A 140843-nucleotide genomic window follows, 5' to 3' on the forward strand; every position below is an offset into this window, starting at 1 on the left:
ATGCTGAGCTTGTCGATCAGAAAGGTCAGCGGTTCGAATCCCTAGCGCCGCGGAACGAAGGGAGCTCCCGTTCCTTGTCCCAGCAGCTTCTGCCAACCTAGCAGTTCGAAAGCATGTTAAAAATGCAAGTAGAAAAATAGGGAAAATTGGTGAGAAGGTCACAGTGTTCCATTCGCCTTCGAAGGCGTTGAATCATGCCGGCCACATGACCACGGAGACGCCTTCGGACAGCGCTGGCTCTTCGGCTTTGTAACTACAGCCAGAAACGACTAGCATGTATGTGAGGGGAGGGGAGCCTTCATCTTTAATCCTCCATTTACAACCGCAACGGAAACTGGGATTAAGATGGTTCACTTGCCCTGGTCGCTAAGCAGGTCACCATCTGACCGTGTCCAGTTTTTGCAGCCTTGTCTTTAAGTGAACGCCACAGTTGTGTTGAAGTGAAATTATTATTATCCGCAGGGGGGGCAATTTTGGCTGGAAACGGAAAGTTACTGGGGGAAAAAAAAGACCTTTTCAATTGCGATCCTGTGAACGTGGCTGCAAATGCAGGCCAGTTGCTTAGCTCACAAAATGCGACCGTCGTTGTGATCCACACAATCAAAGGCTTTAGCATAAGTCAGTGAAGCAGAAGTAGATGTTTTTTTTTCTGGAACTCCCTAGCTTTCTCCCATGATCCAGCATATATGTTGGCAATGTTCTCTCTTAATTCCTCTGCCTCTTCGAAATCCTGCCTGCAACTCTGGTAGTTCTCGATCCACGTACCGCCGGAGCCCAGCTTGTAGGATTTTAAGCATAACTTTACTAGCAATGTGAAATGAGTGCAAAGGGGCGATGGTTTGCACATTCTTTGAGCGTTGCCTTTTCTTTGGAATTGGAATGTCAAATGGACCTTTTTCCAATCCTTTGGCCACTGTTGAGTTTTCCAAATTTGCCGGCAGTGACGGTGGAGAGGGGGAGGGCGGAACTCCAAATCCAGGTCACTAAGTAGCCCTGGGGAGGTTAGTGCAGACTTTGAATGGTCCCTAAAGCCAACGGGTCGTAAATGAGAACTAACTGCATTGAAATTTCAGGGGTCCTTGCAGACGTTTCATGACCCAACTAGGTAACATCATCAGTGCTAAAAGACAGTGGGAGGGGTTTGCTTCCGTTTATACAAGTCATCCTCAACCTGCAACCAGAAGGGAGCCCAGAGGGTATGTTGCTAAGTGAGAAATTTGTTACGTGATCTCTGCCCCGTTTTACAACGCTTCTTGACACCTTTGTTAAATGAATCCCCGCAGGAGCTCAGTTAGTAACATGGTTGTTAAGTGAATCTGGCTTTTCCCCCTGGACTTTGCTTGTCAGGAGGTCTCAAAAGGGGATGGCGTGACACCCCCCTTGGGACACTGCGGCCATCGTAAATACGAGTCAGTTGCCAAGCCTCCAAATGTAAACCACGGGATTGTGCCAATGCTGCAAAGGACCTGTGTGAAAAATGGACATAAATTGCTTTTTTTTTTTTTTCCAGTGTCGTAACTTTGAATGTTCACTAAGTGAATGGTTGTAAGTCGAGGACTCCCTGAATACAAATCATTTTTAAATGTGAATGTTGGTGGTTCCTCAATTAGACCGTTGTTCACTGTTAGCTTGTTTGTCTGCATTGATAATTCCTGGAGCGATCAAAGTTAATATGAGGCTAATCAAGTCAACAGTTCCCCAGTCAAGGAACTACCAATTCAGACAAACAAGCCAGCAGTAAACCATGGCCTTATTGAGGAAGCACCAAAAGATTGCTCCCACCAACATTTACGGAGCATAATTATTTGCATAGAAACAGGACAAAACCTCCCCTGTCTTCCAGTGCTGCTGATGTTACCTAGTTGGGTCATGAAACGTCTGCCAAAAAACCACCAACTTAACCTATTAACTGCAGTGATTCACTTAACAACGGTGGCAAGGAACGTTGTGCACTGGGGCGAAAATCCCTGAAGAAATATCTCACTTACCAATGGAATTGTTGGGCTCAATTGTGGTCATAACTCAAGGACTATGAACATTTAAACCTTCACCTGTTTTAATTCCTGGCTTTTTATTTTATTCTTTTTCACCACCACCTGTGCCTCTCTCGTGGCTCTTGGGGAAAAAAATCCTGAATTTTGCCTCTCCCATCTGGCCACGGGTTTTTCATTTTTTGTTTGTCACTCACAACTCATCCCTTTTTGGGGTCTCCGATTTTGCTCCATCGTTGGCCCAGTTGTGTGCCAGGATATGGAGCATCGGGCAGAAGGAGTTTGCACAATGAATCCCGGAGAGTCTTAAAAGCTGGGCCTGATTCCAGATGATGAGCCCGGTGCAGCATTCCTGAAGCGCATGGTTTACGCATACTTTAGAAGTGAGAGTCCGGAGATGGCTCATGCTGCCGTGTGCCAGAGTCGGGCCCCGAAATATCCGGGGATTAAAAGAGCAGCCTCACCCACCGAGGTTCCTTTTGTCGTGGGGCAGGAAATTATCTTGGCCTCAGTTGGCAGACAAGTCACGCTTCTGGAATGCCCTTTGCAAGGATTCTCCGTGGCTGATGTTTAAAGGTTTAATGTGGAAATAACTCCGTTGGCAATTCCTTTATTTTATTATTATTTTTTGCACAGGGAGAAGTGCAAAAAAAAAAAAAAAGGAGCCATGGCCAGAGCTCGTTTCAATGAACTTTCCATGGTTTAAATTCAATTTCATCTGGACAAACTCGGACACATTCTAACAGGCTGGCGCTGCGCGTGATAAATATTCCTGGGAGTGACTCATTCTAGTTTCCGGTCAAGAATTTAGCTTAAATCGGGCATGAAGATAGAAATAAATTTGTTATAGGGCAGCAGCGGGAGGAGATACAATTGTAGGCATTGTGCGCCCTCTCTGAGCTGATAGTTGGAAAGTTGGGTGTGTGTTTTCTCTCCGGCTCCCATTGCAGAATGCCTGATCTGATCGTGATGTCCTTAAGGTCTAGAAACCTGGGTTTTTTTAAAGACGGGGTGCATCGTCGTGCATGCTCACTCCTTAGTACAAATTCTGCAGTCGGAGCCACAGATCCATCGCAGAGCAGAGCAAATTCTTTGGCCGGGAAATTCTGGGAGTTGAAGTTCACTAGGCTTAAAGTTCCCAAGGTTGGAGACCCATGATTAGACGCATAATCCATGCTATGTTGTTTTACCCCATAGTAACCCAAGTACCGAGTCATGTGTGGGTTTAAGAGACAACTAAGGGAACTGAAATTAACACTCCACTGCCAGGCCTTAGTATGAAGTGGTGAAGAGTGTACGGCTGGGTGCTTTCAACGGAGAGCAAAGAGCACGGGCTGCTCATGGTTTGGCCTCGAAGACTTGGGGTGGGTGGGAGTTGACCCACTGCCAGAGGAGGGCAAATCTCACGCTCCACCGCACTCTTTGCCCACTGAAGGGAAATGGCTTCGCTTTGGTGATGGATACAGGACACGGTGCAGGGTTTGCATTCAAACGAGCTCCATTCTCTGCTGCTTTTTGCAAAAGGCAACATGAAGCAAGGGATGGGAGACACACAACGCACATGCACATATACACACACGCACAGCCTTGGAAGTCCAGAGAGCCGCCGATTTGAGCCAAACGGATTTGCAAACGGGAGAAGATGCGCAAAGCCGCTGGCGTCCAGCGAGGCCTACGTCACACTAGGTTTGCACCAAACAGCAAACCCGCGCTATCTGGTAAGATGAATAAATTTTACAAATAACATTTAAAAAATAAACTGCAAAAGGAACGCAGTGGCAATTTCAACCAATCACCAGGAGACCGTGAGTTCTAGTCCAACCTTAGCCATGAAAGTTGGGTGACTTTGCACCAATTGCTAGGAGACTGGGAGTTTTAGTCCCAGCTTAGCCATGAAAGCCAGTTGGGTGACTGGGCCAATCTCCAGGAGTTCTAGTCCCGCCTTAGACATAAAAGTCGACTGGGTGACTTTGGGCCAATCACCAGGAGACTGGGAGTTCTCGTCCTGCCTTAGCCATGAAAGCCAGTTGGGTGATTGGGCCAATCACCAGGAGACTGGGAGTTCTAGTCCCACCTTAGGTGTGAAAAACGATTTGATGGCTTTGAGCCAGTCCTTTTTCAGCCCAACCCGTCTCACAAGGTGGTTGTGGGGGGAAATGGGAGAGATAAAGGTAGAACACCAATAAATATGCAAATGTCAACCTTCCGGAGTTCTCCAGCTGAAGAAAGATGCAAGAAGTTGGGGAGATGAGGAGGGGGCTCTTTTGGGGTTGGTCACTCCCTCTTCCCAGTTTGCCCTCCCCTAAATCCACAGAGCGATCGTGGGCAGGGCACAAGCGCCTGCTCCCCTTTGAGCCCCTGCTTGGGTGCGGCCCTTGGCTGCTCCTGGGACCCATTCCGCAGAAGAAGAAAACATCTGGACGGAGATTTTGGCCGCTGTCCATCGCCCAGCCTGGGTTGGATGTGGCTTTTTCTCTCTCATTTTACGTACAGCTGGCAAGGCCTTTGAAGACTCCGAAGAAAGTAAAAGTTGGGGGTTGGGGGGGGGGGAGGAAAGGATTGGGGGGACGGATTTGCACATTCTCCATCTTTCTAAGTAGTCCCAGATAACTCATCCTGCTCCTCGGCTTCAGGTTCACATCCTTCAGAGGTCACCAGGGTGGAACAAGTAAGCGAGATGTTTTTGTTTTCTTGACCTTAAAATATTTGGTGACTCAACACATGATGTAGCTCGGCCTGTCAGTTGGCCAAGAGGAAGAAGGGATTGGAATCAGCAGCTACCAAAATCTGAAAAAAATCATCTCCGGAGAATTTTCTCTCCTCTGGAGCGCATCAGAGTGGATTCGGCCATTCACCTGCTGGACAGAGTGCAAATAACCTTCCATGTGGAAGGCAGGACTAGAATTCACCCTCTCCCGGTGATTGGTCCAAAGTCACCAGCCAGCTTTCATGTCTATGGCAGGACTAGAATTCACTGCCTCCTGGTGATTGGTCTAAAGTCACCCAGCCAACATTCATGTCTAAGGCGGGACTAGAACTCACTGTCTCCTGGTGATTGGCCCAATCTCATCCAGCCAACTTTCACGTGGGACTAGAACTCACCGTCTCCTGGTGATTGGCTCAAAGTCACCCAGCTGGCTTTCATGTCTAAGGTGGGACTAGAACTCACCGCCTCCTGGTGATTGGCCCAATCTCATCCAGCCAACTTTCACATGGGACTAGAACTCCCTGTCTCCTGGTGATTGGCCCAAAGTCACCCAGCTGGCTTTCATGTCTAAGGCGGGACTAGAACTCACCGCCTCCTGGTGATTGGCCCAAAGTCCCCCAGCTGGCTTTCATGTTTAAGGTGGGACTACAATTCACTGTCTCCTAATGGTTGGCCCAAAGTCATCCCCCTGGTTTCATGGCTAAGGTGGGACTAGAACTCCCAGTCTCCTGGTTTCTAGCCTGATGCCTTAACCACCAGGCCAGACTGTCTCACATATTAAATACGTTAGAGACCCTCCAACTGGGGCCAGACTTTCCATTGGTAAGCAAACTGGTTTTTAAGTTCGTCCACCAGTTGGCATCCATGCCTAAGGCGGGATTGAACTCTCTTCATTTCAAATATATTTGCTAAAAATGCCAACCACTCTTATCTGTTGGGAGCGAATCGTGAAGTTCAGAAATGGGGTGTTGAATGCAACTGCAGTACTGAGATACCCTCACCAGGGGGTGCTCCAGGGACCAAAAAAAAAACCCCACCACCACTGCAAATTCATGGAGAAAAGGTTTTTTTTTTAAAAAAAATATATATATAGGACTTGCCACTTCTCAGGAAGCGATTTTTCCTCTTCTGAAAAGACAGGGACATCTGCTAGCCTTGGACTGCCCCATCCACCCCCCTCTCCACCAAGGATGGCCTTCAAAGCCAAGTCCAACGGCATCCTTTGGTCATCCCACTTAAAAGAGGCGCCCAAAACAATCCTTGCACATTTTTTTTCTCCCCCCCCCCTTGTGTTTCTTGGTTCCTCCACCCGCAGAAGAGCTCAGGGCTTGTTATCTTGTCTGCCTCGAGGGGGAACTCCGGTGTCCCTGGGAAGCCCCTCCTCAAGGTCACGGTTATCAAGTCCTGGACAAAGACGCTGGAGTTGTCTGCAGGAGACGCAGCTGAGCCCAAGATCCGTTCTCCACTCCTGAGGTCAGCCAGAAAGCAAGTTGGTGCTTTCCGAGTTCAAAAAGAAAGGAAGATGCTGCAGGAGAGGGCAGAGTTTCCTGAGACGGGTTCAGTTGACAGAGGGAAATCCAGCAGGCAGTCCTCAGCGTACGACCATTCGGGACCGATGACAGTCCTCACACTTACAACCGCATTCCCCCCCTCCCACAGTCGTGGGATCAAAACTGGGCCCTTGGCAAGCGGCACGCAGGCCCAACCGTGGCAGGGCCTCAGGGCCGCACCTCATTTGCAGCCTCCTCAGCTGGCTTCCAACAAGCAAATTCAAGGGGGGAGCGGAATTCATTTGAATGACCGCGTGACTCATTTAAAGACCTGAGGGATTCACTTCGCCGTGGCCAAATAGGTCCTAAAATCGAAGCGCGACGAACTTAAAAACCAGTTTGCTTACCAATGGGAAGTCTGGCCCCCGTTGAGAGGGTCTCTAACATATTTAATATGTGAGACAGTCTGGTCTGGTGGTTAAGGCATCGGGCTAGAAACCAGGAGACTGGGAGTTCTAGTCCCACCTTAGCCATGAAACCAGGGGGATGACTTTGGGCCAATCATTAGGAGGCAGTGAATTGTAGTCCCACCTTAAACATGAAAGTCAGCTGGGGGACTTTGGGCCAATCACCAGGAGACAGGGAGTTCTAGTCCCGCCTTAGACATGAAAGACAGCTGGGTCACTTTGGGCCAATCACCAGGAGACAGGGAGTTCTAGTCCCACCTTAGACATGAAAGACAGCTGGGTGACTTTGGGCCAATCACCAGGAGACAGTGAGTTCTAGTCCCACCTTAGACATGAAAGACAGCTGGGTGACTTTGGGCCAATCACCAGGAGACGGTGAGTTCTAGTCCCGCCTTAGCCATGAAAGCCAGCTGGGTGACTTTGGGCCAATCACCAGGAGACAGGGAGTTCTAGTCCCACCTTAGATGCGAAGTTGGCTGGATGAGATTGGGCCAATCACCAGGAGACAGTGAGTTCTAGTCCCGCCTTAGACATGAATGTTAGCTGGGTGACTTTAGACCAATCACCAGGAGGCAGTGAATTCTAGTCCTGCCATAGACATGAAAGCTGGCTGGTGACTTTGGACCAATCACCAGGAGACGGTGAGTTCTAGTCCCGCCTTAGCCATGAAAGACAGCTGGGTGACTTTGGGCCAATCACCAGGAGACAGAGAGTTCTAGTCCCGCCTTAGACATGAAATGTAGAGTTGTAATTGCAGGAATGTTCCAATCTCGGATGGCAAACCTCAGATAAAGAATGTTTCCAAGCAAATACAACTCAGGCAAACAAAGTCACTTATCTAAAGGAGGATTAGAGAGAGGAAGTAAACATATGTTAGACTTTAACTAGAGATAATTAATTGTATTAATTACTGTGCTAAACAGTAACCAAAGTTAAGCAGTAACCAAAGTTAACCAATGATGGAGGATAATTAAAAATGTGTATAAATGCAAGACTAGAACTCCAATAAAGATAATCATGATTCAGTTGTTCATGATCAAACAACTCGTTATTACAACAGTGAAAGCCAGCTGGGTGACTTTGGGCCAATCATTAGGAGACAGTGAATTATAGTCCCACCTTAAACACGAAAGCCAGCTGGGTGACTTTGGATCAATCATCAGGAGGCGGTGAGTTCTAGTCCCACCTTAGACATGAAAGTTGGCTGGATGACTTTGGATCAATCACCAGGAGGCGGTGAGTTCTAGTCCCACCTTAGACATGAAAGTTGGCTGGATGACTTTGGGCCAGTCACTCTCCTTCAGTCCAACCCACCTAACCAGGTTTTTGATGTGAGGAAAATAGGAGGAGGAAGGTGTGTTGGATACGTTCACCGCCTTGAGTTATTTATTTAAAAACCATCATGGTAGGATAGAAATAAATTTCAAAACAATTCGACTTCCCTAACTGGGCCAGAGAAATTTGCTTATGGCCATTAAGCATCCTTATGCTGTCTTATGTCTGTTTGCTGTGTCTAGTTCCAGGCAGTGTCTCCATAGGAGCAACTCCTTTTAACCATGAACTTATCTTTAGGAGAGAACGCAATCACTCCGGCTCTTATCAGGTCATTTTATCTCCTGGCCAAGATTGATCTTTACCTTTCTGATGCCTACCTGCCCAGTTTTGGCTCCAAGATTCGCGCTCTGGTTGGCCCAAGGCACTTGTGTTTCAGTGGCTTTAGCGAGAGACACCCTCCTGGGGTTGCAATTTTGGGTGGTTGAGCTAGCTAAAAAGTCAGGAAATTGGGGCAGGTACCTCTCTTACTTTTGAAAAAAAAAAATATTATCCGATAAAGGAGGTGAAAGGTTTGACTTCTTTTCTGCTGGTGGCTTCATCAAGCCACCTTGGTGAAGGGGTACTCAGTGAATATTGGAGAGGCTGCCTCAAAGGAGAGGGGGTCAACCTGTTTTCCAAAGCACCAGAAAGCAAGACAAGAAACAACGGGTGGAAACTAACCAGGGAGAAAAGCAACCAAAGATGAAAGAGAACATTCATGATGGTTAGAACAATTAATCAGCGGAGCGACTTTCCTCCAAATTGTGGGTAATCCAACACTGGAGGTTTTTAACAAGAGATTGGACAGCCATTTGTCTGACATTATACAGGGCTTCCTGCTTGAGCAGGCGGTTGGACTACTAGAAGACCTCCAAAGTCCCTTCCGACTCTTGTGATTCTATTATTTTGTTACCTCTAGATTGGGGTTTTTAAGGTGATCCGTCAGAACATTTTTATCCAGCTCTCATGTAAAGCAAAATTAAACCTGCAGGCAGTGATGTTCTGGGAGTTGGCCGTTTTTTTGATCCGCTGCCGAGTTTCTCTTTGCGGTGAGTTAAATGGTTAACTAGGCAAACACATTGAGCTTGGACAAAAAGACAATGGGGCATTTTAAGGCCTCTTCACCTCATTTTTCACTTACTACATGGGGGGAAGGATGGGGGGCTTGGCTGCCCTCTCCCCAAAGAGAGGATTGAGGAAGAGAACTGGGGAACAAACAGGATGCAAATTGCAGAGAAACTAGCAGCAAAGTTGAAAGACTCTGCAAAATTCTTTCGCTGTTCCCTTACAATGGAATAAGACGTTCTCTCTCAAAGGCGTTATTTAAATTTCACTGGTGTCAGCTTTCTAATTTTATTCTGAAATGTTGCTCTGGGGCAAGGGAAGGGAAGAGCAAACAAGTGGGTTGGACTAGATGACCTCTCTCAGCACTGTTGCACCTGTCCCTTTCATTCTATCTTTAAATCAATTTCACAGCAAAGGCTGCCCAGGTGAATTGCCCAAGACTACAATTCCCAGCATCCTTAGGGATAAAGCCACAGTAATCCACTTTCAAGCTGGTTCTCTCCTCCAGTACATTAAAGGCCTAGAGGCTAAAACATATGAAGAATGGTTGCAGGATTTGGGTATGGCGAATCTAGAGAAAAGAAGGACTAGGGGTGATACAATAGTAGTTTACTAGTATTTGGGGGGCTGCCAACAAAGAGGAGGGAGTCAGTTTATTTTCCAAAGCACCAGAAGGCAGGACAAGAAAGAAAGAATGAATGGAAACTGATCAAGGAGAGAAGCAACCTGAGAAACTTCCTAACAGCAAGGACAATTTATCAGAGGAAACGACTTGCCTTCATAAGTTGGAGGTTTTTAAGAAAAGACTGGACAGCCCCTTGTCTGAAATGATGTTAGGGTCTCCTGCTTGAGCAGGGGGTTGGACTAGAGGACCTCCAAGGTCCCTTCCAGTTCTATCCTGAACTTAAAGCCCACCCATTTTAGAGTTGCCTGCCGAGGTGGAGATACCTTAACCTCAACGATGCCAAATGAACTAATTGACATGTATGTGCTAGCTAAGGGAGCCCTTCCTGGTCAGCTCAGATTCTTTCCAAATGTTGGCTTGTCTGAGTCACTCGAGGGAGAGGACAAGTACTGGCAGATTCAGAAGATCAGAAATGGTCTGAGCGGGGATTGTGTAAGATGAGCTAATTGTTTAGAAGAGAAGAAACCAGGGGCTGAGACATTCCTTTCGGGGCGTTAGGCTAAAGTATAGTTTACATAAAGTTTGTGCCGAAGGTTTGATTCCTTCCGCTGAATTACAGCAGAAATATTCCCAAATTCCTAATTGTTGACCAAGCATCATCCACCGGGTTTTATCTCTTCCACCTTGTAGATTCTGGGACATTTTTTTTTTCCTACTCCAAAAATCAGGCCAGAAATATTTTTCAACAGTCATTTCACCTTCCCGAAAAATGGAGAACGACTGATTTGACTCCAGTACCTAGACTGGTCTTTGACCCTCACAAAAGTTGATTGACAGGAACGCCCGGCTGTGTCTTAGTTGGGCGTAAGCAAAAACATTATATTCTGATTTATTTCCCCTCCCCCCCACACACACACACTTGTTTCCACTTGGTGGGCAAGGTTGCCTCTGTTTTGGTGGGCTTGGAAAGTTGGGAAAAGTTTATTTCCCACCTCCCTTTTCAAATTCTTATTGCAGCTTGTCTTTCTGGCTGGGAGTGTTCTTACCAAAGTCTTCTTTGAAGAATCTGAGTGAGTGTGTAACTTTAAGGAAAATTCTTTCTTGCTCTCTCTCCTTTTGTCCTCCTCCCCTTAACCCTTCTGCAGCCGGATGGAATTTGCACCCTTCTTTCTCTGTACTTTTCTGGTTTTTCCAAGGCAGCCACTCACCCCTTCCCCCTTGCTCCCAAAATCAGCCGGCTATGCTAATCTTTCAGGTCTTTGCTGCTGCTATCGCACAAGGTTGCGGCTGTGCGTAGGAGTGTCTGTGTCGGAGAGTGAGAAAGAGAGAGAGAGAGAGTAAAGAAAGGGAAGCAGTTTCTTCCCCAATCTCTTCTCTCTCTCTCTCTCTCATTCACTCACTCTCACTGTCTTTTAGGAGAAGATGACTCTTTCCAGTAATCGAGAAGTGAACTCTCTTGAGTAAGCAACTTTATTGTAAGGTCTGAGTAGGCTCCTCTGGGCTCAGAAGCCGGAGCAGGAGGAACTCAAGACTGAACTGGAGAGAAGACTAAAAACCGGCTCTTCTTCAGAATACCAGAAAAGCAGAGCTGGGAAGAAGAAAGAGGGACTTTGCAGAGCCAAAAGCAAATTGATGCAGGGGTTTTGAAAGCGGGGGAGCCCAATTCTCTCTGGGAGAATCCCTAAAATTCCCCCTCTGTTGTTGTTGTTCTTCTTCTTCTTTTTAAATGATACAGACAAACATTTTGAGCTGAGACTTTCGGCAAGAGTTTCAGGCACAAAGCGAGAACCACTCGATGATGATCCATCGCTCCCCTTGGCCTCTTGGGTGCTGACTTCACGGCGAACTTCGTCACTTGTTTTCTTGGACTGCAGTGATCATTTCTTCGGCCGCTTTTGAATGATTCGGTCAACGCAGGCTGCTACCTCTTGGGAAGAAACCTGATTTTTCCCAACCGATTTTTCTGGATTTTTTTTTTTGATTTTTTTATTTTCCTCCCCACTTTTTTTTTTTCTTTCCTTCCACTGATGTGCCACTAAACTGTTTTGGAAGCTGGGATTATTTTCGAGGAAGCTTTTCGGTTCAGGAAGATGGACCCAGTGGGCTGGTGCTTCCTCTACGGTCTCTTGGCTTGGTCGATGGGCATCAGCCACAACCAAGAAGGTGAGTGTCTGTATGTGTGTGTGTGTGTGTTTGGGAGACACCTGTTGGGTGGGACCTGAGTTCTGTTGTGTTGGGTGAAGCCGGGAGAAACCCAGAGATGCCCACAAAATCGGAGTGAAGCAGGTGGTTAAAAAATGTTGGCTGTGCAATTTCCAACTCAATTTGAAGAAGAGACTGGGAAACCGTTTGTCCAGAATGGTATAGGGTCTCCTGCTTGAGCAAGGGGCTGGACTAGTAGACCTCCAAGGTCCCTTCCAGCTCTATTCTGAATTGAAATGAATTGCACTCTACTCAGTGCCCACTGCTTAGAGAGGAAACAGGGGGCAACACGTCCATCAGCCTTGGCCTACTGGGCAGTGTTGTTGTTAAAGGTTTCTCCCTCCCCCTTGACTGGTCCTCGACTTAACGACCCCCATCGGGGCCAGGCTTCCCGTTTGCTAAACCATGCCGTTCTTAAGTGAGCCGGGCCCAAGGTTAGGACCCTTTTTTTCTTTTTGCCAAAGTTGTTAAGCGAACCTCCGCGGTCATTCAATGAATTGCTGCAGTCGTTAAACGAATCCAGGTCCACTTCTCCCTTAACTTTGCTTGTCGGGAAGGTTCCAAATGGAGACCCCGATAAAGACGAGCCATTTCACCCAACGCCCCGATTTTGATCAGGTGACCGTGGGGGATGCTGAGACGGTTGTAAGGGTGAGGATCGGCCCTAAGTCCCTTTTTCCAGGGACCTCTAACGTCGAATATTGAACAATAATGGTTGTAAGTTAAGGACTGCCCGAAGTACTTGGTGGATTAAAAAAATTTTGTGGTGGGGAGGGGGGCAGGTTACCAACTCTGAACTCCAAGGCTGCTGGGAAGCTGACACTTTGTGTACACATCTGTGTAAAGCCACTTACAACTTCCTTGAGATAAGATTCAATTGATGGTGTCAAATACAGAGCGTTGGCTTGCGGGAACGTTAAGGCAGCGTACCTACTATTCTCCGTAAACGGAGGGAGTAACTAGGGTTTGTTGTAGATTGCAAAGCTCCAATACTTAAGTTTAGTGTTTCAGGTAAGCCCAGCTATGGGGATTTGAATGGTTCATGTAAATGATGCTTGAGTGTGTCTTTTGTGATAGGTAACTCCGATCCATTCTGGCTTCTTCAAAGGACTAGGGGTGATAGGATGGCCGTCTTCCAATATTTGAGGGGCTGCTACAAAGGCACGGTGTAGGGTCTCCCGCTTGGGCGAGGGAGGGGGTTGGACTAGATGACCTACAAGGTCCCTTCCAACTCTGTTATTCTGTTATTAAAGAAGAGGGAGGGTCAATTTAATTCTCCAAAGCCCCTGAAGGCAGGACAAGAAGCAACGGATGGAAACTAACCCAGGAGAGAAGGAACTCAAAACCAAGGATAAACTTATAAATTATATAAATTTTAAAGATAAAGATAAATTATAATTAAATCAGTGGAAGGACTTGTCTGCAGGAGTTGTGGGTGCTCCATCACTGGAGGTCTTTAAGAAGAGATTTGTTTGAAGTGGTAAAGGGTTTTCCCTGCTTGAGCAGGGGGTTGGACTAGAAGACCTCCCGAGGTCCCTTCCAACCTTGTAATTCTCCAGCAAACTCTGGCTAAGCACAGCATGCAGCCCCAATGGGTGGAACTGCTGGGAGACTCTCCTGTATTTGAAAACTTAGAGGGGGAAAAAATAAATAAATGCTGTTTTCTCCTAGGTGGCCCAAGTCCCACGCTTGGGATCCTGCACACCAGGGCTATCCAACCTGAAATGAGATAGTGTTTGACCAGGGGGGCTGGACTAGATGACCTCCAAGCTCCCTTCCAGCTCTATTCTGATTGACTGACCTAATAACAGATAATCAGAGTTGGAAGGGACCTTATAGGTTATCTAGTCCAACCCCCTGCCCAAGCGGGAGACCCTACACCATTTCTGACAAATGGCAGTCCAATCTCTTCTTGAAGGTCTCAAGTGATGGTGCTCCCACAACTTCTGAAGGCAACTTCTGTTCTATGGGTTGATTGTTCTCACTGTCAGAAAGTTTCTCCTTATTTCCAGGTTGAATCTCTCCTTGTTCAGTTTCCATCCCTTATTCCTTGTCTGGCCTTCAGGTGCCTTGGAAAATAGTTTGACCCCTTCCTCCTCTCTGTGGCAGCCCCTCAGATATTGGAAGATGCTATCCTGTGTCCCCTGGTCCTTCTCTTCCCTAGACTAGCCAGGCCCAGTTTCTGCAACCACTCATTGTATGTTTTAGCCTCCAGTCCCCTAATCATCCTGGTTGCTTGTCTCTGCACTCTTTCTAGAATCTTAACATCTTTTTTATAATGTGGTGACCAAAACTGGATGCAGTACTCTAGGTGTGGTCTTACTAAGGCTTTATAGAGTGGTATTAGGACCTCACTTAATCTCGATTGTATCCCTCTGTTAATGCAATTTAGGATTGCATTGGGTTTTTTGGCTGCTGCTGCACACGGCTGGCTCCTATTTAGCTGGTTGTCCACTAAGACTCCAAGTTCCCCCTCCCAGTTACTGCTATTGAGAACGGTTTCACCCAGTCTATATGTGCACTTTTGGTTTTTCTTGCCTAAGTGTAGGACTTTACTTTTTTCTCTACCTTGGCCACTTTAAGACCTGTGGATTTCAACTCCCAGAATTCTGGGAATCGAAGTCAGCAGGTCTTAAAGTGGCCCATCTTTCCGAGCAAATAGACCCTTTGACAAGGTAAACAGGTAAAATAAAACAACCCCCTCCCCCCACACACTTCTCAATTCCAGCCTCTGATCAAAAGGAGACCCAGCTGGGCTCCATCACTCTGCTAGAGACACATAGATTCTTCCTGGTTGCCCCTGGTTTTAAACCTGGAGAGTGGAAATTGGATTGTTTTGATTTGCAAAGGAAAATCGGGGGGTGGCAAGAGGCCCCCAGAAAGAATTTGGGCAGCCCCCTCTCTCTCCCTTCCTCCCTCCCTCCTCTCTCTCCCCTCCCTGGAGGAATCTGTCCCCTCTGATCTGGTGAATGGGTGGTCCCAGAGAGCTCTAAACCATATTCTAGCCATATCCTAGCCACCTTGCAAAGCCCCCTTCGCTGTGCTTTTCAATAGGAATTGATAGTAGTTGGACAAGGGACTAGCAACCTCCTTTACATTTTTGGCTCTTTAACAGAATTACAGAGTTGGAAGGGACCTGAGAGGGCTTCTAGTCCAGCCCCCTGCTGAAGCAGGACATCCTCTTCTTCCGGTGGTCCTCGTCTTATGGCCTCTATTATGGGGTGGGTGGGTCAGCATTTCCATTGGTCAGCAAAGCCCTCAGCAAACAAGCCGTGGCTGATTTTACAACCTTTTTGCCGCAGTTCTTAAGCGAATCACTGCAGTGAAGTGGAGTCCCCACGGTCGTTAAACGAACCCAGCTCTCCCACGCCTCAGCTTTGCTTGTTGGAAATCCACCGGAGAAGGTCACAAAGAGTGATCACATGATCCCGGGACCTGCCAGTTGCTCCAATTTGGTTCCCTGTCAATCAAATTGGTTTGCCGCTGGTCAGAGTGAGTTCCATAAAAAAATGAATTTAGAATTTATGTTCGCAAAAGCGTTTTCCCCTGAATCGTGGCGTTTTCCAAAGGGTTTCCTTACAAGGGGGAAGGGGGGAAATTAGGAATAAAATCCCGGTTGGCTCTATCCATTTGAAGTCAACGGAGGTGAATGGGAAGGTGGATGAATTGGCATCAAACTGGCACGGCTGGATTTTCAAAATTGTCTTCCACACCACGCAAAGAATGGGGAAATTTCATGGCAACGTATTAATGGATGCTGTATTTTTTTTAAAAAAAACTGGGTGATCTACACACATAAATCACATATATCACCGTGGGACACATCCAAAAGGACAAGGGAAACAATAGAACAATAAAAGCTATGGCTATGGGTGCCTGGAGCATATTTTTTTTCAACACATGTACACAATTTTGTCCTTTGAACATCGTATCTGCCATCAAAAGCATATAGGTGGCTATCCTAGGGTTGGACTGGAGACATGGAAAGAAAGAAAAAAATCAAATTTTTCCTGCTGTTCTATAGTGTTGCTGCTTCTCTGCAGTTTTTCTCAACTTCGATAACTTTGAAGGTGGGTGGACTTCAACTCCCAGAATTCCCCAGCCAACGGTTGTCCAGGTTGAGGCAGGTGCTGTAGCTTATAAGAGACACATGCATTAAGAGGGCAATATCTGCGGAGATTTTCAGTCGCCCAGGTCACAGTTCTCCCAAAAGGTCCTTTTTCAAAAGGCAACTGGACTTCCTTTCTTTTTCTTTGAAGACGTTTCGCTTCTCATCCCAGAAGCTTCTTCAGTTCTGACTTCGGTCTTCCGTCAGAACTGAAGAAGCTTCTTGGATGAGAAGCGAAACGTCTTCAAGCAAAAAAGAAAGTCCAGTTGCCTTTTGAAAACAAAAACAAAAAAGAAGCATCTTTGGGACGATTAAGGGAAGGAAAGTTTGTTGATGGCATTTTTGTCTTGATGACTGTCTGGAAACCTTGCATGTCAGATGTTAAACATAGAGTACAAAATCCTCGGAGGTACTCTAATCCAACCCTTTGCTCAAGGCAGATAGAGTATGTCAGAAGAGTAAGTGTTGAGGGCAAGCCAAGAGGAGGACTACTTCTTGGTTACTCTGTCCATGAACTTCCCACAACAGTCTGTCTGGTGGAGTTGGTACACTGGGCATAGGGCATCTTCATGCCAGACTGAAGATAAGGAAAATTCCAGAGCTGTGGTTAATTGCAAGAACCATGTCAAAGAGAAGAGAACTAGAAAACAGGTGATTTTTGCAAAGTCCACAGCCTTGGTCCCAAATTCCAGAGGCATGCAATAAAATAATGCAAGAAAATAATTCCCGATGCGTGCAAGAAAATAATGTAATTCTTTGACAGTTTGATCAAATGGGTGCTTCTTGCTTCTTTGATCAATTGGATGCTTTCTTGAAATTGCTGGGCATATATATTTACAGTTTGGATTGCAGGCTTGCTGGTTCTGTTTTCTCCCCACCTGGCTGAGACAGCAATTCTCAATCTACTAAGGCAAAAACCAAGTTTCTCCGGCTTTCATCCTGGCTACATCCTGGAATTGCGGGCGCTCCATCACTGGAGGTTTTCAGAAATAAACTGGAACAATCATTTGACCGGGATGGTCTATATTCCTTTGCCTAGAGCAGGGGTTGAGCTAGAAGACCTCTGGGATCCCTTCCAGCCCATTCGTTCTATGTCCCAGATTCAAAGAAATTTGAAAGGAAGCCTTTTTTTTAAAGCCAACAATAATTCTCCCTTTGGTTGCTTGGATTGCAAGCTGGTTATTTTATAATGCTCGGGGTGCTCTGGCTTTGGATTTCCTATCACGTAGTTTATTTATCTATTTTACCCAAAGCCACCCAGAATCTTGTATGTGAAATGTGAAATATAAATCCTTAAAATAAAATAAAAAGAAACTGGGCTGTTCGTTGAGGCCGAGGGTGGGCGACCTTCGTTGCAACCCAAAATCCAGGGATGAGCAATCCAGAATGCCGCATTCCAAACATTTGATTCGGTTGGGTGAGTCACCTCGAGCTGGAAGAGCAGAGAAATTGGGTGGAGGGTGTGAGGGGAGAGAGGCTGCGGCCGGGGGCTGTGTGTGTGTGGGGGGAGATTTATTTTATTTATTTATTTTAGTTTGTCAAGCATGTGTGAGAAAACAAGTATAAGTATGAACACAACACATAAACGTATAAGTGTAAACGGGTCTAAGTATGTACATAATACATGAGTACGAATCAATGGGAACAGTAGGACAGGGATGGGAGGCACGCTGGTGCGCTTATGCACGCCTCTTACAGATCTCTTAGGAATGGGTATGCTCTCTCTTCCTTTCTCTCCTCCCTCCATTCTTTTCTCTCCTTCCTTCCTTCCTTTCCTCCCTTCTTTTCTCTCTCTTCCTCCCTCCCTCCCTCCCTCCCTCCTTCCTTCCTTCCTTCCCTTCCCTGTTCTCCTTCCTTCCCCTTCCTCCTTCCTTCCTTCCTTCCTTCCTTCCTTCTTTCCTTCCTTCCTTCCTTCCTTCCTTCTTTTATTTTTTCTTTTATTTATTTATTTGATTTGTCAATTGCTTACAAGATAGTAGGTACAAGTATAAACCTGAGTAAGAATATAGGAAATAGGTACGAATTAAATGGGAACAATAGGACAGGGACGGTAGGCACAATGGTGCACTTATGCACGCCTCTTACAGATCTCTTAGGAATGGGTATCTCTCTCTTCCTCTTCTCTCCTCCCTCCATTCTTTTCTCCTCCTTCCTTCCTTCCTTTTCCTTTCCCTTCTTTTCTCTCTCTCTCTCTCCTCTCTCTCCTTCCTTCCTCCTTCCTTCCTTCCTCCTTCCTTCCTTCCCCTTCTTCCTTCCTTCCTTCCTCCTTCCTTCCTTCCTTCATTCTTTCCTTCTTTCCTTCCTTCCTTCTTTTATTTTTTCTTTTATTTATTTATTTGATTTGTCAATTGCTTACAAGATAGTAGGTATAAGTATAAACCTGAGTAAGAATACAGGAAATAGGTACGAATTAAATGGGAACAATAGGACAGGGACGGTAGGCACGATGGTGCACTTATGCACGCCTCTTACAGATCTCTTAGGAATGGGTATGCTCTCTCTTCCTTTCTCTCCTCCCTCCATTCTTTTCTCTCCTTCCTTCCTTCCTTCCTTCCTTCCTTCCTTCCTTCCTTCCTTCTTTTTTCCTTCCTTCCCCTTCTTTCTTCCTTCCTTCCTTCTTCCCTCCCTCCCTCCTTCCTTCCTTCCTTCCTTCCCCTTCCCTGTTCTCCTTCCTTCCCCCCCTTCCTTCCTTCCTTCTTTTATTTTTTCTTTTATTTATTTATTTGATTTGTCAATCGCTTACAAGATAGTAGGTATAAGTATAAACCTGAGTAAGAATACAGGAAATAGGTACGAATAAATAGGGACAATAGGACAGGGACGGTAGGCACGATGGTGCACTTATGTATGCCCCCTCTTAGGAATGGAGTGAGGTCCACGGTGGACAGTTTAAGGTTAAAGTTTTGGGGGGGAGTTGAGGATGTAACAACAGAGTCAGGTAGTGAGTTCCAGGCATTGTCCGCTCTGTTGCTGAAGTCATACTTTCTGCAATCGAGTTTTGTGCGGTTTACATTGAGTTTGCATCTATTGTTTGCCCGTGTGTTATTGCGGTTCAAGCTGAAGTCGTCATTGACAGGTAGGACATTGTAGCAGACAATTTTGTGTACTAAGCTTAGGTTAATAGGCGGCATAGTTCGAGGTTGTCCAGGTCCAAAATTTCGAGCCTGGTAGCATAAGGTATTTTATTGTCTTCTCGTGAAATACCTCTGGACTCGCTCAATCGTATTAATGTCCGTTATACAGTGTGGATTCCAGGCAGATGAGCTGTATTCGAGTACTGGTCTGGCGAAGGTTTTTGTATGCCCTGGTTTGCAGTTCAGTGTTACCCGAGAGCTAACCTTTTTGGGTATCCAAATTAAAGCTAGTTGAGGAGGGAGGGGAAATCGTGTTCCAATTCTTTCCCGCTGGGAGAGGTGGAGGCGTTGACATCACTCGGCGTTGTCGTAGTTCCTAACACAACAACAGTCCGTCCAGCCCTGTGCAGGGGTAGCCAAAGCTGCCCGTTTCTCCCTGTTTACTTTGCAAAAATCCCGAGAATCTGGTCGGCACAACGGCTGAGCAAATGTCTCCAAAAAGATGATGCACTTAGTATTAAAAGAAAAAAGAAAAAAACAGGGGAGGGGTTGTTGACTTCAGGTTGCAGGAATTCAAATCTGGAAGGCGTCTGGGTCAAACTGACCGAAGAAGACCCAAAGGGCACGGTGGATTTCTGAGTTGGAGGTTCCCTGCCTTGGGTGCGGGGTCACGCTGGATGATCTTAAAAAGCTCGCTGGGAATGGAGCGGGTTTACAACCCGGATGGGAGACCACGAGGAAATACCAGGGGCTGTAGGCTAGCTAAAAGGAAGATACAGATGGGCCTCGACTTACAACTGTATTTGGCACCAGAACGTCGGTTGCTAAGTGGGTGTGCTTGTTGAAGGAGTCGTCCTGTAACTGTTGACAGTTTTTATAACCATTTTTTGCAACAGTCACTAAGTGAATCACATGGTCGTTAAGGAAATCCTTAATGCCTAGACTTGTTGGAAGCTGGCTGAGATGAGGACTATGGGACTGTGGGAGGCTCCAATCAACGCAAGTAGAGTGGCCAAGTGTCAGGATCACAATCCTACACCACGGTCACAAGCACGAGGACCTGTCACAAGTCCCTTTTTTAGCAATAGCCCTTAGACTTACATACCACTTCATAAGTAAGAGATTTACAGAGTCAGCCTCTTGCCCCCCCCGCCCCCCCAACAATCTGGGTCCTCAATTTACCCACCTCAGAAGGATGGAAGGCTGAGTCGATGCTGCACCACCATGGAAGGAAGGAAAGGGAGGGAGGGTGGGAGGGAGGAAGGAAGGAAAGGAAGGAAGGAAGGGAAAGGGAGGGAAGGAGGAAGGAGGGGGAGGGAGGGAGGGAGGAAGGGAGGGAAGGAGGAAGGAAGGAGGGAGGGAGGGAGGGAGGGAGGGAGGGAGGGAAAGGGAGGGAAAGGAAGGAAGGAAGGAAGGAAGGAAGGAAGGGAAGGGAGGAAGGGAGGGAGGAAGGAAAGGGAAGGAGGAAGGAAGGAGAAAGAAAGGAAGGGAGGAGGAAGAGAGGGAGGGAAGGAAGGGAGGGGGAGGGAGGGAGGGAGGAGGAAGGAAGGAAGGAAGGAAGGAAGGAAGGAAGGAAGGAAGGAAGGAAGGGAGGAGGAAGGAAAGGAAGAAGGAAGGAAAAGGAAGGAAGGAAGGAAGGAAGGAAGGAAGGAAGGAAGGAAGGAAGGAAGGAAGGAAAGCTGAGTCAACAGTGAGTCTGTGATAATTGAACTGCTGGCTATGGGCAGAGTTAGTCTGCAATCCCTGCATCCTAACTACTGCACCACCATGGAAGGAAGGAAGGAAGGAAGGAAGGAAGGAAGGAAGGAAGGAAGGAAGGAAGGAAGGAAGGAAAAGGGAGGAAGGAGGGAGGAAGGAAGGAAGGGAGGGAGGGAGGGAGGAAGGAAGGGAGGAAGGAAAGGGAGGAAGGAAGGAAAACAAAGGAAAGGAGGAAGGAAGGAGGGAGGGAAGGAAGGAAGGGAGGGAAGAAGGAAGGAAGGAAGGAAGGAAGGAAGGAAGGAAGGAAGGAAGGAAGAGCAACAGCACTTACAGTTATATACCGCTTCACAGTACCTTACCTTCCTCTCTAAGCGGTTTACAGAGCCAGCCTCTTGCCCCCAACAATCTGGGCCCTCATTTTATTGACCTTGAAAGGATGAAGAGCTGAGTCAACCCTGAGCCGGTGAGGATTGAACTCGTGGCAATGGGCAAAGTTAGCCTGCAATAGTGCGTTTTAACCACTGCACCACCACGGCTCCTCCTTCCAGCACGGCCCTAACTTCGAACGGTCGCTAAACGAAAGGCCATTAAGTCGAGGTCTCCACGTACGCCCAACCACGGCTTCCCTCCTTTTTTTCTTCTTCTTTAACTTTGTGTAAAGATGGTAGATAGTAGATATTTAGATAGTAGATATTTAGATAGTAGATATAGTTTTGAATAACAGGTCTGGCAAAAGGGGAAAAAAAGAAAAGAAAGAATGTGACATTTCTTGCCGAGGGACTGGGAACCAGTTCAAATGCTGGGCGTGGGCGCTCTCCCTCATCTCCCCCCCACCCACCCCCCCCAAAAAAATCTGGCTTGAGAAAGGAAGGAGAGGCCCTCTGGGGTGAACTCTGGGCTCCTTCCCAGTATGGCAGTTCGGTTCTCAGGCCCTGGAATTTGTCCTTCATGCCTCAAGGGTTAACTCCGCTCCCAGGCCTGGATTTTATTTTATTTATTTCATTCATTAAAGGGTCCCAGGCACCTCCTTCCCTCCCTCCTTCCTTCCATCTGAGTTCACTTTATGACCTGTGCACTTCAACTCCCAGAATTCTTGAGCTCTCTCGTTTTCTTACGCTCTTTTATTTCCTTCCTTCCCTCCCTTTCTTCTTCTTTCCTTCCCTTCTTCCTTCCTTCCTTCCTTCCTTCCTTCCTTCCTTCCTTCCTTTTGCTTCCTTCCTCCCTCCCTCCCTCTCTCCCTCCCTTCCTTTTCTCTTTTCCTTCCTTCCTTCCTTCCTTCCTTCCCTTCCTTCCTTCCTTCCTCCCTTCCTTCCTTCTTCCTTCCTTCCTTCCTTCCTTCCTTTTGCTTGGTCCTTCCTCCCTCTCCTTCCTTCCTTTCCTTTTTGTTCCTTCCTTCCTCCCTCCCTCTCTCCCTCCCTTCCTTTCTCTTCCTTCCTTCCTTCCTTCCTTTTTGCTTGGTCCCTTCCTCCCTCTCTCCTTCCTTCCTTCCTTTCCTTTTCGTTCCTTCCTTCCTCCCTCCCTCTCTCCCTCCCTTCCTTTCTCTTTTCTTCCTTCCTTCCTTCCTTCCTTCCTTCCTTCCTTCCTTTTGCTTGGTCCCTTCCTCCCTCTCTTCCTTCCTTTCCTTTTGCTTCCTTCCTTCCTCCCTCCCTCTCCTTCCTCCCTCCTCTCTCCCTCCCTCCCTTCCTTCCTTTTTGCTTGCTCCCTTCCTCACTCTCTCCTTCCTTCTTTCATCTTTCTCTCTCTATATCTCTTCTTCCTTCCCCTCTCCCTTCCTCTTCCCCTCTCCAATCTTGTTCTCCCTCCCTCCCTCCCCTCCTTTTCTCTTTTCCTTCCTTCCTTCCTCCCTCCCTCTCTCCCTTTTCCTTTATCCTTCCTTCCTTCCTCCCTCTCCTCCTTCCTCCGTCCCTCCCTTCCTTTTCTCTTCCTTCCTTCCTTCCTTCCTTCCTTTTTGCTTGCTCCCTTCCTCCCTCTCTCCTTCCTTCTTTCATCTTTCTCTCTATATATCTCTTCTTCCTTCCTCTCTCCCTTCCTCTTCCCCTCTCCAATCTTGTTCTCCCTCCCTCCCTCCTTCCTTTTCTCTTTTCCTTCCTTCCTTCCTCCCTCTCCTCCTCCCTCCGTCCCTCCCTTCCTTTTCTCTTTTCCTTCCTTCCTTCCTTCCTTCCTTCCTTCCTCCTGCCTCCCACCCCACTGGCAATAAGAGCATACCCTGACCTCCCATTGCTCCCACTGGACTCTGACCCCCATCTGACCCCCAGCCATTTAGTTGCTGATATCTCTGCATTTGAAGATGTTAACAAACTAGATAATTACATTATACCGTTGGGGAGATTACAAAAAAAGAGAAAGAGAGAGAGAGATTAAGGGAGGAAGACATGTAAACAGACAGCAGAGGTGCCCGCAAGCAAGTTTCAGACATTAAGATGGCACTGGGACTGCAGAAGTCAAATTCCACTTTCTTTTCATTGTGTTAACATGCACATCGAAAAAGACTTCACTCGCACAGTGGCTGGGGCATTCTGGGAGTTGAAGTCCACTCCCCTTTGTTGGAAGTTAAAACCCTCCCCTCTCCTAGGAAAATGAAATATTTCAGGATATACTAAAAAGGCAGAATATTTCCCCTAAAAGAGAAGTAGAAACTCAAGAGAGGCAGAAACTCACCCCCCCCACCCCCCAACACACACATACATTTGTTAATGGGCCATTAAGGCCTAGGCCAGACTCTTCTACATAACAAAGATCTACTCCAGGTAGAGCCATAATAGGAATTGCCCAAAACCCTCTCATTACATCATCATCCAGCAAGGCTCAACCAAGCCTGGGACTCAGGACAGCCTACAGAGTTGCCCCTGCATGGCCCCATGGGAGTCTGACAACCAATCAGAATACAAGCTCAAATTCAAATCCCAACCGAGGGTATAAAACCCAGGCACTCTCAGCATCTCAGCCCTTCCTTCTTTGGAGCTCCAAGCCAGGTCGTCCTATCCACCATTAAACCATCTTTCCAAACATCCTCCATGTTTCCGGTGTCTTTTTCCCCACTTGGAACTGAACCCAGATGGACATTTCTTCCAACACCTTAAAGTTTGCCAAGGTTGAGAAAAACTGACCTAGACAGGCAGATACAGTAACTGAGAAACAATTCCGTAAACCTACATTTTGCACCACGCTGCAAATATTCCAGATGACCATTAGGTGGCAGCAAAGAGTCAGGGACTCTCCATCTCTATGCCGCCCTCTGATGGTCATCCAAAGGTTTGCAGCCCTGGGATTTCTGGCCCAGGCAAAGAACCCATCCAGAATCTCTTTGATAGTTTGTGAGACTGACTAGGGGTTCTGTCCAGATCCATCCTGCATCTTTGCAGGGTGCCATGCCACACCGGTGCCTCAAATTGGGTACATTCCAAAATGAGAACCAGTTTGAGATAGTGGCGAAGGTGTCGATCTAAAAACCAGCACGGGCCATACGTTCTAGTCCCTGTTTAGGCACAAAGCCAACCGGGTGACCTTAGGCCAGGGCCTAATCCAGACAAGTGCCAGAAGATTATATGTAGTTCAGGGTTAAAATGTGGAGTCTCTCTTTATATAGTAGCTTGTCTTGTCAGTGGGAATGTGATTTTTTTCCCCCTGTTAGTTCCTTGATTAGGGTATTGTTTTCTGCTAGATTGTTTGTCTGGTAGTAATCCCTGCTTATCTCAGGGTTGGTTGCTGGAAAGGATGCCTTGTTTCCTTCTTAGCTTTTTTTTTATTGTCGCTTTGGAATGGTGTGTAAATATGGTTTATCTCTCTCTATCCATCGATGGCTGGTTAGTGCCGAGCTTCCAGGAATTTCCTAGCGGGTGGTTGGGTTTTTTATTTTATTTTATTTAGCTTGTTCCAGGATGGTCACAGGTGAAACCATGGCTGAGTCTATCTGGGTATTGTGAGTTTAAGGAGCTTTCATTCTATCTACTGACTGGTAGTTGAGGTTCACGGCATGGGTGGGCTTCAAAAAATTTTTAGCAAAGGGTTCTCTGCCCGGTTGCTGGGAAGGTGTGGCCTAGTTGGCCTCCTGCACCATGGCGAGGGGGAGCATTTTTGCCCTCCCCGGGCAGTGGAGGCTCTCTGGAAGCCAGAAACGGGCCCATTTGCGGCCTTTCCCAACGTCTGGAAGGCCTGTTTTTTGCCCTCCCTGAGCATCCATGCACACCTGAACTTACCTGCATCCAAAACTGGGGACTCATGAGAGGGGAGGGGCGGGGTGGGCAGGGCCAGCCAGGAGTGGGATTTGGGGGTTCTCTGAATTGCACAGAATCTTAGCTAGGGGGGTCTTCTGAACCCCTGCAAACCCCCAGCAGCCCAACCCCTGGTTCATGGATGAACTCTGGTCGTCTTCTACCTTTTTTGTCCTATACAATGACGGTTGCCTTCCTTACACTGCCTGTTGTAGATAACTCCTGGTTTTTCATCTGGGGGTTGCTGGGTTTTTTTTTGTACTTAAACTGTTTTGAAGGGCTTTAGTTGGTTTGTGATACCGTAGGGTTGTAATAATAGTAGTTTGTGAGATGCTTTTGATGTATGATTTATGTTGGTTGTCCTGTATTGAGTTGAGTGGTTAGGCTTTTCGATAAAGTTGCATGGATTTCCATTTTTTTTTATAGGTGATCCCTTTCCTTTCCTTTTCTTTTTATTTGGTTCTTTTTATTTGGTTCAACTAGGATCAGCAATTTGGTCATTAAGCGAAGCGGTCGCTAAGCAAAACCTTTGTCGTGCTTACAGTCTTGCTTCAGCTTTCCTTTTGCTTGACATACATGCAAGGACTGGTTGCGAGGTTACTTTTTGTTAGAGTTTGCAGCATAAATTCACGTCCAGAAAACACACAGACTGATTCGCCAGGATTCTTAACTTCTTTATAAACATATTAATATGAGTAAAGTTTACAATACCATTTGTAGATTCTTTCAACGTAACGTAAGCAAAAAACGCAAGCAGCAGCCGCAGCTCCAAGCAGATATCAGTCAGCAAGCAAGTAAGACTAGCTTCACTTTCAATTCTCAACAAAGCACACAGAGCCAAACCACACCCAGGCTGTCATTTCCCATTGGCTGTGGTTTGTTGCCATGCTTACTTTGTTAACCATGTCTCTGTCAGTTAATGAATATACCCTGACACTTTCCCCTCACAGTCATAACTGTGAACGGTCACTAAATGAGACAGCCGCTACGTGAGGACGACTCATACAGGCAAATCCTCCGAATCGAGTCGACCTGCAGATTTGAGAGCTAAATTCCTGGTTGCGGTTGTGGTATTGTGCTACCTCTTCTCCAAATTGGAGGATTTCAACTTCTTCTCTTTCCTTCCAGCTGGATACTTCCAAGAAAGTCCTTCAAATTTGACCTCGTCTTTGGGGAAGGACGTGAAACTCACCTGCTCGGTCCTGGCCCTGGGTGAGGCACCGGAGATAAGCTGGCTGCGAGATGGCGAGGCCTTCGAATTTGCCGATAGTAACCAGTTCCAGATGCCTTTGGAAGAAGGAGAATGGCTGACCACCAGCGAACTGAGGTGAGAGCCTCCATCAACCCTGCCAGTCAAGCTGTTTTACTTACAGGGGCTGCCCTAGAACAGTGGTGACCAACCTTTTTGGGTTCCTGTGCCAAAAATTGCCCAGAGGTCAATGCGCACAGGGCCCCCACGCCCCTGTGCATACGCGTGCGATCCCCCCTGCCGCACCCTTACCTGCACTGTGCCTCCCAGGTGTTGTTTGGCCCGTTTGAGGCCTTTTTCAGCCTCCCAGAGGCTTGAGGGAAGCCTCTGCAGCCTTTGCAGGCTGAAACATGGGCCCGTTTCATTACTTCCAGTATTTCCAGAACAGGAAGTGACGAAACAGGCACATTTTTCAGCCTCCAAAGGCTTGCAGAGGCTTCTCTCAAGCCTATGGGAGGCCGAAAAAGGCCTCAAACTGGTTGAAAATCAGCTGTGGCACGCCGGCTATAGGTTTGCCATCATGGCCCTAGAAGGTAAGTTGTAGTGCTTGAAATTGGTGTGTTTTGAACGCTGGGCGCGTGCGAAGAGCGCATCGTAGAATCGGTAGTAAAAATTTTTTGAATCCCATCACTGGATCCATTAATTCACTGGCATCTCCACGAAGCCCACACCTGTGCCTAATCCTGAAGGCGAGGTGGCCAGCAAGGAGATTGTGTGGGTTGGTCAGCTGCCAGCAAGAGCAACCTTTGTTATTATGATGGTTGGTGCTATAATAAGATGTTTAGTCTGGAGTTGGCATTTTTTATCCACCTGTGGAGTCCTTTCCAAGGACCCGAGATAAGGGGGTGTGGTTGTTTGGTAGTGTTAAAGGTTATTGTCTGAGGATGTCAGCTGCTTTCAGTAAAGCAACCTTTTGCCATTTTTTTTTCTCTCTCCGAAGTTTTATTTATTTATGCACTAGTACTATAAGGTGCAGAAATACAAAAGAAAATAGTAGGAAAGACAGGGGAAGCAAAAAGGAAGGGAAAAGAGAATAAAGGTGTTGAATTCCAACTTCCTTTGATGCAGGAGAATAACATAATAACCCCCCAACCTCAAAGGTTTGCTTTTACATAACAGTATAAACTCGCCATTTCTATAACAAGAAATCTATCTCATCGGTAAAACGCCAATAGCCTCCAAGTGCGACGCTGTACAAGGAAATACCTGGCAAGGAATCTCTGTGAGTCATGAACTTAGATACACGAATCTCCCCACTAATTAAACGAACTGATTGTCTCCTGCAAACCCCACTCCCCTTTCATTCCTCTTGATTCCCTGTGGGAGGGGCCATTCATCGTCCACCTGTGCCTTTACTCCCAAGTCGGCCCTTGTTCTTTAGCTGTTCCCTTCTCCGGGCAGCTCTGCCCATACGCACATCTGGAACAGGCTCCAGCTGTTCTTCTGCCCCACTGATCTCCAACTCCGAAGGCAGCTGATTACTGTTGGACGGCCCTGGCCCCCATCTCTGCCTCTGATGCAGAGTCCTAGTCAGAGCCTCCCCCAAAATCCAGGACTGGCCCAGATTCCTCCCCAACCTCCTCACTGTCCGGGTCTTCCACCAGCTCTGCTGGCTGCTGGTGGGCCATAACAGAAGCCCAAGACTGGAGATGGCCACTTTTGACCTGAATTAGAAGTGTCAGAGTCCTCTTAGCATGGGCAAAGTTCAGATGAACTTTCAGGTTCTTCGCTTCCTCGTGGAAATGGGGTGTGTGTGTGTGTGTGTGCCTGGCTGACTGGCTTGGGGGGGGGGGTGCCTTGAAGTCTGCTAGCTGTTTTAAGATGACTCATGGGAAACATTCGTTCCAGTTGCTCAACGGCAGAGAAACCAGGTGGAAGTCCAGCTGGCTGGTGCCTTCTGCCTCACGTGCCTTTATCCGGCTTTCTGGACCCACAAGCCAAGTCACGTGGGGAAGGGGACACTCACTAGAAGCCTGTAAGGGGCGTGTATTATGCGTGTGATTGTTCACCCACGGCAAGGGAAGTTTGACCCTTGTTTTCTCCCGCCTATCTCCTTGTGACGTGATCCCTCCTGGGCTGAGAGACAAGGATTGGGTTCCTTCAGCATCCTAAATCTTAATGGGGCTTGTTGGGTTTGCAAGGGAGCATCCCGGGTGAAGCTAACTTATTCTGGTTTGTTCAGAAGCCCCCATTTAGCGCAAGGTGTGAGTTGACCCATCATAGCAGTGTTTTCCCCAACGTTCCTTCATTACTCCAAACCTTTTATCAAAAGGGTCTTCAAGTCAGCACGTTTAGTTTAGTTTTTTTTTTAACTACCGAATCTTCTTTCTGACCCCATGAGGGATAGAAACTTGATTTTTAGACGAAAGCTAATAACTCACTCTGTAGGACATGCAAGCTGGGGGATTCTGGGAGTTGAAGGCCAGGCGTTTTCAACTTCAACATTGCCAAGGTTGTCTGTTCATTTTTATTAAGGAGGTGGACGGGACGCCTCCAGAAATCATGGGTGCTCCGTCACTGGAGGCTTTCCAGGAGAGATTAGACGGCCATTTTGTGGTAGAACGGTATAGGGTCTCTTGCTTGAGCAAGGGGGTTAGACTAGAAGACCTCCAAGGTCCCTTCCAACTCTGTTATTCTGTTAAAAAAAAAAAAACCTGAATGCCTTTAGATTCCAACGTTGCATTTTTAAAATTGCCTTTGCCTGTTAAGTTATGTGGGATCAGTGAATCTGGGGTATTTCTTTTTTTAAACTTAAGTTTCTTTTCCCTCATTTTCTTTTTCTTGTTTGGGGGTGGGTCGGACTCGGTTGTGATAAACAGCCTGGGGAAAAAAAAACCGATTTTGCTGAACCAAACAAAAATTGTTTTAAGGAACTTGCCTGCAAGAGACAAACCCTCCAAACCAGCAGAATCGATTCTGCAGTTTGTTTTTTTCTCTGCTGACCTTGCAAGAGCGAAGAGGAGGCAGGGAGTCAATCTGGGGAAGGAAACAAAAGAGGAAAGAATCCTGATTTTGAATGAGTAAAAAGTTCCTGACCTTTTCTTGATGATAAAACGCGTTAACCGCAAAAATAAAACCTTGAAAACTTTCCCCCTCTAAAGTAGCTGAAAACTGCGTTCTCTGAACCTTTCCTTTTGTTGCATCTGACTGCGATTCCTTTGTCTTTCATCGGCTTTGTCAAAGATTTTGCGCTGGCTGTAGAGAGGCAAGGGAGGTCAAAAAAGTCAAGATGGCGCCACCGTGAGGCAATCCAAATTTGTCCACTTTTTGCCAAAGGCATCACTGCCGCTTTGTTTAAAGACCGGCTTGGTCCCTGCCTGTGGAATGTTAGACCCCCAGAACATTCTCCCCCACCCTTTGCTAAAATTATTATTTTTACATCCCTCTGGGTCTGGTTCCGGGGTCTTGGAGACCCCTTTAAGTGTCTAGAAAAAGACAATCTCATTCCTTAGAAGCCTTGGGGTGGAGGCCCTTTGCTCCTGAGGCTTTGCAGATGCCAGAAGGATCCTTAATCAGCTAACAGATAGTCCTCAAACTACAACAATTCTTTATGGGAGTTGAAGTTCACGTACGCTATCTAGGGAATTCTGGGAGTTGAAGTTCATATATGCTGGCTAAGGAATTCTGGGAGGTGAAGTCCATATATGCTGGCTAGGGAATTCTGGGAGTTGAAGTTCATATATGCTGGCTAGGGAATTTTGGGACTTGAAGTACATATATGCTGGCTAGGGAATTTTGGGACTTGAAGTCCACGTAAGCTATCTAGGGAATTCTGGGCATTGAAGTACACATATGCGATCTCTAGGGAATTCTGGGAGTTGAAGTCCATGCCTCTGAAAGTTGCTAAGATTGAGAAACGCTGGTTTAAGTTTGATAAACCAGCCCAGGCATGGATTTCGCATGCACCAGTCTCGTGGACAATTCAAGCACATCTAAGTGCTCAAAGCTACTGTTTAGCTTGATAAACCACCAATATTCTCACTCTCTTGGACCACCTATGCTCTCCTCTTTTTCCACTCCATCCTCCCCTCCTCCAGCATCTCTTCCCTCCAGCTCTCGGACATGGGAAATTACCGATGTGTGGCCTCAGTCAACGGATCTGAATTTTTCTCCGAAGAGGCTTATCTGCAGTTAGAAGGTAAGTGTAACACGGGGAGGGCTAGTCCCCTGTAAAGACCTGAGGAGGCTCAACCATGCTCAGAAATTGGGAATTTTATTTACTGGTAGCCTCAAGGAGCAACCGGCATAAATGGCCCAGAGGTTTGATTCCAGAGGTCTCCAAACTTGGCAACTTTAAGACTTGTGGACTTCAACTCCCAGAATTCCTCAGCCAGCAGCTGGCTGAGGAATTCTGGGAGTTCAAGTCCACAAGTCTTAAAGTTGCCAAGTTTGGGGACCCCTGTTGGATTCCCTTTAAATAATTTATTTTTCACAAATATTATCCAATATCCCGAGACCTATGGCTTAGTCGCCAAAGTTGAGAAACACCGATTTGATTCCTATATAAAACTAAGCCAAGATGTGTTTGTTTGAACATTGTTGACCACGCCATCCTGGTTTGGTTGTTAAAAAATTTGAATCCCACCCCTGATGTGAACCAGCCCATCATGGCTTTGCACTGCCATCGGGGCTTGTTCCACAAACGGCGGTTTAGCGCCACTTGTGAATCTGACCAATCCTCGTTTGTTCAAGCCGTTTCTTCTTCTCTCTTGTGGCCAGGCCTCCCCTTTTTCTCCGAGGAACCCCAAGACCTGGAGGTCACGGCCGGTACCCTGTTCAACCTCAGCTGTGGAGCCCAGGGACCCCCCGAACCGGTCTTGGTGATTTGGCTGCAGGACAGCGTACCCCTCAACTCTTTGGCGGACCTCCTGGCAGAGACCCCCTCTGTGCTGGGGGTGAGAGGTGAGTCAGTTCACGCCACGCCGCATTCAACCACAGCTCGTCCTGGACTTGCAACCAGAGTTTTGGAGGGTGTGACAAATTACAACCGTAGCTTAAAGGTTGGTATTTGAATGGGGGACAAGGGCTTGTTAGCAATTCCTCCAAATTCCCTTCCTATCCCCTTCTTTCTTTCTTTCCTCCCTCCCTCCCTCCTCTCCTCCCCTGACTTCCTTCCCTTCCCTTCTTTCCTTTCCTTTCTCCCTATTCCCTTTCCTCCCTTCCCTTCTTCCCTTCTTCCCTTCTTTTCTCCCTCCCTCCTCTCTGCTCCTCCCCGACTTCCTTCCCTTCCCTTTCCTTCTTTTCTTCCTTCCTCCCCTCCCTCCTCTCCTCTTCTCCCCTGACTTCTTTCCCTTCCCTTTCATTCTTTCCTTCTTTTCTTCCTCCCTCCCTCCCTCCTCCCCCTGACTTCTTTCCCTTCTTTCCTTCCTCCCTCCCTCCTCTCCTCCTGACTTCCTTCCTTTCCCTTCTTTCCTTCCTTCCTTTCTCTCTAGTTCCTTTCTATTCCCTTTCCCTTCCCTTCCCTTCTTTCCTTTCCTTTCTCCCCATTCCCTTTCCTCCCCTTTCCTTCTTTCCTCCCTCCCTCCCTCCTCTCTGCTCCTCCCCAACTTCCTTCCCTTCCCTTTCCTTCTTTCCTTCTTTTCTTCCTTCCTCCCTCCCTCCTCTCCTCTTCTCCCCTGACTTCTTTCCCTTCCCTTTCCTTCTTTCCTTCCCCCCTCCTTCCTCTCCTCCCGACTTTCTTCCCTTCCCTTCTTTCTTTCCTCTCTCTAGTTCCTTTCTATTCCCTTTCCCTTCCCTTCTTCCCTTTCCTTTATTTCCTTTCCTTTCTCTCTATTTCCTTCCCTTCCCACACCTCTGCAGATTTTAACAGGAACCTTGGCAGGCCACAAAGACAAACCAAGAATATACAGTCTCTTTCTGGCTGGTCCCACTAACCCTGGTTTTAAGCAGTCACGACACAGGGCAACATCTGAATATCCCTCCGCTCCCTGGCTCGGAATCCATTCCTGACCTGGCAGGATTCCTGGGCACCCCGAGTCGTTGACGCCTCCCAGCCACCCCCAATGCGTCTGCATGCTTTGGGGGCTTTGTCTGTTGTCTGAACACCGTCAATGGCCGTCTATAGCGTCTCCCACCAACACCACGAATCCAGTGGTGGGTTGGCCCCCTTCGCTCAGTGAAAACCCCCCATTCTTTGTGCTTTTTATTTCCCTTTGCTCCAGACTCCGAGGGCTGAAAATAGCTGTGGGGCTTGGAAAGAGGAGGAATTATGGTTCCAAAGAGGGGCTTATTATTATTATTTTTTTGCATCCCCCTCACCCCCGGGGCTCATGTCTTTCATCGCTTGCCTTCTTTTCTTCTTCTTCTTCTTCTCCTCCTTTTTTTTTTCATATCTGGCCAGCGAAGCCATCAAACATAGCCTTTTCTTTTTGGGTGCTGGGTTGCATTGGCTGCAAAGGAGGGGACTCCGCTTTCCCACCGGGGAGACGACCGCGGAAGAAAAACGGGGGCTCGGCGGTGCATGCGAGACCCCCTTCCTCTCCCCGCCATTCAGCCTCATCCAGGGGTCCTTGTTCATTGTCTTCTCCCGTCCCCCCCCCAGTCCCCCACCCTTTCTGAATGTCTGGCTTGTCCCCAACTTGCGACGTCCTTTGTCCTCTTTTTCTATGGAGAGGGGGGAACGATTCCCAATGGCTCAGCCGGGGAGGGTTTTGCTCCGAAGCGTGGGAAACAGCCGGGCCAAGGTTACCAAAAAAAGACTGTTTGGGCAGTTGGCAGGCAGAGGAGCTGGGCTTTTTATCGGCCTGCCTCCGCAAAAAGAGACAGGAAGCCAAAGAACAACGGTGTGATAGGCACGGTTGTTTTGGATCTACGTGTTCCCCTCCCACCCCTGCCCTGTTCGACTTGCTAGGAAGCGCAGGAGGGGTTTATCGCAATGGGACGGGTGTTGAGAAAGACCAGGCTGGGTGGTGCCTTCAACCATGCACTGCCCAGATGGGACAAGGGGTGCCTGCCATCTTTTCTTTGTCAGGTAGCATCTGGTCTTACCCTTCCTCTGCCCAGGAGCTGGCAGCAGAGGTGGGATTCAGCCGGTTCTGACCGGTTCTGGAGAACTGGTAGTGGAAATTTTGAGTACTTCGGAAAACCGGCACATCCCACCTCTGACTGGCCCCGCCAACCCCATCTATTCTCTGCCTCCCATCGAGTCCTAGCTGATTGGCTGGGTTTTCTTTGGTTGCCCCGTGCAGGAGAACGGAGCTGGAAAGCAGGTTAGTGGGGTGGGAAGCAGAGGTGGGATTCAGCCGGTTCTGACCGGTTCTGGAGAACCGGTAGTGGAAATTTTGAGTACTTCGGAGAACCGGCCAATCCCACCTCTGACTGGCCCCGCCAATCCCATCTATTCTCTGCCTCCCATCGAGTCCTAGCTGATTGGCTGGGTTTTCTTTGGTTGCCCTGCAGGAGAACGGAGCTGGAAAGCAGGTTAGTGGGGTGGGAAGCAGAGGTGGGATTCAGCGGTTCTGACCGGTTCTGGAGAACTGGTAGTGGAAATTTTGAGTACTTCTGAAACCGGCACATCCCACCTCTGACTGGCCCCGCCAACCCCATCTATTCTCTGCCTCCCATCGAGTCCTAGCTGATTGGCTGGGTTTTCTTTGGTTGCCCGTGCAGGAGAACGGAGCTGGAAAGCAGGTTAGTGGGGTGGGAAGCAGAGGTGGGATTCAGCCGGTTCTGACCGGTTCTGGAGAACGGGTAGTGGAAATTTTGAGTAGTTCGGAGAACCGGCCAATCCCACCTCTGACTGGACCCGCCAACCCCATCTATTCTCTGCCTCCCATCGAGTCCTAGCTGATTGGCTGGGTCTCCTTTGGTTGTCCTGCACAGGAGAACAGAGCTGGAAAGCAGGTTAGTGGGGTGGGGAGGGAAGGGGGATTAAACAGTATATCCTTCCCCTGCCATGCCCACCAAGCCACGCCCACAGAGCCAGTAGTAAAAACATTTTGAAGCCTACCACTGACTTCTTTACCTGGTTCTGCTGGTCTCCAGATCTTAAATGACCATGACTCCCCCTTTTTTTTTCCTTCTCACCCATTTTCCAGCTGGTGCCTTTTTGCCTTGATAACAAGCCACTAATGTTGGCCACTGTGAATTCCTGGTTTGACCACAACCCTTGTAGGGCACTCCAAGCAGAAGCCCCGATGGACGGGCAAACAGCCCTGGAGGGCGGCTGCGGTTGGGGAACGTTCCCCGATGGCCCTGATTCCTTATGACCCGTCTTTGTAGTCCCTCAATGGTCTTCGTAGTCGTAAGAAGCCTTGTCGAACCGCAGCGTTGAGGCCTCATTGAGACAACTCACATCATTGAGACAAAGCCCCATTGAGCCGAAGGGGGATTGCGTGCCCAGGACGGAGCGATTGCTGCTCTCCGTAATCATCCCAGCCCGAAGATGGGAGGGTAGAGAGACTACAATACCGCTGGGTCCCTTCCTGGTTATGACAAAAATGCCAGATCTCTTTCTAGTGAAATTCCACCCGTTTGGGGCATGTCGTGGGCGATGGGCCATGCATCTTTTCTTGGAAGCCTGCAGAATGTGGTCTTCCAGTCTGATCCTTTGGGTCTGGTCTACAGCCCTGGGGTTGCCTGGGACGGCCCTTTGGGGTAGGCCAAGTCAAGACCTAGATCAGGGGTCTCCAAACTTGGCCACTTTAAGACTTGGTGGACTTCAACTCCCAGAATTCTCCAGCCAGCTATTCCAACACAGATGCACCTCTGGAAACAGAAGGAGGGAGGGAGGGAGGGAGGGAAAGAAAGAAAGAAAGAGGAAGGAAGGAAGGAAGGAAGGAAGGAAGGAAGGAAGGAAGGAAGGAAGGAAGGAAAGGAAGAAAGAAAGAAAGAAAGAAAGAAAGAAAGAAAGAAAGAAAGAAAGAAAGAAAGAAAGAAAGAAAGAAAGAAAGAAAGAAAGGGAGGGGAGGTAGGGAGACAGAGAGAGAGAAAGAAAGAAAGAGGAAGGGAGGGGAGAGAGAAAGGAAGGGAGGAAGGACAAAAATGAAAGAAAGGGAGGGAGAGAGAGAAACAGCAGGAAAGAGAGAAAGAGGAAGGAAAGGGAGAGAGAGAAAGAGAGAGAGAGAGAGAGAGAGAGAGAGAGAGAAAGAGAGAGAGAGAGAGAGAGAGAGAAGAGAGAAAGAAAGAAAAAGAGAGAGAGAAAGAAAGAAAGAGAGAAAGAAAGAAAGAGAAAAAGATAGATTGAGAGAGAGAGAGAGACAAAGAAAGAGAGATACAGAGAGAGAAAGAGAAAGAAAGAGAAAAAGATAGATAGATAGATAGATAAAAAAGAAAGAAAGAGAAAGAGAGAGAGAGAGAGAGAAAGAAGAGAGACAAAGAGAGAGAGAGAGAAAGAAAGAAAAAGAAAGAGAAAAGGATAGAGAGAAAGAGAAAAAGATAGATAGATAGATAGATAGATAGATAGATAGATAGATAGATAGATAGATAGATAGATAGATAGATAGATAGATAGATAGATAGTGTGTCCCTCCCTCTTTATAAAACCACCTGTCCCTCATGAAGTCAGACAGGTTTTAAAAGGGCTCTGGAAACTCGTCCCAAAGTAGAAATCTTCTTCCCAGCCTCGTCAAACTCGTTGGGCAACCAGAGGCAACCGGGGGACAAAGCCAGACAGGTTCTGTCTAGGCCGGGAGAAGGTTTGGCAGGAGGAAATCCAGCTTGCTTGCGGGAGGCCCTGCTGGCATTGTGCCCCCTTTTCCGCTCTCTTCTTCCCCTCATTTTCTCCCCCTTCAGCCTCTCCCCACAAGGCTGAGCTCAGCCAGGCTCTGGCAAGGGGTGGGGGGAACTTGAAGACAGACTAACAGAGTTCGGAGGGACCTTGGAGGTCTTCTAGTCCAACCCCTGCAGGTGACCCTACCATTTCAGACAAATGGCTGTCCAATCTCTTCATAAAAACTTAGAATATAGAATAGAATAATGGAGTTGGAAGGGACCCTGGAGGTCTTCTAGTCCAACCCCTGCCTAGGCAGGAAACCCTTCCACCACTTCAGACAAAACCTCCAGTGTTGAAGCACCCACAACTTCTGGTGGCAAGCTGTTCCACTGGTTAATTTCTCCCACTATCAGGAAATTCCTCCTTTACTTCTTAGATTGCTTCTCTCCATCGGTTGCTTTCTCGTCCTGCCTTCAGGGGCTTTGGGAGAATAGATGGAATCACCTCCCCGCCCCAAGCCATGTTTAATTAAGATCCCATGTTGCACTGCCTGCAGGCAAGGGCGGGTAGGTGGGTGGGAGGTAGCTGCCTGCCCCCTGCCCCACATGCCTGCTGTTCCCTTCAGCAACCCTGTCCAATCCACTAATCTTCCTTCCCGTTTGGTGCTGAGTCAAAGGCAGGGAATGCTGGTCTGGAGGTGAGGAGGCTGATGATTCAAACTTTGGGATCAAAGTCTGTAGGAATACCAGGAAGGAGGGGTGTGGCGGGGGAGGGGAGAAGAGGGGAGGGGGAGGACTGGCCTCTTCCAAACCAGCTAAGACAGCGGAAGGAGAGGGATGAAAAGGGGCCTGCTTCGGGGTCCTGTCTTTGATTTAAACCTGGTCAAGGTTTTCTCTCTCTCTCTCTCTCTCTCTTTCTTCCTTTCTCTCTCTCTCCTCTTTCCTCTTTCTCTCTCTCTCTCCTCTTTCTCTCTCTCTCCCCACTCTCCTCTCTCTAGCTCTCTCTCTCTCTTTCTCTCTCCCTCCCTCTTTCTCTCCCCTTCTCCCACTCTCTCTCTTCTCTCTCTCTCTCTTTCTCTCCCTCCCCTCCCTCACTTTCTCTCTCTCCTCTCTCTCCCCCTCTCCCTTCCCTTCCTTTTTTTCTCTCTCTCTCCCCTCTTCTTCTCTCTCTCTCCCTCCCTTTCTTTTCTCTCCCTCTTTCTCTCTCTCTCTTTCTCTCTCTTTCTCTCTCTTCTTTCTCTCCCTCCTCCCCTCTTCCCCTCCCTCCTCCCTCTTCTCCTCTATCTTTCTCTCCCTCCCTCTCTCTCTCTCTCCCTCTCTCTCCCCTCCCTCTCTTTCTCTCTCTCCTTTCTCCCTCTCTCTCTCTCTTTTTCTTCCTCCCTCCCTCCTCTCTCTTTTCTCTCTCCTTTCTCTCCCCTCTTCTCTCTCTCTCTCTCTCTCAACGCACTCTCTCTTTCCTGAGTGGAGATTTCTCAGGGTTGAAGGCTGGTCTTCAGGATGAGTGGAAGGATAGCAAACAAAAGGGACTAGCATCTTGGGCCATCCCGCCCAGGGTGAGCATCAGAGATAGTTCAAAGGTATCCTGACATTCACAAAATAAAAACCAGGAGTCCGAAATCAATGCCACCCAATCTTCCGGAGAGTGATAAGGCCCTGTCTGTCTCCTCCTCCTCTACCCCTTTTTCCTTTCTTCTTCAACTCCCTCCCTTCTTTCCTTCCCTTTCCCCCTTCTCTTTCTCCCCTCCCCTCCTTCTCCTTTGCTTTGAAGGTGTTTCACTTCTCATCTGGCCCCAGCAACCGTTCTTCATATGTTTTGGTCTTCAATCTCCTAATTGTCTTTGTTGCTCTTCTCTGCGTTCTTTCCGGAGTCTCAACACATGAAGCGGTGACCCAAACTGCAATATTCCAAGTGTGTGTAATCTTAACTAAGGCTTTGTAAAATGGTACTAGCCACTTCAAATGATCTTGATTCTATCACTCTCTGTTAAGGCAGCCTCAGATTGTGTTAGCTTTTTTTGGGTTGCCGCCGCACACGGCTGGCTCATGCTTTAGTGGTTGTCCACTAAAACGCCAAGATCCTTCTTGCAATACTGCTACCGAGCCGTCTTCCTCCCAATTTGTACATTTGGGTTTTTTTCCTTGCCTATTCCTTCCATAAGTAGTGGAACAAAGAACTGGAAATGCACAGGAGCACAAATTTAAAAATAAACTTTTTTGGCGGGGTTTGAATCTCCCTTATGCCAGGACATCTGTTTCTGCCGGCTGCTGGGAATGTTTGCCCGTTGCTGACTCAGCCTTTGCAGAAACGATGTGGTCAGAAAGTGGTATCACCCACGGTGGATGGACTAGACATGCTAATCCCACAGGCCCTTTCCTGTTTTCAGCACTTGTGGCATTCGGTTCTCTCCCAGGGCGCATGCCAATCAAATATTTGCCCCCCCTGCCTCGTCTCATCGCTGCCCGCTGTTTGTCCAGGTGGCTGCCAGTGTGCCCACTGGTTTGACCCAGCCCTTGCAGGAATGGTACGATCAGGACAAGAACATCCATTGTGGTGCTGCTTATTGTTAAATCTGGGCTAGATTCCAAGCCACACAACAGTGTATTTCAAAGGCTTGGCTGCTCTGGGAAAACCTAAAACCAGGGGTGTCTGACCTTGGCAAGATTAAAGCTTGTGGACTTCAAGTCCCAGAATTCCCCAGCCAGCTGTTAAGTGAATCGCTACAGTTGTGAAGTTAGTAACACGGCTGAGCCCAAGGGAGGGAGGCATCGAATGCGTCATTAGTCTTGAGTCCATTCGTGCCTTCAAGAGATCTAAGTCCACCCCACCTTGAATTCTTTTTGACTCTCATCTGTCGCCAGTTGACCATTACTAAGTCAGATTCTTGTAGAAAACTTAAGCTCACAATGAATCTTTATATTTGTTCGAACCACCTGGATTTTCAGATTTTTCCCTAGGGCCTGACGGTTGTTAAATGAATCTGGCTTGTCTCTTGACTCGGTTCATCAGAAGGTCGCAAAAGGGGATCACATGACCCTGTGACCCCAACTGTCATAAATACAAGCCAGTTGCCAAGCGCCTGAGTTTTGATCATGTGACCATAGGGCCTGCTGCAATGGTCGAAAGTGTGAAAATTGCTCATGTCAATTTTTTTTCAGTGCCGTTGTAGGCTCCAACCAGTGGTGGGATTCACATTTTTTTTGACTACCGGTTCTGTGGGCGTGGCTTGGTGGGCGTGGCAGGGGAAGGATACTGCAAAATCCCCCTTCCCACCCCACTAACCTGCTTTCCAGCTCCGTTCTCCTCTGCAGGGCAACAAAAGGAGACCCAGCCAATCAGGTGGGACTCAATGGGAGGCGGAGAATAGAAGGGGGCGGGGCCAGTCAGAGGCGGTATTTGCTGGTTCTCCAAACCACTCAAAATTTCCACTACCGGTTCTGTAGAACCGGTCCAAACCGGCTGAATACCATCTCTGGCTCCAACAGTCACTAAATGAACTGTCGTAAGTCAAAGACTCCTTGTATTTAGCTAAAGAGATCTTCCAGGACATGAATATTTTGATATTTTTTTTAACCTCTGTTACACTCCGACACACATGTGTCTCTTGTTTTATATTAAAGGAAGAGATGCCTCAAGGGAATTCTAGGGCTTATTCTGAAATAGTTTCTCAAATATCCAGCTTTGCTAGATTCTCTGCAGATGGAGGCCTGTTTCTGCACCTTCACCAAGAGTTCCCATATGCGGGGGAAATATAAACAGCCTTTGGGTGAATGCCTGCCAATCTCCCTCTCGACTTCATGAGGTTTCATTCAAATTAATGTCTCTGCTTTGCAGAGTTCACTCGGTTTAACCATCCATTTCCTGTCTGGGGAAAGAGCTTTTAAATGTTATTTATTTAGCATGAGGCAAGAGCTTTTTTTTTGAGTTTACTTCTATCGCCCTGGCTTTTCTCCCAAGACCACCAGTGCGAAAAGAGGCAGGATTCGAACCGGGAATCCCTTCTTCCAATTCTTTGCGGACAAAAAAAATATATCTGATTATTCTTTATACTTTTGCCCCTCGACAACGCTTCCAAAGCAGCTGAGGAAAAGAAAAAGAAATTATTGAGATTCTTTCAACAATGACACCACAGAGTGTATCACTCAGGAAACAAAACAAAACTTAAGCTTTTCTCCAAATATCCTGGGCCCCGAAGGGCCAAAGAAGTAAGGTCAAAATGCCCCAGAATCAAAGTTTGAGGCAATCCCAAATTCTAATTTTGATGGTTGTCTAAGATGGTTGCTCTGGGCATCAGGTGCCATTCCAAAGATGCCATTTTGGGCATCCACTACGCCAGGGGTTCTCAACCTTGAAAGCTTTAGGATGTGTGGACTTCAACTCCCAGAATTCCCCAGCCGGCCATGCATGGACTTCAAGCTGGGTGACTTTGGGCCAATCACCAGGAGACTATGAGTTCTAGTCCTGCCTTAGGGAAGAAAGCTGGTTGGGTGATGTTGGGTCAATCACCCAGGTGACGGTGAGTTCTAGTCCTGCCTTAGGAAAGCTGGCTGGCTGGTGTTGGGCCAATCACCAGGTGACAGTGAGTTCTAGTCCCGCCTTAGGAAAGCTGGCTGGATGGTGTTGGGCCAATCACCAGGAGACTGTGAGTTCTAATCCCGCCTTAGGCAAGAAAGCTGGTTGGATGACATTGAGCAAGCACCAGGTGATGGGGAATTCTAGTTCTGCCTTAGACAAGAAAGCTAGCTAGATTGATATTGGACCAGTCACCAGATGACGGTAAGTTCTAGTCCCTTTTCTCTCAGCGCAACCCACCCCACACGGTTGTTGTCGTTGTGGGGAAAATGAGGAAGACGTAGTAGGTATGTGTGCTGCCTTGAGTTATTGATAACAAATAAAGCCAGGATATAAACAAATAAAACGATACTCTTGAAGTATTTAAAGTTGGTTGCAATCAATTCATCTTTTTCTCTGGATGTTTGCTGTTTCCTCTCAGGGCTGAATCACAGTGCCTCCTTCTCGTGCGAAGCCCACAACGCCAAGGGAGTCAGCACATCGCGAACTGCGGTGGTGAAAGGTGAGAGACGCGTGTGTGTGTGTGTGTGTGTGTGTGTGTGTGTGTAAAATCCATTTGGGGGGGAACCCCTAGTGCAAACGATCGGTGTAAACGGGTTGGTGTGGAAACTGCCCGGCGGGAGTTAAAGGTACCATTTCAGGCGCATGTTTTTAAACATGTGCAAGTCGCCATATTTGGGGTGGCATTGATAAAAGAGTTTGTTCCCCCTTCCATCATGCCGTATTATATTTAATGGCAGCATTACGACTTAGTCTGTAGAGATTTTCAGTCCTCCAGGTCGTGGTTGTCCCATAGGTGCTTTTTTACAAGAGGCAACTGGACTTTCTGGGGTTTGTTTTTTTTCTTTTGAAGATGTTTCACTTCTCATCCAAGAAGCTTCTTCAGCTCTGACAGGACGGTGGGGAATGGAAGGATTGATATTCTTTGCAGGCAGCTGCCTCCTGAAAAAGCACCTTTGGAACAACCATCATCTGGAGGACTGAGAATCCCTACAGGCTTTTAGCTATACAATTTGGGACGAACACCCTTTGAATGGTTGGAAGGGATTTCCAGAGGAAAAAATATTGCAGACTACAGGAACCAGGAGCACCACTCAGCTGACCCTGAGGATACAGATAAACCTCCAAGTGGCCTCAAGGATGCAAATGACCAGCTGTTTGCAAGGAAGATAAACCCTTCCATTCCCCCACCATCCTGTCAGAAGCTGAAGTTGAGTCCCTTACTCTATACTCCTTATGTGCACGACTGCATTCCCACCCAGGCTAGCAATACTATTGCTAAATTTGCAGATGATATAACAGTGGTGGGACTCATCTCGGGGTGGGGGGTTTGGAATGAGTCTGCCTACCGAGATGAGGTGGACCAACGGTTGCTTTTGTGGTGTGGAGACCATAACTTGGTCCTCAACACCAATAAGACCAAGGAGCTTATAGTGGACTATGGAAGGAACAGATCAGACACCAAGCCCTTGCTTATCAGTGGAGACCGAAGGGAGCAAGTGGCCAGTTTTAAGTTTCTGGGTGTTACCCTAAAAAAGGACCTGACCTGGGGGGCTCACATTGCAACCTTGTTCAAAAGGGCCCAGCAGAGATTAGACTACCTGAGACTTCTCAGAAAACAACAGACGGATGAAAAATTGCTGGTGACCTTCTACCGCTGCACCATAGAGAGCATCTTAATTTACTGCACCTCTGTATGGTTTGCCAATTGCACAGGGGCAGATAGGACAGCACTCCAGAGGGTTAAAGTCATTGCCCAGAGGATCCTGGGTTGCCCTCTTCCCTCTTTGGAAGAGCTTTATAGCTCCCGCTGCCTTAAGAAAGTTCAAAACATTCTCAAAGATCCATCCTCATCCTGGGCACCACCTTTTTTTGAACTATCAGGCAGACAGTACAGAATAATAAAAACAAGGACAAATAGGCTGAAAAACAGATTCTATCCCAGGGCAGGAGCTCTTTTGAATTCTGCTCTATAGTGCAGTTGTTGGTGTGGTGTCAGGGGTTTTCGGTTCAATGTGTGGAGGGTGAAGGATGTGTGTTTGTGTTTATTTTCATGATCATGGTCATGATGTGCACTGAAGATGGTGTTTGATTTCATTGTATGAGGTGCAAGGACAATAAAGTAAACTAAACTGAAGAAGCTTCTTGGATGTGAAGCAAAACGTCTTCCAAAGAAAAATAAACAGGAAGTCCAGTTGCCTCCCGAAAAAAGCACCTTTGGGACAACAATTACGACTTGTGGACTTCAACTCCATAACCGGCTGGGGAATTCTGGGAGTTGAAGTCCACAAGTCATTAAGTTGCTAAGGTGGGAGACCCCTGCAGTAAAGGGCCATTCGTACATCCGGGATGTAAGTTGAGGACAATCTATTTTCCTGTACCTGTGGAATATTTCCTGTACCTGCGGAAAGGTAGCATTGCAAAACAGGCCTGAAGCTGGCTGAAGGGATTATCCATCCAGTCTCCAATTATAAGTGGATGCCTGGAGCGAAACCTGCAGTTTGTAGCATCAGTGGTCTCGGTATTGATTGGCAGGTGAATATTGCTAATTATTTTCTCTCTGTAGTGTTACCTGGGCAGCCACATGACTTATCCGTTGCCCATCGCAGTGGCCACAGCCTGGATGTGACGTGGGAGCCTGGTTTTGGTGGCGCCTATGCGCAGGAGTTCTGCACCATCCAGGTAACGCCACAGCCCCTAGCCGGTGAAACCCACAATTTACCAAAAAAAAAGTGGTGGGGGGGGTATGATAACTGATTCCCCCTTCTGTTCAAATCCAGAAACAGGTTACAGGTAGTCCTGGACTTACAACAGTTCATTTAGTGACCTTCGAAGTTACAATGGCACTAAGGGCAGTGACAACACCAAGGGCCCCACAGTCCTTTTCCTCTCCTCCTCCTCCTCCTCCTCCTCCTCCTCCTCCTCCTCCTCCTCCTCCTCTTCCTCCTCCTTCTCTTCCTCCTCCTCCTCCCTGCACTGAGGATGTTACCTACTTGGGTAATAAAACATCTGCAAGAAAACAAGCAAGCTCAGAGACCACCAGGGACCCCACTGTCCTCCCCCTCCCCCTCTTCCCTCCTCCCTTCCTCTTCCTCCTCCTCTCCACAAACCCCACTCCTAGCACTGATGCTGTTCCCTAGCTGGGTCATGAAATGTCTACCAGAAAACCACCAAGCTCAGAGAGCACCAAGGACCCCCTCATTTCAACCCGGAGCTATAAATATTCTCCATTATTGGTGACTTATGGCCATTCCCCAAACTTACGGCCATTGCAGCTTTCCAGTGGTCACATGCTCAGAATTCGGACGTTTGATAACTGACTCATATTTACGATGGTTGCAGTCTCCTTGGTGGTGGTGGGGTCACGGGATCCCCTTTTGCGACCTTCCGACAAGTAAAAACCAATGGGGAAGCCACTTCAGAACCGTTGTTACTAACTTAACAACTGCAGTGGTTCCCTTAACAACAAGAAAGGTCATAAAATGGGGGGCAAAACTCACTTAACAGGTGTCTCACTTAACAACGGAAATTTGGAGGACTTGCCTCTATTCTACTTCCCTTTCAGCATGGCCCTCCGAGGGAATTTTGTGTTATTTTTAGAAGCAATTTCCTGCCAAAAGTTGCTTCCTCCGGACGTCGGTTTACTCATCCAATGACGATTCCTCCCCTCCTCCACCTTCCCACCCCGCATCAGCCTCGCCGGCTGAATGAAATGTGACAAACTCCACCCCCATTTCAAGGATGGGGAACTGAAATTCATGAGAAAGAGGTTTCAAGAGCCAAGAATGAAAACCGAGAGTTAAAAAAAAAAGGGGGGTATTTCCAACATGGGCTCATTCACACAGGAGTGGGAGCTTCTGTCCTGGGAGTTGTTTTCGGAAGAAACGCAACCTCAGCAGAAAAAAAAAAAGAGGAATGCGGACCAAAAATAATAATAATAATAATAATAAGGAAACTCGCCCCCCTCTCGCAAAATATGATGCAGGGGTCAGCAACCCCACTCTGTCAAGGACCTCTGAGTACTCATCTCTCATGATCTAAGTCCGTGATGGCGAACCTATGGCACACGTGCCACAGGTGGCACACACAGCCACTTGTACGGGCATGTGAGCCCCAGCCAAACTTACCTGCACGGCGCATGCGCACGCCTCCCAGCTAATTTTCAGCCCATTTGAGGCTGTTTTCGCCCTCCTGAGGCTCGAGGGAAGACTCTGCAGCCTTGGGAGGCCGAAAAACGGGCCCGTTTCAGCATTTTCGGTATTTCCAGAAGGCCCGTTTTTCGGCCTACCAAGGCTGCAGAGTCTTCCTCGAGCCTCCAGGAGGGTGGAAATGGGCTCAAACGGGCCAAAAATCAGCTGGAAGGCGCATGCATGTGCAGTACAGATAAAGTGAGGCGGGACAGGGGTGTTGCTCGGGGGGGCGGGGCGCATTGCATTGTGGGTGTCAGCATGTGCGCGTTTTCGGCACACCACAACAAAAAGGTTTGCCACCACTGATCTAAGTGCTAGAGCCCACTGGAACAACATTGCCAAAAAGGCATTAAGAGTTGTTGACCTAATTCTGCATAGCTTTTTCTCCGATGATATTGCACTGCTAACTAGAGCATACAAAACATTTGCCAGATAGAGCAATTCTCAAATATAGCTCTTCTGTCTGGAACCCGCATTGCCTATCAGACATTCACACAATCGAGAGAGTCCAGAGATATTTCACGAGAAGAGGCCTCCACTCCTCTACCTGCAGCAGAATACCTTATGCCATCAGACTTGAAATTTTAGGCTTAGATAACCTAGAACTACGCCGACTTCGGTCCGACCTAAGCATAATACATAAAATTATCCATTGCAATGTCCTACCCGTCAATGACTACTTCAGCTTCAATCTCAACAACACACGAGCACACAATAGATACAAACTCAAAGTAAACCACACCAAACTCAATTGCAGGAAATACGACTTCAGCAACAGAGTGGTCAATGCCTGGAATACGCTACCTGACTCTGTGGTTTCTTCCCCAAACCCCCAAACACTTTAACCTTAGACTGTCTACTGTGGGCCTCACCCTATTTCTAAGAGGTCTGTAAGGAGCGCGCATAAGCGCACCAATGCGCCTACCGTCCCTGTCCTAATATCCCCTTTTATTGATATCCATTTCATGTATTCATAATCATGTTTATACTTATATCTGTTATCTAATACACGCTCGATAAATATATAAAATAAATAAAAATAAAAACCCCAATTCTCTATTGCAACCTCTCCTACTTCGATGGCTCTTCCCCTAGGATAGAATAAGAATAAAGCAACAGAACAGAACAGAATTGAATTGAATAGAGCAAAAATAGAATAAAATAGAATAATAAAACAATAATAGAATAGAATAAGAATAAAACAATAATAGAATAAAATGGAATGATAAAACAATAATAGAATAGAATAAGAATAAAAAAATAATAGAATAGAATAAGAATAAAACAATAATAGAATAAAATGGAATAATGAAACAATAATAGAATAGAATAAGAATAAAAAATAATAGAATAGAATAAGAATAAAACAATAATAGAATAAAATGGAATAATAAAACAATAATAGAATAGAATAAGAATAAAACAACAATGGAATAAAATAGAATAAGAATAAAGCAATTAGAGTAAGAATAAAAACAGAATATAGAACAGAACAAGAATACACTCAAGACTTGGAAGGAGCCTTTGATCCAAGGCGGAATCGTTCCTGGCATCTTCCTTGTTTGGGTTCCATCCTCACCGGCTTCCTCACCTCCTTTCTCGCAGGCTATGCGCTCCGATGATGACCTGAGCACCGTTTCCGAGGAGCTGTACAACCGCAAGATCCGCGTCCCGCCTTTCAGCCACACGCTGGACGGCCTGGTAGCCTTCACCACCTACCACGTGCGCGTGGCCTGCCATTCCACCGAGGGCCACTCGCCCTGGACCCACTGGGTGGCTATGGACACCTTGGAAGGGGGTAAGAGACATGGGGAGGGATGAGGTGCCGGGACCCCAGCCAGCCCCCTAACTCCGAATGGTCACCGCCAGTGGTCATAAATCCGGAGGCCTACCTATAGCCAGAAATGGCCTCTTCCTTCTTGTAGGGAGGACTTAAGTTACGATGCTTGCAGTGAGTCCTCGACTTACAACCGTTCATTTAGTGACCGTTTGAAGTTAGAATGGTGCTAGGAAAAATCAGTTTTTCACACTGATGACCGTTGCAGCATCCCCATAGTCATGTGATCAAAGTTCAGGTGCTTGGCAGCCGGCTTATATTTATGACGGTCGCGGAGTCCCCTGATTCACCTTTTGCTACTGTCTTACAGACAAAGTCAGTGGGGAAGCCAGGCTCGCTTAACAACCAAGTTATTAACTGAATAACTGCAGGGATTCACTTAACAATTGTGGCAGGAAAGTTCGTAAAACGAGTCAAAATGCATTTAACAAGTGTCTCACTTAGCAACATAAATTTCGGGCTCAATTGTTGTCATAAGTCAAGAATTACCTGTATTTTTTATTATTTTATATATTTTTTATTTTATTTTACTGTTTGTTTTGCTTTGCTTTATTTTATAATTTTATTATTTATTTTATTTTATTTTATAGAGTAGAGTAAAGTAGAGTAGAAATAGAAATAGAATAGCATAGAATTCTTTATTGGCCAAGTGTGATTGGACACACAAGGAATTTGTCTTGGTGCAAATGCTCCCAGTGTCCATAAAAGAAGAAAGAAGATTTATGTTATTTTATTTCATTTCATTATTTTATTTTATATTTTATAAATTATTTGCTTGGTTTCTATAGGCCACCCATCTCAGTAAATGACTCTGGGTAGCTCGCAATTCAAAACCTTAATATTACGATTAAAATTTAAAAAAAAAACATATTAAAACAATTTAAAAAACAGCCCAAAGCATTAAAACAGTAAAAAAGAAATAAAAACCCACATTAGAACATCCAATTCGTGGTTGTGCATACAAAAAAAACCTCCTGCCATGGTGCACATATATCGCTTCTCCCACAGTGCCTGCAACCGCGCCGGAGAACATCGAGGCTAAACAGAACGGCAGCTGTTGCACCATCCTCCGGTGGAGACAGCCGCGGGGCAGCATCAACGGGATTCTTCAGGGGTACAAGCTGGTGTGTCAAAGTGGGGATTCACCCGAGGTGAGTAAGCTGCACCTGTAGGTTGCCCAATTCCCAAGCATCTTGGCCAAGCGTGCTTGTTCTGACCAAGGCTTCCGTAATTATGCACACACTTATTTTAAAAACAAGTCTTGTTTTGTTGCAATGCTGGGAATTATGTTCTTTCCCAGCCGGCAATGAATCTCAAACAGTCCCTCAAGATAAGCACCCACCTTGTTTTCCTGTGAAGTGCTGCCAATAACAGAAGTGTCCAATGAACTAGAAAGAAAACCAACTGAAGTACAAAGAGCTTCAAGAATGAGTCTGAACTGAACAAACGACTTTGCTTCCTGCAAAGGTTTTCCTACCTTTGCACTTCCTTTATACCTTATGGGAAGGGCCAATCACTTCCCAGCCTTACTCCAGAGTCGCCCCTTTTGTTTCAGCTGCTCTCTCCTTCTAGCAGCTCTGTGCACACACGCACTGGGAACAGGCTCCCCTGGGTCCTCGGCCTCACTGCTGCCAGACTCTGGAGGCTCCAGAGTCAGCACCCCACTCCCAGATGGTCCTGGCCCCATCTCTGCATCGGACGCAGGACCCTTGTCCAAGTCCTCCCCAGACTCCCGGACTGGTCCCCGTTCTTCCCCACTGTCCGATTCCCCTGCCATCTGCATAGGCTGCTGGTGAACCACAACAGCGTGCTGCACCCCAGGGGCCCCCAACATTTGGGGCACCAGGGACTGGCTCTTTGGAGAGAGGATTTTCTGTGGACCGGACTGGGTGTGGTTACGCATGCTGCCTGCATCCCACAGATGGGACTTCACTTGTTTACGTGGCCCTGGCTTCTAGCATGCCACGGACCGTTGCTGGTCCACGGACCCGAGGTTGGGGACAGTGGTGGAATTCAAAATATTTTACTACTGGTCCCGTGGGCGTGCACGCACGGAGCGTTCTAAAACGGGCAATTTTAAGCATGAAGACTTTCCTTACCGTCAGCGCTGGTGAGTAAAACAGCTGTGGCGTAGCAATCCACTCTGCCGCACCTATCAGCTGAGCTACAAACAGAGGAATATATAGGACAGGAAAGGGCAGGGCCAACTGCTGACCGGCGCTACCGGATCGCTAGAACCGGTGCGAACCGCCAGCATGCCACCACTGGTGTACCCTATTCCAGTGAGGGTGAACCTTTTTGTTGTGGTGTGCCGAAAGTGCGTGCGTGCCGGCACTCACAATGCAGTGCGCCCCCTCTGCCCATGTGTGCGCAACACCCCCCCACCCCCTTTACCTGCACTGTGCATGCGCGTGCCTCCCAGGTGATTTTCAGCCCATTTGAGGCCATTTTCGCTCTCCCGGAGGCTCAAGGGAAGCTTCTGCAGGCTCGGAAAGCCGAAAAACGGGCTGTCCGGAAATGCCAGAAGTACCCATTTTCAGCCTCTGACTCCGGGGAGGCTCAAAGGAAGCCTTGGGAGCCTGAAAACGGGCCCGCTTTCAGCACTTCTGGTATTTACGGAAGGCCTGTTTTTGGGCCTCTTGAGGCTGCAGAGGCTTCCCTCGAGCGTCCGGGAGGGCAAAACCGGCCTCAAACAGGTCGAAAATCAGCTAGGGGGCACGCACATGCGCAGTGCAGGTAACTTTGGGTGGGGCTCACATGCCCGCACAAATGACTCTGTGTGCCACCTGTGGCATGGGTGCCATAGGTTCGCCCTCACGGCCCTATTCCAATCGCCAGCAGAAAGTTTACCGATCATCCTCGACTTACAGCCGTTCGTTTCCGCGACTGTTCTAACAGCACTGAAAAAAAAATGGGACTTTCAGCTGGTCCTCCCCTTATGACCATGGCAGCAGTCACGTGATCAAATCTCTCTTCCCCTCAAGGTGGTTGTGGATGTGGGACTGACCAACGAGACAGTGTTGTCTCTGAACTCAAGTGTACAGAACTTGACCGTACGGATTGCAGCCTACACCAGTGCCGGAGACGGACCCTGGAGCGAAGCCATCACGATCCTCTCCTCGGAACCAGGTGAGAAATGGGAGGCTGCAGGACATGTCACCTGGGAGAGCCTTCACCTTGGCTGGTTCTGATTGCAGTCAGACCACCTGGCTCTTCGTTTCTGCTCCGTTTCTTGCAGCTTGGAAAGTTACAGAGTTCTCGAGCATAAGACAGTTGTGAAGTGATGTTGGGCTTCCAGTGTAGGTTTGGGGAGCCCCCAAAGATCCAAATGTTGTTCTAACTGAGGCAATGGCAGCCAAAAGCGCCTGCCTGCCTGTCCACCATCTCCATCCATCTATCATCTATCTGTGGAGTTCTTGGTTCTCTTTGGCCTTGATGGGTTTGCTTAAGATTTTTTATTGCCCAAGTATCTGCCTAGCTGTCTAGTTATTTCCATTCACCTATCCATCCATCCATCCTCCCATCCTTCCATCCATCTACCTAGCCATCCATCCCTCCATCTACCTGCCCATCTATCCACCTGCTTATCCATCCACCCATCAATCTACCTGCCATCCCTCCATCTACCTATCCATCCCTCAAGCTACCTGCCATCCATCCAACCATCCATCCATCCATCCACCCATCCACATAGATAGTTCTTAATGTTTTTTTTTTCTCTTTCCAGGTGAATTACTACCAGCTCCTCAGTCAGGTGAGAGGCTTTTTTTCTGAATTCAAGGAACACTAAAAATGGAAAGTTGGGATCCCACAATTAGGATTACTATATCTTCCATCTAGTGATCCTATGGAGTTTTGCAATGCTCATGTAATGGTGGAGGTGCCACGCACTCTTAATTTTGATCACGTGGCCGTGGGGATGCTGTAACGTTCGTAAAGGTGAAAAATGGTCATAAGTCAGTTTTGCAGTGCCGTTGTAATTTCAGGCATTATACCAGGGGTCCTCAAACTTAGAAACTTTAAGACTTGGTGGACTTCAACTCCCAGAATTCTCCAGCCAGCATGGGATTTGAAGTCCACAAGTCTTAAAGTTGCCAAGTTTGGAAACCTCTGCCCTATACAAAGAGTTGTACATCGAGGATTATCTATACTGGTTTACTGTTTACTTACTTGAATTCTACTGTATAAGTACACTGAAGATGGTATTTAATTTCGTTGTATGATGTGCAGTGACAATAAAGTAAAGTGAAGTGAAGTAAAGTTAAAGTGAAGTGAGGTGAAGTGAAGTGAAGTTAAAGTGAAGTAAAGTAAGGTAAAGTAAGATAAAGTAAGGTACGGTAAAGTAAGGTAAAGTAAGGTTAAAGTAAAGTAAAGTGAAGTGAAGTAAGGTAAAGTAAAGTAAGGTAAAGTAAGGTAAAGTAAGATAAGGTAAAGTGAGGTAAAGTAAGGTAAAGTAAGGTAAGGTAAGGTAAAGTAAGGTAAAAGTAAAGTAAAGTAAAGTAAAGTGAAGTAAAGTAAGGTAAAGTAAAGTAAGGTAAAGTAAGGTAAAGTAAGGTAAGGTAAAGTAAGGTAAAGTAAGGTAAAAGTAAAGTAAGATAAAGTAAAGTAAAGTAAAGTAAGGTAAAATAAGGTAAAGTAAAGTAAGGTAAGGTAAGGTAAGGTAAAGTAAAGTAAGATAAAGTAAAGTAAAGTAAAGTAAGGTAAGGTAAGGTAAGGTAAGGTAAGGTAAAGTAAAGTAAAGTAAAGTAAAGTAAAGTAAAGTAAAGTAAAGTAAGGTAAAGTAAGGTAAAGTAAGGTAAGGTAAGGTAAAGTAAGGTAAAAGTAAAGTAAGATAAAGTAAAGTAAAGTAAAGTAAAGTAAGGTAAAATAAGGTAAAGTGAAGTAAGGTAAGGTAAGGTAAGGTAAGGTAAAGTAAAGTAAAGTAAAGTAAAGTAAAGTAAAGTAAAGTAAAGTAAAGTAAAGTAAAGTAAAGTAAAGTAAAGTAAAGTACTGGAAAAGTTCTACTCACTAGCAACAGTTCCTCTTCCTCACAGTAGGACTCTCCGTTCCCGCCTTCTCCTGGAACTGGTGGTACGTGGTGATCGCCGTGGCCACTGCCGTGGCCGCCGCCATCTTCATCGTCATCTTCTTGGCACGTATGAGGAAAAAGGAAACACGCTATGGGTAAGGCGAAAATGGCCCTCCAGAAAGGCCACCCATTGTTTAAGTCTTGTCATTGATCGTTTGGGGGGGGGGTTTCTCATGAGGGGGACCCATCAGGACCCCATTTTATGTTTTCTTTCTGCTCAGGGAAGCCTTTGAGCCCAACATGGAGCAGGGAGAGCTGGTGGTTCACTATCGCGCCCGCAAATCGTACAGCCGCCGGACTACGGAAACTACTTGTGAGTTCCTCTTCCCCACAAATCCAGTGTGTGTCAGGGCGTGAGTTTACACTGAGATCCAGCAAGCTGCGTTCATTGTGGGGCCCTTGGTGCTCTCTGAGTTTGGGGTTGTTGTTGTTTTTTTCTTGCAGACGTTTCGTTACCAAACTAGGTAACCTCATCAGTGCGTGTGAAGCGTTCACATTTCCCCACAAATCTAGCAGTTGCTGCCCATCAAGGCAACAGTTTGGGCAAAACTGAGGCAGGCCCTGATGTAGGTGGCCTCTTTAAGTCTTATGGGCAGGGCTGGGCTGCTGGGGGGAGTTCACAGGGGTTCAAGAGAGCCCCTAGCTAAGATTCTACACAGTTTGGAGAACCCACCAAATCCCACTCCTGGCTGGTCCCACCTACCCTGCCCTACCTCTCCCAGGAGTCCCCACGCAGCCCGTTTTGGATGCAGGTATGTGCAGGGTATGCGTGGAGGCTCAGGGAGGGTGAAAAACGGGCCGCCCAGAAGTTCAGGAAGGCCGGAAATGGGCCTGTTTCTGGCTTCCGAAGAGCCTCCGGAGCCCAGCCCAGCTGGAGGCTCGAGGGAAGCCTCAGGAGCCCGGGGAGGGAGAAAATGCCCCCCCGCCTCACCACCATGATTCAGGAGGCCGACTAGGCCATGCCCACCATGGTCCACCCAGTAACCGGGCAAAGAACCCCTTGCTAAAAAAAATTAAGCCCACCCCTACTTATGGGCCATAATCGTTCTGTATATATAACCATCAAAAATCCATAAATGGCTAGGTAGATAATTCAAAGTTCAAAGAAGGTGGTGCTCATGGTGGAATCAGAATCAGCTCAGGAGCATCTTCTGCCCACTTGTCCTTCAGAAGGAGAAAGATCAACCCAACTTAGATAAGGTCTCCACTCATAGCCCAATCAGGAAACTCTGATATAATTCAACCAAGATCTGGAGATGGTGGAAAGCAACAGCAGAAGACTTGCCTTCGGCAGTACTACCTGAAATTTTGGCAGCCTCACTTCCAGCCGCTCTCCAAGACTGGGAAAGTTGAACTATGTTGGCCTCTTGTTTGGCAGATGTCTGTTTTAGATCTCATGATGGCCTGGTCCTCCATCTGCAGAAGAACAAGCCACCAGCAACCCCAATGCTTCTTCCGTGGCATTTAGAAATCGTTCCCCCTTTCCCACCAAGTTTAGACTTTAGACCAAGGGTGTCCAACCTTGGCCACTTTAAGACTTTGTGGACTCCAACTCCCAGAATTCCTCAGTCAGCATAAGAAATAAAAAATGTATCAGCCTAGGAATTCTGGGAGTTGGAAGTCCACAAAGTTGTCCCCAAGTTGGACACCCTTGCAATTTAGACCCTTCTGGGTAGATGATTTGGGTCAGGTCTTTTTTGCAAAATGAATCTCCTTTTCTTCTTGCAGTGAACAGCCTGGGCATCAGTGAAGAATTGAAGGAAAAGCTTCAGGATGTAATGATTGACCGCCATAGAGTAGCCCTGGGAAAGACCCTTGGCGAAGGTAAGTCCTTGGGACCAGTGTCAACTAGGTGCTTAATGGGCCATATTTTTGTCCCAAAGAAAATTGGTTCAAGGCTAGGGCAGGGCTGTGCCATATAGAAAGGGGCAGGAGCAGATTGAAAAATGAAATTCGATTTCATTCTAATTAAGTGTGATTAGACAGTAAAGGGATAGGGTCAACGATGCAGCAAGTAGCAGCTCCAGCTAACAAACTTAGCTGGACCTTACTCGAGGACATTGTGGTGTGAGGCAAAAATGGTGCTTTCCATTTGAAGCCACCATCTTAACTGTTTTAGCCTCTCCTTATGGATGACCTTACCTCAATAATACCTAAATTGGGGAGAGTTCCTGATTGGCTAACCCAGTATTTCTCCTTGTGTGGAAGTGTGGACTTCAACTCCCAGAATTCCCTAGTCAACAAGCTATTGAGCTTTATGATGTGGGGACTTCAGCTCCCAGAATTCCCTAGTCAACAAACTAGTGACTTCAGCTCCCAGAATTCCCTAGTCAACAAACTGCTGAGCTTTATGATGTAGGGACTTCAACTCCCAGAATTCCCTAGTCAACAAACTACTGAGCTTTATGATGTGGGGACTTCAGCTCCCAGAATTCCCTAGTCAACAAACTAGTGACTTCAGCTCCCAGAATTCCCTAGTCAACAAACTAGTGACTTCAGCTCCCAGAATTCCCTAGTCAACAAACTGCTGAGCTTTATGATATGGGGACTTCAACTCCCAGAATTCCCTAGTCAACAAACTACTGAGCTTTATGATGTGGGGACTTCAACTCCCAGAATTCCCTATCCAGAAAGCTACTGAACTTTTAAGACATGAGGACTTCAACTCCCAGCATGGCTGGCTGGGGAATTCTGGAACTTGAAGCCCACACAACAATGTTGCCACGTTGTTCTTAGGATCTCCAGGTTTGCATCGCTGAGGTCCAGTCTGAGAGACTCTTTTTGCTTATGATGAAAAATAATAACCCACCCACCACACAACTAAGATTAAATACATGCATATTTATGGGGGGGGGGGGCGAGAAAATAGCCCACACATTTGCACAATTATGCTAAGAGGGGAAAAAAGCCTCAAATTGCATCAGTGGAAATCATTGCGTGAATGTAGGCTAGAATTTATTAGAATTGCATAACATTTCATTTCGGCCCCTGGAATTTGTTAGATTGTTGGAAGTCTCTTAAAACGGACGACTTTTTTGGCCTGCTAATTGACTGGGTTTGTTTCATTTGTTTCCTTTGCTATGGTAATTGTTTTAGTCTCTGGGGTAGGCCTCTTGTCCTGCACTGGGCAGCAGCAACTGGGGTGGGTTTGGCCCCTAATCCATTTTTATAGCTTAATGACCTATGAATTGGCCCTAAATGGGGAGCCTGGTTTCTACGGCAACCATAATCATCTACTACTACAACATTACTAAACCCTCTCGCTGGCTCTCTTGCCGTCAAAATAGAACAAGATGACGGGCTGGTTCGTTCATTTAGGTCAGAGGCCTGGCAGAGTTTCCTCCCCAACTTCACTTAGAAAACCAAGAAGTTTCCTCCAAGCACAGCTGGAATTAGTTTGGAAGCTTTTCAAGAGGAGGAAAACATTCGGAGAAGCTTTCGTCAATGGATCTCCCTCCCTCCTTCCTTCCTCCTTCCTTCCTTCCTTTCCTCTCTCTTCCCTCCTCCCTTCCCCCTTCTTCCCTCTCTTACTTCCTCCCTCCCTCCTTCTTCCTCTCTTCCTCCCTGTCCTTCCTTTCTTCCCTCTCCTTCCTTTCTTCCCTCTCCTTCCTTCCTCCCTCCCTCCCTCCCTCCCTCTCCTCCCTCTCCTTCCCTCCTTCTTTCTTCCCTCTTCCTCCCTCCCTCCCTCCCTGTCCTTCCTTTCTTCCCTCTCCTTTCTTCCTCCCTCCCTCCTTCCTTCTTTCCTCTCTTCCTCCCTGTCCTTCCTTTCTTCCCTCTCCTTCCTTTCTTCCCTGTCCTTCCTCCCTCCCTTCCCTCTCCTCCCTCCTTCCCTCCTTCTTTCTTCCCTCTCTTCCTCCCTCCCTCCCCGTCCTTCCTTTCTTCTTCCCTCCCTTCCTCCCTCCTTCCTTCCTCCCTCCCTCAATGTCTTCCTTCCTGCTCCTTCCTCCCTCCCTCCCTCTTCTCCCTCCCTCCTTCACTCCCTCTCCTCCCTTTCTTCCTTTTTTCAGTGCTAACTTCAAACAGTCTCTAAATAAATGGTTGTAAGTTAAGGGCTACCCGCACTATATATTTTTGATTGCCTGGATGTGTTCATTGTGCAGCTCATTGGCCTTTGGCAACTAAAAAGTCCCTGCAGTTTTCTTGGCAAGATTTTTTTTCCAAGCATTTTGCCCCTGAGTTCTTCCAAGGCTGAGAGACGAGAACCAGACCAAAATCACCCAACTGGCTTTGGGCCCATCTTAAAGCAGGAATAGAATTCCCTGGTTCCTTCCTTGGTGCCTTTTTACCCACCACAACCAACCGGTTCCCATCCCAATGATAAACATAGTCAGGGGGAAAAAGCAGAAAAACACATTAAACCAACCGTGTATATGGACGTACCAAATTCTTCGCCTTGCAAATGGTTTGGTGGAAGGCCACACCAAAGGGCATCACCCTTCCTGGAAGTTGCATGTTCTTCAGGCTCAGCCAGAAAGACCAAAAAAAAATTAAAAAAAAAAAACTATAAAGGAAAATCAATTTTCCCTAAATGTTTTTAATTATGGCTCCTGGAAGATTGGCCTGGAATGGAACCCTCCATAAAAAAAAATGACCAGCCAATCCTAGCTAGGTTCATCCCACGCCTTCAAAAATGGACAACAGGAAGACATTGTTGTTTAAAAAAAAAAAACATCTGGCTGATCTCCTAGAAGTAATTTACTACTCAGCGTAGGTGATCTTGTTACTTGCAAGCCTGGGGCGAGGATCAGTCATTTTTCCTAGGGAAAAGCACTTAGCATCTGTCCTTCCTTCCTTATCTGAGCTATCAATTTTTTTTTCCCCTTCAAGTAAGCCAGGCTTCGTGATAATTTCTGCTTTGTGGGAAAAAAATTATTTTGTCATCCCCACCCAACAATATAATGGTGTGTGGGTGTATTTATTCTCTTAGAAGCTTTGGATCACTGGCTTTTCCCCTGCTATGTGACTGGATTTCATAACTTTGCTTTTCTTCCTTGGAAATTTCTTCCCTCCTGGGTTCTGAATCCCAAGAACTTCTAAAAGAAACCCAACCTTTACTAAAATCAAATTAAAATCAATAGAATAGAATGGAATGGAATGGAATGGACTAGAATAGAAAATAGAATAGAAAATGGAATGGAATGGAATAGAATAGAATAGAATAGAATAGAATAGAATAGAATAGAATAGAATAGAATTCTTTATTGGCCAAGTGTGATTAGACACACAAGGAATTTGTCTTGGTCCATATGCTCTCAGTGTACATAAAAGAAAAGGTACATTTGTCAAGAGTCAAGAATCATAAGGTACAACACTTAATAATAGTCATAGGGTACAAATAAGCAATCCAATCATACTAGGAAACAGTCAATATAAATTGTAAGGAGACAAGCGACAAAGTTACACTCATACAGTCACAAGTGGGAGGGGATGGGTGATAAGGAGTGATGAGAAGGTTAATAGTGAGAATAGTGGAGACTTTGTAAATTGTTGGACAGTGTTGAGGGAATTATTTGTTTAGCAGAATGATGGCATTCAGGAAAAAACTGTCCTTGTGTCTAGTTGTGCTGGTGTGCAGGGCTCTATAGTGTCGTTTTGAGGCAAGGAGTTGAAACAGTTTATGTCCGGGATGTGAGGGGTCTGTAGATATTTTCATAGCCCTCTTTTTGACTCATGTAGTAGACAGGTCCTCAATGGAAGGCAGGTGGGTAGTAATTGTTTTTTCTGCAGTCCTAATTACTCTCTGAAGTCTGTGTCTGTCTTGTTGGGCTGCAGAACCAAACCAGACAATTATAGAGGTGCAGATGACAGGCTCAATCATTCCTCTGTAGAACTGGATTGGGCAGTTTGAGCTTTCTGAGTTGGCGCAGAAAGAACGTTCTTCATTGTGCTTTTTTGATGACGTTTTTGATGTTAGGTGTCCATTTTAGGTCATGTGATATAGTAGAACCTAGAAATGTGAAGGTCTCGACTGTTGATACTGTGTTGTCTAGTATTGTAAGAGGTGTGGGAGGGTTTCTTCTAAAGTCTACCAACATCTCTACGGTTTTGAGTGTGTTCAGTTCCATATTGTTCCGGTTACATCACGGGGCAAGTTGTACAACCTCCTGTTTGTATGTTGTGGCTCAAAGAAACACAGCAACTGACAATCAAATTTGGGTAATCACAATACGGGTAGTCCTCGAGTTAGGACCACAATCAAGCCCAAAATTTTATGGGGCTAATTGAAACATTTGTTCGGTGAGTTTTCGCCCCATTTTATGACGTTTCTTGCCAACGTTGTTTAGTGAATCACTGCATTTGTTAAGTTAGTCACCCAGTTAAGTGAAACCGGCTTCCCCAATTGACTTGGCTTGTCAGAAAGTCGCAAAAGGGAATCGCATGAGTGACCCCAGGGACACTGCGACCGTCATAAATCTGAGACACTTGTCAAACACCCAAATGTAAATCCCGTGACCATGCGGGATGCCGCAATGGTCATAAGTGTGAAAAACAGTCATAAGTCACTTTTTTCTGTGCCGTTGTAACTTTGAACGGTTACTAAATGAACCATTGTAAGTTTATTTAATTTGTTTATTGAATTTACATTGCCGCCTATTCGCCCATGGCGACTCAACGCGGCCTACAGAAATAAAACCACATTTGAAACAATAAAACTAATAAAAAGAATCATATCTATATATACAAAAGCGAAAGATCACTCACGTGTCATCAGAAAATCTCCAGAACCATAAAGCCTACAAACTTGAAATTTGGCACATATGTTCCTCTTGGCTTCTAGGTGCTCACTAAGAAAAGATTTTTCGAAATGACCATCAGAGCATTAGTATTTCCTATATTATTATTATTAACATGCTCTTATGCTAAGGAGTTCTACCCCCCTCCCCACCTGAAAAGAAATCTCTTCCAAATGCAAAACACAAGCAGAGGAGTTTCAGTTTCAGTTTCAGAGCACCAAGCAGCTTTAGTACAGAACAGTTGAGCTAAGCCACGCCCAGGCTCTTTGCTGTCTCCTTCTTGCTCACACAGCAAATGCTGTTTCAGTTTCCATGTTTCAGTTTCCAAACAGCCCTCAACTCTCATATACTGACAGGATGCTAGCCAGATGAATACCGATGGATGCTGGTAGGCAGAGGCAGAATTCCCCCCCCCCCTTTATTTTCCTCCCAAAAAACTAAGCCCGATCACATAGTTTTGTAGCGAAGCACACTGGTATCGAGCTAGTAAATTATTATAGTATAATATAATAAAATCCCCCATCCCCCATCCACCCCGCCCCGGTGACAGTAGATCACACGAGCCATTTAAAGTTGAGGATGGCCTGCAATATCTTGTTCAAAAAAAGACCTTGTTCATCATAATAAACCTTTTACAACTGTAGCAGAGGATGGCACCGAGCCATCCTCAAGGTGGCAGGGATGTCAGCCATGTTTGTATTGTCCTCAGAGAAGCCCAATGAAGAGCCATTGTTGCTTTTTCTCTCTCTCTCGACAGGAGAATTTGGCTCGGTTATGGAGGGTCAACTCAGCCAAGACGGTGCTGTCTTTAAAGTTGCGGTCAAGACTATGAAGAGTAAGTACTCAGGAGAAGAAGAAGAAGAATACTCTTTTGGGATGGGAGGGTTAGAGCTGCCTCAACCCAGAGAGAGAGGGAGAGAGAGGAGAGAGAGAGAGAGAAAGAGAGGAGAGAAGAGAGAGAGGAAGAGAGAGAGAGAAGAGGGGAGAGAGAGAGGAAAGAGAGAGAGAGAGAGAGAAAGAGAGGAGAGAAAGAGAGAAAGAGGAGAGAGGAAAGAGAGAAAGAGAGAGAGAGAGAGAGAAGAGAGGAGAGAAGAGAGAGAAGAGAGAAAAGAGAGAGAGAAAGAGAGAGGAGAGAGAGAGAAGAGAGAGAAAGAGAGGAGAGAAGAGAGAAAGAGAGAGAGAAAGAGGGAGAGAGAGAGAGAGAGAGAAAGAGTCAGTGGTCCAAGAAACACACCCGTAGAAAACAGAACTCCGAAGCAGGCAATCTCCTCAAAGAAGAGTTTTATTGGATACATCCTATTGGCACATACTGGTGAAAACCGACTCTGAGATTTCCTGTGGCTTTCACCTCATTAAAAGTAAACGTTTTTTCTCTTTCCCTCCAAGTCACTGGTCCCACTGCCCAATCCAGGTGTTGGCCAGTTGCTTGGTTACTTGCTCCTCCTCTGGCCAGTCACCTGCAAGAATGTCCTTGGTTCCCACAGGAAAACTTGGTTGTTTTGGCTACAAAACCCCATCTCACTCATTCCGCCCTCCCACCGTTGTGTGGCAACCCTGAAGCCTTCAAGGTGGCCTCAGCCAGGTTCACTTTAGGGTTGACGCAGAGGTTCCCTTTCCTTTTCCTCAATGTTAAGTGTGCACGTTGCAGGTCCCCTCTCCTAAAAAGGTACGTCTGGTGGGGCCCAGAAGAAGGGCCTTCTCTGTGGTGGCTCCCTTCCTTTGGAACATCATCCCCACAGAGATTAGACTGGCTCCCATTTTGACCCTTCGGAAAAGCTGGTTTTGCCAACAGGCCTGAGGAACCCAGAGTGGCATGGACCCTCTTGTTTGGTTGTTGTTCCCATAGCGGTGGGGGGTTATTATCATACATACATACGTCTATCTATCTATCTATCTATCTATCTATCTATCTATCTATCTATTTATCTATCTTTGGTTATTCGGGTTTTCTCCCACGTAAGATTGGAAGTATCTAGGCAACGTTTCAGATGAAGTCTCATTCATCACTCTGAGAAGCACAGAGCTGAAGACACAAGCCTGAAGATGATGGATGAGACTTCATCGAAACGTTGCCTAGATACTTCCAATCTTACGCGGGAGAAAACCCGAATAACCAAAGATCCACATACAAACACCCGCAAGAACCTCAGAAAACAAATATATATATATACAGAACATATACAGAAGCCTGATGATGGCAGATGAGATTCTGCCGAAACGTCGCTACAACTTTAAAAGCACAACTACTATGACGTGGGAAAATACCCGAACAAAGCTGAATGCCATATATATATATATATATGTATGTACATACATACACACACACACACACACACACACACACACACATATATATATATATATATATATATATATATATATATATATATATTATATATATATATATATATATATATTATATTGGATCTTTGGTTATTTGGTGTGGATCTTCTCTCTCGCGTAAGATTGGAAGTATCTAGGCAACGTTTCGATGAAGTCTCATTCATCACTCTGAGAAGCACAGAGCTGAAGACAGAAGCCTGAAGATGATGAATGAGACTTCATCGAAACGTTGCCTAGATACTTCCAATCTTACGCAGGAGAAAACCCGAATAACCAAGATCCATATATATATATATATATATATATATATATATATATATATATATATATATATATATATATATATATATATATATATAAAACATTTTATATTTTTAATTTAATTTTATACTTTTATTGTTTGTAAGCCACCCAGAGTCATTGTGAGTGTATGGTGGCCATGTAAATCTTCTAAAATAAATAAATGAATCTTATGTCGTCAAGTTTCATGATCAGAAATCCTTGAGCAAGGATTAAAGCTGCCAAAGCGTTAATTTCTCTCTTCTCTTGGCAGTTGCCATATGCACCCGCAGTGAGATGGAGGACTTCCTCAGTGAGGCCGTTTGCATGAAGGACTTTGACCATCCCAACGTCATGAAACTGATCGGTGAGGGACAAGGAGGTCTCTTCTTGTGTGCCCGGTTTCTTGCAGATATGTGAAGCATCCATGGTTTCCTCCTTCTAGCACAAATCTCTATGGTCTCAACAAAACCAACCATAGAGAGCAGTCAACAAGGCCAGTTATAAAAAGTGGTCAACAAGGTCAACCATAGAGAGTGGTCAAGAAGGCCAATGTCAGAGAGTTTTCAACAAGGCCAACCATAGAGAGTGGCCAACAAGGCCAACCATAGAGAGTGGCCAACAAGGCCAACCATAGAGAGTGGCCAACAAGGCCAACCATAGAGAATGGCCAACAAGACCAAGGAGCACAGAGGGTGAAGCAATGATACAAAAAAGAGCAGAAGAAACATTTTATATATATATGAAAAAAAGAGAAAGGGAAGGAGAGAGAAAGAGACAGATGCATTTGCAGGGGCCCAGTGTTCCCCAATCTTGGAGCCACAAAAAGAGGATGAATGTAGATCTGCCAATCCATACTTGGGTAGGATCACAATTTCTGTGAGCCCCAACCCATCCTGAAGACAGCTAAGAGTATAGGAAAATGTTTATCAATTTCCAACAATGTTCAGAAGTGTGAACTTCAACTCAGAGCAACTGGTCCCTTCCAGCTCTATTCTAATTCTAATTCCATTCCCAGAATCCCCCAGCCAGCAAGTAGGAGTAGCAGGAGAAGTAGGACTTGGAGTAAGGTCCGGGTGTCCATTGCCCTTTCTGGAGATAGTTAATTACCTTGTTCGTCACCTTTTCTGCAAAGGGTCTTTAAAGAAGCTATAAGAAGATTCAAGAGGTGGCACACCTGCATTTTGACAACCCAAAACTCTGGATGAAATTTGTCCAGAATGTTACAGGGTCTGTTTGAGCAGGAGGTTGGGCTAGACGACCTCTAAGGTCACTTTCAACCCTATTGTTATTCTATGTAATAAGCTCCAGTCCAAGCAAGCTAACTGGGGAATTCTGGGAGCTGAAGTCCATGCTTGCTAACTGGGGAATTCTAGGAGCTGAAGTCCATGCTTGCTAACTGGGGAATTCTGGGAGCTGAAGTCCAAGCATGCCAGCCATTGGTGGGATTCAAAAATTTTTTTTACTACCGGTTCTGCGGGCATGGCTTGGTGGGCATGGCAGGGGAAGGATACTGCAAAATCCCATTCCCTCCCCACCCCACTAACCTGCTTTCCAGCTCCGTTCTCCTGTGCAGGCCAACCAAAGAAGACCCAGCCAATCAGCTGGGACTTGGGAGGCGGAGCATAGATGGGGGTGGGGCCAGTCAGAGGCTGGATTTGCTGGTTCTCCGAACTAATTTCCGCTAACTAATTTCCTCAAAATTTCCACTACCGGTTCTCCAGAACTGGTCCGAACCGGCTGAATCCCACCTCTGATGCCAGCTGGGGAATTCTGGGAGTTGAAATCAAGCATACTGACTGGAGAATTCTGGGAGTTGAAACCCTCACACCTTAAACTTGCCAAGGTTGAGCAATGCTGCTCTAGCGATTCCAACTCGCCTTGAGCACGTCAGCTTACCTAACCTCTTTTCCTTACGGCCTGCCTCTCCCTCTCCCTTCGTCTGCGTACTTCCTCCTCTCAGTAAATTCCCAGACTGGGATTGACATCCAATCGTGGGCCAGATTTACAATTTCCAGCATGGGGCGGAGAGCGGAGAGGGGGGGAGAGCAGCCCAACCCAGACAGACCTGCAAAGCTCACCTTTGCTCATTCCATCAGGGGCAAAAAATAATAATGTTTAGCTGGAGAAAAAAAATAATGTTTAGATGGAAAAGAAAGGAAACTGCCTGGGCTTTGGGAAGGAGTTGGGGAGAGAGAGAGAGAGAGAGAGACTGGGCTGGGGAAAAGCAGAAAGGACAGACTGTCCCCTGGGGGGGAATGAAGCTGTGAGCGGGAGGGATGAGACAACATTATTTGGGAAAACAGATGTTGGCAAGATTGTGGGACGGAGCTGACAGACGGGTGGGCGGGAAGCTCAGCTAATGCAACTCAGGCTTGTTTTGGGGTTTGGAAGGCAGACAAGTGGGACCTTCTCACTCAGTTTCTCCCCTCCTCTTTTTTTTTCTTTCCCCCTGTCCCTTTTTTTTCCCCCCTGCCCCCTGTTTCCTGTTAAAGAGGATCACTGTCAAAATAACATTAGGGTTGCATCCATTTTGGTCGGCCCAATTTAAAAAAGATGTCGAGGCTCTCTAGAAAGTGTGCAGAGAAGAGCAAAGACAATGATTAGGGGACTGGAGGCTGAAACCTATGAAGAACGATTGCAGGAATTGGGAATAGAATAGTTTAATGAAAAGAAGGACTGGGGGTGGGGGAGACATGATAGCAGCGTTCCAATATCTCAGGGGCTGCCCCCAAAGAAGAGGGAGTCAAGCTATTCTCCAAAGCACCAGAAGGCAGGATAAGAAGCAACGGATGGAAACTAACCAAGGAGAGAAAGCAGCCTGGAATTAAGGAGAAATTGGCTGACAGTTAGGATAATTAAACAGTGAAAGGGTCAGTTTAGGATCAGGAAGGGAAGGAGAAGAGCTTCTTGTAGCTTTCCCCTGATCCTTTTAAACGCTTTTCAACAGGTTTGCAATGAACCTCAGCTGAATAGATCTAGTGTAGCATGAAAATCACCCATCTGGATTTGTTTTATTATTATTATTATTATTATTTTTGAGATTCGTGGTGCTGAACAATTTCGTGGTGTGTTTGTGAACCACAATACCTGGTCTCACACGGCATGCTAAGTGCAAATGAATAAACCATAACAATCATGGTTTCGCGAGAGGGAAGCCAGCCCCTTCCTTTCTCTTCTGTGTCAGTCTGTCTTTCTTTTGATCAAAGATAATATTTGTAGCTCAGGGTTGAAATGAGGAGTCGTTGGTGCCCTCTGAGCTTGCTTGTTTTCTTGCAGACGTTTCATGACCCAGCTAGGTAACATCCTCAGGGCTAGACGGGAAGGGGGTTTCCGGAGGTGAAGAAGGGGAGGAAAAGAGAAGGGGTGCTGAGGGATTGTCTCTGAGCTTGGCTGTTTTCTTGCAGACGTTTCATGACCCAGCTAGGTAACATCCTCAGGGCTAGACGGGAAGGGGGTTTCGGAGGTGAAGAAGGGGAGGAAAGAGGAAGGGTGCTGAGGGATTGTCTCTGAGCTTGGCTGTTTTCTTGCAGACGTTTTCATGACCCAGCTAGGTAACATCATCAGGGCTAGACGGGAAGGGGGTTTCTGGAGGTGAAGAAGGGGAGGAAAAAGAGAAGGGGTGCTGAGGGATTGTCTCTGAGCTTGGCTGTTTTCTTGCAGCGTTTTCATGACCCAGCTAGGTAACATCATCAGGGCTAGACGGGAAGGGGGTTTCTGGAGGTGAAGAAGGGGAGGAAAAGAGAAGGGGTGCTGAGGGATTGTCTCTGAGCTTGGCTGTTTTCTTGCAGACGTTTCATGACCCAGCTAGGTAACATCCTCAGGGCTAGACGGGAAGGGGGTTTCCGGAGGTGAAGAAGGGGAGGAAAAAGAGGAAGGGTGCTGAGGGATTGTCTCTGAGCTTGGCTGTTTTCTTGCAGACGTTTTCATGACCCAGCTAGGTAACATCATCCGTGCTCAGTGATGTTACCTAGTTTGGGGTAATGAAACGTTTGCAAGAAAACAGCCAAGCTCAGAGAGCACCAAGGACCCCACTGTCTTCTTCTGCTTTAATTTAGAGAATTTACAAATGTCCCCTTTGCCTCTCCTGAAGGCGTCTGCCTGCAGAACACAGAAAGCGAAGGCTACCCGTCCCCTGTGGTCATCCTGCCATTCATGAAACATGGAGATCTACACAGCTTCCTGCTGTACTCGCGGCTTGGGGAGAGCCCTGTGGTAAGTAGCAATCTTGCAGGATCATTGATTCTTAGCCCTAAAACAATGGACCGTCTTAGTTGTCTTAGTGGACAACCAGCTATCTATGAGCCAACAGTGTACAGCAGCAGCCAAAAAGGCCAATGCAATCCTAAGTTGCATTAACAGAGGGATACAATCAAGATCAAGGGAGGCACTAATACCACTCTATAAAGCCTTAGTAAGACCACACCTAGAGTACTGCATCCAGCTTTGGTCACCGCGTTATAAAAAAGATGTTGAGACTCCGGAAAGAGTTCAGAGAAGAGCAAGCAGGATGATTGGGGGACTGGAGACTAAAACATATGTTGCAGGAACTGGGCATGGCTAATCTAGGGAAGAGAAGGACATGATAGCAGCCTTCCAATATTTGAGGAGATGCCACAGAGAGGAGGAAGGGGTCAAGCTATTTTCCAAAGCACCTGAAGGCCAGACAACGATCAATGGATGGAAACTGAACAAGGAGAGATTCAACCTGGAAATAAGGAGAAAATTTTCTGACAGCGAGAACAATCAACCGATGGAATAGAAGTTGCCTTCTGAAGTTGTGGGAGCTTCATCCCTGGAGGCTTTCAAGAAGAGACTGGACGGCCACCTGTCAGAAATGGCGTAGGGTCTCCTGCTTGGGTGGCGGGTTGGACTAGATGATCTAACAAGACCCCTTCCAACTCTGTTAATCTGTTAAATCAGATGATAGCCTAGTCCTTGTTGGTGTCTTCCGATTGTCCCAAAGGTGCTTTTTTCAAAAGACAACTGGACTTTCTTGGTTTTTCTTTGAAAACGTTTCACTTCTCATCCCTGAACTTCTTCCCCTCTGACTGGATGGTGGAGAATGGAATTCTTCAGTCCGAACCGAAGAAGCTTCTGGGATGAGAAGCGAAACGTCTTCAAAGGAAAACCAAGGAAGTCCAGTTGCCTCTTGAAAAAAAAAGCCCCTTTGGGACCACCAGGACCTGGAGGGAATCTCCATAGACGCTCCTCTGATTGGGTTCTTCTTCCTTCACAGTACCTGCCCATGCAGATGTTGGTCAAATTCATGGTGGACATTGCAAGTGGCATGGAATACCTCAGCAGCAAGAACTTCATTCATCGGGACCTCGCTGCCCGCAACTGCATGTGAGTTTCTACAGGGGGGGAACCCTAAAAAGCGGGATTTAGAAGCAGGGATCAGCAATGAGGCCCCACCAGGATCCAGTTCGGCACCATCCAAATTTGGAGGTCTCAGTTCTCAAACTTTCCCAGCCTTTGCTGAGAATTCTGGGAGTTGAAGTCCAGGCGCTTCTTGGCTTGGGGTGCGCGACGATGTCATTCAAGCTGTTTGAAAGGGTTCCTTAAGTGTCCGATGTAAGAGTTCAGCAGGGATGTTGCTATATGTCATGCATGTGAATACTATTTTTATGATAACTTATTTTCTTTTTATCTGGTTTACTTTGATCTCACCTTTATTATTTTTGTAAATAAGTCAAGGTAGCCAGCGTTTACTCCTTTCTCTTCCTATTTTCCCCACAAAAACAACCCTGTGGGAGTCGGCTGGGAGGGAAAGATTGGCCTAAAGTCACCTAGCTGACTTTCATGCCTAAGGCGGGACTAGAACTCACAGTCTCCTAGTGAATGGCCCAAGGTCACCCAATTGGCTTTCATGCCTAAGATGAGACTAGAACTCTCAGCATCCGGTATTGTTCCAAAGTTACCCAGCCTGCTATTTTGCCTAAGGCAGGACTAGAACTCACAGTCTACTGGTGATTGGCTCAATTTTACCCAACCGTCTTTCATGGCTAAGATAGGACTAGAACTCACAGTCTCCTGGTGATTGGTTGAAGATCATCCAACCGGCTTTCATGGCTAAGGCAGGACTAGAACTCACCATCTCCTGGTGATTGGTTGAAGATCACCCAACCGGCTTTCATGGCTAAGGCAGGACTAGAACTCACAGTCTCCTGGTGATTGGCTCAATTTTACCCAACCGGTTTTCATGGCTAAGATAGGACTAGAACTCACAGTCTCCTGGTGATTGCCTCCATTTTACCCAACCGGTTTTCATGGCTAAGATAGGACTAGAACTCACAGTCTCCTGGTGATTGGCTCCATTTTTCCCAACCGGCTTTCATGGCTAAGGCAGGACTAGAACTCACCGTCTCCTGGTTTCCAGCCTGGTGCCTTCACCTCTTAACCAATCCGACTCAGAATCTTGTCAGTCTGAGTGCGTTTCCTCCCTTTATCTTCATGAGAACTGACAACGGTCTTGTCTGGGACGCTTCCTCAGATTGAGTTTCTGCCCTAGGCTCAGATGTCTTTTATCTGAGCCTTGTCTCTGGTGGTTTGCTCCTTCTGCCTGTCACACGGTCCCCTTGTCCTCACCCTTCAAAGCCTTTCCTTCAAGAGCCCTTCGCCTTCCCTCCGCAGGCTGAACGAAAGCATGACGGCCTGTGTGGCCGACTTTGGCCTCTCCAAGAAGATCTACAACGGTGACTATTACCGCCAAGGTCGTATCTCCAAGATGCCGGTGAAGTGGATCGCCATCGAGAGCCTGGCCGATCGCGTTTACACCACCAAGAGCGACGTGGTGAGTCTCCACCAGTAAATCGGGCTAACTTTCCGTTCCCACTGGAAACCAACTTCCAATCTCTCCACTGGGAGCATGTGGGCTCCACCTGGATTACAGATTTCTTCTGCCTCCCTTATCTTCTTTCTTCCAATCTCTGCCCTGCAGTGGTCCTTTGGAGTCACCATGTGGGAAATTGCCACTCGAGGCCAGACGCCTTATCCCGGGGTGGAAAACAGTGAAATTTACGACTACCTACATCAAGGCAACCGCCTCAAGCAGCCGATTGACTGCCTGGATAGCCTGTAAGTACAGTATCTCTGCCTCAGTTTCTCCTGTTGTCAAGAAATATAGGCGTTCGCATTTCCCTACCCTGGATCTGACTCAAATGTTGTTTGTATAAGGGGCCAAGAGATAAGTACCTCGATCCATATATTAAACGTACGGCCCAGTGGGAGGCCCATATTAACACAATACATACCTCATGTGTGGCCATATCAATGATGCATAAAGGCAAATATCTCTTCAATGGTAGTCTTTACATTCTGATGATGTTAGCAGAGGCTCACAAAAGTTAAGTGGATAATATAGTTTAAGTTCCAGATATTGTCTGTCTCTTCTTTTAGATAGATAGATAGATAGATAGATAGATAGATAGATAGATAGATAGATAGATAGATGGATGGATGGATGGATGGATGGATGGATGGATGGATGGATGGATGGATGGATAGGTGTAGATGTAGGCGTAGGTGTAGGTGTAGGTGTAGATGTAGATGTAGTAACAGTTGTTACAACAACTGTAAAAGTCTGACTCACAACACAATACAGAAGCCTGATGATGGCAGATGAGATTCTGCCGAAACGTTGCTACAACTTTAAAAGCACAACTATAATGACGTGGGAAAATACCCGAACAAAGCTGAATACCATACATACATACATACATACATACATACATACATACATACATACGAGAGAGAGAGGTAGATGTGTGTGTGTGATGCCCCAGGGTGGGATACAAAACAAACACAGTCACAGAAAACAGGTGAAGCCCCTTTTATTCCTTCACTTTGCTTCCAAACTCCAAATATCCTTGATGGAATCCAAAAAACTCCCACACACAGTTACAAGAAGAAGGGAAAAAGCAACACAAATCAGGCAAGATAAGGGCTGGAGGACGTCCACAGATAACACACACTGAACCATAAACTAGAGATATTTCCACGCTTTGTTTCCAGCACTTGCCCGTATGCATGTCTGTCTTCTTATCCAGTTGTCACAGCTGCAGCCCATGAAGGGGATCAAGGCCCTCTCCTCCCCCATAGACCACATCTCTCCTTTATCCTCTCCTCCCTGCGTGCCCTAGGATGGAGAGGGGATGGGTCTGGGTCCTCCTCTGACTGCTCAGCCGGCCTCTGCCCTTCCCCAGCCTCCTCCACAACCTCCGGAGCCACACTTTCACTCCCTGTCGTCTGTTCCTCCTCTCCCTCAGAGTCAGTCTCCATCAGGGGCATGACAGTGTGTGTGTGTGTGTGTGCGTGTGTACCACCTAGGTTTGGCATCCTACTCCCAGAAACTTTGGAAAGAAACCAGAGGAGAAGCAATACAGTTGGGGTGAGAGGAAGGGACATAGCCAAAATTTGGGTGTCAAGGGAAAGAAAAACATTTGTGGGGTCCTTGGTGCTCTTGGAACTTGGTTATTTTCCTGCAGACATTTCGTTACCAAACTAGGTAACATCATCAATGCAAGAAGGGAGAAGGAGGGGAGGAGGAGAAATATTGCAGGTCCTTGGTGCTCTCAGAACTTGGTTGTTTTCATGCAAACGTTTCATTACCCGACGAGCTAACATAATCAGTGTTAGAAGGGAGTGTTTGTTTTCTATTTATAAGCCCCACTTCCTTCTAGCATGCTGGCTGGGGAACTCTGGGAGTTGAAGTCCACAAGTTGTAAAGTTGCCAAGATTGGTGACTCCTACTGCAGATTCCTTCTCCAGAAACCACGTCTCCATCTTCTTGTCCTTCTCCACCGCTCCCCTCATCCTCTCCTCTCAGGTATGAGCTGATGACGAGCTGCTGGGCGCTGAACCCCCGCGACCGCCCCACTTTCGAAATCCTGTCTGAGGAGCTGGAGAAGACCCTCAAGTCACTCCCACCGCCCAAAGACCCCGAGGAGATCCTCTATGTCAACATGGACGATGGCGTGGCCCCCGCCGAGGTGGAGCTGGGCGCCGTGGGAGGCCTGGGGCCCGAGGAATCCCTGGCCAAGGAGAGCCAGCTGCTGAAGGCCATGGTGACGTCCGCCGAGGTGCACCCGCCACAGGCCATGGGCCGCTACGTGATGTGCCCCACTCCCCACGAGAACAGCCGGCTCTTGAACGAGGCCCTCAGCTGCGCCGCCACTGAGGAAGGGGCCTAAAAAGGGAAGATCTGCAGACCCCTCCATTGGGTGTTTATGTACCCAATTGGAAGGCACCCTGTTTGGTGACACCCCCCCCACCTCTCTGCCCCCAAGAGGGGGCTTCCAAAGACAAACCTTTGAGGCCCATGGACATCCTTCACCCGAGGGATCTCACTCCCACCTGACTCCGCTGACCTGCGCCCACAAATTGAGGTCCTCCTTACCTGTTCCAGTTCACCTGGGCCAGAGTGGGTTTCCAGCAGGCCACCCCTTGCGTGGGTCTCATCGTCGCCCCCTCCTCTTCTTTCTCCCTCTCTAGGCCCAGCATTCCTTCTTGCTCCCCTTCAAGGCAAACCCACGGACTCGGAGCGGATGCCAAGACGGGGTGCGCGACAGAGTCCTTTTCGAGAGCCGGTGGGGAGGGGTTAACGTGGCAGGATAGAGGTTGCCTCCCCCTCCCCTCCCGTCCTCTCTCCCACTTCTGAAGGGAAGAGACCCACCGGATCTCCCTTTGGCTGCCTTTCTCCCCTTCCCAATTGTCACAACCACCATCTTCTACTCCTTTGTGCTATTTATTACGCAAGCAGCCCGGTGCAGAAATTGCTCTGAGCTGTGGTTTGCTCCATCAGAATGAAAAAAACCCAAACAAACCACAATGTTAAATTTTCCCAGAAGTCATTTTAAGCTTATACACCTTCCAATAATGGGCTAGATTCACCTGCTGTTTTGGGCCACTCTTCTCTTAACGCTGTTGGTCTTACCGGATGGCTAATTGGCTCTGATGTCACTCTAAGCCATGTTTTTTTTCAACCATGGTGACTCAAAGGTGGGTGGACTTCAACTCCCAGAGTTCCCCAGCCGGCAGAAGGTAGCATGGCCAGCTAGGGAATTCTGGGAGTTGAAGACCAACCATATCCAAGTCGTCAAGGTGGAGGAATATTGCCCTCAACCGTAAATCATGGTTTACAAAAGCATAAATATGGTTTACCAAAAGGCTGGGTTTGTACAGCGTGTTTAAGTCAAAATAAGATACGCTAGGATGTAAGCTAATCCTGTTCATATTAGGGTGCAAACCCAGGCATCCTGTCTGTGAAGGTTTGGGGGGCAAATTTTACTCTCTAAATGTCCTCCATGAGTGATATTCCCCCAACCCAGTAAACTAAAGATCTCTAGAAGTTGCATTCATACAACCAGCTAAGCTTAGATTGTTTTAACCTAAAGAGTAGGGATTTGTGGATGTCTGCATTAGTAGGTCCAAACCATTTAATTTGTTTACAGTTCTGGGGCACTGTCAGCAGTGGTGGGATTCAATTTTTTTTTTACTACCAGTTCTGTGAGCGTGGCTTGGCGAGTGTTGTAGGGGAAGGATACTGTAAAATCCCCATTCCTTCCCCACCCAACTAACCTGCTTTCCAGCTCCGTTCTCCTGTGCAAGGCAACAAAAGGAGACCCAGCCAATCAGCTGGGACTTGGGAGGCGGAGAATAGATGGGGGCAGGGCCAGTCAGAGGCGGGATTGGCCTGTTCCCTGAACTACTCAGAATTTCCGCTATCGGTTCTCCAGAACCAGTCCGAACCGACTGAATCCCATCTCTGTCACTATGTGAATCCCACCCAAAGGTTAATTCAGTAACCAGATGAAGGACGTTGTGTGAACGCAAGCAAGCCCCAGGTCGGCCTTTTCCTTCCGTTCCTCCCAATGGGAATACAGGTAGCCCCTCGACTTAAATGACTGCCATTGACCCCCAACCTTTCCGTCGCTGAGCGGATTTTTCACCCTCCCATTGTAGCCCCTTTCTCGCCACACACTCGCCGCTGCCGTCGTTTAAATTGGCTGTTAAGCGAATCTGGTCAGACGGTCGCAAAGGGAGATACGGCGACTGTCATAACTAGGAGTCCGCGGCCAAGCATCCAAATTGACCACGGGAAGGCTGCCACGGTTATATAAGTGTGAAAAATGGTCATAAATCACATATTTCAGCGTGGTTGTAACTTCAAACGGCCGCTAAGCAAATTATTGTAAGTTAAGAGCTATATGTACTCCGTAGCTTGCTCCCTCTGGTTCCTTACCCCCTTCCTAGTTTTATTTCCAGCTGTTTCACTGCCACGATTCTCTGCTCATCACCCTTGACTTGACACCAAGGACAAATGAAAAGAGGGCATCAATCCAAACCTGAGATTGAATGGAGCAGAGTAATACTTTTTTTTTTTTTTAATCAGGTGAACTTTTATATCCCGGGTGCTTCTCAAGAAATATTTCTGCCCCCCCACACACACATCTGGCTCTTGAACTGAATTCCCAAGAGGAACATTCAGATTGTTCTACTCTCATGGCAACTTCAGGGTTTCTTCCATTAGCTTATGCGATTCTTGAGACGACTTGCCGGCATTTTATTTCAGCCATACCTGAACAGTGCAAAAGCTGATCTCTGGGGAGACCAAGGATCCTTCTCCTGCAAAGACAAAGGAGGGGGGGAGCCAGAACAGAAGAACAAGAGTTGGAAGGGATCTTGGAAGATCTTCTAGTCCAGCCCTCTGATCTCTTCTTAAAAGCCTCCAGGGCCTACCCAGATGAGGACTTCAAGATGGTTAAAAAAATGCGTTCCTAACCCCTCTGTTCTTCTTTGCTGTGAGGGGGGAGGTTTCTTCCTGGAAAAGCCTCGAACCTTCAACAGCTGCAGGAAGATGGAAATAACCACCAGCATCAGTTCTCCTTTGCCGTTTTGCTGTCCTGGGAAAAAAACCTAACCTGCACAATCCTTGCCAAATGGCGATAATCTTACCCGACAGCTTGCATGTAGCCGATTGTGTCATACAAAGCAGTAATTTCTCAGTCTTGGCATCTTTAAAATGTGTTGGGTTTCAGCTCCCAGAATTCCCCAGCCAGCATTGACAGACTGGGGAATTCTGGGAGCTGAAGGCCACACATCTTAAAGCTCGCTAGCATCCTGGCTGGGGAATTGTGGGAGCTGAAGTCCACACATTTTATAGGTGCCAAGGCTGAGAAACCCAGCCCCACAATGGGGGGGGGGGGCTGTTCTTTATCCCCGTTGTGAGGAAACACAACATTTACGAGCAAATGTATGGGCAGCCACCGTATCTTCGGACTACTGGTTACAGACCACACCTAGAGAGCAGCATTTGGCCCATTTGCTAATCTAGTTAGTTTGGACTTCGGTTTGGCTGTTTGGGGATGGGGTGATCCTTGATTTGTAACCCTCAAGCCTTTTGAAACTGAAACTAACTGACTCTTGTTTGAAAAAGTGGTTAACGTAGGCACCGAGTTAAGGTTTCCACAAACAGCTAGGTGGGCCCAGGCCTGATTTTAGTTACAGCAGTTCCAGTCTCAGAAATTATTTTCCTACCTGGAGAGGGGTTGCTAAGAACAAAAGGGGGGGGGATTGGCATCCCACTCCCCAATTTTATGTCACTCAACAGCTTCATTTTTTTCAAAGTGAGAGTTGCATCCCTGGTTCCGTGTCGAGTTTCAGCTTTGGACAAGCAGATAGAATTGTGCAATGCCAACCTCTTTGAGAAAACTCCTTCCCTGCCGTTGAGTCCTATTTTCCGGGACTTTATTCCAGCTGCAAAAATCATATTTTCCATTCTACTTGCCAGTATGCATTGATGCAATCTCGCCTTCCTTTTCGGGGAATCTGTAAGGAACGGCCAGATTGGAGAAAGGAGGTGTTTTCTGCTGGTCTAAAAAGCAGGGCTGTCTAACCGTGGCCATTTAAAAACCTGTGGACTTCAAATCCCAGAATGCCCCAGCCAGCATGTCTTAAACCCTGCCCCCCTTTTTAAACATGCAACACACCTCCTTACTCTTTTGACGTTCCTTGTACCTGTTGTGTTATTTGACATTATCTGCTATTACATTAAGATTACAGTCTATCGAGCTGACGTGCACACAGCCCAGTGAATTATTTTCCTTTAGATTCTTATTAATGATTTTTTTTATATATATTATATAGATAAATAAATATATATATAAATGTATATACTTTTTAAAGAAAAAAAATGCTGTATATGAAATGGTTTTTTTCCCCCATTCATTACTTTTGTAAAAATGCATTTTCCACTCAGGTCTGTTTTTAGAGAATGCTCTGTGGTATATTTTTGCTTATAAATAAAAACTTTCTTTAAAAAAAAATAAATAAATAACAGAGGCGATAATCTGGTCCTGAAGTTTTAATTGCTCAGGGGGCAAGGAAGTTATGGGGAGGGGCGGGGAAGAAGGCTTGAAACATGCACTGAGTAGTCCTCGGCTTATGCCCACAATCGGGACCACAAATTTCCCTAGCAAGTCAGTTGTTAAATGAGTCACGCCCAATTTTACAACCTTTGTTTTTGCCATGGTTGACCCCCTCTTCTTTGTGGCAAACCCGTTAGCTATTCCAATGCTGCTATTATGTCACCCCAGTTTTTCTTTCTTCCAGTTCCCTCAATTGTGCAGCATGCAGTTTAGCCTCCACACCCATGATCATCTTTGTTGCTCTTCTCTCCACTCAGGGGTCTTCAAACTTGACAGCTTTAAGAGTTGTGGACTTCAACTCCCAGAATTTCTCCTTCAGTCATGTTAGCTCAAGAATTCTGGGAGTTGAAGTCCACCCGTCTTAAAGTTGCCAAGTTTGGAGACCCTTGTTCCAGGGTCTCAACATCTCCATTGGTAGCTGAGCTGGGAAGCCTTGCTTATTCTTAAAAACCAATGCAATGTGGATTTTGATCGCATGATTGGGGAGGATGCTGGAGCAGTGAAGGCACCAATGGAAGGGACCAATGCAATGTGTATTGGAAGCGGGGTGGGTGGGTGGGTGGGAGGAATAATCCCTTGTTTTCCCCCTCTCCTTGCCAGGCAAATGCACCATCAATAGGCACATTCAAGACGGCTTCCTAGAACTATTCTTGAATCCAGCCCAGCAAGTCAACAGAGAAACAAGGAAGTCCATTTAGCAAGGGGGAAACTCTCGTCTCCCCCAAACACATTCCTCTTAATCGGGGTTGAACTCTTTTCCAGTCAGCCCCAGAGTCCTTAAAGGGGGATTTTCTGTTTCTCGGACTGTCAATGGGGAAGTAAGATGAGTAGGAAACTTGAAAAGGAGAGGAAGTGAATACATACAGAATAGGGAAATAGGGAAACAGGATTTACTTTCAATCGATACATCCGTTTCAGTCAGAGGTGTGCGAAGGGCATGGTAAAATAAAAAATAAAAAAATCAACATGGTGATGAAGACACAAATCCCAATCCTCCTTCACTTGAAGGAAAAGGAATGGGCCCTAACCCAGTTTGGTCGGTCGGTTGGTTAGGTGCTATCAAGTTGGTGTTAATATTTAGTTACCACATAGATTAAGGAGGTCTCCAACTTTGGCAACTTCAGAACTTGTAGACTTCGACTCCCAGAATTCCTTAGCTAGCATGGGTGGCTGAGGAATTCTGGGAGTTGAAGTCCACAAGTTTTAAAGCTGCCAAAGTTGGAGACCCCTGACATAGATTTTCTGTAAGAAGATATATTTTCAACCTGGTCTTTTAAAGGGTCTCTCAGGGTTCATTCACTGCTGCTATAATAAAGTCTATCCATCTTGCAGCTGGTGGTTTCTTTCCAATTTACCCAGAATTACAGGATTCTTACAGGAGCTGGATCTTTGAATCCTGAGCTCAATATAAGGAGCTGTGGAGAGCTCCAATTATCCCGAGAAAGGTTTTTAGCCTGAAGAGGACAAAAATCAGATTGGAAATATCTCATTGCTGGTCTGGCTGTTACGATGCTACCCTCTGGTGGTTAAATTTCTGCAATGTAGAAATACTCAAATTCCATATTTCTCAACTTCGGCAATTTTAAGAGATGTGGACTTCAACTCCCAGAATTCCCCAGCCAGATGCTGTGGGAGTTGAAGTTCACAGCTCTTAAGGTTGAGGTACAATGCTCTTAAGATTCAGTCTTCCCAAATTTACACCACCAGATGTGTTGGAACTACACTTCCCAGAATTTTCAGACAACATAGCCCCAGTGCTTAAAGTGATATATCAACTAGCATCATCGTTTTGTGCTAAGCATTGTCAACTAGAAAGCTGTGGTTTATTATTAAATCATGGTTTAGTTTGTAGAAAGTTAGCACCCACCCCTCTCCTATGAAATATTTTAGGAAATATTAAAAAGGCAGAATAATATAGTTCCCTAAAGGGAGAAATATGCTCTTGGAGACAGAAAGAGCCCCCATCTTTCTTAATAGCTCTCAGCAGATGCCAGCACTTAAGAGATAAACAGAATAGAACAGAATAGAATTCTTTATTGGCCAAGTGTGATTGGACAAGGAATTTGTCTTGGTGCAAATGCTGTCACAGTACATAAAATAAAGATACATTTGTCAAGAGTCAAGAATCATAAGGTACAACACTTAATAATAGTCATAGGGTACAATAAGCAATCAAATCATACTAGGAAACAATCAATAAAGAGATAGATAGCTCTATTTATAGGCAAAAATTCCCTTCAGCAAGGTCTGAAGAAAGGTAGGGTGAGCCCTCAGCCACAACAGGAATTGCCCAACAAGCCCCTTCATTGTATCTGCAGTCTGAACTTCAACCAAACCTGGGAGCTCAGACAACCTACAAAGTTAGCTGAGGCCCCTACAACAACCAATAGAATACATGTTCTTGCACAGGAACAGAAAGCTCAAGTGCAAAGCCCGAGAAGGTATAAATACCCCTCACTCTCAACTCCATGTGGTTCTGCTTCCACATTAAACCATCTTTCCAATCAATCTCCATGTTTCCAGTGTCTTTCTCCCGGCTTGGAACTGAAACAGGTGGATATTTCTTCCAACAAGTTCAATATCTAAATCTGAGCCCCATCTAGACAAAGTTACTCTACGTTCAAATTCCATTTTGTTCAGTAGGGAAAATAAACTCTACTAGGTATTTGGCTAGGTTATGCTCGATTTGGGGGCAATGTTGCTTTTACAGTTGCATAATTCATAATGACCTCCATTTAAGAGAAATGCAGGTTATATATAATATAAAATGTTACATAAGTTTGTGTGTAGTATATATTTTAATATATGACGTTCAAATGTTATATATCTTTATAGAGGATGTAAATATAAAGAGGTATTTGCGGGGGGGTTAAACACCCCTCATTTTGGCCTTGAGTCACTTTTTCCTAATTTGTTGTTTTCCAGATGTGTTGAACTTCAATTCCCATCATCCCCACGGAGGGAGGGAGGTTCAGCCAATTAGAAAAGAGAGGGTGGGAAATGCCTCCACATAACAGTACAAACAAGTCGGGCTTTCAGCCAATGAGAAGTTAGGAAGGGAGAGGCCTCGGGGATTCGCCTTCAGGAACCTTAGTCCCTCCCCATCGTTCGTCAGTTCAGTTGTTTTTTTCCTCCCCTCGGCTTTCCCTGAGCAGTTTCAGAGAAAGTGAAGGCGGGGAAGGAAACGAGCCCTTCTCAACCAATGGTGATGCTCTTTATAGACTGACCTTTATTTCTGTCCAATGCGCGAGCTCCTTTTACAGGCAGGGAATGAGCGGGAGACGGAGGGAGAGAGAGGAGGGGGGCAAAAGGGAGGAGGGCGCTTTCTCCAATCAGAGAGCGCCTCTTATTCGCCCACCGCCGGGTCGGCCAACCGGAGAGCCCGTTGCATGGCGGGGGTTAAGGGAGAGCGGCCATTTTGAGCCGAGCCCGGAACGGAGCCCCTATGGCCGGGCAACGGCGACCCTGTGGCCGGGATTGAGCGCGCCATGGATGTGCGGAGGCTGCGCGTCAGCGAGCTGAAGGAGGAGCTCGGCCGCCGTGGCCTCGACACCCGCGGGCTCAAGGCTGAGCTGGCTGGGAGGTTGCATGCGGCCCTAGAAGCCGAGCAGGCCCGAGGAGCGTCGGGCTCGGGCTCGGACGGAGAGTCGCTCTCCGACGGACACTGTAAGCGAGCCTGGGAGGAGAGAAGGTCGCGCGGCGAGGAACATGGGCCGGGGAACATGGGCCCCGCGAGGCAGGGGACCGCGGGCGGGCCTGGGAGGCGACACGGCTGGCCGGGGAGGATGGGTCTCCGGGTCGGATGTTACAGTCTGTGGGGAGAGACGCTCCTTCGCCGGGGAGGATGGGTCTCCGGGGAGCATGGGTTATACGAGGCGGGCCGTCGTTGTGGGGACATGGACCTGTGAGGAGGCGTCTATTGCTGGGGAGGATGGGTGTCGGGGGCGTTAGAGCTGGGGAGGATGGGTCTTCGCCGGGTTGGGGGCGAGGAATGTGACCTCCCGCTCGTTGGGGAGGATGGATCTCCGGGAAGCTCCGCCCGGGCAGCATGGGCTTGTGAGGAGAAAATCCTTGGTGAGGAGGACGGGTCTCTTGAGGGGGATGTGATGGCCGGGGAGCATGGTCACTGAGGACACCGCGATGCTGTGGAGGATGGGTCTCCGGGGAGTATGGGAGCAGCCCATCACTGGGGAACGTAAGCCAGTGAGGAGACACACAACCCCTCGCTGGGGAGGATGGGTCTGCCAGAAGCATGGGTCGTACGAAGCAGCCTGTCGCTGAGGAACATGGGGCAGGGAATGATGGGTCTCTCGGGAGAGATCAGTGCCAGGCCCGAGTGGCCTTCCCTGGGGAGATCCGGGCTGCAAGGTCCACGGAGGAGGTGACCGGGGATCCGGACAGCCGCCGATGACCCAACGCCGCTTTCTCCTTCCCCAGACTGGCCTTCCTCCGGCCCTCCCGCCAAACCCGTGGATGCTTCCACGGAAGAGTCCCCAAAGTGCTTTTTTCCCCTTCCCAAAAAAAGGCAACTGGACTTAGTTTTTCCTCATCCAAGAACCTTCTTCAGTTGAACTAAAGAACCGAGGAAGCTCCTTGGAGGAGAAGCAAAACCCAGTTGCCATTTGGGGAAAGAAAGAAGGAAGGGAAAGAAAGAAAGAAAGAAAGAAAGAAAACCTTTGGAAGAACATGACCTGGAAGACTGAGAATCTCCATAGAGACATCCCACTTCAGTGAGACATCCCACTCTCAGCCCAGGAGGCCTTTGGGCAATCCAGGCTGTACTTTACCAGGACTTTACTTGACTCCCAAAGTGCCAAGTGTATTTTTATGGCATCTGGGCATTTGTTTTCCCTGATGCCACCCTTTGTTGCCAGGCGATGCCTGGGATCCTCTTGCCTTAAGGGAAGCTTCAGCACAGCTGCTTCTTGGAAAGGGACCCACAGGATCTCCAGGGAGCATCTAGCATGCCCCTGAAGGTGTAAAGACAGTGCAATTGATACCTACTTAGGATTCCAACGATTTTAGCAATTGATCACCTATTTATTCTGAACTGAATCTCTTATACCTTGCAAAATTGACCACATCTCCAACTTAGGTATATCATATTATCGTGCATTCTTTCCATGCATCTTTACTGCTGCTGTCCATGTATCTTATGCCATATGCTGAATAAAATATATATAGGAACTGGCCGATTGGGTTTGGCTACTCTAGTGAAAAGAAAGGACTATGGGTGGCATGATAACAGTGTTCCAATATTTGAGGGGTTGCCACAAAGTAGAGGGGGGGGGGGTCAGCCTATTCTCCAAAGCATCTGAAGGCAGGATGAGAAGCAATGGATGGAAAGTCACCAAGGAGAGAAGCAACCTAGATCTAAGGAGAAATTTCCTGACAGAACAATTATTGCCTCCAGAAGTTTAAGAAGAGAGTGGACAGGTACTTGTCTGAAATGGTGTAGACCAAGGTCTCCTGCTTGAGAAGTGGGTTAGATTAGAAGACCTCCAAGGTTCCTTCTAACTCTGTTATTTCTTTGGTTAACGTACAGATATCACAACAAGGCAATATTCCAGCCAATATCAAACAAGGTAGATAAATGCACCAAATCTAAGAGGGCAGCTTTCTACCTGTGATTCACTTTGGGCTTAAAATACAGGGTTTTGGCTTTTTTTCTACATCAAGCACAATTTTGTGTGTGATGCAGAGGACATGCTGCACCCTCCGGTTTCCTGTGTTGTTCAGCCTTGGCATTCAGCCTTGCTGTAATCAAGGAGCAAACCCTCTCCTTAGCAGCACTATTTTCACCCTCCCCTGGGGTGGGAGTCGTATTCAGAGGAAAAACAGCAGCAGAATAACCTCCTCTCTGGCATTTCAGTCTGCCACACAATACTGTGCAAGCTGGTTTTCAGGATGGGGCATTCTCACACGAAACCCCGCCATTTGCCCTCTCCATCTGCATCTTGAATTGCAGTACTCCGGGAAAAGATTCAGCCCCTTAATTGCGCTAAAGGTATACACTCTTCCGCAGACGTTCCAGGTAAGTCTGGGTTGGGCTGGCTGGGATTGCCGCTCACTCCATTGAGCCCGACCACTTGCTGACGGTGAAAGAAAAACAGGAACATGGGTTTCTTTCTTTCTTTCTTTCTTTTCCAAAGTAGCACGAAACAGTGGCGCTAATCTTCCTTTTGATTCCTGTTTTCAAGATGGCATCCGTGACAACACTCGCCAAGACAACCGGCAAGGATATCAGTCTTTTGAGCATTTCAATATTAAACAGGAGAACGAGTTGGGTTACGAGCGGGGATCTGTAAGCCAAGATCGATCAGGTAAGTGGGGTGGTGGGTGAGGGAAGCCTTCATTATTTTGTTGACCAAAGAGTGGTCGGGTAGGAAGTTTTGAAGTAGCACTGCTGGAATGCCTCAGTTGTTTTTTGCGTTTTAAAAAAAAATAGAGGTAGGGAACATAGATGCTTTTTACTGGTGAAGTGTGCCAATATGTAGCACAGGTAGTCCTCGACTTACAACGGTTCATTTAGTGACAGTTGGACATTACGACAGCGCTGGGGAAAACCGACTTAACGACCGTTTTTCACACTTAGCAATCATTGCAATATCCCCCTGGCCCTTGGATCAAAATTCAGGTGCTTGGCAACTGACTCATGCATGACGGCCATAAGTCGAGGACTACCTACGTGTAAAAGATCTGCATATTGTTCAATGATAAGACTTCTGTTATATTTTTTCCCCACTAAGGGAATCATATTGTTAGCTCATTGTGTCGTTTTCACTTTGCTGCATTTTCTATTAAGGGAAATGTAATGGAGTTTTCTTCTGTTTATTGTGGACCTTTTATCTTCTCCCTTTTTAAAAAAAAAACCACAGTCAGGTGAGGAACACATCTTGTTTTCTTTTCGTCTCCGCTTGGGATCGCTGCCCTAATTGAATATTACATTGTTCCCCTTGGAATTCTCTGCCTGAACATCCCTCTCCTTGTTATCTTGATCGTATCTCTGTCTTATTCTAATAATAGAACCCGCGGATCTTAAGAGCAGAAGCGAAGAAAATTAAGGGAGGGGCGATTAAATAGATGCTTTTGGTTCTGGCACATCAACCCGATGATAATTTCCTCACCAGTTTTTTATTGCTGATCCTCTCTTCCCTGGTTCTTAACCATTGGCTGGCTCGGGGCCAAGTCATTTGGTAGCGAAATTGAAAGAGAGCTTTCTCTTGTAGTTAGGGCAAGGGTTGCTGGCTTTTTCAGAGTAAACAGCAGCGGCTGTTTCCTTTCCGCACGGATTTCCTTCCCTGCTGAAATGTGCACGTTGTGCTTAAAATGCAGAAATGAAGACAGAAGTAAAGGAAGAGGAGGCCGCTCCCAGCCACAACATATCGGCGTCTGGTTACAACGCACCCCCCTCCAACTACAGTTCTTCCATTCCTGGCTACAATGCCTCAGCTTCCTCTTACAATGCGCCCCCCTCTGGGTATAACACCTCAGACTCCTATCAGCCCTGGCAGCAGCAGCAGCAGCAGCAGCAGCAGCAGCCACAGCAAGGCCACAAGAGGACCTTTGACGAGTCCAGGGGGCGTGGATATTATGAATATCGCGAGGATAAAAGGTACGTTCAGACGAGGATTTGGGGCACTTACGTCGTTCATCTAGCTTGTTTTATTTTTTCCCAAAACTGCTCCGGAAAGGAAATGAGCCCAGAGGTGTCTTTGAGGGAAGGCACCTGGGATTTTGTCACAGGCATTCTATTCTCTTCATCTATTTCTCCGTCTTGGCAAACAGCGCTTGACTGTAGTAAAGTTGTAAAGATTCTAAGCATGATCAGATGAGAAATGGGGCACGAAGAGTGGCTGTTTCTTACCTGATCTCTAGCCTTAAGCTTTAAAGTAACATATATATCTGGCTGAAATGAACACTGGTTTTATAACATCTTTGTAAATGCAGATTCTCATCTGATAAAGCTTTTTTGTTAAGGCATACATATATACTGTTGTGTATATGTGTATTACGTCTGTGTGTGTGTGTGTATGACGGAGCCGTGGTGGCTCTGGTTAGAATGCAGCATTGCAGGCTAACTGACTACAGCCTGGAATTTGATCCTGACCAGCTCAAGGTTAACTCAGCCTTCCATCCTTCCGAGGTGGGTTAAATGAGGACCCAGATTGTTGGGGGCAAGAGGCTGACTGTGTAAACCGCTTAGAGAGGGCTGTAAAAGCCCTGTGAAGCGGTATATAAGTCTTAGGTCTCTTGCAGTTTGCCTCAAATGGGCTTACGGAAGCTCCGTTTGCTGCCTCTCTTCCAGGGGTCGATCTCCTCAGCCGCCGGCAGAAGACGATGAGGATGACTTTGACGAGTCCCTGGTGGCCATCGATACATGTGAGTTACGGAGATTGCGGCATTGTTTTTATATATCTTTATATTTTATATTTACATTTTACTGTAAGCCATCCGGCGTCCCTCTTTGAGGGAGAAGGTCGGTTCAGAAATGTGAACAATAAATAAAAATTACGTTGCTCCCTCCCAAGACAGATTCCCTCTCGCCTGAACTTGCTCATTTGCAGCGTCAACGCATAGCAGAGTTTTCCCCCTTTGGCTCTGTTCCTGTGTCCTTCAATCATCTCACATCTCTTGAGGTGCAGTAAGATGACAGCAGCTGACTTAGAGGGATGGTTGGGTCACGATATTTGTAATTCCATGAAAGGGATTGTGGAAAAGTCCTAGATGGTTGGTTTCCTGGAAGAGGAGAAATTGCAGATCTGACTCTACTAAACAGGAAGGCTTAAATTCAGCTTTTTGGAGCTATTTTACTTTGGGTCATGAGTGGGCAAACCCTCCCTTGAATAGGTGGAAGTTGAAATATTTTTATTCTTTTTGGTGCTAATTCATTGGAGAAGGCAACGATGCTAGGCAGGATTAGTGGAAGAAGAAGGGGCAAGCAAAGAACATGCTGGCTCGATGACCTCAAATCTGATGCAAAGTTGAACATCCAGCAACTGAAAGAAGCTGTGATTGACAGGGTGGCATAGAGAGCACTTGCATATAAAGCCACCAAGAGTCAGATACAACTGAATGGTTAAAACAACAACATTCTTGTAGTTGTAGATTTTTAGGGTTGGTCGAAAAGGGATTTAAATGGTGAAGTAAATGCCTTAGCTATTGGGAGAGTTGTAAGGCATTGATTTCTTTCTTAAAAACTACAAGCCCCCAAAGTGGATCTGTTTAATAGTCATGAGTCATGAAACATCTTAGTCTCATACTAAGCCAGCCTATTTTGGCAAGAAAATTATTGAATAGAGGCGTGATTTGGGATTTTTTTTTTTAGCTTGCAAAGCAGAAGTGATTTTTTTCAGTGAGAATTCTCCATTAACCATTCCATTTCAGTCCTGGCTCCTTTAATGCAACCATTTACTGCAGTGATTTTGATAGGAGAAATGAGGAGTTAGCTAATTCTTCTTGCACATTAAACTAGCTTAACGTCAGGATAGTTATTTTCCCTCAAAGAAAGCCTCATTTTTTTTTTATTATGTTGCTGTGATCTGTACTGGATTTTAGCCCACGGGTGCCTCTGCCATCCATCTCCTTTGGTTTTATATTGACGATGATGTTCACTTTGCTCTTCAGATAATTGTGATCTCCATTTCAAAGTTGCCCGCGATCGATATAGCGGATACCCTCTGACCATCGAAGGATTTGCTTTCCTCTGGTCAGGCGCACGAGCGACATACGGGGTGCGGCGTGGAAGGGTGTGCTACGAGATGAAGGTGAGGGAACATCCATCCTCACTGCAGAAGTGCAGAGGGAGATTATATGAATATTAACCTGGCATACTTGTGAGCTGAGGAGTCCACTGGTATCTGGGGTCAGAGGACAGAGGAAGGTTATGGGGAAGCTGTGGCAGTTGCATAAGTTATTCCTTAATTCTTTTCTGGGAGGACTAAACTAGTTATATCCTGAGGCTTCACTTCTGCGCAGGGGCAGTTAAAATCCCCACTACTTGGAATTCAGCCTGTGTTCCAATGTTTTGCTCGTTCGCAGGAAATTTGCTTGTAATTCCACATTCCCTTCCTTATCTGCCTTTATTTACCAGGCCATAAGAACACAAGTAAGAACCAACAATTGTGACTCAGTTTCTCATAACAACAAACAGGGATAGCCCTTTTCCTCTTTATTGCTTTTATTTTATTATTGTAATGTTAGCAGTTGCATTACGCCGAGCAAAGGTTATCTCTTACATTTATTTGCTGATGATATGATTATAATCCTTGCTCATGAAAAACATAGCCCATTAAATTAAAAAATAGAATTCACTTGAGGTTTTGGCTTAACAGCCAGGTTTTTAAAAAATCTAGAATAGCTTGAATTCAATATTCTGCCGTATAAAAAAAATTATATCCAGTATTTTAGGAATTCTTCATAAAACCGTTAAATCTGTAGGAATTCATGAAGACGGCAATAATTGTTCTTGAATAATTTATTTAATCAGCTCTTGTTCTTGTAATAAATGTTGTCTGTCTTATAATAAACAATGCTTTCTTTTTGTTTTCAGATCAATGAAGAGATCTCGGTCAAACACCTTCCTCCCACTGAACCAGATCCTCACGTAGTGCGTATTGGCTGGTCACTGGATTCATGTAGCACTCAGTTAGGTGAGCAGTTTTAATTGCTGGATATAGGGAGGGCTCAGGGTACGTTTCATTTATTTATTTTACATTCCACCCGTATTATTTATATAAACAACTCAAGGTGGCGAACATATCTAATATGCTTTTTTTTCTCCCTGTTTGCTGTATGGCAACAACCCTATGAGATCAGCTGGGCTGAGAGGCAATGATTGGCTCATGGTTTCCCAGCCAGCTTTCATGCCTAAACCAGGACTAAAATTCACAATCTCCTGGTGATTGTCCCAGAGTCACCTAGCTGGCTTTCATGCCTAAGGTGGGACTAGAACTCATTTGTCTCCTGGTGATTTACCCCAAGTCACCCAGCTAGCTTTCATGCTATGCTGGGCTATCTTTACTCTTAAGTATCTTTACTTTAAGCAGGAGCTTTTGAATGAGGCAATTTCCCTGCTTAAATAAAATCACACTGGAGATATGAAGAGGGCTCTGCCCTACTAATGCCACCTGGCCTCCCATAGTACGGCTGCTCAGATCTCTGTGTAATTATGACTCTCGTTAGGCGAAGAGGCTTTCTCGTACGGCTACGGAGGCACCGCGAAGAAGTCTACCAATTGCAAGTTTGAAAATTACGGTGAGACCTTTTCCGAGAACGACGTCATCACTTGTCTCGTGGTGAGTGCAGCCTGTGCTGTTCCAGAAGCTTACCCCTCTAAGATGCCACGGTGGCTCAGTGGTTAAGACGCTGGGCTTGTCCCCTGGAAAGCCGGCAGCCCCAGGTTCGAGACCTGAGTGCTGCTGTGTGACGGGGTGAGCTCCCGCTCCTCGGCCCAGCTCCTGCCTACCTAGCAGTTCGCAAGAACACAAATGCAAGAAGATAAATAGGTGCCATTTCGGTGGGAAGGTAACAGTGCTCTGAATTTCGCTGCATGCTCTGTGCTGCAGCACGATGTCATGGCTGCAGAAAGCTCTCCAATGGCTCAGTGGCTTAGGGGAGATGAGCAAAACCTCCGAAAGTTGGCTGCGGCTAGTGCAGGAGTCAGCCACCTGCGGCTCTGGAGCCGCAGGTGGCTCTTTCATCCCTCTGCTGCGGCTCCCTGTTGCCGGTCAGCTCCACAATTGATAGGGCTTTCAGTTAGGACAGGTAGAGGGAAAAGGACACCGTGCTAGGAGGAGACTCTATGGTGGGGGAACTGCCATAGAGTCTGGTCGGCTCCAGAATTGAATGGGGAGCTTCCGGTTAGGATCGTTGTGGCTCTTTGAGTGTTTAAGGTTGCTGACCCCTGGGCTAGTGGAGCAAAACCCACGGGGTCTCCTTTACCTTCCCTTCTCCTGAAGCTTCCGCCAGCCTCCCATTTCCTGCTTCTAGATTGATTGACCCTTCCTTCCTTCCCCCCTTCCTTCCCCCCTTCCTTCCTTCCTTCTCAGGACTTCGAGTGCGGTGATGACGTTGAAATATCCTTCATGAAAAACGGGAAGTGGCTAGGGATGGCCTATCGACTACGGAAGGAGAATTTGGGAGGGCAGGCCCTGTTCCCTCATGTCCTGGCGAAGAACTGTGCCATCGAGTTCAACTTTGGCCAAAGGGAAGATACCTTCTTTCCGATTCCACCGGGATTCACCTTCATACAGCACCTCCCGCTATCCGAGCGAGTTCGGGGCACAATTGGACCAAAGAACAAAAGGGAATGTGAAGTAGGTGCCTTTCTTCCCCCCACCTCCCCCCCAAAATGTGAATCCAGCCATGGCAGACTCTGGAGTTCAATTGCCAGGTCCTTTGCCTATCGATGATTGACTGGACCAGGACTCAGAGAAGAGCAGTTCCCCCCGGTCCCCCTTGAAATAGTATTGTATCGACTGGGTTTAAAACTATGGCTTAAACCAGGGGTCGCCAACCTTTTGGACCTCAGGGACCACCAAACTCATAATGTTAAATCCCGCGGACCAGAGACCCTGGGAAAATCCCCAAAAAAGTCTGCAGGAAAATTTCCCCACCCCATTTTCCTATCCATTGATCGTTCTTTATTCGGGATCTCGGGATACCGTCTCCAGCTCCGTTCTCGGGGGAGAGAGAGAGAGAGAGAGAGAGAGAGGCTTTTGGCTTCATGCAAGGAAAGTAGCAGAAGCTGCAAAGTCTTTCTTTCTCTCTCCCAAACTCCACCAGAAATGAGTCTTTGTGCGGCTGGTTGTGTCGGCAAAGCCTCTTGGAGCAGGAGGCCTTGCACGGTCCCAAAGATTCATTTCTGGTGGAGTTTCGGGGAGAGAAAGAAAGACTTCCGCTGCTTTCCTTGCATGCAGCCAAAAGCAGAAGAAGAAAGAAGCGGAAAGAAGCAGCCCGGTGGGCAGGGCAGGCGAGTGGGGCAAGTCCTCCCCTTCTGCCCTTTCCCCCTCCCCTCACTACCTCGTGTTGTTCGCAATGCAAGCGATGCAAGCCTTGTGTTCTTGCGCAGCCTGGATTAATTGCTTTGGGGGTGACATTTCTCTGAGGACCACCAAAATTTTCTCACGGACCACCAGTAGTCCCCGGCCCACTGGATGGCGACCGCTGTCTTAAACTGCTTACCAAAAAAATTCAGAAGTGAATGCTCAGTCTCCCAATTTGTCAGCAGTGAAAAGGGCCAATCAGAGGTTCACAGACTCAAACACAGCCACTAAGATGGTGATCGCTGATTGGATGTTAGACCGATAAAGCTACACAGGTAGTCTTTGACTTTGGACCACAATTTTGAGCCCAGAAATTTCTGCTGCTAAACAGCTGTTATTTTGCTCCGTATTACGATTTTTCTTGCCGCGGTTATGAAGTGAACCCCTGACGTCATTAAGTCAATCACCCGGTCGTTAAGCAAATCCGGCTTCCCCGTTGGTTTTGCTGGTCAAAAAGTGCGAAAGGGGATCGCGTGACCCCGTCATAAACAGGAGTCCATTGTCAGAGAGTCTGAATTTTTGAATCACGTGACCGTGGGGATGCCACAACGGTCGTTAAGTGTGAAAAACAGCCATTCGTAACTTTGAACAGTCACTAAACTATTGTAAGTTGAGGACTCCCTGTATCTGTTAAAAGAAACTATAAAGGTTAAAATGTTGGGTTTTTTTTTTAATGCCTCCGAGGCTAGGAGATGCCTATAATCTCACATTTCTGTGTCTGGAACGGATTGTCCTCAGACAATCAATAGAGGAAAACTGCTATTATTTTTCCTCACTGGATTTGTAAAAGAGAGGTTTGTTTTGGGAAACTGGTTCGGGGGTTGCGCTACTGGCTTGCAGCCGATGTTAAAGTCACACCCTGTGTTTCAGATCTTGATGATGGTGGGGTTGCCTGCCGCTGGGAAGACTACGTGGGCCATTAAGCATGCCGCAGCCAATCCAGCCAAGAAGTATAATATTTTGGGAACAAACGCCATTATGGACAAAATGAGGGTAAGCTTTGGAGGCTGGTTTCTCCTGTCGGCTTCCTCATTTGTGGTGGGCCTCTGCCACTTCCTTGCCTGTCAAACTTAGAACAGCTCACTGTCTTTTTCAAAATGATTTTACTGGCTGGTCCCTTGCAGAAAAGACTTCCTTTTGTAGCCGGTGGATTTTCTTATAAAGGTATTTGTGGGTTTTATTCCACTAGTCATTGCCAACTTTAGGGGGTCGGTACTCAGTTCCGTTTCAAGACCATTGAGCTAACTCTGAAGACAGTTCCGCAGTCACGTGGCCAGCGTGACATCGTGGAGCATTGTTACCTTCCCACCAAAGTGGTACCTATTAATCTACTCGCATTTGCACGTTTTCGACCTGCTTGATTGGCAGGAGCCAGGGCGAGGGCGGGATACTTGCTGTGTGGTGCTCAGGTCCGTGCCATCCCAAATTATCTTTCTAGAATAATGGAAAATTCCCAGTTCTCCAGATTGTTCCATTTACATTCCTGTGTGTGTGTGTGTGTGTGTGTGTGTGTGTGTGAGAAAGAGAGAGAATTATAGATTAGCTTTTTTCCCCTCTTTTTAATCACCAGGCCTGTTTATACAACAGTGCTCAAAGTCTGGGTCACGACTAGCTTTTCAAGTTGCCACCCTCCAAGTGGGTGGATGGATTGCAGTTCCCAGAATTTCTGGCCAGCCCTTAATTAATTGGGACCCCAGGAGGCCGCAATCCCAAAATATCTGCAAAGTGGCAGATTGGAGAAGACTGCAGTGTCCTACTTGAGAACTGACTGTGAAGTCACTGCCTTGCAGGGATTCTGATGCAAGAAGCTCCCACTTTCAAGCTTTATTGGAGGATACAGAATAACAGAGTGGGAAGGGATCTTGGAGGTCTTCTAGTCCAGCCACCTGCTCAAGCAGGAGTCCCTATACCCAGGGGTGTCCAACCTTGGAAACTTTTAAGACCTGCGGACTTCAACTCCCAGAATTCCCCAGCCAGCCATGTTTTAAAGTTGCCAGGGTTGGACCATATACTTCTAGAAAAGTCATATTATTCTCTGGTAGTCAAATATTGGAAAGCATCTTTTCCAATTAACATGTTTTATTAAAAGGCATCAGCCTCCACGAGCTTTAGTGGAGGCCTCTTAATTTGCTAGTTGGAAAAGGTGCTGTCCAACTCATTTATCCGCATAAATCAATGTTGCTAAATAACAACTTAATAACAACGTTGAAAAATCAGGTCTTGGGGAACCTGGCGCCTCAACTTACGACCACAATGACTTACAGCTGTAATTCCAGGGTCAATTACAGCCGTAAGTCAAGGACTACCTGTATATTATTCTGATAGCCTCCTTTCATAACTCCTGTGTGAATCGCCCTGGGACCCCACATCCCCTTTCAGACCCAATGCCAGAAGCAAGACCTTCTTCAGGACAGCTATAGGGGCCGCTCTTGCTATGGCATCTTCTCCTCCCCCCACTCAGCTGCCCTCACCGCCCTGCCTTTTCTCAGGTAATGGGACTCCGACGGCAGCGCAATTACGCCGGCCGCTGGGACGTTCTCATCCAGCAAGCGACACAGTGCCTGAACCGCCTAATCCAGATTGCAGCCCGGAAAAAGCGGAATTACATCCTGGATCAGGTATGAAACCCCCTCCTCTGACTTCACGGGGACAGCTGGGAGGGGTCTGTGGCCAGATGTGTAGTAAGCTGTGCCAGCCAGAGCGGGTGGAAATGTGCCCTGCCCACCTACCTCATTTTTATTTTATTATTATTTTTCATTATTATTATTATTATTATTTTATTTGTTAAATTTATATAGCCGCTCAACCCACCCATAGGTGACTGCCGTTGTGCAACCTTTAATTCTAGAATCAAAGCAAACCAGTAATCCTGGCTTTTCAAATTCTAGACAAGGCCTAATCAAGCCAGCTTTTTTTTTGGATTCTTGAGCCTAATAGATCTTTCTGAAGGCGAATGCCTTTCAAACACGATGCCTTAAGATCAGGATTGTCCAACCTTGGCAATTTTTAAGACCCGTAGACACGTGCTGCCTCCAGGGAATTCTGGGACTTCAAGTCCACAAGTCTCAGAAGTTGTCAAGTTTGGCTCTCCCCTCCCCCATGCAATTCAGCATGGCAGCCTCCCTGCCTCTTTCCTCCACTCAAATGTCCAGAGGTGGTCTTTTAAGACAGCAGCCTCTTTTTAAACCTCCTAGTTAACTGTAGTGCTTGGATGGCTCTTATACGCAAACAGTGCGTTTAAATGAATGCCCTGTTGCTTCATTTGCCCCCTCCTGAGGCAAAATGCACTTTTCTCTGAGGCAAAGCCATTGCTGCCCTCTTAACCTAGCCTTCTGGGGGGTGGGGGGGGGATTTCATTTGAATTGCAATAAGGTGCCCATTAATGTCACGTCTTGCTGTTTTTCACCTTTTAAACAAACGAGAGGATCTCTTCAAGGTTGCTTCTTTGTCAGGGAGGACTCTCATCCATTTCTCTATCCATGGGGAGGGAGGAATGGGGGGCAGGAAACCAGAGTTTCCTTCTCTCTTTGAAGTCCTTGTTCCATTGTGGAGCATTGGGAGCCTTAAAGAGCTAAATAACCAGGTCTTTTATTTACTTACTTACTTACTTATTTTTAAAAACCACCTTCTTTATTATCGTTGCTAGACAAATGTTTATGGATCAGCCCAGAGGCGAAAAATGCGTCCTTTTGAAGGTTTTCAACGCAAAGCTATCGTAATTTGTCCCACGGACGACGATTTAAAAGACCGGACAGTAAAGCGCACGGATGAAGAGGGGAAGGACGTGCCGGATCACGCAGTGTTAGAAATGAAAGGTAGGAAAAAAATTATTGAAAAAAATATTTGAATGTGCAGAAATGAATAGATGACACTAGAAATTAAAGCAAAAAGAATATTACATGGTATGGAGTATGTTTTATCAATGGATAGAGAATAGAACAACCCTAAAAAATATTTGATCTATTTATACCGCGATTAGAGAAATTTAAGCAAAGGTATATAATGTGCGATATTATTATATATATATGGGAACATTGATGTATTGTTAGATTTGATAAGAATATCATTTAAATTATTTAAATAATAATGTTTAAATAATTGAAATATGTATCCAAGTTGACACATGATTGAAATGGAATGATTTGTTGTATATAAAAAACAATAAAAAATATTAAAAAAGAAAGAAATGGAAGGTAGGTTGTTGAAAGAGGAAAGGCAAACCTCGCGTTCATGGCAGGTATGAAAAGGAGAAAATCCAACCTGACTGCGCTGGTGTGTGTAGTTCAAGGACTTTAAAAGGATGTTTTTAGATCTCTCTTTGTTTTCCTCCTCTTCCCTCTGCAATTTCTTAAGCTCCCACCCACTCCCATACCTGGGATGCTTTACGTCTGCAGTTGTCTTGGTTTATTTTTATTTTGTTTATTTCTTTGAATCCCGCCTTTGTTATTTTTATAAACAAGGCAACAAACACACCCAATGCACCTTCCTCCTCTTGTTTTCCCCATAACAACCACCTTGTGAGAGGTGAGTTGGGCTGAGAGAGAGGGACTGCCCCAAAGTTCACCCAGCCACTAAGGTGGGACTAGAACTCAGCATCTCCTGGTGATTGGTCCAAAGCCACCCAGCTGGCTTTCATGTCTAAGGTGGGATTTCAATGATTGGCCCAAAGTCACCCAATTGGCTCTGGTGCCTAAGGCAGGACTAGAACTCACCATCTCCTGGTAATTGGCCCAGAGTGACCCAGCCAACTTTCATGGCTAAGGCAGGTTTAGAACTCACCACCTTTTGGTGATTGGCCCAGACCTACTCAGCTGGCTTTCATGGCTAAGGCGGGACTACAACTCAGTGTCTCCTGGTGATTGGCCTAAAGCCACCCATCTGGCTTTCTACCCTGATGCCTTAACCTCGTTTAAAAGTTGGAAAGCCTCACCCTTACAACTGACTGCTGGGAAGCTGTAGCAGCAGCAGCCTTCTCTAGGGGGAAGAAACCCCAGAACAGGAAAAATGCGGTCAGCTTAAACAAATCACGTGGACATTAAGTGAGTCCAGCCTTCTCCGTTGGCTTCAGTTTTTTTTTTTTTTTTTTTGGTAAGCCAGCTTGGAAGGTCACAACCAGCAATTCATAAAGTCCTAAGTACCTGCCGGTTGCTCAGCAACTGGATGTTGATTGATGTGACAGCAGGGATGCTGCTGAGCTGGACATAAAAGTCACTTTAAGTCACTGTTTTGAACGCCATTGTGACTTTGGACAGATGCTAAATGAATGGACGTAAGTCGAGAACTGTTTATAAAGCTTTCTGCTTGAAACCAGGATAATTTTCCCTACTTGTCGATGGGCACAAAGGAAGGGAACTCTCTCTCTTCTCCCTGCTTGTGGTTTTAAGCCATGTCCTTCTGTTCTCTCTCCCCCACCCCCCCCAATTCTCTTTTCTGCTGTTCCCAAATCCCTGGAGCTTCACCCCACTTAGTCCCGCCCCCTGTGACTTAGCCTGTCCCCCACCCCACCTCGGTTCACACGGACTGACGTGCATCTTGGGTTTCCTTTCCCGGCAGCCAACTTTGCCCTGCCAGAAGCCGGCGATTTCCTCGACTCGGTGGTTTACATTGAGTTGCAGCGGGACGAGGCCGAGAAGCTGGTGAGGCAGTACAACGATGAAGGCAAGAAAGCCGGCCCGCCCCCCGAAAAGCGGTTTGACAGCTGGGGCGGCGGCGGCGGCAGCAGTTTCCGTGGCCGAGGTGGCGGCGGAGGGTTTCAGCGCTTTGACAATCGAGGCCCGCCAGTGGGCAGCCGGGGCGGCTTCCAGAACCGAGGAGGAGGAGGAGGAGGAGGAGGTGGCGGAGGAGGAGGAGGAGGAGGAGGCGGCTACAGAGGCAGTGGTGGAAATGGCGGTGGAATCGGAGTTGGCAGCGGTGGTGGAAGTGGAGGTAAGGCTGCCCTAATGGCCTCGGTGAGATGAGAAGGTTGGTTGCCTCAATTCTACGTCCTTGACTTACGACTGGTCACTTGGCAACCGTGGGACGTTCCATATGTTGTGTTTCAAAGTTCTGATGGCCTCTCCATCCATATATTTCAATTAAGCTTGACTAGAACTCACCATCTCCTGGTGATTGACCCAAAGGGACCCAGTGGCTTTCATGCCTAAGGCAGAACTAGAACTCACCGTCTCTTGGTGATTGGCCAAAATCACACAATTGGCTTTCATGCCTAAGGCGGGGCTAGAACTCAACGTCTCCTGGTGATTGGCCAAAATCACACAATTGGCTTTCATGCCTAAGGCGGGGCTAGAACTCAACGTCTCCTGGTGATTGGCCAGAATCACCCAGACGTCTTTCATGCCTAAGGCGGGACTAGAACTCACCGTCTCCTGGTGATTGGCCCAAAGTCACCCAGTGGCTTCCATGGCAAAGGTGAGGCTACAAGTCACCATGTCCTGCTTTCTAGCCCTGCCCCTTCGCCACTCGACCAAACTGGCTCTTTAGCGGAAGCTCATAACTCTGACTTTCCCATTCAGGCTTCAGCCGAGGCGGCTACAACCAAAGCCGTTGGGGGAGCGGAAACCGAGACAACAATAACAACACCCGAGGCAGCTACAATCAGAACAACCAGCAGCAGAGCAGCTACAGCCCGCCACGTGACCAGAATCCTTACAAGAGCAGTAGCGTGGCTCCTGCCCCTCCTCCAGCCCTGGGCCCTGCCACCAACCCCCCTCCGGTGTCGTACAATCAAGGACCACAGGTAAATGGGGAGGAGGGGGCACCCAGGGTTTGACTCGAGATTCTGTTTGGGGAAATGCCGAAACCCCTTTCAAACGGGGTAATTGAGGGATGAATCGGGGCAGCTGAGAAAGCATCCAGTGGCATGGCTTGGTGGTTATGCAGAAAGTTGAGGAATAGCCAGAGAGATGGGCATGAAATTTGACATCCTTGATACCTCTTTAAAGGCCTGGTGCTCCATTAGCCCTTGCCATGTCGATAGCTTACAAATTCATTTATACCCCGCCTGTATTATTTTTACAAACTACTCAAGGCTGGGAATGTATCCAACACGCCTTCCTCCTATTTTCCCCCACAACAACCACCCTGTTGAGGTGGGCTGAGACAGAGTAGCTGACCCTAAGTCACTATCTGGCTTTCATGCCTAAGGCAGGACTAGAACTCCCTGTCTCCTGGTGATTGGCCCAAAGTCACCCAGCTGGCTTTCATGCCTAAGGCAGGACTAGAACTCGGCGTCTCTCGCTTTCCAGCCTGGTGCCTTAACCACTAGACCAAAATGCAGCTTTTTAAATGTTCCCTTGGGATGTCAACCCTACAAGCCAGATAGGCTTCAGCTTGCAGCATTTCGGAGACCGACTAAGTGAGATTTCTAGAGAGCCTGTGTCTCAGCTTAGAGAACCATCTCTGACTTTGTCGTCCACAGCAAAGTTACAGCCAGCCCTACAGCCCTCCTTCCAGCTACAGCCAAGGGGGCTACACTGCTCCCAGCTACAACTACGGGAGTTACGGCACTTACAGCCAAAGTTACACCCAGCCTCCTCCTCCGCCAGCCCCAACTCCACCAGCCTACAGTCAGCCCAACTACAACCAGTACCAACAGGTAAGTGTGGAAAAGCAAGGCTGCCCTTGTGCATTAAAAGGACACCGGGACACACACACACACACACACACACACACACACACACACACCCATGTATTACAGGACCAGGACCCCGGAGTCATGTGGTCACCATGTGTGATCTTAGCTGGCTACCGAGAAGCAATGTCAGCAAGGGAAGCCAACTTCACAGAACAATCCAGTTAACAACCGCAGTGATTTGCTCGGTAGCCATGCCCCGAAAGGGCTGTGACTCACTTAGCCACGGAAATTCTTAATCCCAATTTTGGCTGTAAGTCAAGGACTACTTGCAATGGGTTACAAAACTCAAGCCGTGATCCCGTCCTCCTCCGGATCGATAGTTTAATGCAGTGATATCCAACCTTGGCAACTTTTAACGCTTGTGGACTTCAACTCCTAGGATTGCCCCAGCCAGCTGTGCATGGGAATTCTGGGAGTTGAAGTCTACAAGCCTTAAAAGTTGCCAAGGTTGAACAGCCTTGGTTTAATACATTGCACCAGCACAGCTCCTGACGGTCCTTCGCCTTTAACAAGGACAGCTAATGTATATGTGGGTACATGCATCACTTTGTATTTCTTCATTTTGTCATGGTTTATATAGTGTATATTGGAGATGGAGACGCTTTGAGACCTGCATGAAACAAAATTTCATTTGAATGTGCGCCGATTAGTGTCCATTCAAAGTGACAATAAAGTTATTCTAAGTCTGAGTTTTTGTGAAGAGGGACTTTAGAGGGTTAGGAAACAAACCTGACATAATACGAGCTAAGCCAGCAGATGGAAATGGAAAGGTTTTTTGGGGTGGGTGGGTGGGAGAGAATATTACCTGTCCACTGATCCATTTTCTCCTTTTTCCCCACAGTACACCCAACAATGGAATCAATACTATCAGAACCAGGGTCAGTGGCCTCCGTACTACGGCAACTACGACTACGGGAGCTACACGGGCACCTCGCAGGGCAGCTCAAGCACACAGTGATAGCTCGGGGAAGGTGTCGTTCTCCCCCCCACCCCAACCCCTCACCCCCCACCCCACAGGGAAAAGGAACAGCACGTTCTTAACAGTGACGGGCATTCCTGAATCTTGAGAGAGAGAGAGAGCCGGAAAAGGGGAAGTTGGGTGTCTCCACCCAGTTTCCCTCTCTAGAGTTCTTGAGAATGGTTGCGTTTTTACTTGTACAGCTAGGCATGTTATGTCCTTTCTGCCATCCTTCATGAGGGAAAGTTACATGGTTCCTTGTCTCCTTGTTGAAGATCATTTTAACTTCCCCTCAAAACCCCCCCCCCTTTATTTTTCCCTCTTCTTTTAAGATTTGTTTTATTCTGTAAGAAACTAGGGTCTTCAGCGTCATAAAATTGTACTCTTTTTTTTTTTTTTTAAGGCCAGGACCCATCCAGATATATAAACTTCCTGCAGTAGTTGGAGGGGGGGGGCAGCATCGGAAGGGGCTCCCGTAGGATATACCACCATTCTCTCTCCAGGGGTATCCGCAGGGGATGGTCCAGTAAAGAGAAGAGAGCGGTCACAATGCACATTAGGATTTGGGTCTTGTTGTGGCCACTGTTTGTGGACTGCCTCCTGCAGACCCCCCACCCCAAATTCTCTCCACCCCACCTCCACCCAATCTGCTAGTGACCATAAATTCCACACCTTTTGGAAACTTCTCGCAGTTTGGTGTCACCTGTCTTTGAGGTGTTTTTATCTATTTTTTTTTTTTTTTTTTTTTGCAAATAACCATTAAAACCGGAGGGGAGGAGAAATGGCTTAACAGTAATTATGATTTTTTTTAAAAAAAATAAAAATATTTTTTTTTCTGTAACTTTTTACTGTGGGTCAATAGCTGTTAATATTTTCATCAAGATAACAATTCTGTTAGTTCAGTACAGGAGAGGGTTTTAAAAAAAAAAAAGGGAGAGAATCATCTTAAATGTGTAACTTTTTATACGACGTTTCAGTTTCTGTAACTCTGAACCTGCTTTGTGTTGAGTTGAATTGTAACAGCTTTTTGTATTTGGAGAAAAAGAATGAATATTGAACTTTAAACTGTCTGCGTGTTTCTGTCTCTACCCTGCAGCATTTAAAAATTGTGGATGCTGTTCTTCAGTCGCTAAGTCGTCTCTAACTCTTTGCAACACTGTGGACCAGCCCCCCCCCCCTCTGTCTCCCGAAGTTTTCCAAATTCATGCTCATTGAATTGCATTGATGACCCTATGTAAACATCTCATCCTCTGCTGTCCCCTTCTCCTCTTGCCTTCTGCCTTTTCCAACATCAGGATCTGTTCCAATGAGTCCTGGCAGCCAAAGTATTTCAGCTTCACTGTCTGTCCTTCCAAAGAAAGAATAAAAAAAGCAGCTTGGCTGGCTGGGGAATTCTGGGAGGCGAAAGTCCACAGGTCTTAAATGTCTATATGGAGATTTTCCCAAAGGTGCTTTTTTCAGGAGGCAACTGGACTTTCTTGTTTTTTTTTCTTTTGAAGACGTTTCGCTTCTCATCCAAGAAGAGAAGGATGAGAAGTGAAACGTCTTCAAAAGAAAAAAAAAAAACCAGAAAATTCAGTTGCCTCCTGAAAAAAGCACCTTTGGGACAATCATTATTTGGATGACTGAGAATCTCTACAGTCTATGGAGATTCTTAATCATCCAGGTCATGGCTGTCCCGAAGTTGCTTTTTCCAAAAGGCAACTCTTCCTTCTTGGGTTTTTTTTCCTCTTTGAAAAGGTTTCGCTTCTCATCCAAGAAGCTTCTTCAGTTCTGTGTCAGTCTCAGAACTGAAGAAGCTCCTTGGATGAGAAGTGAAAAGTTCAAGGGAAAAAAACCAAATGTCCAGTTGCCTTTTGGAAGAGCACCTTGGGACACGGATCTTAAAAGTTGACAAGGTTGAACACTCCTGCTATAGATGACTTTACAAGTTCAAACTTCACTTTTGGCCTCTGCACACATCAGCAGTTGGATGTTGTTCTGGCCTTGAATCAGCCACATCATCATCATCAACGCTATCCATTCTTCCTCTCTGCTTTTCCTCAGCTTGTTTTTCCCAACTGGTAGATTTAGAGAATTTTTGGGAAGGGGTGAACATATCTTAATACTCCTTGCCTCCTATTTTCCTCATAACACCAACCCTGTGAGGTGTGTTACATCGGCCAGGATCCAGGGAGTTGATTCCCTATTTTTACCCAGGTTGTCAAAAGAGAAAAAAGACCAGGAAATACTCTTCCTGTAATGTCCTACGATTGTGACTTTTTTTTTTCCTCTTTAAAAAAAATATTGGTCTCTCTTCCTTTCTCCCACTGTTCCTTTCTTCCACATTCTCTATTACTGCCTGTTTAATTGTCCAGTTCAAAGGTGCTTTTTTCCAAAGGCAATCGGACTTTGTTTTTTCTTGAAGACCTTTCGCTTCTCATCCAAGAAGCTTAAAGTCTATAGATATTCTCAGTCATCTGGGTCATAGTTGCCCCAAAAGTGTTTTTTCAGGAGATAACTGAACTTCCTTGCTTTTTCTTTTGAAGACATTTTGCTTCTCATCCAAGAAGCATCTTCATCTCTGACAGGAATAGTGGGGAATCTTACTCGCAGACAGCTGGTCATTTGCATCCTTTTAGTTGGTCGTCAGAGCACTTGGAGGTTTCCCTATGTCCTCAGGGTCACCTGAGAGGTGCAAATGGTTCCTGTAGTCTGCAATTTTTCCTTCTGGAAATCCTTCCTACCTCCCACACCATTCCAAGGATGTTAGTCCCAAATTGCATAGCTAAAAGTCTGTAGAGATTCTCAGTCCTCCAGGTCATGATTGTCCCAAAGATGCTTTTTCAGGAGGCAACTGGACTTTCTGGTTTTTTTCTTTTGAAGGCAGAGGTGGTATTCAGCAGGTTCTGACCAGTTCTGAAGAACCGGTAGCGGAAATTTTGAGCAGTTTGGAGAACCGACAAATACCACCTCTGACTGGAGATTTTACAGCATCCTTCCCCTGCCATGCCCACCAAGCCACGCCCACAGAACCGGTAATTAAAAATTTTTTGAATCCCACCAATGTTTGAAGACGTTTCGCTTCTCACCCAAGAAGCTTCTTCCACTCTGACCAGCTTTCTGCAAGGAATATCAATCCTTCCATTCCCCACCATTCTGTCAGAGCTGAAGAAGCTTCTTGGGTGAGAAGCGAAACATCTTCAAAAGAAAAAAGGAAGAAAGTCCAGCGGCCTCTTGAAAAACCACCTTTGGGGCATCCAAGAAGCATCTTCAGTTCTGAGACGGTGACAGAACTGAAGAAGCTTCCTGGATGAGAAGCGAAACGTTTTCAAAACTCCAGTTTCCTTTTGGAAAAAGCACCTTCGGGGCAACCATGATCCCTATGACAGAATCTCCCTAGATTTCACCAATTAGAATTTTTCCGGAACCAAAGTTTCCGCAGCCACGATTCCTGCCCGGAGCGCCGTCCGTGCGGACCCGCCCAGGAACCGGAAGTCGCTCGGAGAGAGCCGGTCCGTCTCGATTTACCTTCCCCCGCGAAGACGGTGGGCGGCGCAAGATCGCAGAAGGAGCGGCACGAGCCTCGGGAGCCGTTTCCAACGGTGAGTTTCCGTCCTGGGCTTCCCCCGCTGCTTTGGTGGGGGGGGGGTTGCCTTCGAAAGGCGCCCCTTCCTTTGGCAACGACCCCCATCTGGTCCCCTTCGGGTCCTCCCTCTCCAGAGCGCTTGGGGGTGGAGGGTGGGGGAGAAGACCGGGCAGTCAGAATAACAAATTTAGAAGGGACCTTGGAGGTCTTCTAGTCGAACCCTCTGCTTAAGCAAGTAACCCTCTACCATGGCTGTCCGATCTCTTCTTAAAAGCCTCCAGTGGTGGAGCACCCACAACTTCTAGTGGCAAGTCGTTCCACTGGTTCATTGTTCTAACTATCAAGAAATTTTTCCTTAGTTCTAAGCTGCTTCTCTCCCGGATTCGTTTCCATCCGTTGCTTCTTGTCCTGCCTTCAGGGGCTTTGGAGAATAGCTTGACTCCCCTCTTCTTTGGGGCAGCCCCTGAGATATTGGAAGACTGCTATCCTGTCTCCCCTAGTCCTTTTTTTCATCAGACTAGACATGCCCAGTTCCAGCGACCGTTCTTTATATGTTTAGCCTCCAGTCCATCGGGTCGATGTAGAACCACTTTGAGATTTTGTCCAGCTGAGACCCTTAAATCTGAATATCTGGACATGTGCTTGGAGGGGATTCAGAACTACTTAAGGGATGGTGGGGTGGTCCTCTGGACCTCTATCAATATCACTGTGGAAGGGGGAGCCATAGCTTCCCTCCCTATCATTCTGTCTTTTTCATGGAATTAAAGTCTATTTTAAGATATTATCAACATCCTCTTGGGTCTTCCTCCCAAAATGTATAGCCATTGAAATAAATCATTGAAATTATTTTGAATTTGTCTTCTCTACAGTTTTAACTTTGCTTCACAGAACACCTCTTGGGCTTCAGACCATGGCGTCCTACAAGCTTATTTGTATTTATTTCTGAGCCACAGATCTGTGGTTGTCCTAGTAGAGTAGATGTTATTCCCTCTCTTGGGGGCATTTGATATCTGTTTGATTCAATGTTATAAAAATTATTTTCTCTCTCCAGGTGTTGATTCCCTAAGGGAAAAAAAAAGGAAAAAGCAAGCAGTTTGCCCCCAAGAAGGCAGAGAGAAAATTTTCCAGACAAAATCGAAGCAAGAAATCACAGTATGGAAATTCCGGCAAACAAAGGTTGCCCTTCGCAGAGCAACAGAGATTCTGATCACCGAGCATCTCCTGGGGATGATCAGAACTTTGCAGCCTCAGATATGTGCAACTTTGGGACAGTTGGCAGTTCCCCTAGGGGTCACACATATTGGGGAGAACAAATGTCAGGAGTCCCAAATTCACACAACTATTCCCTGAGCAGGAAAGGAACATTTCAATCACCTTCTCGTAGGGAGGAAGAATCTTGGCATCCAGGTCAAAATGGTTTGGTGGATAGACACAGGTCTAAAGTGGGGGCCCCTCTCTCCTGCTGCTGGGGTGAATTAAAGACAGAAAGCCCAGCCACAAAAACGGGGAGCAAGGTTACCCAAGATTTTAACCAAGGCACTGAAAAACTGGGGGACTTGGATGCTGAAAATGGCACCCCCAACAGAGAGGAGTCCTCCAATGACCAACAGTTCCATTACAAAAATGGAAATTATAAATCATCTTGTTCAAACGTAGTGACCGATAGTCCCATGGAGGAGGAAGACTCTGCTGTGCTTGCCATGTTCCACGCTGTGGCCAACAGCCACTTGGCAGTCCAGAGCCAACAGAAGGATGAGCCAGATTTTACAGCAGTCCAGAAATTGGACATTTTACGGAATTTATACCACACCAAACCTCTGATCTTCCTGGAGCGCTTCCGAACGGTATTGCGCGAAGAAGACTTGCCCTGTTTCCACCATCTCTCTGGCAATTATGAGGCAGATTTTTACTGCGCTGAAGTCCGCAAAGCAAACCTGGGCAAAACCCTACACACTAGGGTGAGGAACAAGCGCTACGCAGCTTTGCAACAACTCATCAGAGGTACCGGGGCCTGACTTCTGGGGGGGGTGGGGGTTGCAGTTTTTTTAAAAGTAAACCTGTGGATTGGTGGATTTATGGACTAAGGGTTAGGAACAGGCGCCATTTTAGCAGCATAAGTTGCAGGTGTTAATATGCAAAAAATTCTGATACATATTAGTGGCTGGCTGCAGTGATAGGACTAAGATCATTCATAGCATAGTTCTCCAGCTTAGTCAGAGATCAAATGCCCACAATAGGCTACACTAGCTACTCGTCTAGCTTTTTTGTGGTTCATCTTATTTTGCTAGTTAATAGTTCCGTTGTGCAAAGGCAGAAATTTGAGTTTGTTCTGTAACTAAGCCAGATGGGAGGGAGGGGGAAAAATGCATGGATGTTGGATGGGTGCATACAGTGATAAGTAGGTGAGTGGGTGGATGGATGATAGATACCATAGATAGACATGATGGATGGATGGATGGATGGATGATAGAGACAGACAGACAGACATAATAAATAGGTAGGTAGGTAGATAGATCATAGACAGACAGACAGACAGATAGATAGATGATAGATTGATGATAGATAGATAGATAGATAGATAGATAGATAGATAGATAGACAGACAGATAGATAGATAGATAGATAGATAGATAGATAGATAGATAGATAGATAGATAGATAGATATACCATATATAGATACCAGAGAGAGAGAGAGAGAGAATTGCCATTTGTCTAATCCAATTTGTCTGTTGCACCGACCAATGTGCCAGCTCACAGACACCCCTCTCTCCATTCCTTGCAGGTGGGGAATATTTCAGCGATGAACAAATGAGGGGCCGGGACCCCCTCCTTTATGAACAGTACATCGGGCAATATCTGAGCGATGAGGAGCTGCAGGAGCTGGGCCACTGTAAACTGGAGGCTTCCTGCTCCCTCTCGGGCATCCTCCTAGATTCCTACCAAGAGAAGGTCATCCAGCAGCGGTTGCTGATCCAGCAAGAGCAGGAAGAGGCCTGCCAAGAGGAGGAGGAGGAAGACAGTGACCAGGACAGCAGAGGTAGGTGAAACAAGGAAGTGGGATCTAGTGGTTGGACCTCAAGGGATCCAGGCCCTGAGAGCAGCCGAGTTGCTTTGAAGGGAATAACAGAGAACCTGCGGCTTTGCTGGGAAATGGGAAATAATGGATAGGATTTAAATCACCATTAAATTAAATTCTAAATTAAAAGAGAATTCAATCCATTTCTTATCGTCTCATAAACTGCCAGGGAGGATTTCTGTCTCCCTAAGGATTAGGGGAAGCTGCCTCTACTATCCTGAGTAGTAGGAGAGCCAGCTTGGTCTAGCGGTTTGGTCTAGGCACCAGGCTAAAAATCAGAGGACAGTGAGTTCTAACCCTGCCTTCCTTAAGCACGAAAGCCGGTTGGGTGACTTTGACCCAATCCCCAGGAGATGGTGAATTCTAGTCCCGCCTTAGGCATGGAAGCCAGCTGGGTGATTTTGTCAGTGAGTGTGATGACCCAAAGGGGCGTGGCACAAAAGCAACAAAGTCACAAAAGTAGATAAAGTCCCTTTAATACCTCCAACTTGGCCCCCAATGTCCAGTTATCTTCGGCTGGAGAAACAACTCTCCCAATAACAGTCTTTAAAGGGAAGAAATTCAGTCCAAACCCAAAGCGCATATAAATTATAAGTAAAAACCAATACAAATCACGCTGCAGCAATTAACGGCAGGATAAGGAATTGCAGACTTCCAAAAAACACACACAGTTGGTAGGACGCCAGAACTCAGATAAACCTCGACAAACAAAGATAATGCACGCTTTGCTTCCAGCAACAGTTTGCCTTTTTAAACAGATTTTCCAGCTGCAGCTAATGAAGGGGATCAGGGCCCTTTCCTCCCCCGTAAGGCACGTAACTCACATTGCTCCCTTCTCCATTCCTCCCTGCATGCCCTAGGATGAAGAGGGGGTGGCCCTGGGTCTTCCTCTGAAGGCCCAGCCAGACTGTGCCCTTCCCCAGTTTCTTCCGGAGCCACACACCCACTCCCTGCTTGACCTCCCCCTCAGAATCAGGGGTATGACAGTCAGTCTCTCAGCCCAACCCTCCTCTTCTCCCCTCTTTAGACCAAGATTTTAACCCCGATGCAGACGAATGGGTCCCCGATGAGGAGGAGAAGGCTTTTCTGCGGGAAGAGTTCACGAGCCGTATGTACCAGCGCTTCCTGGAGGGCAAGGATCTGGACTTCAACTACAGGTAAGGGCAGGACAGATCCCTGCAAGAATTGCACGCACCCCTAACAACACTAAGGTGGATTTACGTATTGTGGAAGCCAAGCCCAGGTAACCAAGCTCACACATTTCCCCACTTCTGAATTACTAGCAAGTAATTCAGTGAAAAGAAGAGTGGAAAGAGGAAGAGGAAAAAAGCACAAGATCGTAACTGTTCTGGCTGCTCCCCAAACACAACAAACCCTCTGTGGTTAAATCAATGATTCCTTTATTGGGAGCGCCAGCAGCCCCGGCAAAAAGTCTTTCTCTCTCACCGCAGGCTAACCAGTCCAGCCGGCCGGGAGAGGAATAGTTGTCTGCCACGCCTATTCATCTCCACCCCCTGCCTTTTATCCTCAGAGCTAAAGTGGGGCCTCACTAGCAGCAGTGGCTCTTCCGTCCCAAGGACCGGCCCATAGATTTCCACTGCTCTCCTCTCCTCTCCCTTCTGCACATTTGTACGTCAAGCATTGGGCCCAGCTGTTCCTCCTCTTCCTCATCAGCCACCTCCAGACCTGAGGGCTGTTGACGGGCGGCCCAGGCTCCGCCTCTGTCTCCCTCTCTGCCAGCTCCACTCCCCTCTTCCCCCTTGGAGCTCCCAGGTTGCCTTGAGGCTGACCCTGACTCCCACACCGCCTCCTCATCCGATTCAGCTGCTGGAGGGGCCGCCGGCCGACAGCCCACAATTTCGGGCTGAATTGTCGCAAGACAAGGACGCCCTGCGTTGAAACCCTAAACCCCTTTCCCGCTCTCTCTCTCCTTTACCCCCCCTCGCTTCCCACTCCTCCCTCAGTGAAGTCGACGAGAACCCCGAGTTCGATAACCTCGACATCGTCTCGCGAGACGAGGAAGAACGTTACTTCGACGGGGAGGAACCCGAAGCCGCCGACGGCATGGAAACGGAGGAGGCGGAACGAAGCGTTTAAGTTTCCCTGGGACGGAGGTGAGGCGAAGGCCCCCGGGCGCCCTGCGGCGGGGGCAACGAAACCAAGGATGCGCGCGTGGGGCGGTAACACCCCCCCTCCCCCCATTCTTGTTTTCTTCACCTGGCCTGAATTGGGTGGAAGAATCAGCTTCTCCCCTTCACAGCAAAGGAAGTGTTGAAATCGGAACCGGCTGGCAAGGGAAGTTGGGAAGGCCCAGGCCCATTTCGTAGCCGGTTTGGGGAAATAAACTGCTATGCTTCCTGAATTCTTCTGGGCCCCCAGGAGGAAAAGATGGCAGAGGACGGAAAGATCTGAGAATCGTCCTCGTCCCGTGATTGGGACACATCCGTTGTGGGAGATGCCAGCATGTTGGTTTTTTTTGTGTGTCTGCCTTTCTCCCTTGATTTGTAAATCAGTGTGTTTTTTTTTCAACCTTGGCCGCTTTAAGAGGGGTGGAACTTCAACTCCCAGAATTCCCCAGCCAGCCATGGCTGGCTGGGGAATTCTGGGAGTTGAAGTCCCACCCCTCTTAAAGCAGCCAAGGTTGGAAAAAAAACCCCCCACTATTTTATTTAATTAATCTCCATTAGAGACAGAGCTGGCTAACACCCCAAATCAAACATCCCTCCGTCCCCGCCGGTGTTCTGTTATTCCATTGGCGAATTGTGGTACATTTTCTAGCATTCGGAGGTGAACAATAAAGCCGTAAAGGTTGGCGTCACTTAGCGGTTTCTTCAGAACGCGCCAGGAAGCTCGCCACTGCGAAGTCAACATTCGATACCCCTCTGCCATGGTTGAGAAAACAGGAGGGGGGAACCCAAATGGAAGTCATTTTTAGGATTTGCGCTAATTAATTCTGCAATTAGAAGGGTCAGTTTGGTTAAGGCGCCGGTCTAGAAAGCAAGAGACAGTGACGAGAGCTGGCTGGGTGATTTTGGGCCAGTCACCAGGAGATGATGAGTTCTAGTGCTGCCTTAGGCATTAAAGCTGACTGGGTGACTTTGGACCAATCACCAGGAGATGTGAGTTCTAGTCCTGCCTTAGGCATGAAAGCTGATTGGGTGACTTTGGGCCAATCACCAGGAGATGGTGAGTTCTAGTCCTGCCTTAGCCATGAAAGCTGGCTGGGTGGCTCTGGGCCAATCACCAGGAGATGGTGAGTTCTAGTCCTGCCTTAGGCATGAAAACTGGCTGGGTGACTTTGGGCCAATCACCAGGAGATGTGAGTTCTAGTCCTGCCTTAGGCATGAAAATTGGCTGGATGACTTTGGGCCAATCACCAGGAGATGGTGAGTTCTAGTCCTGCCTTAGGCATGAAAACTGGCTGGGTGACTTTGGGCCAATCACCAGGAGATGGTGAGTTCTAGTCCTACCTTAGGCATGAAAACTGGCTGGGTGACTTTGGTCCAATCACCAGCAGATGGTGAGTTCTAGTCCTGCCTTAGGAATCAAAGCTGACTGGGTGACTGGGCCAATCACCAGGAGATGGTGAGTTCTAGTCCTGCCTTAGCCATGAAAGCTGGCTGGGTGGCTCTGGGCCAATCACCAGGAGATGGTGAGTTCTAGTCCTGCCTTAGGAATGAAAGCTGACTGGGTGACTTTGGGCCAATCACCAGGAGATGTGAGTTCTAGTCCTGCCTTAGCCATGAAAGCCAACTGGGTGACTTTGGGCCAATCACCAGGAGACGGTGAGTTCTAGTCCTACCTTAGGCATGAAAGCTGATTGGGTGACTTTGGGCCAATCACCAGGAGATGGTGAGTTCTAGTCCTACCTTAGGCATGAAAGCTGATTGGGTGACTTTGGGCCAATCACCAGGAGATGGTGAGTTCTAGTCCTGCCTTAGCCATGAAAGCTGGCTGGGTGTCTTTGGGGCAGTCCCTCTCTCACAGCTCACAAGGTTGTTGGGAAAAACAAAAAGGAGGAAGCTGTGTTGGATATGTTTGCTGCCTTGAGTTACAAAGAAATAAAGGAAGGGATAAAAGTTTAATAAATAAACGGAGGGGAGCTGATGTCCTTCTAAGAGAGCAAGGAATTTGCCCTTACAGCTGAAAAGACTTGACCAGGATACAAACTGTACCACTTTTTCTAATGAACTCAAGTGGCTTGTAAAGAACCTCTTTCCAGTTTTAATCTGGTTTGGAAGCCAGGTGTGTGTAGGGGGGGAAGCAAGTGGAGTTTTCAGCTGCTGCCAATTAGCTGTCCACTTACGACAACTCACACACTTCTGAGTCCCAAGAGGGCCGGCAAAATCAAAACCACCCATATTGTCTATTTGCTGAGAACAAAGCCCTAAATCTAGGCTAAGACTTTGTTTGATTTCTTAAATCCCATCCTCGCCAGCTGCTTTGGATGGCCACGGCCAAGAGGAGGCAGCAAATCTCCAAGAAACATCTGGCTTGGATTCGGTTTGGGGAAAAAAAAATGCAGGGAGAAAACCGCCTTCAAATTTGGCTGGAGAGGTCAGATGTTCTCTGGGAGGATGCTGGGTCGACCACAAGGCGTCTCTCTCTTCCCTTCCTTTTCCTTCGTCGTTTGATTGCCGTTACCCGTCTCCCTCCTGACCAGCTAACGGATTCTGGAGTTCCTTCGGTGACGGCAGCGATTTTACGACTGGACCCCAAACGCGTTCCTAACCAACTAATCAAAAAAGAGAAGCAACTGAGGTCCCAAGGAGAAATTTCCTGACCGTGAGGACCATTAACCAGCGGAACTGCTTGCCTCTAGAAGTTGTGGGTGCTTCCCATCACTGGAGGCTTTGAGGAAGAGATTGGATGACCCTTTGTCTGGAAGGGGGGGTTAGGGTTAGGAGGAGGGAGTGCCCGGCCGAGCCCTGCGTGGAAGAAGGTTCCAAAAAAAAAGTGGACACCATCCCTGCAGGTCCTGCCTCCCAGTTGCCACTGACTTCATCTTAGGCAGCCAGTCATCCTGAATATGTTTTGCTCACGCCGCAGCTTCCCCTTTTTCTCACGATGGAGGAATCCGACACTCAGCGCCATGATTGATGTTACGGTTAATGCTAACTGGTGGCGTTTGCGGGAACTGCTCTCCCGGAGCCTCCAAGAAGGTGCAAAGGCCCAGCCGTGGGCTGTGGCACCCGTGGCCTCGTGAAAGCCTCGCCAATAAAAGAGAGTTTGCAGCTCCGCGTTGAAATGCTTCTAGCCCTGTGGTTTGGCTCTGCTCTGCTACCCTGTCCTATTCTGTGCTGCCATATCCTTTCCCAATCTTATCCTACCCTAATCCTATCCTAACCAATATCTCCTACACCACTGTACCCTGTCCTATCCTATCCGATCCTGCCGTATCCTATCCGATCTATCCTGCTGTATCCTATCCTATCCAATCTATCCTATCCTGCCGTATCCTATCCCATCTATTCTGCTGTATCCTATCCTGCTGTATCCTATCCAATATATCCTACCCTACCGATTCTATCCAATCTATCCTATCCTGCCATATCCTATCCAATCTATCCTATCCTGCTGTATCCTATCCGATCTATCCTATGCTGTATCCTGCTATCCTATCCTATCCAATCTATCCTATCCTGCCGTATCCTATCCAATCTATCCTATCCAATCTATCCTATCCTGCTGTATCCTATCCAATACATCCTATCCAGTATATCCTACCCTACCCTATCCTACCCAGTCTATCCTATCCTGCCATATCCTATCCAATCTTACCCTATCCTATTCAATCTATCCTACTGTATCCTATTCAAGATATCCTGTCCAATATATCCTACCCTATCCTATCCTAGTCTATCCTATCCTGCCGTATCCTATCCAATCTACCCTACCCAATCTATCCCACTCTACCTTGTCTCATTCCATCCCATCCTTGACTTTATCCCCCCCAATTCTGTTTTCCTTCTTTGGACTCGGCCAACCTCAGGAAGCAGCACAACTGCTTCAGAACAGTAGTAGCTGCACCTTTGCTGCTTCTCTTCCATCCAGAGTCTGGAGGTGGGGGGCTTGTGGCTCCTTCGGCCTGGTCCAGTGGAATCCTTTCGAGGAGGAGGAAGAGGTCCTCGCCAGCCGGCCGCAGGGCCTTGAAGCTTCCTGCACAACCGGAGGGGGGGGGGAGAAAAAATGCCCTGAACTACCTTCTCCTCTTACCAATGGAACAAGTCGGGACTAAATCGGGGACCCTGTGGCTTCACCGTCTCAACCCAAGCATGGCGGGTGCCTGCGGCAGCCGCTCGCTAGAATGCCTTCTGGCCCGGAAGGACACCAAAACCCATAACGACATCCAGATGTCCCCCAGCTGTTGTTCCCAGCCCGCCAAGAAGGCAGCGTTTCCGAATGGCTCTGAAAGAGCCGCCTCTGGGTGTTAACTCGTGAACTCAATCCTCAACCCGTGTCACCTGCATGTCGGAATCCGCTTCGCCGGAAGCGTTACAAGTCTGATGGGAACTTGGGGTTGTTGTTCTTTTAAAAGAGCTTTTGCACAGCTTATTCCAAGCTGAGCTGAATTTCTTTCTTAGGGTTTTGTTTCCCGGGAGGGAGAGGAGAGAACATTTCGGCTGCCAAATGGAATCCTTTTTGTTTTTGTTTTTGCGGGAAACATACATTATATAAGGCTGAAGCCTTGGGAATTCAGGGAACTTTGGTAGCAGAAGTCTTACTCTTTTAAAATTCACATATGGCTGGAAACTATTAACAAAACAACACATAGACTTGAAACCGGAGACATCCCTGTTGGGCATACTACCAGAAAGCCATAATAAAGGCAATACATATTTAATTTTACATATTCTTAACAGCAGCCAGGATTGTATATACACAATACAGGAAAAATGAAGAGATAATAATATAATAATATAATCAAAACGATTCTGGAATGTGCAGAACTAGGTAGGTTAACTCTAAAAATTAAAGAAAAAGAAGATTCGGACTATTTTATAACATGGAAACTTTTCTATAAATGGTTAGTGCAGTGATGCCGAACCTTTTTGTTTGGTGTGCCGAAAGCGCACAATGCAATGCGCCCTGCCCACCCCTGAGATAGTGGAAGATTGCTATCATGTCTCCCCTCGTCCTTCTTTTCATTAAACTTAGACATACCTAGTCCCTGCAACCATTCTTCATATGTTTTAGCCTCCAGGCCCCTAATCATCTTCGTTGCTCTTCTCTGCCCTTTTTTGGGGAGGGCTGTCACTCCCTCTCAGCTCAAAAATCATAAAGGTGAGCTCAAAACCAGGGGTGTCCAACCATGGCAGACTCACAGAGGACTAGCAGAATAGAATAGAACAGAATTCTTTATTGGCCAAGTGTGATTGGACACACAAGGAATTTGTCTTGGTGTAAATGCTCTCAGTGTACATAAAAAAGAAAAGATACCTTTGACAAGAGTCAAGAATCATCAGGTACAACACTTAATGATAGTCACTGGGTATAATAAGCAATCAAGTCATACTAGGAAACAGTCAATATAGATCGTAAGGATGCAAGCGACAAAGTTACAGTCATACAGTCACAAGTGGGAGGGGACGGGTGATAGGGAGTGATGAGTAGATTAACAGTAATAGTGCAGACTTTGTAAATAGTTGGACAGTGTTATGGGAATTATTTGTTTAGTAGAGTGATGGCATTTGGGGAAAAAACTCTCCTTGTGTCTTGTTGTTCTGGTGTGCAATGCTCTGTAGCGTTGTTTTGAGGGAAGAAGTATGGCCAGGCACTCCGTTGCCCAACAACAACCTCTTTAAAACACCCCAAAGAGGAGGAGGTTTGTGTATCTGCCACCCCAAAAACCCGTTGTGTATCCCCCCCGAGACTCAACCCCAAGCAGTTTTTAATTTCTGCAAAAAAATAAAAATAAATCCTCGGCCAACAGCTGGGAGCCGGGCCTTTGGACCGCCGTTCCACAAGGAGGTTCCTGCCTGCCAGCGTGGCGGCCTGCCAGCTCCGAATTGCTCTCCGGAATGCCATGGAGGCCGGGCAGCGGGTTGAGGCTCTCAGCAAGCTGCAACGGAGTCCCGTGGGCGCTCCAACCCAGCCCTATCCTGCCATCCCGGGACGGCGGGGAGGGGTGGAACACCCAGGGATCTCTTGCCAACTCAGGGCTGGATCTCACGCCACTTTCCCTTGAGGTGGCGAGATCCGTGGGGGAACCCCCCAATGATTAATCCTTCCCTTGGCAACCCTCAGGCCTCAGCCTGCTGTTGGGCTGGTACGGAGGCCGACTTCTCCCTGGCTGCTTGTCTTCTCGTTCTGGGGCTGGTGTGGATTACTTTGCAAACAGGATGCTGTCTGGGCCCGGCGGAGGGAGGGTATTCCCGCCACCCCTCCTTCCCTCCCTTCCCCGTCCCGCGAGCCGGGAGCGTTTTTTCCCTGAGTCACAGATTTTGGCAGAACCGAACGGAGCGCAGTACGAAGCAGAATAACAAGAGTTGGAAGGGGACCTCGGAGGTCTTCTAGCCCAACCCTCCCCCCCCCCGTCCCATTGGCAGGAGATCCCCTACGATTCTGAACCAACCGGTCTCTTCTTGGCAACCCCATCTCTCTCCACACTCCGGTTGGAGTACAATTTAAAAAAACAAAAACAAATAGAAGAATAGTACATTTCATCTCTATGTCACTGTGCAAGTGCAGAATAAAAGACTGGGAGCTCCATTCGCTTATCCCCATGCCAGTGAGGTAACAGGACAGCAGAGTTGGAAGGGACCCTGGAGGTCTTCTAGTCCAGCCCCGACTGCTCAGGCAGGAAACCTACCATTTCTGACAGATGGCAGTCCAGTTTCTTCATGAAAGCTTCCAGTGATGAAGCTGCCACAACTTCTGAAGGCAACTTCTGTTCCATAGGTTGACTGTTATCACTGTCAGAAAGTTTCTCCTTATTTTTCAGGTTAAATCTCTCCTTGTTCAGTTCCCATCCATTATTCCTTGTCTGGCCTTCAGGTACCTTGGAGAATAGCTTGACCCCTTCCTCCTCTCTGGGGCAGCCCCTCAAATATTGGAAGACTGCTCTCCTGTCTCCCCTGGTCCTTCTCTTTACTAGACTAGCCATGCCCAGTTGCTGTAACCGTTCTTCATATTTTTTAAGCCTCATCATCCTGGTTGCTCTTTTCTGCACTCTTTCTAGAGTCTCAAACATCTTTTTTATAGTGTGGTGACCAAAAATGGATGCAGTGCTCTAGGTGTGGCCTTACTAAGGCTTTATAGAGTGGTATTAGCACCTCCCTTGATCCTCAATTGAATAGCTTGCCCCCCTCTTCTTTGGGGCAGCCCCTGAGATAGCGGAAGACTGCTATCATGTCTCCCCTCGTCCTTCTTTTCATTAAACTTAGACATACCTAGTCCCTGCAACCATTCTTCATATGTTTTAGCCTCCAGGCCCCTAATCATCTCCGTTGCTCTTCTCTGCCCTTTTTTGGGGAGGGCTGTCACTCCCTCTCAGCTCAAAAATCATAAAGGTGAGCTCAAAACCAGGGGTGTCCAGCCATGGGGCCTTTTAAGACTTGTGGACTTCAACTCCCAGAATTCCCCAGCCAGCTGTGCACAAGTCTTAAAGGCCCCACGGTTGGACACCCCTGATCTAAAGAAGCAAATAAGGAGAGGATAGATCGTTGTCACGTCCTCTTTGTGCTTCCCAAAAAGAAACCTGCTTTTGAGCAGGATGTTGAGGAGGATGTTGCAATCCCACAAATTGTGCAAAACCAGGCATGTCCCGGCAACAGGTATTTTGGGCAAAGAGAGCCGTCAAGGTTCCCTGGTGCATTTTTGTTTTTGTTTTTCCGGAAGCTCCTGAAATCAACCTGAGGCTCATGCCTCTTGAAAGCTTCTTTTTTAATACAGGCCGTCCTCGACTTAATGACCACCACCGAGCCCCCAATTTGTGTCGCTAAGGGAGAGAGGCGTTTGTTTAGCGAATTTTGCCCTCGTGTTACGACCTTCCTTGCTACCGTTGTTAAGTGAATCTCCGCAGCTTTTAAGTGAGGGGGCGCATTGTTAAGTGAATCTGGCTTCTGCGTTGACTTGGTTTGTCACAAGGGACACTGCCATCGTCATAAATAGGAGTCAGCTGCCAAGCATCCGAATTTTGTGTCAACTCATCAAACATTTTTAATGGCCATTTAATAGTTGCCAACAGAAAGGGAAGGGGAGAGAAATGACATTTTGATCATGTGACCACAGGGTGGCTGGAACGGTTATAAGTGTGAAAAACAGTCATAAGTCACATTTTTCAGTTCTGTTGTAACTTCGAACAGTCACTAAATGAACTATTGTAAGTCGAGGACTACCTGTATAGGGAGCAAATACCGATGTATTTCAGATTTCTGCAGTGGCAGAAGTGAAGAAATGTGCAGATGTGGGAAAGAAATAAAGATAGAAAGGGGGGGTGGAGAAAGTAAAGGAAAGAGAGAGATGAAAAGAGAAAGAGAAGGAAGGAAGGAAGGAAGAATGAAAGAAAGAAAAAGATGGGAAAGGGAAGGAAGGGATATGAAAGAAAAAAGGAAAGAAAGAAAAAGGAGATGGGAAGGAGGGAAGGAAGGAAAGGAAAGAGGAAAAAGAAGGAAGGAAGAAATAAAAAGAAAAGAAAGAAAAAGATGGGAAGGAGGGAAGGAAGGGATATGAAAGGAAAAAAAGGAAAGAAAGAAAGAAAAAGAAAGAAAAAGAAAGAAAGAAAGAAAGAAAGAAAGAAAGAAAGAAAGAAAGAAAGAAAGAAAGAAAGAAAGAAAGAAAGAAAGAAGAAGAAAGAAAGAAAAGATGGGAAGGAAGGAAGGAAGGAAGGAAAGAAGGAATATGAAAGAAAAAAGGAAAGAAAGAAAGAAGATGGGAAGGGGGAAAGGAAGGGAAGGAAGGAAAGGAAAGAGGAAAAAAGGAAGGAAGAAAGAAAAAGACAAAGAAAGAAAAAGATGGGAAGGAGGGAAGGAAGGAATATGAAAGAAAAAAAGGAAAGTGAAAGAAAGAAAAGAAAGAAAGAAAGAAAGAAAGAAAAGATGGGAAGGAGGGAAAGAAAGGAAGGAAAGAAGGAATATGAAAGAAAAAAGGAAAGAAAGAAGATGGGAAAGCGGGAAGGAAGGAAAGGAAGGGAGACAAAAAAAGAAGAGAAAGAGAAAGAAAAGAAAGAAAAACAGAAAAGATTTTGCTGTGATGGTTTTAAGTATGAGGGAAATAAGCCCCCTTTTTCAGTTCCACTGTAATATTGAACGCTTGCTAAATAAACAGTTGTAAATCAAGGGCTACCATAATTGCTTAAAGAGAGCTAGTTTCTGTAGCTTCCTGTGTACAGGTTCACACCTGCACAACCTACAGTCGTACAAGTTTGTGTACAAGTTCACCCTTCGAGATGCGAAGTCCCAAAACGAGTCATTTTTTCCCCCCTCGGTGCTATCGTAGCTTCGAACGGTCCCTTAACAAACGGCGGGAAGCCCAGGGCTCCCTGTACGACTCTCTATAAAGCTGAACTTTAGGAAAGATGGCGGATCCGGAGTTGCCGAGGGCATTCGGTGACAACCCCCTCCCCAGGGGAGGATTTGAACCTGGCTCTCCTCCCTCCTCCCAAACCTCTTCAACCATAAAGTCCACCCTGGGCTCCTTGTAAAACCCTGGACGGGTGGCTTGCGTCATCCAGCAGCCTGGATCCGCGTTTCTGAATTTCCAGGGAGCGAAGGAGAGAAATTTCTAAGAAGCTGAGGTCACCGGCTTTGAAGATTGCAGGGTACCCTTGGGCTGGAAGACGCTTGTGGTTTGATACAACCCTTCGTTTGCCTTTCCCAGGAGTATGTGGGAGTCGGGTTTGGCTGGGCTACAACTTTCGGAGTCCGAGTTTCCTCCCAGCCCCCCAAGGCTGGACTACTTGATGATTAAATCATGGTGGAAGTTCAGCCAACTCTGAACATTCGAGAGCATTCTTCTCAGAATCCTTCCAGGAAAGTCACATTGCATCCCTGGTCAAAAAGGGCCCAGCAGAGATTCGACTACCTGAGGCTTCTCAGAAAACAACCACTGAATGAAAAACTACTGTTGACCTTCTACCGCTGCACCATAGAGAGCATTTTAACATACTGCATCTCTGTCTGGTTTGCCAATTGCACAGTGGCAGATAGGAAAGCGCTCCAGAGGGTTAATGTCATTGCCCAGAGGGTCATTGGTTGCCCTCTCCCCTCTTTGGAAGAGCTTTATAGCTCCCGCTGCCTTAAGAAAGTTCAAAACATTCTCAAAGATCCATCTCATCCTGGGCTCCCCATTTTTTTGAACTATTACCATCTAGCAGACTGTACAGAATAATAAAAACAAGGACAAATAGGCTGAAAAACAGATTGTATCCCAGGGCAGTAGCACTGTTGAATTCTACTGTATGGTGCAGTTGTTGGTGTGGTATCGGGGGTTTTCGGTTCAATGTGTGGGGTGTGAAGGATGCGTGTTTGTGTTCATTTTCATGGCCATGGTCATGATGTGCACTGAAGATGGTGTTTGATTTCATTGTACGAGGTGCAATGACTATAAAGTAAACTAAAAATAAAAAACCAAAACTGCTTGGTCGTTTTTTTTAATCCATAACCTTGGTTGCTTTCCCACAGCTTGGTTTAAAGAAGATACCTTTGCGGGAGTTCCTTGGTTTCTTTCTTGCAGACGTTTCATAACCCAGCTAGGTAACATCAGCAGGGTTAGAAGAGAAAGGGGTTTTTCTCTGCCATCCATTTTAAAGCAGGTTGGCTGGGGAATTCTGGGAGTTGAAGTCCACCCAGCTAACTAAGGTGATGGAAGGCCCAGAGGCTAAAACAGAGGAAGGATGGCTGCAGAATTTGGGTTTGGCTAATCTAGAGAAGAGAAGGGCTGGGGGGGAGGCACATGATAGCAGAATTCCAATATTTGAGGGGCTGCCACAAAGAGAAGGGAGTCCATTTATTTTCCAAAGCACAAAAGGCAGGACGAGAAAGAACGAGTGGAAAATAATCAAGCAGAGAAGCAACCTGGAATTAAAGAGAAACTTCTTAACAGTGAGGATTCACCAATGGAACAGCTTTGCCACCAGAAATTGTGGGTTCTCCATCACTGGAGGCTTTTAAGAAGAGGCTGGACAGTCACTTGTCTGAAATGGTCTAGATCTTGGACCTCCTGCTTGAGCAAGAGGCTGGACTAGAAGATCTCTAAGGTCCCAACTCGATTCTGATCTTTAGTGCATGCTGACTGGGGGAATTCTTGGAATTTAGGAATGGGATTATAAGCCTCCTGGAGCGAGGCCTCCATGGGCAGGATGCAGACAAAGGAAGCAGCCAGCCCAAGGCCAGCTGGGAACGAGGAAGGCACGGTAGCCCGTTGGAAACGTAGATGTAGGGGTGACCCCAGGGCTTGTTTTCCTTCCCATCCCTTTGCTTGCTTTTGTTTAGGCCCAGCTGCGTGTCGGAGAGGACCCTGGATCTATTTCCATCACCCGTGGGCAGTGGTAATGATACCTCTTTACGGCCCGAAATTACACCGTGGCCTCTTGAGTCACCTGCCTGGTTCTCAGCCCCAGCCAGGCCCCACCAGTGACTCACACCTTGGAGAGGTGCTCCTGCCGGACCACAGGAGGCAGGGAGGCAGCTGAGTAAACACTACCGATAAGAGGGGCGTGTGTCTGTGTGTGTGTGTGTGTGTGTGTGTGTGTGAGTGTGTGTAGGGGGGGGGGCTCCACCCACGCAGGCATCTCTGCCCAACGTGGCAGAGTTCCCTGGAGGGGCTGATTCAGCCACGAGGAGACCTGTTGTTTTGTTTTTCAACCCCTTCAAACAATCCTCAGGGGACGAGGTAAAAAGCCGAACGCGCACAGCCCTTCTCAGGGGAAGGCACTCGGTTCCTCTCGGATCACGAGGAAGAAATTTCTTGCCTCCGTTTCTTCGGGTTTTCTCCGTCATCACCTCCTCACTCCCACGGGAGGGCACCCCAGCGCGTGCCCGCAAAGCCACCTGCAGCGTTCCAGCTGCATCCTTTCGTGGGCAGGGCGGCTGCCTCGGTTTTTGAACGATGGGTTGGTTGAGGAGCCCGTCTTTTATTCGTTTGACAAGCAGCTCAAAGCGACAGGCGTATCTAACGTACCATCCCCTCCGCCTATTTCCCATAATGACAATCTTGTAAGGTGGGTTGAACTGAGAGAGAGAGAGAGAGAGAGAGAGAGTCATCCAAAATCACTTGGCTGGGTTTTATGGCTAAGGTGGAACTAGAACTCACTGTCTCCTTGTGATTGGCCCAATATCAACCAGTCAGCTTTCATAGCTAAGGTGGAACTAGAACTCACCGTCTCCTGGTGATTGGCCCAAAATCAACCAGTCAGCTTTCATGGCAAAGGTGGAACTAGAACTCACTGTCTCCTTGTGATTGGCCCAATATCAACCAGTCAGCTTTCATAGCTAAGGTGGAACTAGAACTCACCGTCTCCTGGTGATTGGCCCAATATCAACCAGTCAGCTTTCATGGCAAAGGTGGAACTAGAACTCACTGTCTCCTTGTGATTGGCCCAATATCAACCAGTCAGCTTTCATAGCTAAGGTGGAACTAGAACTCACTGTCTCCTGGTGATTGGCCCAATATCAACCAGTCAGCTTTCATGGCAAAGGTGGAACTAGAACTCACTGTCTCCTTGTGATTGGCCCAATATCAACCAGTCAGCTTTCATAGCTAAGGTGGAACTAGAACTCACCGTCTCCTGGTGATTGGCCCAATATCAACCAGTCAGCTTTCATGGCAAAGGTGGAACTAGAACTCACCGTCTCCTTGTGATTGGCCCAAAATCAACCAGTCAGCTTTCATAGCTAAGGTGGAACTAGAACTCACTGTCTCCTGGTGATTGGCCCAAAGTCACCTAGTCAGCTTTCATGGCAAAAGTGGAACTAGAACTCACTGTCTCCTTGTGATTGGCCCAAAATCAACCAATCGGCTTTCATGGCAAAGGTAGAACTAGAACTCACTGTCTCCTAGTGATTGGCCCAAAGTCACCCAGTCAGCTTTCATGGCTAAGGTGGAACTAGAACTCACCGTCTCCTTGTGATTGGCCCAAAATCAACCAGTCGGCTTTCATGGCTAAGGTGGAACTAGAACTCACCGTCTCCTTGTGATTGGCCCAAAATCAACCAGTCAGCTTTCATGGCTAAGGTGGAACTAGAACTCACCGTCTCCTTGTGATTGGCCCAAAATCAACCAGTCGGCTTTCATGGCTAAGGTGGAACTAGAACTCACCGTCTCCTTGTGATTGGCCCAAAATCAACCAGTTGGCTTTCATGGCTAAGGTGGAACTAGAACTCACCGTCTCCTTGTGATTGGCCCAAAATCAACCAGTCGGCTTTCATGGCTAAGGTGGAACTAGAACTCACCGTCTCCTGGTGATTGGCCCAAAATCAACCAGTTGGCTTTCATGGCAAAGGTAGAACTAGAACTCACTGTCTCCTTGTGATTGGCCCAAAATCAACCAGTTGGCTTTCATGGCTAAGGTGGAACTAGAACTCACCGTCTCCTTGTGATTGGCCCAAAATCAACCAATCGGCTTTCATGGCAAAGGTAGAACTAGAACTCACTGTCTCCTAGTGATTGGCCCAAAGTCACCCAGTCAGCTTTCATGGCTAAGGTGGAACTAGAACTCACCGTCTCCTTGTGATTGGCCCAAAATCAACCAGTTGGCTTTCATGGCAAAGGTGGAACTAGAACTCACCGTCTCCTTGTGATTGGCCCAAAATCAACCAGTTGGCTTTCATGGCAAAGGTGGAACTAGAACTCACTGTCTCCTTGTGATTGGCCCAAAATCAACCAGTCGGCTTTCATGGCTAAGGTGGAACTAGAACTCACCGTCTCCTGGTGATTGGCCCAAAATCAACCAGTTGGCTTTCATGGCTAAGGTGGAACTAGAACTCACCATCTCCTGGTGATTGGCCCAAAGTCACCCAGTCAGCTTTCATGGCTAAGGTAGAACTAGAACTCACCGTCTCCTGGTGATTGGCCCAAAATCAACCAGTTGGCTTTCATGGCAAAGGTGGAACTAGAACTCACCGTCTCCTTGTGATTGGCCCAAAATCAACCAGTTGGCTTTCATGGCAAAGGTGGAACTAGAACTCACTGTCTCCTTGTGATTGGCCCAAAATCAACCAGTTGGCTTTCATGGCAAAGGTGGAACTAGAACTCACCGTCTCCTTGTGATTGGCCCAAAATCAACCAGTTGGCTTTCATGGCAAAGGTGGAACTAGAACTCACTGTCTCCTTGTGATTGGCCCAAAATCAACCAGTCGGCTTTCATGGCTAAGGTGGAACTAGAACTCACCGTCTCCTGGTGATTGGCCCAAAATCAACCAGTCGGCTTTCATGGCTAAGGTAGAACTAGAACTCACCGTCTCCTGGTGATTGGCCCAAATCACCCAGTTGGCTTTCATGGCAAAGGTAGAACTAGAACTCACCGTCTCCTGGTGATTGGCCCAAAGTCACCCAGTCAGCTTTCATGGCAAAGGTAGAACTAGAACTCACTGTCTCCTTGTGATTGGCCCAAAATCAACCAGTCGGCTTTCATGGCTAAGGTAGAACTAGAACTCACTGTCTCCTAGTGATTGGCCCAAAGTCACCCAGTCAGCTTTCATGGCTAAGGTGGAACTAGAACTCACCGTCTCCTGGTGATTGGCCCAATCAACTGGACAGGTAGAAAGGTCAGGGAGAAGAGGGTCCTTTAGGTAGCCCCAGTCCCAAACCATGAAGGTGTCCTTCATTCGGTTTGTTCTTTCTGCTTGGGTAGGACAGGATGGCATGATGACGGTGCTAAATTAGACCCAAGTCCCAGGACTGTGATATCCATCTGGATGAAGAGAGAAACGTTGATGGAATCAGGCGCTCCGATTTCAATTCCAGGAGGGAATGCCCAAAAGAAAACAATTCTCACCACGGCCTGCCCGCTTGGAGCACCTGGCCAACCCAAAACTGGGTTAAAATTTCCTGCCCCTCAACGACTCAAGCCCTCCCTCGCACTTGGCTCCACCTTGCGGTGTAATCCATCACTGTCTGACCCAGAGAAGGATCCATTCATCCCACGGAGTCTGGTCTTAGCCACTTTTGGTAAACATGTTGGGGGGGGAGGGGGAAACACCCTGGCACAACAGAGACACTCCACCCGGGGAAGACCGGGGGTGTGTGTGGGGGGAAGCAGGTGCCTGCCTCTTCGGATCGGCTGCGGATTCGGTTTGGAAAAGAGAACCAGACTTTGCCAATAGAAACAGCCTGGATTCGGCTGCTGCTGTTTTAAAATAGTTCCCGGCTACTCTTGTTCCAGCCGGTGGCAAGTCCCACCCACACGAGGCCTGGAGGGGATTCTACAAAGCTGGATCCCATCCAAAAGAGAAAGGGGGTGTTTAGGGGGAGGGAAATAATGCCATTGGGGCGCCCAGGTAGAATCGGTCTGGGCTCCCTCCTCCATATCTTCCACCCCCGTTCGTTGACTGTCTCCTGGAGGACCAAGGACAAGGAACACCAAAGCCAAAGGAGAAGAGGTTGGAGGTGTTGATGGGGGCCTTTGAGAAGGGAGACCAATGTCTTGGTTCCTGGAGGGCTCGGTCAAGCCAAGATATGTTGTGGTGGGGCCCGGCCCTCCTCTGTCCGTTCCAGCCCTATCTCTTTGGTGCAAATCCTGATGCGTTGAGGGTCTGCGGAAGGGGTGGGAGAGCTGGCTGAGATGGCAAAGGAGATCCACAAGGAGCCCAGATTGGCAAGAGGGCAGAGGAAGAGGGAGAATGAAGCTCAGCCCCTTGGGGCAAGGCTTCCTGAAGCCACACCTACCATTTCTCAGGTGAGGTTGGTACCTACTACCTTGGAGACGCTTCTTGGACAGTTCCCAAAGGGAGGGAGGAAGGAAGGAAGGAAGGAAGGAAGGAGAGGGGAGCAGAGGCAGGAAGGAGAAGAATAGGAAGGAGGAGGGGGGGAAAGGAAGAAGAAGGGGAAAGGAGAAGAGGGAGAAAAGGGAGGAGAGAGGAGGAAGAGGAAGAGGAAAGAGGAGGAGGAAGGAGAAGGAAAAGCAAGAGAAGAAGAAGAAGAAGAAGAAGAAGAAGAAGAAGAAGAAGAAGAAGAAGAAGAAGAAGAAGAAGAAGAAGAAGAAGAAGAAAGAAAGAGAAAGAAAGAAAGAAAGAAAGAAAGAAAGAAAGAAAGAAAGAAAAAAAGAAAAAGAAAAGAAAGAAAAAGAAAGAAAGAAAGAAAGAAAGAAAGAAAGAAAGAAAGAAAGAAAGAAAGAAAGAAAAAGAAAGAGAGATGGGAAGGAAGGAAGGGATAGGAAAGAAAAAAAGATAGAGAAAGATGGGAAGGATGGAAGGAAGGAAAGGAAGGAAAGGAAGGAAGGGAGACGAAAGATGAAAAGAAAGAAAGAAAAACAAAGAATTTTTTTTGCTGTGATGGTTTTAAGCATGAGGGAATAAGCCCCTTTTTCAGTTCCACTGCAGCATTATATGTTGTGATAAACTCTTCATGCAGAGACACCACACGATCCCTTCCATTCCCCACCCCCCCCACCTCTCTTTCTTCTAATCGTGGAGGCATCCACGCCCTCCATTCTGGAGTTGAGGGGGGTGCTGGGGGGAAAAAAAACAACAACACCTGGATTGGCTGCCCAGCATATTTGAACCGAGCCCCCCCCCCTTCCCTGGCAGCTCCCCAGCGCTAACTGCCCTCACTCAGAGGGGCAACAGGCAGCCTCCTCCAAGGATCCCAAAACCAGAGGCGTCTGTTGCTGAGCCGAGTCCAGATGCCCAGTTGGGAGAGGGAGGGGCTCGGATAGTTATAATTTTGGACGGAGGTTGGTGTGAGGAGGTTCCGGAAACGCCTCCCACCCACACCTCTGCTCAGCCTTCCCCTCCGGCAGACTAAACAGACCCCGATTTAGGAACAAAGTCTTTGAAAAATCATATTTTTCGGCCTGATTCATTTGCTCTGCTCTTACAAGGTTCCCTCGGGATCGCACTCCTCCTCCTCCTCCATCTCCTTTTTTTTAAAAATGTATTTTTGGGGGAGGGTGGGGGGATAAATCTAGGCTTGACGAAACACCCATGAATTTAGGGATTACGCAAGAGCCGGTTGGGCTGTTTCTCACCGTCGCATTTTTAGCTGACCTTTTCTAAATGATCTCCTGGCCTTCAGCTCTTCGCGGAGGCCAAATTCGGTCCAGGAGAAGGGAATGGGACGGATTTCTTAATTTTACTTCCAAATTGGCGACCTGATATTGTGAACGTGCGAAAACCTTTTCTTTGATCTGCGGGTTAGGGATGGTTGGTCTTCAGAGCTCGGCTTGTGGGAGGTGGGTGGGTTGCAGAGGTGGGAATCAGCCGGTTTGGACCAGTTCTGGAGAACTGGTAGTGGAAATTTTGAGTAGTTGGGAGAACCGGCCACGGCGACCTCTGACTGGTCCCGCCGCCATCTATTCTCTGCCTCCTGATTCCCAGCTGATCGTCTGGGTCTCCTTTGGTTGCCCTGCATAGGAGAACGGAGCTGGAAAGCAGGTTAGCGGGGTGGGGAGGGAATGGGAATTTTGCAGTAACCTTCCCCTGCCACGCCCACTAAGCCACGTCCACAGAACCGGTAAGTAAAAATTTTTGAAACCCCCACCACTGGTGGGTTGCGAAGGAAGCTTTTCCAGGTCCTTCTTGGAGAAGCTGAAGAAGATGAATTTGAGATGTTTCCCCTGTGTGCTTTCCCCTTGAATTTTATTTTAACTGGATGGCGTCATTCAGTGAGTACCGTGTCTGTACAGCCACGGTCATTAAGCGAAGCAGCGGTTGGCTACCTTTGGGCTGGTTCTGCTGAAAATAAGGGCCATTTTTTAGACAAAACCGTCATAAGGTTTTGCCATGGCACCACAAGACACTACAAATGGTCGTAAATGTGAGACAGTTGCCCAATGTGCCGTCATATCACTGTGGAAAGGTGGAGGGGCTGTTAGAATTGGGTTGTAGGTCTCTTGTGTCGCTGTAATAAATACAGATAGTCCTTGACTGCTCGCTTAATGACCATTACAACGGCACAGGAAAAAGTGACTTATGAGCATTTTTTCACAGTTACCACCAGTTGTGACCTCCCCAAGATCACGCGATCAGAATTCAGATGTTTGGTGAACTGGTTCACATTTACGACGGTCGCAGTGTCCGAGCGATCCCCTTTGCAACCTTCCGACAAGCAAAATCTTATCACCTGAAATGGTTCCCTTAATGACTGAGGCAAGAAAGGTCGTAAAATGGGGCAAAACTCACTTCACCAAGGTCTCAAACAACGGAAGTGTTGGGCTTGTTTGTGGTTGTAAGTTGAGGACAAGCTGTAATTTGGTACTCCTCGAATTACAACCTGTTGCTTAGCTGGCTGGGGAATTCTGGGGGTTGAAGTCTTCCCCTGTTAGAAGTTTCCAAGAAAAACGGCAGTTTTTAGAGGGTGAATGTGCTGAGCAGACACATCCTTAATCCAGAAAGGATGATCCACCAGGAGGGGTGGTGGGAACCCTCACCCCTGAGATACCCTCCCACCCGTTCTCCCTCGGTGGACATGAGCGCGTGTCCTCCTCTTTGAGTCACCAGCCACTCGGAGTTACTCGTATCCTGTGAGGTGGAGCTGGCCCAACGAATCAGCGGAGGGTTGACTCTGGTTCTCAAGGCTGGGCCAGGCATGATGTCTACTCCGACTCATTTTGAGAAGCTCCAAAAACTTTCTTCCTCCTACAGGGACAGGAGGAACCTTCCTTGGTCAGATCTAGCCAGGTGGTGGGATTCAAATAATTTAACAACCGGTTCACTCGAACCAGTCCGAACCGGCTGAATCCCACCTCTGGATCTTGTCTCTTGAGGGTCAATCAGTCCTAGGATGGAGCCCTGTTGAGAAAGGAGGGTTGTTCTGGTTCAGATCCATTCAGGTCTGGTTCAGATCTATCCTGGTTCAAATTTCTCTCCTTACTTTGGCTCCCCACAATGGCCAACCTTGAAGGAGGCATCGAAGTATCAAGGCACCTTCATGGTTCCATCAATGGTGAGCACCAGGAGATGGACATGTTGGTAAGAGGGAGAACGATTAATCAGTGGAACGACTTGCCTCTAGTTGTTGTGGATGCTCCGTCGCTGGAGGTTTTCAAGAAGAGATTGGACCGCCATTTGTCTGAAACGGTAGAGGGTCTTCTGTTTGGGTGGGAGGCTGGACTGGAGGATGTTTAGCGTCCCTTCCAATTCTATTATTCTCTTCTGTTATTCTTTCTATGATCACGTCTACCCATCCCATCAAGCCCAAAGTTAGTCTGGAATGGATCTGCCACGGGTTAAGGGGTTGGATTAGAATGCCTCCAAGGTCCCTTCCACCAACCCTATTGTTCTCTGTCTTCAATGGTGAGGATCAGGAGATGGAAATGTTAGTAACTCTTCTTCTTCTTGGTCCTCCCCAAAACTCCTGCGTTGTCCTACCCAGCCCTTCCGCAGAGACCCAGATCTCTTCTCCTCACCATCCTCCATCCTCCTCCGTATGCATTTCTTTTGGTGGCCACATGCGTGGAATGAAATGTCTTCTTCTTCATGACCTCATTCTACTCGGCCGCCATTCCCTCCAGCCTCCTCGGTGACCTCTATCACCAGCCCTGACCCCGGGGGGAAAATCCAGCATGGGGTGGCAGGCGGCGTGTGGAGAGATCTGTTCCTAGGTTGGGCTGGATGCATCATCCATGCGGCTGGGCCTGGATTGTAGCTTCTGGGACTCCGTTGCTCTTCTGACAGCTCCTTGGAGAACAGCCAGGAACCCGTTCCTGACCCCATTCTCCAGCGTCTTGGGTGGTGGCGTCTTAGGAGCCAGACTCCAAAAACACCCTCTCCCTCTTGAGATTAGACATGTAGCAGAGAGACAAAGGGGTAGAGGTCTTGCTGGAGCCCCCCAGGCAGGGCTAACGTTTTGGGGCTTTAGAAGACAAACGGATCTATCCTTTTGAGAAGGAACCTTCAAAGGCCAAGTGATTCTTAGCAGAAGCAGGGCCACCAAGCAGGGGTGGGCTTCAGAAATGTTAGCAAGGAGTTCTCTGCCCGGTTGCTGGGTGGGCGTGGCCATGGTGGGCGTGGCCTAGCCAGCCTCCTGCACCATGGTGGCGGTGGGGCATTTTTGCCCTCCCCGGACTCTGGAGGCTACCGGGAGGGTGAACACTACTTCCCCGGACTCCCGAGGCTCTTTGGAAGCCGGAAACAGGCCTGTTTCTGGCCTTCCCGAACTACCAGGAGGCCCGTTTTTTCAGCCTCCCTGAGAGTCCGTGCGTGTCCTGCACTTACCTGCATCCAAAATGGGCCACATGGGGACTCTTGGGAGGGGCAAGATGGGCGGGGCCAGCCAAGGGGGAATTTGGAGGCCAGAGTTGGGATTCTACCTGGTCAGACTGGTTCTATAGAACCGGTGGTTATGATTCTGTGCAGTTCGGAGGACCGGCAAATTGTGCCACTGGCTGGCCCCTCCCCTCCCCACCCACTCACTGGCATGTGCACCATCAAACTTGCCTGCGTTTGTTAAGTTTCTGTTTTTCTTTCCCCGCCCCACAACCATCAGCTGTTCTGCTATGCCGGGAGATTTAGATTAGTTAGAAAGCAGGAAATCCTTGGATTTCTTGCTTTCCAGCTAATCTAAAAGCCGAGCTGAACCTTCCTTAGGACCTAAGCTTCTATTTTTCAGTGCAGACTCAGGCAGCAGATTGCAGAAAGATAGGTCTCTGAGTGAATCTGTGATTTTTGTGAGCAACTCAATCTGCCTACCTGCTTTGCCTGATTTTGGGGAAAAGTTGCTCTTTTTTTAAAATACAAAGTTCAATATTTACATAAATATTTATAAAATTTATATTCAAGCCATGCCCAGGCAGTCACATGACCACCAAGCCACACCCACAAATTAGGCCACGCCCACAGAACCGGTTGTTAAGAAATTTGAATCCCACCCTTGTTGGAGGCTCTCCGAACTGCACAGAATCTTAGCTGGGGGCTCTCGCGAACCCCTGCGAACCCCCAGCAGCTCCACCTCTGCCATCAAGGCTTGGAACGAGGTGGGCAGAACCATGGGTGCTGGAGACCCTCCCCTCATTGTCCTCAGATCTGGGTTTGTAGCTGATTTGAGTTCCACCCCCTTCCGATCTTGGTTGTTTGATCGAAATCCATCCGGAAGCGACAAAGAGCCAAAGCTCCTCTGGCCTCCCATCCTTGCCATGATTTCCCTCACAATGTTAAGGCCTTTTATTTCGGTCAACGGCCAGGATTAAATCTTAACGAGATGGAAACAAATGACGGTTAGAGTCACGAGGCAAAGTAGTGGGATGAGAAATGCCAAGCAGGGGAGATGAATTCCATGTGTGCGTTTCAATAAGGTTTGGATGTAGGGATTGAGTATATAAGAAAAAAAGATGATGCTTTAGGCTTGTGTTTCTTAACCTCAACTACTTTAAGATGGGTGGACTTCAACTCCCAGAATTCCCCAGCCAGCATGCTTTAATATGGATGGACTTCGACTCCCAGAATTCCCCAGCCGGCATGCTTTAATATGGATGGACTTCAACTCCCAGAATTCCCCAGCTGGCATGCTTTAATATGGATGGACTTCGACTCCCAGAATTCCCCAGCTGGCATGCTTTAATATGGATGGACTTCGGCTCCCAGAATTCCCCAGCCGGCATGCTTTAAGATGGGTGGACTTCAACTCCCAGAATTCCCCAGCCGGCATGCTTTAATATGGATGGACTTCAACTCCCAGAATTCCCCAGCCGGCATGCTTTAATATGGATGGACTTCGACTCCCAGAATTCCCAGCTGGCATGCTTTAATATGGATGGACTTCGACTCCCAGAATTCCCCAGCTGGCATGCTTTAATATGGATGGACTTCGACTCCCAGAATTCCCCAGCTGGCATGCTTTAATATGGATGGACTTCGACTCCCAGAATTCCCCAGCTGGCATGCTTTAATATGGATGGACTTGACTCCCAGAATTCCCCAGCTGGCATGCTTTAATATGGATGGACTTCGACTCCCAGAATTCCCCAGCTGGCATGCTTTAATATGGATGGACTTCGACTCCCAGAATTCCCAGCTGGCATGCTTTAATATGGATGGACTTGACTCCCAGAATTCCCCAGCTGGCATGCTTTAATATGGATGGACTTCGACTCCCAGAATTCCCCAGCTGGCATGCTTTAATATGGATGGACTTCGACTCCCAGAATTCCCCAGCTGGCATGCTTTAATATGGATGGACTTCGACTCCCAGAATTCCCCAGCTGGCATGCTTTAATATGGATGGACTTCGACTCCCAGAATTCCCCAGCTGGCATGCTTTAATATGGATGGACTTCGGCTCCCAGAATTCCCCAGCCGGCATGCTTTAAGATGGGTGGACTTCGACTCCCAGAATTCCCCAGCCGGCATGCTTTAATATGGATGGACTTGACTCCCAGAATTCCCCAGCCGGCATGCTTTAATATGGATGGACTTCAACTCCCAGAATTCCCCAGCTGGCATGCTTTAATATGGATGGACTTCGACTCCCAGAATTCCCCAGCCGGCATGCTTTAATATGGATGGACTTCGACTCCCAGAATTCCCCAGCCGGCATGCTTTAATATGGATGGACTTGACTCCCAGAATTCCCCAGCCGGCATGCTTTAATATGGATGGACTTCGACTCCCAGAATTCCCCAGCTGGCTTGCTTTAATATGGATGGACTTCAACTCCCAGAATTCCCCAGCTGGCTTGCTTTAAGATGGATGGACTTCGACTCCCAGAATTCCCCAGCTGGCTTGCTTTAAGATGGGTGGACTTTGACTCCCATAATTCCCCAGCCAGAATGAGGAATTCTGGGAATTAGAGTCATTTCATCTTAAAATGGCCAAGAAGAGAAACACTGCCCTGACAGCCCAAACAGCCGTGCAACTGAAGAAGAAGACGATGCAAATGTTGGACATGTGCACACACACATTGTGCATTAATGTGGATGTGTGCGTGACCAAGCACAAGTAGCCACTGATGCATAAAAAGTTTCCCATGACTGAACTAAAGATTAAATTTGCAGAGATTCACCCACGGGCTACTTTGAAAATGACTCAGTTCCGCTGGGATTAATTGTTTGATAAGTCCTTGTTTGTTTCCGCTGCATCTTAGAAAGTAAGAAGGCACCTCAGAGATCAGCTAGCCCAACCCATGTCCATCAACCCAAACGGTATCCCTGATCAACAGCTCCCAGCCTGCACCATCCAAAGCAGCTCCCTTCTTAAGCAAATCAAACCATTTCTTGTCCATGGTGGTTTGCTTGCTTGTTTGTCTGTGTATATCCCGTCTTTGCTATAGCTCCAGGGGACAAACATAGCTAATAATCCGTCCTCCTCATGTGAGGTGAATTTGGCTGCGAGAGAGTGGCCCCAGGTCACCCAGCTGCCTAAGGAGGGACTAGAACTCCCAGCCTCCTGGTGATCGGCCCAAGTCTCCCAATGGGCTTTTTGCCTAAGGAGGGACTAGAACTCCCAACCTCCTGGTGATTGCCCAAGTCTCCCAATTTTTTTGCCTAAGGAGGGGCTAGAACTCCCAACCTCCTGGTGATTGGCCCAAGTCTCCCAATGGGCTTTTTGCCTAAGGAGGGACTAGAACTCCCAACCTCCTGGTGATTGGCATTCAGACAGATTTCATGCCTAAGGTGGGACTAGAACTCCCAGCCTCCCTCTGGCCCAACTCCCAATGGGCTTTTTTGCCTAAGGAGGGACTAGAACTCCCAACCTCCTGGTGATCGGCCCAAGTCTCCCAATGGGCTTTTTTGCCTAAGGAGGGACTAGAACTCCCAGCCTCCTGGTGATCGGCCCAAGTCTCCCAATGGGCTTTTTTGCCTAAGGAGGGGCTAGAACTCCCAACCTCCTGGTGATCGGCCCAAGTCTCCCAATGGGCTTTTTTGCCTAAGGAGGGACTAGAACTCCCAACCTCCTGGTGATCGGCCCAAGTCTCCCAATGGGCTTTTTTGCCTAAGGAGGGACTAGAACTCCCAACCTCCTGGTGATCAGCCCCAACTCACCCAATGGGTTTTTTGCCTAAGGTGGGACTAGAACTCCCAGCCTCCTGGTGATCGGCCCAAGTCTCCCAATGGGCTTTTTTGCCTAAGGAGGGACTAGAACTCCCAACCTCCTGGTGATCAGCCCCAACTCACCCAATGGGCTTTTTGCCTAAGGAGGGACTAGAACTCCCAGCCTCCTGTTGATTGGCATTCAGACAGATTTCATGCCTAAGGTGGGACTAGAACTCCCAGCCTCCTGTTAATTGGCCCAACTCACCCAATGGGCTTTTTTGCCTAAGGAGGGACTAGAACTCCCAGCCTCCTGGTGATCAGCCCCAACTCACCCAATGGGCTTTTATGTCTAAGGAGGGACTAGAACTCCCAACCTCCTGGTGATTGGCCAGAGAGGAAAGGAAGGGGAAGGAAGCAGAGGTGGGATTCAGCCCGTAGCGGAAATTCTGAGTAGTTCAGGGAACCGGCCAATCCCGCCTCTGACTGGCCCCGCCCCTTCTATTCTGTGCCTCCTATTGAGTCCCAGCCAATCTTTGGTTGCCCTGCCCAGGAGAACAGAGCTGGAAAGCAGGTTAGTGGGGTGGGGAGGGAATGGGGATGTTGCAGTAACCTTCCCTTGCCACGCCCACCAAGCCACGCTCACAGAACCGGTAGTAAAAAAATTTGACTCCACCACTGCCCAACAGCCCTGCGAGGTAGACCGATTTTGTAGACCCTCCCGCGAAGAACACCCATTGAACTTTGTGGCCAAGGGAGGATTCGAACTGACTTTTTCCCGCTTCTAACTGACACCCCGCACCCCCAGGCCTTTATGGTATTTTGGGGTGTCTATCCATCACCACCCGCTTCCCCTGGCCAGAAAGGACTCAGATGCTTTCCTTAGGGGGAAGTCACCAAATCAGACGCAGCTCCGGATCATTTTTCCAACCAAACCTTATGACCAAACCTTTCCTGGGAGGGGGGGGGACTGGGGAGGTGAGGTGTGGGGGCGGGGTGGCTCAGCCAACAGCCCCCTTCCCAGGCCTGGGGTAGGGAATCCTCCACGGCTCGGCTACTTCTCGGCCTGGGAAAGGATGAGTTGTGGTTTGCAAATTCTTTTCAAGTTCTCCCACTTTCACCCCCTTGTTGCTGGTGTCAGCAGGAAATGCCTTCGGGATAGGTCAGCCGAAGCGGCTACCGCACACAACTCTCACACCGACACACACAAACACACACACACACACACACAGAGGGGCCTGGAAGGGCTAGCCGAAGGCTACTGTGCACTGCGCACCCCCCCCCCGGCCAAGACCCCCTGAAAAGGAAGGTATGCCCCCAATTTTTTCTCTCTCCTGGTTCAGGAGATCACGCAGAATATCTGTCTGTCCATGGGACTAAAGGAGTAAATTCTGCAAGGGAAGGAGAAAAAAAAAAAACAGCTTTAAAACCGTTTTTCCTCCTGTTTTAAAGCCCAGAAAAAACCCAGTTTTTCTTTTGCAATTCAAAGAGCTGCAGATTTCAACTCCCAGAATGCCCCAGCCTAAAAAAGAAACCAGCTTTAAAATCAAGTTTTTCTATTTTAAAGCCCAGAAAAAAAAAAACAGTTTTTGTTAATCTCTGCAATGCGAAGAACCTGCCACTGATTAATTGTTCTCTGTGAAGTTTCTCCTTAATGCCAGGTTGCTTCTCTCCTGGGTTCATTTCCATCCGTTGTTTTTTGTCCTGCCTTCTGGTGCTTTGGGGAATAATTTGACCCCCTCTTCTTTGTGGCAGCCCCTCAAATACTGCTATCGTGTCCCCCATAGTCCTTCTTTTCTCCAGACTAGCCAAACCCAATTCCTGCCATCGTTCTTCATTACGTTTTAGCCCCCAGGCCTTTAATCCTCTTAGTTGCTCTTCTCTGCACTTTCCCCAAAGTCTCAACATTGCAATGTGCTGACGCAGCCTGTTGCAAATAGTCCAGGCCTATCCTTACTAAGGATGGATAAAGCCTAAAAAGACTTTATAAAAACTCTTTATAAAATCTTTTTTTTTTCCAGTGCCCTATTGTAACATCAAAGGGCACTAAAGAAATGGTCCAGTGGTGGGATTCATTTTTTTTTTTTTACTACTGGTTCTGTGGCCGTGGCTTGGTGGGCATAGCAGGGGAAGGATATTGTGCAATCTCGTCAGAGGTGGGATTTGCCAGCTCTCTGAACTACTCAAAATTTCTGCTACTTGTTGTGGTTCGCCGGCAGCAGATGCAGACAGCTGAGGTCTCGGAGAGCGAGGACTCCGATGAGGGGCCTGCGTGGGATGCAGGGATGGGGCCAGGGCCATCAGGGAGTGGAGCGCTGCCTTCGGAGGTTGTGGAGGCTGGCAGCAGTGATGAAGAGATCCCCGAGGAGCTTGTGCCCAGTGTGCGTGCGTGCAGGGCTGCTCGAAGGAAAGAGCAGCTGCAGCAGCACAGGCGACTCAGGAGTAAGGCTGTAAGGTAATGGCCCCTCCCTTAAGGGATAAAAGCCAGCTGAGAAACCGGAGTTCTTTGCAGGAAGCAAAGAAGTTTTTGCACTCAAGTCTTGTGGACGTTCGGACTCTCTTGGTTGGTGTTTGGAGACTCTTTGTGTTTGAACTATTTCTTAGTAACTTTATCTAGTGTTCTTGGCAGCCTTGCACAACTTTGGCAAGGCTCGTTCTTATCAGGGACAATGAGTTTGAAACCCTTTTAACCGTGAAGGAACAGAATTCGTAAAGAATCATTAAAAGGTTTTGCTGCTACCTCCGTTTCGTGTTGGTGTCCTTGGAACAAGGTTTGGGTCAGAACGCTACTGGTTCTCCAGAACTGGTCAAACTTGCTGAATACCACCCTCTTTAACGGTCATAAGTCAAGGACTACCTGTATTTACCACAAAGGATTTACAGTCCCCTTCTTGCCCTCCTCCGAGTCCAGCACACGGGCACAAAATTCCAATTTTGATCTCCCCTCCTGCTGCTGTGAATCACTACTCCTGCATGAAATCATCAGTGCCTATCCAAGAGACAGACAAATCCAGACTTCGAAATGTGCCGTTCGATGCACGGGGGGAAGGCCCTGGGGTTAAGGGGGACGGGGTTGGGTGCCAGCCCATCCAGATAGTTTTACAGGCTCCTGGGGGGCGGTGGGGGGGGGAAGGAAGGACTGGGAGCATTCCACATCTGGATCGAATAGAGCACCTCTGGCCACAGCGATGAGGTAGGTGGGAAGAAGAAGACTCAGTTCAGACCATGACACCCCCGCGTCCCCTAGTGAGGTCCCACAACACCTCTGGCAGCCGATCTGGAGGTCTTGTTCTTGGCTGGGTCAAGAAGCCGTTTGCATAGTTTTCAGTTGACCTGCTTGCGGGGGGGCGGGGGTGTGTGTCTTCTTAGTCACTTTCCATCCTGGGATCCACATCAAAGCTACTCAGAAGCGGCTCATGTTAGCCCTCCCCGACATGAGAGGCAGCCTGAAGGGAAACAGCTTGGGGGAATTATATTTTGGCAGGTGGGTCTGAGTTGTCTCGACGATTGACAGGGGACGGCTGGGAAGTTGTTCTAGCCAAAACTGCACTCCTGTTTCTGACTCTTGGAAGAATTGATGCGGCATGCAGATTAGATTACAGATAATCAGAGTTGGGAGGGACCTTGTAGGTCATCTAGTCCAACCCCCACCCCACCCCAAGCAGGAGACCTTGCACACCATTTCTGACAAATGGCAGCCCAATCTCTTCTTGAAAGCCTCCAGTGATGAAGCTCCCACAACTTCTGAAGGCAACTTCTGTTCCATGGGTGGATTCTTCTCCCTGTCAGAAAATTCCTCCTTATTTCCAGGTTGAATCTCTCCTTGATCAGTTTCCATCCATTATTCCTTGTCTGGCCTTCGGGTGCTTTGGAAAATAGCTTGATCCCCTTCCTCCCTGTGGCAGCCCCTCAAATATTGGAAGATGCTATCCTGTGTCCCCTGGTCCTTCTCTTCCCTAGACTAGCCAGGCCCAGTTTCTGCAACCGTTCATTGTATGTTTTAGCCTCCAGTCCCCTCATCATCCTGGTTGCTCTTCTCTGCCCTTTTTCTAGAGTCTCAACCTCTTTTTTATAATGTGGTGACCAAAACTGGATGCAGTACTCTAGGTGTGGTCTTAACTAAGGCTTTATAGAGTGGTATTAGTACCTCACTTGATCTTGATTGTATCCCTCTGTTAATGCAACTTAGGATTGCATTGGCTTTTTTGGCTGCTGCCGCACATGGCTGGCTCCTATTTAGCTGCTTGTCCACTAAGACTCCAAGTTCCCTCTCACAGTTACTGCATTGAGCCTGGTTTTACCCAGTCTATATGTGTACTTTTGGTTTTTGTTGCCTAAGTGTAGGAGTTTACATGCTGGCTGGGGGATTCTGGGAGTTGAAGTTCATACATCTTAAAACAGGGGTCCCAAAAGTTGCAACTTTAAGACTTGCTATGCTGGCTGAGGAATTCTGGGAGTTGAAATCCACAAGTCTTAAAGTTGCCAAGTTTGGAGACCTGTGTCTTAAAGCATGCTGGCTGGGGGATTCTGGGAGTTGAAGTCTATCCATCTTAAAGCATGCTGGCTGGGGGATTCTGGGAGTTGAAGTCCATATGTCTTAAAGCATGCCAGTTAGAGGAATCTGGAAATTGAACTCCATCCGTCTTAAAATATATTGGCTGGAAAATGCTAGGAATTGAAGTCCATCCACCTTAAAGTATGCTGCCTGGGGGATTCTTGGAGTTGAAGTCCACATGTCTTAATCTGTCAAGGCTGAGAAACGTTAGACTACAGATCACCATGGGATGGAGAGAGAAAGAGAGAGAGAAGAAGAAAAAGGAAAGTCCAACTTTGGGGTGAATAATTCCCAGTGCTTTCTCCACCCTCGTCCTGCGAGAATTACATCAATGTTTGTTTGCAAGCTTTGCTCTAAGCCGAGGGAAGGATTTATAGCCGTGCCAGGAAGACCAGCCACAGTGGAGCAGGGGGTGGGGATGTAAAAACAGCCACAAGATTGAGCAATTCTGCTCCGAGCATTGAGCAGAAGCGTGCAAGAGAGTTGGCCAGCCCCTCCCTGGCGTTGGGCCCGCTTGCCTCAATCGAGAGAAGAAAGGTGATGCGGCTCAGCCGAGAGGTGGAATAGATGCTGGCTTGTTCCTGCTGTCTGAACGCAAAAGGTATATCGGGGTGGCTTAAGCACCCAGGAGGATTTGCCCAGAGAACTACAAGTCTTTCCCGCACCTTGGAAATACACCGGTCTCATCTCCTTCGCTCCCCAACCCCAGGAGAGGAAAGCAATCATTTCTGTAGGAAGCCACGGACGAGAGATCGTGCGTTCACCCAACTCTGAAAAAGGCCCTTTGGCTGGGTCATCAACGCCCAGAATGGATTCCCTCACACCTTCTGGGACTCTTGCGTGGCAAGTGCCAATCCACACCCAGATTAGTGCATGAGTATATCTCTGCCAACATGAACGTCACTCGAAATGGGCAGCCTCATAGCCCAAACAGTTTCAAAACACAGGCGGGGGTGGTCCATCCATCAAACCGAACTGCATCCCATCCCGGCAGAGAAGTCATGGCCACCCAAAAAGAATAGAAGGCCAAGCTGGGTTCAAGCCCACCCGCGTTCGTTTGAGGAGGCTCTGAACAAGCCAGTCACAAGCTGGTTGATGGGAAAAGCAGCATCCCACATTTTGCTCATGGGCACCAGCAGGGAACCGGCCAGCATCCAGATGCCAAGAAAGAGTTTGATGTGCATCAGGAGGGTAGGAAGAGCTTTTTAGGGTGTAAAAAAACAGATGTGGGTGAAAAGACCAGAATTCCCCAGCCAGCATGCTTTATGACGGGTGAATCTGAACTCCCAGAATTCCCCAGTCAGGTTGCTTTAAGGTGTGTGAACTTCAACTCCCAGAATTCCCCAGTCAGGATGCTTTAAGGTATGTGAACTTCAACTCCCATAATTCCCCAGTCAGGATGCTTTAAGGTGTGTGAACTTCAACTCCCAGAATTCCCCAGTCAGGATGCTTTAAGGTGTGTGAACTTCAACTCCCAGAATTCCCCAGTCAGGATGCTTTAAGGTGTGTGAACTTCAACTCCCAGAATTCCCCAGTCAGGATGCTTTAAGGTGTGTGAACTTCAACTCCCAGAATTCCCCAGTCAGGATGCTTTAAGGTGTGTGAACTTCAACTCCCAGAATTCCCCTGTCAGGATGCTTTAAGGCAGGGGTGTCCAATGTCCATTCCAACCCCTTAGCAACTTTAAGACTTTAAGGATGGACACCCCTGCTTTAAGGTGTGTGAACTTCAACTCCCAGAATTCACCAGTCAGGATGCTTTAAGATGGGTGGACGTCAGCTCCCAGAATTCCCCAGCCAGCTCTCTTGGGTTAGGCTTAGTCTGGCTGTGGCATTCTAGGAGTTGAAGTCCACCCATCTTAAAGTGGCTAAAACATTCTGCAAACTGACCAACGCACCACTCTAAAGCTACCTAAGGATCTGGGAATTTGCGTTCAGCATGATTTGAATCTGCAAATCAATCACAAATTCTTCAGACTGGGGTCTCCAACCGTGGCAACTTTAAGACTTGTGGACTTCCACTCCCAGAATTCCTCAGCCAGAGGAATTCTGGGAATGGAAGTCCACAAGTCTTAAAAGTACCAAGAATGGAGACCCCAGTAAATCGTGGCTCTGTCCTCTTATTGTCCTCATGAAATGGTCCATTTTCCGGAGGTTCTTCCTTTCTTCCCGGGTCTGTTTACATCCTTCAACTGCCAGCCAGCAGGAATGTTTGCCTATCGAGTTTATACAGCAAATGCTTGGAGCTATTTTTAATCTCCCTTTTGGCTCCCATCCCAGTTTCCTTTAGGGCCTCGATGGGCCAGGAAATACTGGTAGTCCTCGACTTACAACAGTTCGTTTAGTGACCAAAGTTACAAAAACCCTCTTCTTTACGACACTTGCAATCCCTTTTTGCGAACTGCTGGAGAGCAAAGCGTGGGGCACTCTGCACATGCTTGAAAGCCCCGTGGAAAGGAAAAAGAAGCATTGCCCTTGAAGGAAAAGGCAAAGTTCTTTCCTTTGTGTATTCAAATTTCCCAGCTGGGAGATTTTACTGCAAAATGATTGGTCAGCTGCACTGGAAGTCGGAATCAGTTTATTAATAGGAAGGCAAGTAAGAAGAAATCCTACAGCATCCCTGAGGTTAATCTAATCTTGTGGGTAGAGAAACTCCTTTCAGATCCTTTGATTTTGTAAGTGTGAACCCTTGAAGTCTTTTGATTTGTGTGTGTGTGTGTGATGAGATCCTGTCTCTTGAGATTGGGGTCTCTTCCTGGGATCTTGGTAGGAGTAATTGTTTTATAGTAGCCGCTTCTTCACTTTGTAGCCGCTTGTTGCACTAGGTTGCAATACCCTGAGTTTCGTTGCTATGCCTTTTGGTTTGCTTTTCACAAGTTTTTTTTTATAGCTTGCCATCTATTTGATTTCCATGAGAAAGGATCTTAGCTAAGGTGTATCCCATGCAAAGGAGCCGACCCTGCTTGTGTTTTCACCTCTCCTTTCTTTTTAGGGGAATTTTCCTTCCCCTTTTGATATTTTAAATTCTCTTTCCTTTTCCTAAGAGAGGGGTGAATTGCGACTTCCAACAGCCCTGTGTCCAAGGCCTTCGAAAGTGGCTGAAAATTATACCCAAGGGTCTGTGCCCTCCTGCGGCTCCCAATTTCCACTAGTCCCATTCCTGCAAATTCCCTGAAAACTCAAAAAGTTTTTTGTCATTGCCGGCCAGCTGTTACTCGTGCCACTTCCCAGCCAGGGGAGAGCAAAGCCTGTGCAAGCGAGGAAGCCGCCGTATCGTTTCCTCTTCCCCGCCATCTCAACGGCTTCTCCCTTTCAAAAACTTCTCTCTGGAAGGATATATTTACAGGCCGGCCACCCTTCCCTTCCCCCACTGTTGCAACGGGGCACCTGTTTTTCCCGTCAGCAGGCCTGCGCCAAAGTTGTGGTGGTGCACAGCTGACCCCAAACTTCCTTCTCTCCCTTTCTTAAAATGAAAAGAAAGAAAGAAAGAAAGAAAGAAAGAAAGAAAGAAAGAAAGAAAGAAAGAAAGAAAGAAAGAAAGAAAGAAAGAAAGAAAGAAAGAAAGAAAGAAAGAAAGAAAGAAAGAAAGAAAGAAAGAAAGAAAGAAAGAAAGACAGGCAATGGGGCTTTGGACCAGTGGCGGGATTCAATTTTTTTACTACTGGGAGTGTGGGCATGGCTTGGTGGGCATGGCAGGGGAAGGATACTTCAAAATCCCCCTTCCCTCCCCACCCCACCAACCTGCTTTCCAGCTCCGTTCTCCTGTGCAGGGCAACCAAAGGAGACCCAGACGATCAGCTGGGACTCAATGGGAGGCAGAGAAGAGATTGAGGCGGGGCCAGTCAGAGGTGGCATTTGCCAGTTCTCCAAACTACTCAAAATTTTCGCTACCGGTTCTCTAGAACCGGTGAGAACCGGCTGAATGCCACCTCTGACTTCAACTCCCAGAATTCCCCAGCCGGCACGCTTCAAGATGGCAGCGCATTGCAGTTTGATTCAAATCAACATCAATTCCCCTCCTCTGGCCACCCTTGTTGCTATTTAACCATGATTAGTCAGCTGTTCTGGCTTCACATAATTAGCAGCCACCCACGCAGCAGGTGAATCCTGGTTAGTTTTTCTGCAGGTGGCTCAGCGCCTTGAATCCAACCCAGTTATGTCAGTTATGTGACTCATACTAACACTGGCAGTCAGTAAAATGGATCAATGGATCAATCGAGTTAAGGCCATTGTATGAATAGAGCTGTGCCTGTTTCAGAGATGCGTTGTTGTGGGAAGGGGAGGAAGCCTTGAGTTAGAGACAGGATCTCAATTTAATCAATCAGGGGAGACAGGATAGCAGTCTTCCAATATTTGAGGGGCTGCCACGGAGAACCGGAAGGCCAGACAAGGAATAATGGATGGAAACTGACCAAGGAGAGATTCAACCTAGAAATAAGGTGAAATTTTCTGACAATAAGAGGAGTCAACCGACGGGACAGAAGTTGCCTTTGGAAGTTGTGGGAGATTCATCCCTGGAGGCTTTCAAGAAGAGACTGGACTACCATCTGTCAGAAATGGTGTAGGGTCTCCTGCTTGGGCAGGGGGTTGGACTAGATGACCTACAAGGTCCCGTCCAACTCTCTTAATCTAATCTAATCATAAATACATCCTCTCTAAAAATATCGTTCTTGCATTATTTGGTTCTGGAGATAACAGCCTTTTAAAACAGCCCTGGAGAGATTCATAACAATAATAATAAAAAAAACCAAGCAGTTTTTCCGCTCTCTATAAATGCATTTCCTGATCAGATTGTGGGACTCATAAGCAACGCTCCGAGAGGCGGAACAAATTCCCCAAGAACATCTGGCATCTCCGGCGAAAACATCAGTCGGCCAGGAGTTTCTCCCCATTGTGAAAGCGGCACTCAGCATGCAAAACAATAACATGGATCTGCATCCCAATGAAAACAAACAGCCTCCACAATTATGTTTGAACCCCCCAAAATAGCCCGGCTTTCTTCCTCTTGCAGGGGAGAGGAGAGAGAGAAAGAGAGAAATGAAAGGAATTCCAAGTTTTATTCTTAACTGTCAGATGGCCAACCTCTTGGCAGAGATGTGTGTTTGTTCTTCTGTTAAAAAATAAAAAATAAAAAAAACATTTTCATGGAGGGATAAGAAACAAGATTGCACGTTAAAGTGTTAATGCCACTTTGTCATGCCTTGGTAAGGCCACGCTTGGAATACTGCATCCAGTTTTGATCTATCTATCTATCTATCTATCTATCTATCTATCTATCTATCTATCTATCTATCTATCTATCATCTATCTATCTATCATCTATCATCCATCCATCCATCTATCTCTCTATCTCTCTGTCTATCTCTGTCTATCTATCTCTGTCCATCTACTATCTATCTATCTATCTATCTATCTATCTATCTATCTATCTATCTATCTATCTATCCATCCATCTCTCTCTCTCTCTCTCTCTCTCTCTCTATCTATCTCTCTATCTCTCTATCTCTCTATCTCTATCTATCTATCTATCTATCTATCTATCTATCTATCTATCTATCTATCTATCTATCTATCTATCCATCCATCCATCCATCTCTCTATGTCTGTCTGTCTGTCTATCTCTGTCTGTCTCTGTCTATCTATCTATCTATCTATCTATCTATCTATCTATCTATCTATCTATCTATCTATCTATCTATCTATCTATTATCCATCAATTCCTCTTTCATCCATCTGCCATCCAGCCACTCATCCATTGTTCTATATCTATCTATCTATCTATCTATCTATCTATCTATCTATCTATCTATCTATCTATCTATCTATCTATCTATCTATCATTTTCTCTCTCCCTCTTTCTCTCATTTATCTATCTACCTATCTCCTATCTTTATGTCTGTCCGTCTGTCTGTCTGTCTGTCTGTCTGTCTGTCTCTAATCATCTATCTATCTATCTATCTATCTATCTATCTATCTATCTATCTATCTATCTATATCTATCTATCCATTCTATCTATCCATTCTATCCATCTTCTATCCATTCTATCTATCTATCTATCTATCTATCTATCTATCTATCTATCTATCTATCCATTCATCATTCCACACCTGCTAATCTATCTATCTATCTATCTATCTATCTATCTATCTATCTATCTATCTATCTATCTATCTATCTATCTATCTATCTATCATTCTATCTGTCTGTCTGTCTGTCTATCTATCTATCTATCTATCTATCTATCTATCTATCTATCTATCTATCTATCTATCTATCTATCTATCTATCTATCTATCTATCTATCTAGACTGGACTCCCCAGCCTTTATTCTTTGTAGAAATAACACAAGGCTGCATCACACATGCCTCCCTCCTCCTATTTTCTCCATAACAACAATCCTGTGAGGTGGGTTGGGCTGCCCCAAAAAAGCCAATGTACTTCTAGGCTGCATCAAAAGACAGAGAGCATCAAGGTCGCTTTATAAGGCCTTAAGTAAGGCCACACTTGGAATAAGGCATCCAGTTTTACTCGCCACAATCTAAAAAAGATGTTGAGACTCTAGAAAGAATGCAGAGAAGAGCAACCAGGATGAGGAGGGGACTGGAGGCTGAAACATATAAAGAACGGTTGCAAGAATTGGGTATGTCTAGTTCAATGAAAAGAAGGACCAGGTGTAACTGGATAGCAGCCTTCCAGTATCTGAGGAAGTGTCCCAAAGGTGCTTTTCAAAAGACAACTGGGCTTTCTTATTTTTTATTTTTTTAAAAGTTTCGCTTCTCATCCATGAATGGAATGATTGAGTCTGTCATCTGCACCTCTATAACTGTCTGGTTTGGTTCTGCAACCCAACAGGACAGACACAGACTTCAGAGGATAATTAGGACTGCAGAAAAAAACAACTGCTACCAACCTGCTTTGCATTGAAGACCAAGGAATTTAAGTCCTCTAGGCTTAAAATTTTGCTGGCTGGGAGATTCTGGGAGTTGAAGTCCTCTAGGCTTAAAGCGGCCAAGGTTGGGGAGCCCTCTGGGCTAGTGCACTGCCCAGGTTTGTCCTTGATTTAGTTGAGGATAAATGGGGACCTTCCCTTCCCTTCCCAGGTTGGGCGAGCCAAGCTATCACATGAAGCCACAATACGGTTTTATTGGTTTGGAAATTGCAATGTTACATAAATACAGCCATTTATTAACGCAAGTTTAGGATGGAGCAGCCGATTGTGCAAAACCCGACCAGTTTGCGGTCACCAAATTTCCTGCCGACACCATTAAGCTTTGGGGGGAGAAAAGAAACATGGATCTTGGAAGATCCTTCCCTTATCTGAGGAGGGGGGGGAGAGATGGGGGCTGGGGGGAGAAAGTCTTATCCCCTTGAGGAGGGAATCTTTCAAGGCTACCCGTTTTGACCATTTTTTCCCCCTGAAAACAAGCATCTGCAGCCATTCAGGCAGGGGGGAAAAAATATATCCCCTCGCGTTAGGCTCGAAAATGGTGGACGTGATGCTTTACAGATAGTCCTCGACTTACGAATTTGGCGACTGTTCGAAGTTACCACGCCACTGAGAAAAGGGACTTTCGCCTGGTCCTCACACTTATGACTATCTCAGTGTGCCCCCCACGGCCACAAGATCAACATCCAGGCCCT

At 47.2% G+C, this 140843-nt stretch overlaps 4 protein-coding genes and 1 long non-coding RNA gene across 6 annotated transcripts in view; 4 read left to right on the top strand and 1 right to left on the bottom strand.

The window, feature by feature from the left end:
- Positions 1-11394: 11394 nt before the first annotated feature.
- Positions 11395-70136, top strand: AXL (AXL receptor tyrosine kinase). Of its 2 annotated transcripts, none has more exons than XM_087971181.1 (20): positions 11395-11822; positions 26081-26279; positions 30239-30339; positions 30921-31103; positions 40844-40924; positions 42989-43104; positions 46218-46410; positions 47458-47600; positions 49434-49578; positions 50177-50203; positions 51483-51612; positions 51739-51830; positions 53246-53341; positions 59009-59086; positions 61148-61240; positions 64967-65088; positions 66113-66222; positions 67510-67669; positions 67817-67953; positions 69704-70136. In XM_087971181.1, the coding sequence occupies exons 1-20, from the start codon at positions 11750-11752 to the stop codon at positions 70065-70067; spliced, it is 2643 nt and encodes an 880-aa protein (XP_087827307.1). In that variant the 5' UTR covers positions 11395-11749; the 3' UTR covers positions 70068-70136. The 2 variants fall into 2 exon arrangements, with proteins under 2 accessions (XP_087827307.1, XP_087827308.1); XM_087971182.1 differs by having other exon boundaries at positions 11603-11822; positions 51486-51612.
- A 194-nt stretch (positions 70137-70330) lies between these two features.
- LOC148129975 (uncharacterized) lies at positions 70331-73418 on the top strand. Its single transcript, XR_015750546.1, has 2 exons — positions 70331-70434; positions 73366-73418. It is a non-coding gene; the product is annotated as an uncharacterized LOC148129975 (long non-coding RNA).
- Positions 73419-77570: 4152 nt separating this feature from the next.
- Positions 77571-97005, top strand: HNRNPUL1 (heterogeneous nuclear ribonucleoprotein U like 1). The gene is made up of 15 exons (XM_087971147.1): positions 77571-77969; positions 80504-80626; positions 81639-81918; positions 82612-82685; positions 83931-84070; positions 84856-84955; positions 85488-85600; positions 86354-86620; positions 88220-88342; positions 89839-89967; positions 90996-91164; positions 92903-93274; positions 93862-94085; positions 94767-94943; positions 95824-97005. Exons 1-15 carry the CDS (start codon positions 77792-77794, stop codon positions 95938-95940), a joined length of 2586 nt encoding a protein of 861 aa, XP_087827273.1. The 5' UTR covers positions 77571-77791; the 3' UTR covers positions 95941-97005.
- A 2419-nt stretch (positions 97006-99424) lies between these two features.
- CCDC97 (coiled-coil domain containing 97) lies at positions 99425-104980 on the top strand. The gene is made up of 6 exons (XM_026691911.2): positions 99425-99524; positions 100560-101509; positions 102292-102546; positions 103613-103742; positions 104550-104699; positions 104846-104980. The coding sequence occupies exons 2-5, from the start codon at positions 100663-100665 to the stop codon at positions 104680-104682; spliced, it is 1365 nt and encodes a 454-aa protein (XP_026547696.2). The 5' UTR covers positions 99425-99524; positions 100560-100662; the 3' UTR covers positions 104683-104699; positions 104846-104980.
- A 35345-nt stretch (positions 104981-140325) lies between these two features.
- TGFB1 (transforming growth factor beta 1) overlaps positions 140326-140843 on the bottom strand; it is a 26955-nt gene continuing 26437 nt past the window's right edge. Inside the window, exon 7 of the mRNA XM_026688338.2 lies at positions 140326-140843. This exon is cut by the window's right edge and continues 1488 nt beyond it. The gene's annotated coding sequence lies outside the window, so the exon portion shown is untranslated.

The sequence above is a fragment of the Notechis scutatus genome, chromosome 8, assembly GCF_049901735.1.
Source record: "Notechis scutatus isolate UNSWTSFEM ecotype Mainland chromosome 8, rNotScu1.2, whole genome shotgun sequence".
Taxonomy (NCBI): Eukaryota; Metazoa; Chordata; class Lepidosauria; order Squamata; family Elapidae; genus Notechis; species Notechis scutatus.

Bases quoted from the DNA above. Each gene is read 5' to 3' on its own strand.
- CCDC97 (XM_026691911.2), top strand. From the start codon at position 100,663: ATGGAAATTCCGGCAAACAAAGGTTGCCCTTCGCAGAGCAACAGAGAT. The intron at 101,510-102,291 runs GTACCGGGGCCT...CATTCCTTGCAG, and splicing joins TTTGCAACAACTCATCAGAG to GTGGGGAATATTTCAGCGAT. The intron at 102,547-103,612 runs GTAGGTGAAACA...TCCCCTCTTTAG, and splicing joins CAGTGACCAGGACAGCAGAG to ACCAAGATTTTAACCCCGAT.
- HNRNPUL1 (XM_087971147.1), top strand. From the start codon at position 77,792: ATGGATGTGCGGAGGCTGCGCGTCAGCGAGCTGAAGGAGGAGCTCGGC. The intron at 77,970-80,503 runs GTAAGCGAGCCT...CCTGTTTTCAAG, and splicing joins GTCGCTCTCCGACGGACACT to ATGGCATCCGTGACAACACT. The intron at 91,165-92,902 runs GTAGGAAAAAAA...CTTTCCCGGCAG, and splicing joins CGCAGTGTTAGAAATGAAAG to CCAACTTTGCCCTGCCAGAA.
- AXL (XM_087971181.1), top strand. From the start codon at position 11,750: ATGGACCCAGTGGGCTGGTGCTTCCTCTACGGTCTCTTGGCTTGGTCG. The intron at 53,342-59,008 runs GTAAGTCCTTGG...CTCTCTCGACAG, and splicing joins GGGAAAGACCCTTGGCGAAG to GAGAATTTGGCTCGGTTATG. The intron at 59,087-61,147 runs GTAAGTACTCAG...TTCTCTTGGCAG, and splicing joins TGCGGTCAAGACTATGAAGA to TTGCCATATGCACCCGCAGT.